This window comes from Alligator mississippiensis, chromosome 10, assembly GCF_030867095.1.
Source record: "Alligator mississippiensis isolate rAllMis1 chromosome 10, rAllMis1, whole genome shotgun sequence".
NCBI lineage: Eukaryota > Metazoa > Chordata > Crocodylia > Alligatoridae > Alligator > Alligator mississippiensis.
The window spans coordinates 77,566,141-77,685,872 of NC_081833.1; the positions used below are offsets into that span (position 1 = coordinate 77,566,141).

At 56.8% G+C, this 119,732-nt stretch overlaps 5 protein-coding genes and 1 non-coding gene across 8 annotated transcripts; 4 read left to right on the top strand and 2 right to left on the bottom strand.

Moving 5' to 3' along the window:
• Positions 1-286: 286 nt before the first annotated feature.
• Positions 287-6,781, bottom strand: ATXN1L (ataxin 1 like). Of its 2 annotated transcripts, none has more exons than XM_059714020.1 (2): positions 6,572-6,781; positions 287-6,480 (listed from the first exon to the last, which is right to left on the bottom strand). In XM_059714020.1, exon 2 carries the CDS (start codon positions 6,426-6,428, stop codon positions 4,302-4,304), a length of 2,127 nt encoding a protein of 708 aa, XP_059570003.1. In that variant the 5' UTR covers positions 6,429-6,480; positions 6,572-6,781; the 3' UTR covers positions 287-4,301. The 2 variants fall into 2 exon arrangements, with proteins under 2 accessions (XP_059570003.1, XP_059570004.1); XM_059714021.1 differs by having other exon boundaries at positions 6,701-6,780.
• Positions 6,782-7,044: 263 nt separating this feature from the next.
• Positions 7,045-54,278, top strand: AP1G1 (adaptor related protein complex 1 subunit gamma 1). 2 transcript variants are annotated; one of them, XM_059714018.1, is made up of 23 exons: positions 7,045-7,162; positions 19,049-19,252; positions 23,107-23,231; positions 27,222-27,363; positions 28,230-28,326; positions 29,600-29,676; positions 35,734-35,829; positions 36,208-36,288; positions 36,601-36,699; positions 37,069-37,124; positions 37,904-38,017; positions 40,940-41,080; positions 41,632-41,686; positions 43,968-44,090; positions 44,419-44,508; positions 44,702-44,829; positions 45,342-45,446; positions 46,176-46,317; positions 46,813-46,939; positions 47,399-47,500; positions 47,746-47,906; positions 51,830-51,928; positions 53,004-54,278. In XM_059714018.1, the coding sequence occupies exons 2-23, from the start codon at positions 19,052-19,054 to the stop codon at positions 53,103-53,105; spliced, it is 2,463 nt and encodes an 820-aa protein (XP_059570001.1). In that variant the 5' UTR covers positions 7,045-7,162; positions 19,049-19,051; the 3' UTR covers positions 53,106-54,278. The 2 variants fall into 2 exon arrangements, with proteins under 2 accessions (XP_059570001.1, XP_059570002.1); XM_059714019.1 differs by lacking the exon at positions 7,045-7,162 and adding an exon at positions 7,250-7,353.
• LOC132243650 (small nucleolar RNA SNORD71) lies at positions 39,630-39,716 on the top strand. Its single transcript, XR_009455377.1, has one exon. It is a non-coding gene; the product is annotated as a small nucleolar RNA SNORD71 (small nucleolar RNA).
• Positions 54,279-55,878: 1,600 nt separating the features above from the next.
• PHLPP2 (PH domain and leucine rich repeat protein phosphatase 2) lies at positions 55,879-93,573 on the top strand. Its single transcript, XM_059714030.1, has 19 exons — positions 55,879-55,957; positions 56,079-56,299; positions 58,400-58,533; positions 67,536-67,726; positions 68,097-68,222; positions 70,246-70,400; positions 72,730-72,876; positions 75,052-75,282; positions 75,884-76,086; positions 76,540-76,600; positions 78,725-78,820; positions 83,622-83,777; positions 84,550-84,750; positions 86,005-86,167; positions 86,443-86,573; positions 86,962-87,072; positions 87,518-87,712; positions 88,431-88,662; positions 89,004-93,573. Exons 1-19 carry the CDS (start codon positions 55,883-55,885, stop codon positions 90,144-90,146), a joined length of 3,972 nt encoding a protein of 1,323 aa, XP_059570013.1. The 5' UTR covers positions 55,879-55,882; the 3' UTR covers positions 90,147-93,573.
• Positions 93,574-94,474: 901 nt separating this feature from the next.
• Positions 94,475-96,819, bottom strand: MARVELD3 (MARVEL domain containing 3). The gene is made up of 3 exons (XM_059714031.1): positions 96,189-96,819; positions 96,034-96,101; positions 94,475-95,363 (listed from the first exon to the last, which is right to left on the bottom strand). The coding sequence occupies exons 1-3, from the start codon at positions 96,344-96,346 to the stop codon at positions 94,753-94,755; spliced, it is 837 nt and encodes a 278-aa protein (XP_059570014.1). The 5' UTR covers positions 96,347-96,819; the 3' UTR covers positions 94,475-94,752.
• A 2,759-nt stretch (positions 96,820-99,578) lies between these two features.
• TAT (tyrosine aminotransferase) lies at positions 99,579-106,437 on the top strand. The gene is made up of 12 exons (XM_059714032.1): positions 99,579-99,688; positions 100,558-100,799; positions 100,914-101,018; positions 101,618-101,685; positions 102,002-102,160; positions 102,604-102,742; positions 103,003-103,055; positions 103,344-103,496; positions 104,492-104,620; positions 105,053-105,136; positions 105,407-105,505; positions 105,726-106,437. Exons 2-12 carry the CDS (start codon positions 100,565-100,567, stop codon positions 105,867-105,869), a joined length of 1,368 nt encoding a protein of 455 aa, XP_059570015.1. The 5' UTR covers positions 99,579-99,688; positions 100,558-100,564; the 3' UTR covers positions 105,870-106,437.
• The last annotated feature ends 13,295 nt before the right edge of the window (positions 106,438-119,732 follow it).

Sequence of the window (119,732 nt, forward strand, 5' to 3'; positions counted from 1 at the left end):
CCTGTGTGGGTGCCACTGTACGTTAGGGCCAAGAGCACACGGTGATCCCTGCTGCCCACAGCACCTCCAAGGACCCTTTTATTCCTCACTGTGGACAGGGGGGCTCGGGAAGAGGAGGTAGAGCTGCATGTAATGGCCTCCCACTTTTACCAACAGACCCTTGCACTGACACAGGCGTTAGCCTCACAATTACCTGCACAAGCCCAGGGAGCCACCCCACATGCCCGCAGGAGCATGAGTGCCCACAGGAGCATGGGTACCAAGGACACAAGAAATCGCCACCACCAAAGGAAAAGCTATTGGTTTATATATAGAGATATAGATATATACTGTGTTTACATAGCCAACAAGTTAAATGCAATATTCATAAGAGCATTAACAATAAAAATACAATCTGTGTGTAGCCAAGTACAGACTTAAAATGGTAAAACAGGAGAAAGGATCTCACCAAAAGTACAAATATACAGTACAAATTGATTTATTTAAAACAGTTACAAAAAAAAGCACAACAAAATAGAGATTATCCTCAGAAGTATTAATGCTTTGTTAAAGATCAGGTAGGAAGAGGCAGGGGCACGGTGGAGGGGAGCACCTGACTAGTTCTAAGGCTTTAGATACAATGCAGTTGGTTACATGTTAATACAGCCATTACATAACTGGGGTTATAGTTGAGGGATCAGTATGTATCTACACAGACCTCCTAGCCACGGGGCAGCCCAACCCACCTCCCTAGTGTGCACTTCCCTGCGTCTCCAGCCCGTGAACCTGTTGGTGCGGAGCTGGCCCCGACCGTAAGGTGCTGTGGGAGCGGGGAGCAGCCGGGCCGAGCTGGAGCAGGGTCCCGGGGCTCGTGCCCCCTCCTCCGTGCATGCCCCGGCAGTGGAGGGGCCCCACCCTCAGCATACTGGCTGCAGTACGCAGGCCAGGACCACAGAGCAGGGGGCTGGGAGACATCGCAGCAGCTGCCTCTGCAAGCACAGGCAGCCCTGAGATGGCAGCAGCTGCGCGGGGCACTGGGGAAGGCACGTGCTGCTGTGGCCCTGGGAGCGCCGTGGCCAGGATGCTCCTATTCCAGGCGGGGTGTTAGTTCTCTACTGGGGAAAGAACACTCAGTGTGAAAGTGCATTGTACGCGCTCCCCGCCGGGAAGGGTGGCAGGCGCCCAGCGGCACCCCCTTCCCAGCCAGGGCTTCCTCTGCATAGTCGGGTAGTGATGAGAGCTCTGCCGCTTGGACCTTGCCCTGTGCTCAGTGACGGGCCTGCATGCCCTAGGAGCAGGCCTGGCCCCAGTGGGGAAAGGACCATGGAATGTCTTGGGAGAAGGGAAGGAGGGCGGCAGACCCCGTTATTGCAGACTGCGGAGCTTCCACTGCCTCCCCACGCGCCGGGCAGAAGAGACCAGCCAGGGGCTGGGCATGAGCTGCCAGCTGCCCCTTCCCTCCGTAGTGTAACAGCAGGAAAAACACTTATTGCTCTGGGAAGCTCAGCATGCCAGTGCCATGGACAAGCTGCGGCCAGCCCATTCGACAGCCTCTCCCTTGCTACCTCAGACTCCTGCCCTCCGCACACCACACCCAGCTCCCTCTCTCAGAAAGGTGACACGGATGCCTTGCAGCCTGGCCTGAGCCACGGAGAGGAGATCCCACTGCTTGCCAGGCCTCAGCGTCCTTCCTGCTCGGGGCCCTGGTGCTGATGCCATGCACGGGTGGCAGCTGGAACCCACCTTCTGGCTACGGGCCTTGGCTGGGGGAGCAGAGCAGCAGCGAGAAGGGTCACGTCCACTACAGCTTCCTGCAGCTAGTTCTAAGCAGCGCCTCCCCCTAGGCACGGGCAGGCAGCGGGCCACGATGGCAAGGGGCAACTGCACCCACTAGCAGCTGGAAGTGCAGAGGCCACCACCCCCTCTGTCCAGAGCCCTGCCCTGTGAGCAGGGGGCACCAAGCAGAGGAGACAGGGGCCAACATCCAACACCAAGGCCCTCACACTACCAGTGTGGGGGGTAGAGGCATTTTGAGCTCAGAGGCCCTCAGAGGGGTCACCTCTGTGCACAATCAGTCCCTGTGCTCACACCTTGCACACAACCACAAGTCTCTGTCCATACCACTACAGCCATGCCATGGTTACATTCTCCCTTGCTTAGTCCCCTGCCTTAGACTGCCGGAAGCCACAGGCCAACTGCCTACCTGTGACACAGCAGGCCTACAAGCTGCAAGCAGAACAGGAGGGACAATGTTTAGGCACAAGCTGGGCACCTGGACCAAATGGTGCAGTACAGGGCAGGCGGCTACCTCTTTGCTGCTGCTGCCCAGGGGACAGGAAGCTCAGGCAAGGTCACTGAGGCTTTAGACCATGGGATTACAAGGACGGGTGGCCTGACCTGGGAAGCTGCAGAGTCAGCACCTGTGCCTGGGCAAGGCCACAGGCATGAAGGCTTGCGATACTCTCCTGATTTTAGGACCAATACGGCAGGGAATGTGACTGCTCGCCTGGGGAGAGGCGGGTGCTGATACTTTGGAAACAACAGAAACCGTGTCCAGGAGTGTTTTGGGGCCCTAGGGCTGGAGGCAGGAGACAGGCATGTGGGAGGGGACATGCTCTGGGCACTGGGCTCCCGTGTACTGTAGAAGCACCAGGGCCAGCTCAGTCTGAGGCACATCAAGGGGGATTTGAGTGAATATTAACAAGCTCCCAGGAACAGCTGCAACCAGTGTTGCAAAACAACATGGGACAGATCAGAGGTTCAGGGGGTGCTGAGCGCCCTGCCCAGGCAGGGTGGTGCCTCCAAGCAGGAGACAAGCCCAGGGTTGAAAACAACAGAGTGGTAACAGAACTAGGGTGAGAGCAGCAGAATCCCAGCAAGGGGATCAGGGCATGTGCCCTCCAAGAGACACCCACCCTCAGCAGCAGGATCTGGACACAGCTGACAACCTGAACACCACACAATGTCTACTCCTGCACAGACAATGCCTGGGTCTTGTCCTTTCTTGACCCCTACACCCATGCCATCCGAGGCAGCTCCATGCAAGGCTGCCGGCATGACTGAGTGCTGCCCGTACAGCGTTATCCCTGAATGATGCCTCAGCTTCAGCCCATGTCCACCTTCCCCATGACTGGTCTCCATTCTGTGGGGTGGCTCGGCACTGGCACCCAGGGAAGAAGCCCCAGCACAGCCGGCACAAAGACACCTATGACATGGCCCAAGGGGTGGCAACGCTACTCTGAACACTCCTGAATGACTGGTGGCAGTGAATGCCTGGCCTAGACGTGGCTCTTCCATGTCTGTAACTTTTCTGGGGACTTCGCCTGGAGGGGGCGAGCAGCCACCGGGCAGACTTCCCTCGGCTGCAGTTTCGTGCTCCCCAGTGGAAGGACAGGTTCTCACGCTCGCTGCTGCTCCAGCTGCCCAGAAGCCTGCCTGCAGCTGAGCCCAGGAATGGGACATCTGAGCCAGAGGGATTTTTCCTTGGAAGCAAGCACATGCGAAGGGAGGTTTGAAATGCAGCCTCGCCGGCTCCTTTGCTATAGCACCTGCCACTAGGAAACACAACCATCGGACTCAGATTCGGTGGCAAGTAATTGCGTTTGGCGTTATCACAGGAACTACCAATACCTCCTGCCACAGCACAGCTGCCTGAGGCCCCTACTTGCCCACACCCCACTCCCCAACCTGGCCCTCCCTCTCTGGTTTCCTTCAACGCTTGCAGGGGTTTTGCTAGCAGAAAGTCCCATGGGACTGAGTGGAGGAGACATGTCAGGGAGAGGCTGTCGGAGAAACACCTGCCCCCACCCCAAGAGCTCAACATGTGACGAAGTGTCCTTTTAAAGTGCATGTGTGAAAAGTGGGGAGGCTGGGAGCGGTGCCCCTGGCCCCCGCAGGGACCCAGCTCCCCACCACCATAGAGAGGAACAAACACTTCCGATACTGTATCTGCTACCTTGGGCTGTGGCTTCCTGGGTCCGCCCCTCCCGCCCCCACCCCCGAGTGCTCCATCCCCGGCCTGCAGGACGCTCAGGCACTCAGGGGCGTGCGAGAGCCCCGAGCTCTGGAATGCTTGTGGCCACACAGCCATGACCACATCCCCCATCCTCCATCCCTAACTCGCCTGTTGCTGCTGCTCCCTGAGGCACTGGAGCCCTCTGGATTCCAGGAGAGGATCTGATCAGTGACTGAACAGGAACCGAACCAGCTCTGCAGGCAGACAGCAGCCTCGCCGGTCAACCCGTCGCTCAGTCTGTGCAAAATCTCCACCTGACAAAGGGGGGCTCAGCCAGGGGCATGACCCAGGTGAGGGCCTCGCAGCGTTACTTCCCGGCATTCGAGCGCCCTTCAATGGACAGCTTCACTTCCTGGGGGATGAAGGAGGGACGGAGCAGGGATGGCCGGGGCTCCTCCCCCTGCGTGGTACATCTTTGGAAGTTGGGGGCTGTCCAGCTGTGCTGGCCACCCGGCTCAGGCTGGGAGGGCTCCGCACAGGCAGCGTGGGCAGCGCTGTCCCTTTCTGCCTGGCTCTTCCTCTCACTGTGCAGAGGTGCAGGGGGGTGCTCTCTGGACCCCTGCACCATTCTGTCAGCTCGCTCCCTGGCAGGCACAAGCTGGGTCGCGGGAGGGCAGGTCGCCTGAGAAGCAGAGTTGCCATTCATGTTCTGCAAGCTGATGGAGATGCAGACATCCCCCACCTGCAGCCTGTGGCAGGGCAGGGCGAAGAGCTGGGCAGTCCGCGCCGGGCTGCAGGAGGACCAGCCCTGGCCATACACGAAGAAGGGGTGCTCTGGGGGCACGTCGATGCTCACTTTGCTCTGCTGCTCCCCCACTACAAAATGCAGCATGACAAACCCAGGCCATTGGCTCTCCTGGATATCAACGACTGTGCTGGAGTCGATCTTCAGGCCCCCGCTCACCTCTGCACTGCGCACAAAGTCCTGGGTCTGCAGATCTTCCACCCGCTTCAGCTCTCCGGTGGCCAGTTGGATGATGGCTCCTTTCATGAAATGGGAAGGCAGATGGGAGGAGCTGGGGGGCTGCACCGGGCCCAAATCCTTGTCCAGCATGTTCCCCCGGGCCAGTGTGTTGGGACTCTGCCGTATCAGGGTCTCTGAGGAGGAAGACCTGATGGGCTCGGACCCGACCGGCACTAAAACCGGCTTGCCGTTGGCTATCGCCATTCCTTTGGTTAGCTGTCTGTATCTGGCTGGCTCCTCGGGGGACATTGCATATGGGCTCCTGGGCTGGCTCTTCTCTGCAGCAGCAGCAGCCGCCTCCATGGGACTCCTCCACAAGTCCCCAGACTCCCCTTGCTGATCAGGGATGTTATGGCAAAGGTTTAAAGGGCTCAGGCCATCCTTCTTCTGGGCTGCCAGAATCGGGTAATCCTGAGAGGCCAACACCCCAACCACCCTCTGTACCTCCAGGTCAGTATCCGGGGTGCTTCTGTGAGCTGGCACAGAGACCTCTGCTCTCAGAGTCTGGTAACCTGAAAGGAACTGTCCATCCAACACGCACTCCACGGCCGCCCCACACAGCTGGGCTTCGGCTTTGCTGCTGGCACAGTCCACAGCCTCGCCAGTCCTCCGCACCACGTGATGCTCTAGATGTCTCTGCCCGCCATTGGCAGACGCTGCGTCCGAATTCAGCTGATTCTCTTGCGCGGGAGGATCCGGGCTTCCAGCGGCAGCAGACATCTCGTACGCAGAGAAGCCCGGGGGCAGCCGGGACATGTGGTAATAAACAGGAAGCCTCCCCTGGGCTATGTCCAAAGGCTGGGCGCCAGCATGGTGCTGGACCTGGCTGGAGGGGGAGAGGGCAGAGGCAGGCTTGCTGAAGGCGTGGGCGGGAGAGGTAGTCGGAGGGGAGGCGGCGGCAGCGGCGGCTTCCTCGGTCAGCAGAGAGGTGTATGGCACGAAGTGGGGCACGTGCGAGGCGCCCAGGCCGGCGGAGGGCGAGAGCAGGGGGCCGGGCAGGAAGCCGGGCGGCACGGCGTAGGGCACGGTGTAGTGCGGGCCCACGAGCTGCAGCGAGGCGGGCGGCAGCTGGGCGTAGTGCAGCGGCGGGTAGGGCACGCCTGCGTGCGGCAGCAGCGACGAGGCCACGCCGAAGGCGGGCGGCAGTGGGCTCATGCTCACCACGGGCGGCGGGAAGGCGGCGGGCGGCACGGCCACCTTGTACAGCAGCCCGTACGGCTCCAGCGGCGGCCCCGCCTCGGCCCCCGGCCCCGGCCCCGCGCCCTCCCCGGCCGGCCCGTAGCGCGAGGGCGGCGGGGGCGGCGCGGGGCTGCGCGCGGCCGCGCCCCGGGCCCAGGCGGGGCCGTCGCCGGGCGGCGCGTGGTTGGCGGCGCCGAGGGGCGGGCGCGCCGCGTCGTGGCTGGCGGCGCCGGGCAGGTCGCGCTTCTTGGGGGGCAGGCACTCCTGGCTCCGCTCGTGCGCCGGCCTCATGCTGCCGCCGGCCCGCGGGCCCCGCCGCTCCGCGCCGCCGCCTGCGCCTCACCTGCGGGGGGAGGGCGGAGGACAGCGTCAGCGCCGCCGCCGCCGAGCCCCCCGGCCCCGGCCCCGACCCCGCTCCCCTCCCCGCCACTCACCCGCCATCGCCCGGCGCCGCCGCCCCGGCCCCCATCGGCCCGGCCCGGCCCGGCCCGACCCGACCCGACCCCTCCCCGCGGCGCGGCGCGCGGCGATGACGTGTAGGCCGCGCGCCGGAAGCGCCTCACCCCGCGGGGGCTGGGGCGCACGGGAATGACGTTTGGCTCTGTGTTGCCATGGCTACCGGGCACCGCCCGGGCCCGGGCCGGCCTGTCGAGCACATCACACAGCGCGCGGCGGCCCGAGCGGGCTCCGCGCAGCGCCGGTGCCCTGGGCTCGTGCCACCTGGCCTAGGCCCGCAGCGCCGCACGGGCTGTCCCGAGGCCGCGGGCAAGGCACGGGGCGCGACGGAAGTGGGCGGCGGGCGACAGGAAGGGGCGGGGCCGGCTGGCGGGCGGAACCTTGGCGCGGGGCCGGGGGGCCCGATCGGACGGGTACAGCCGCGACACCCACGGCCATCAGCGCCTGACGTCATCACTGCCTGCCACGGCGCTGCGCAGCCTCCGCGCACAAGAGAACGCGGCGCTTCCGCCGGGAAAAGGAGTCCCCGGCCCGGCCCTCGCCCGCGCTACGCGCCCGCCGCGCCCGAGGTGAGTGCGCGGGGCGGCCGCGGCGGCTGCGGCGGCGTCCCCAGGGGCGAGCAGGGGCGGGTGCCGAGCGGGCGCCGCCCGAGGGCGCGGATCCCTCCGCCTGCCGTAGCGGTGCTGAGGCCGCCGCGCCGCCATTTTGAACGCCTGGCCCTGCCGCCGCCTCGTCCGCTGCAGGCGCCCGGCCCGGCCCGGTGAGTGCGGCCCCCCCGCCCCGAGCCCCGGTGTTCGCCCCGCCCCGCCCCGTCTCGATCTTCTGCCCCGCCCCGTCCCGCCGCGGCCCCCGCCGGCCCTGCTCTGCTTGGCAGCCGCGCCCGCCTTCCCCGTCCCGTCCTCGGCTTTCCCAGCGCCTCGTGTGCTTCTGCTGCCTTCCCTGTCCCCTCCCGGACAGGTTTTCCCGGCACCAGCAGGAAGCGGACGAAGGTTTTACACGTCTGTCTCGGGGGCGATAGGTATTTCTTCTCGCAGGGGTCCCTCCGGACTGGAGGGTGCCGGCCGCAGCGGGCCATGCGTTCGCCCCGGGGCTCGCATGCGGCGTGCGCGTCCCGCTCCGGCCCGCGCGCGGCGGTCTGCAGGCCGACTGTTCCCGAACAGGCGATTTTGCGCGTGCAGACGGGCGCCTGCGACACGTCCCGAGGGGCGAAGCCGTGGGGCCGCTCGTGTCGCGTTGGCCGGCCGCGGCGAGGGATCCTGGGATGGTGGCACCGTCCCCTCGAGCTTGTCCAGCTCCGCGCGCGTTACAGCGACTGCCGCTTCCTGTTTCGGCTTGCGTTCACTGGCAGGGGAAAAGCCTCTTCGCCGCCGGCAGCGAGCGTGTTTTTCCTGGAGACCGGCTCCGACGTGGCGGCGCTGGTTGTAGCCGTTGTGCGACGCGCGAGGCAGCGGTGTGGAAACGGGTCTCCCGGGGGTGCTGGCGACTTGGGGTGTATGCTTCTTTGCTTACTCCCCGACTTGGCGGTGCCTCTTCCTCCGTGGCGCCCCGGGCCCCAGCACTGCAGCTCACAGCAGTAGAGCAGTTACAGATTTCACTTTTCTATTTAATATATTGCTGCAAAATAACTTGCTTTCTTTTTTGGCTGTGGTGTGTTTCACACTTGGTTTCCCTGGCTTCAGCATCTGTTTTCTCTTGCTACACTGGAAGCTTATTTTATCTGTTTTCAGGGCCTGTTCCTTTCCCCCTGTTGTGTGCACGGTCTTTCTCTCTCTCTCTCTCTCTGCCTGTCTCGCTTCTCGTTATCTGCTTGCATCTGCTCTCTGTGGGGGATTCACTTTACCAGACACCTGAGAGTTCAACTGAGGTGAGAAGTTTTGCTCTCCCAAGTATGAGCAGCATGGACCCCCTCTGCTTCTCCTTTAGGCTGGGAGTTCACCTTCCTACATGGGTGTGATTCCTGGATCTCACATGTATATTCCTCCTGCTAGGTATCTGGTAGGTTTGAGACCTCATCCTAGGATGTACAAGGGAGAAAATGAGCACTTTGCTCTGGCCCTAACAAGAGGCTGGTGGCTGCTGTGGGAATGACTTCTCTGCTAGCCTGTCCTTGTTCTGAACTCCTCTTGGTTTGGAGGGTTTTCTGCTCCAGTGAACAAAGCCAGTGTTGCCTTTCTGCCTACGCCAGCCAAACGGCAAGAGAAGGCAGTCTGATTTTGGAGAGCGCCCTGCACAGGGTCCTGCATAACATCACAGACAGCGAGGGAGGCTGGGAACTTTTCACACGACTCCTTGGCAAAGCTCGGGAGAGCAGCCGGGCCCTAGAGATGGTAGCAGACTTAGGCAGGTGCTGCACTGATTCTTCATGTTTTAGATTTGGAAAGTCACTCTGGACCTTAAGTGGTAGAAGCTTCTTAACACATTTTTGGCACTTAGCAAGGAAAACTTACGTTCCCTTTGAGAGTGGCTGTTTAAGCCCTCTCTGAGGTTTTGGTGATTTCCATAGCCTGAAACTGACCTTCGGTTTCTTACCGTGCTAGGAATAGGCAAACTTGTTTGGAGTGGCCTATTTTAGATCTTTCTCTGATGCTTTCTAGGGCAAAGTGTCTGCTCTACTGTTGTGTCGGCAGCTACATTATTGGATTAGGATTCTTGGTGCTGGTAATTGCAGGACATGTAGCAAATCAAGCTGAGGCTGGTAAGTGGTGAAGAGTCATGGTCACCTGATGAATGTGCCAGACAGTTGTGCTTGAGTTGCTTGTGGGCCCCTCCTTGTGTTACAGGTGGCAGTAATTGGCTCCATGCTTGTAGTTTGGCAGAGGCCACAAGTTGAATGGACTGGGGAAGTTGAAGGCTACATCTGCTCTGAAGGTCATGCTTCCTGGGCTTTGGCTGAGGTCACCTGACAGCATGCAGTGATGCTGCCTAAGCAGTGCACCGTGAGCCCCAGGGTTTCCATCTGGCCTTGAAAAAGGGTTCTTCTCTGCTGGGCTAGAGCAGCAGCCCAGAGGTTCTGGGGTCTGCTCTGGAGCTGAAAAGATGCATCTGTATATCGGAAACCAGAGCTGAGTGTTGATCGTATTAGCAGGAACAGAGGAGAACAGTAAAGGGCAGCATGGTTGTGGTGACTGAGGTGTGGGTACTCTGGCGTTGTAATCCTGCCTGTCTCACTGATTTATGGTGTGGCCTTGGTGATCTCCCTCCGCTCTCCATTGCTTAGCTTCTAAAGGGGTAATATTCACTTGTTCAGCCAACCTGTCCTGATGCAGACACTTGAGCCTTATGCACAGTAAAGATCATAGAGAACAATATTGGTTCCCCCCCTCCACTTTTGGGCCACCTGGAATTGTTTTATCTTCAGAAGACTCTTGCTGCTTCAATTTTTTTTAATGCTGCTGGAGAAGAGTGCTGCTTCCTTTGTGAGGGTGTTAAAGGCCTGGCTTGCAAGAATGCTGTCTTGATATTTAAACTCTCTTCCTGTCCGATACCTTTGTGTAGCCCAAAGCAATATTGACCCTTTTTATTTCCATATTGCTTTCAAACTCCTGTTTCTTTTCTATCTCTCTGGTCTCTTGCTGTTACCACTTCACCATTCAATTTAAATATTTTTTTTTACCTTTCCCAAGGGAGACTAGCTTCTCTGTTTCCAGGTTGAATTTCATGCTGTTGTTTCTGATAACTTTTCTTACTTCTCAGTCCCTTCTTATTTAATTTGCCATTCTGCATGGCCTCCCACCTTTGTTTGTGGTTTACCCTTTGGGGATGAATGTTATGGAAAATGAAGTGAAACGCTGGTGTCTGAAGCGCTCCAGTGGGCTGTCCTCGGGACCTGATATGCTTCTGTTCACAATTATGTTCTTGCCCTGTCTGGATCCATGTGTTACTGCTGCTGTTCAAGCCCATTTGAATTTTTCAGTAGCATTTAGGAAGAAAACTGTCTGTGCTCTCTTACTTCAGTCTAGCCATATTCCACATGGCCCTTTCCTTTAACCCACAAAGGGCTTGATCCTCTGCCATTGAAGCAAATTGGGGAGTTCTAGCATTGGCTTTGAGCTGGCTCTGGCCTGATTCTTCTTGGTGTGAGGAGTGCAGTGTGTTGTATGTAGATCTGAGTGGGGTGATTTACATCACTTGACTTTTAAAATTCATCACTGATTTAAATCATGGTGAGATAATTGATCTTTAGATTTTTTTTTTTAATCTAAAATCTATAATGGACTAAATCATAGAGGCTTTCTTCAGGAGATGCCTGTACTAATAGAGTAATGTGCTTGAATCTGACCAAATTGCTATATGCAAAGAACAAAAACAAAAAAACCCCAACCTCTGCCCCTCTTCAAAAGCTCTAAAAACTAAGCCCCAATCCTCTAAACACTTAAACTGATATGTAGCTTTATACCTATTAACAAGTCCACTGACTTCAGTGCGACTGTTCATGTTCTTAGTGTTTGCAACATTAGAGTAACTCTTATTAAAGACTTTTTAGTGACAAAACCTCTGTCCCTTCCAGACAGGATTGCTTTAGTTAAGTTGTATACAGTTTCCTTAAGTTATTGTGAACTTTTTGTGTATACATAGCTTAACATTTCTCAAAACACCAAAGAGTGAGATTTTTCAAAATCTCCTGAATGACTTAGAAGCATGAGTTCTTTTGTCTTCAGATTGCAACCCTTGCTAGAAGAGTAGCTTGATTTGGTGCATTTCATTGTTCCTGATTTGTGGAGGTTTGGTGCAATTGGAACCTGGTCTTAGTTGCACATATAACACAAGCTGTTTGTTTATCAGTTTGTAATTGAGCCTTTGATCATGTTTCAGGAAGAATGCTAAGGAAATCCTGCACTTGTTCTTTTCAGTGAAATTTCTCACTAGAAAACATCTCTAAAATGTGAAATCTTGCTAACTGGTAGCTGCAGAAGAAAGTGTTCACTTCTGCAGCGTACGATTAGAAAAGGAATGAAGTAAAGACCTAGAACATGATTTTAAAATGAATGGAAAAAATAATAATTTTATCCTCCTCATCTGACAACTTATTGTTGCACTTGGGAGTATTGTGATAAAGGTGGGTTTTAAGAGAGATTTTGAATGAGGAGGGGCCAGTGCCTTTATGTCAGTATCTGTGACTAGGTACTGGTGGGAAAAGCAGAGGAACAGAGCCCTGAGGCTGCCTCCCTTCATGCAGGGGAGGGGGCAGAAAGCAGAGTCAGAAGGGCTGGGTCCATGATGGCGTCAGGCACTGGATTCCCATTGGAACTCATTCATTTCTGTAAATCCAGCCCTATGAGACAAGGTCGAGTACACAGGTAGAGCCTTGAAGAGGAGCAGAATGCGCACCATAGAGCAGAACATCATTTTCTGAGTTGTGCTTTAGCCACAAGTGAGCCAGGTGCTTTCCAAGCAACAAGGGGGAGTCTGTATGTCTGGGCAGGAGCTTACAGGCTATGGAGAGGAAGCAGTGGAAGGGGTGCCTACACCAGGAAGTGGCTGGCGGCTCTTGAATCGCCCAGGTTTGATCCCTCCTCCTGATGCGTAACAGCAAATAACACGTACTCACTCTGGGAAAGTGCATTGTGCTGGAAAATATGTGGCTAGCCCTGACAGATAAGAGCCAGCCTTTAGAGTGGAGGACAGCTGCGTTTATAAAGGGGACATTTTTGGGTTCACCACAGTCAGGCAGTGTCTTTTCAGACGCAATAGTTTGTGCTTGGTTGAGTTGGCTAAGTTACGTTGGGTTATAAAATGCATTTTTCCCTGTATAAATGCATTTTTCCCTTACTGTTTTGCTGTGGCAGTTTGCCATTTGATTAACTTGTAGCCTTTGTCCAAAGCTGACGTCTCATTATTCTTCATAAACTTTGCAAGCCTTCTGCATTTGTAGAGCTCTTAACAACCTTGCAAGGTTTTTCCCCCCCACCCCTTAAATAATTAGGCCTGAATGTTCATATGAGCTCTTGCTCATGTTTAATCCCATTTTATTGTTGCCTATGCTAACTTCTTTATAACTCACTCTGTTCTTGCCCCTACTAGTAGCTACCTGTAGTAATGCACAAATCTCCAATTCTCTCCCTTGGAGAGCAGTCCTTGTGGTTAAATGTTAAAGCCTGGAGGACTGTGGTACAGGTTTCCCTCACTTTATTCTGTATATGCGTTCCTGGAAAATGGCGCATAACTCATTCGCATACAGGGAACCCACTTTACAATGTAACAGATAGGGATACTTCCAAGACTTCCACTGTACAGATCCCCAGACCAATTTCTACCACTTTTACAAGACAGTTTTGGTATTCACCAACAGCAGACACAAGCACAGGGCACTATCATAATGTGGATGGGAACTACAGAAACACACACAGTCTCCTGTGTGGATCTGTGCTCCTCACTCGTTGGCTGCGATGTTTTGGTGCGCGTCACTCCCACAGTGCACTGCACAAAGCAGCTGACTGCAGGTTTCCACCATACCGATTGCATAAGAGTGAATTTACCTCACATATAACGAATAAGAGCGAATTCACACGTGCAGAACCTGCATAAAGCGGGGAAACCTGTATTGGAGCCATTATTCTAACTTTCACGGAAACTCCAAAGCAAACAAAGTACTGCCCTGCCCTGCTTTTATCTTATGCTGGCCACCCCTTGGCCAGAAGAAATGAGGAATGTTTGTCAAATGACCTCAATTCTCATCTGGGGCTGACTGCGCTGCCCCCCTGCAGCCCCTTGTGCCACTGGCTGCTGCTGCAGGGTTTTCAAATGCTGGTTCTATGATGCTGTGTAAGATGAGGTGCCCTCTCTCTTGCAGTTTAAAGAGAGAATGGGGGGCAGGGTCTGGATTCCCATCCAGGGCTCCTGAAAGGGGGTGTTAGCGATGCAGACAGCTGAGCAGGAGAAATCTTACTGTCTGTGACTTTTATGGATTGGAGACAGGTGAAATAAAGGAATATAGTGATGCAAGAGCAAGTCTCAAAAAGGGAGTACTAAAATAGGGCTCTGTCTGCCTGGGAGTAATGGAAAAAGGGTGTGGGGAAGAGCATGAGAGTTGAGGCAAGTGCAGTTTTACCTTCTCTGGTTAGCTTTCCTGTTTGAGTTGACACTGCCACCCAGGCTGGTTTGCGTGAAATATTCTGGATTGAATGAACAGTGACCTATAGACAACTTGTCAGCTGACTTACAGGTGTTTGCCTCTCCTGTGAGCCTGGTCCTTCTCTAGAAATACTCATTTTAAAATGTGTCCTGCTGCCTGCCTGTGTGGGGGCTCGATCTGCAGCTCACTGCCCAAGTGTTGAGTGTCCTGAGCTAGGCAGTTAGGAAGTTTGCCTTCTGGGCAGGGTCATCCAGAAGCTGTGGGATTATCATGGAAGTTGGGTATTGTTTCCTGAGGCCACTCTTCTCTAGGTTCCTGTTGAACTAGTGTCTGGCTATGGAGACCTTGCGGTGGTGGAGTAACAGAGTGGGAGTTGAGCCCCTGTGGATCATCAGTTCTTAGCTGATGGCCGTGAGGGCGCTGTGGGTGGTTTGCCAGGAGTGATATAGGTGGGATTAGCTGCGGTGCCAGGCTGGGTCACGTTCTGCAGGAAGGAGCTACCTCCTGAATGGGAAACAGCAGAGCCGCCTGGGTGCGGCACCTCCGGTGGGCTGCATGCAGGCAGTGCTGCCGTTTTGGAGCTAATTGGCCCAGGCACAGTGCTGTGGGAAGGCCGCTATGCTGCTTCCCAGTCAGGAGCTAGCATGGGCAAAGGTGGCTTGTGTGAGCAGCCTGCCCTGCAGGAGGGCCACGAGGCTGGCTGCCCGTGAGGCCTTGCGTGGAGGTGTGTGTCTGTGTGAGTGGAGAGGGGGGGATTTCAAAGGTACTTCTAAGTGCATGAGTCACGCACAAAATGTTTTTTACGTTGGCTCATGGCCAGTTTGTGTTTGTAAATTGTGCTTCCCTCTGTTCCTTTTGCATTTCATAGGACAGGAAGTAGACATACTTTATTCACCCTCTATTTGTTAGTGGAGCTTTGTGCTATTTAACAGCTACTGCCTTTTTACAGCAGTTAAGATTGTTCAAGTGCTGTGGGATCTCTCTGGGCAGAAGGCGCTGTTTACCTGTTTAGTGTAAGAGCCATCAGTTCAGGACTCTGGGGAATGTTGGCAGAACCTGTTCCACTTGCCCAAGCCTGGTTAGTGAGTGTAAATCCTCGCCTCAGAATACCTGGTGGAGGCTATGATTCCTGTACAGAGGCGGCGTGACTCATTACTGGATGAAGCCAGAAGGAGAAAGGTGGTCAAGTGTGGCAGAGAATGCATTGGGCAATGCCCTTTCAGGGGTTGCAAAATGCACTTGCCAGTGGAACGTAAGAAACTTCCTCTTGCAGTTGTGGTGGGGGGAGGAGTAACCAAACCCCAACATCAATGAGTTCCAGCTTTAATTTAAAAATACAGAAGGCATCTGTGAGGAACCCCACTCATGCAAAGGCATGTCAATGAATGTATTACCAGAGAAATGAGGCAAGAAGCAAAGTAGGGACCACTAGTATACCATGCGATGGGGAGGATGCTTCACCTAATTAACTAGCTGGTGTCTTGCTCCATTTTTCCTGTCCCAAGTCCCTCTTGCTTGGTGTTTCTGGCTCACTTCCATGTTGTTGCTGTGTAGTACTGGATTTATCCTCCCGTAAACCCTAAAGGCCTCAATCAGATTTGAGCTGTTGTTTGTTAACCCCTGTGCCAAGCTGACATGGGGTGATCTGTTTAACTCTCTGCTTGTCCTTGATCATGGATACTGTGGTGGGGTCGGTGGGAGCATATATTTTTGTGAAGTGAGGGAGCAAGCTTGATTAGCTTTGGAGAAAGGTGAGTGAAAACCTGCAAAACTCATCTGGACCACCTTCTCTTATGTGATGTTTCTGTTGGTGTTATGGAGCTTGAAGTCTGTAATCTCCCTGCCATGTTGTCTCTTCTGTTCGAGGAATTCTCATTCTCTTTGGTGTTAGAAAATCACTGCCTTTCTTTGTCTGAGGGACATGAATCTTCTAATGGAGTTAAGATTTCCAGTGTATGCTCTAAAGCCTTGTACAAATAAAACCATAAAGCCGTCCTCAGAAAATGCGCACTGGGTGGATTGGGAGCCAGTGAATGTAGAATAGGCTGTTGGCGAAAAGAGCCTCCACTTCGTGTAAGTGAAGCTGTAATCCAAGCCTGTTGTGCTGGAGTGATGGACACTGAACATGGTACAAGGAAGAGCCTGAAGACACGAGTAAATGTAGAGAATGTTTGGGTTTTGAAAATGGGGAGGGAGGCAGGAGTGGGGAAGGGGAGACGTGCACAGACCTGTTGGCCTCCCCGCAGGCTTGTTTGTTTTGTGAAGAAGGCAAGGATCTGTCCCAAACCTAGGTTAATAGGTGTAATATTAATGAAAGGCATGTCACTGAATTGCAGAGAGCAAGGTTCTGAATGCTGGAAAAATAAACAGTAGCTTTATTTTATCAAAGTGCCCTTCATGATGCCCTCTTCAGCACTTCCTCATGATTTTGCTTGGGCTGGGCAGGAAGTTTGGAGCATGCTGGTCACAAATGCAGCTCAGGAAACAGTTCACATCAGATGACTGCCACTGGCAGACTGTTTTGGCAGTTAAGAAATACATCTGAAGTAGAAGCATCCGCATAATTGGTCCCGTGTCTGACACACAGCTAGTTATTTTTTAATTGTTTGCCCTGTTTGATTGCTAGCATCTTTTAGCAGTGATGAGGAGGAAGGTTCACCTTTGAGGTCTGTTACCTGCAAGTGACCACTCTGGTTAAAGGCCTGGAAGGGACCTCTGGGTTCATTGGGCCCAGTCTCCTGCTGCTGCAAGCAACCCTGCACAGTCTTATGAAGCTCCATTTTGAAACCTGCTGCGTTTCTTTCCTCTACTGCTCATAATAGCTGTGCCAGACCTGCTCCCCTGGTAGTGAGAAACCTTCTAATTTTCAGCCTAGATGTAGTCATGGCCAGTTTATACCCGCTTATTTTAGTGCCAGCATTGTTCTTTACCTTCCCCTGTGTTTTAAATCCCTAATGTCCTTATAGAAAGTAATTGCATTCCCTCTCAGCCTTCCTTCCTTAGCTAAACAAACAAGGTCTCTTGGCCTCCTTCCCTACCACAGGCTGAGCATCCACTACCCTGATCATCCTTGGAGCCCTTTCCTTTATAGCCAACTGGGTGGTGAGGTTTGGGTCTGTCACCATTGGATACCTGGGTCATGTTCCCATCTTTTCTGGCTTCTCAGAGTGGTGCAGGGCCTACCCGACAGCAATTATGAAGGATACGGGGTTATTAATGTCTGGCCAAAGGGTATTTTGCTTTTTATGCGAGATGCTAAAGTGAAATGCTGGTGTACCTTGTGCTCAGTGCTGTATGGTGTTCACTGGTGTTGGTGCACTGCTATGCAAGGCTGATTGGAAGTGGCCAGTTATAACTTGGACCAATTTGAAAGGATTTTCATGAGGCCAGCAAAAGGCACTGCCCTGACCTCAGGGCTGTTCTTGCCAAAACTGTCTTCAACCGCCAAGAATTAGATCTCTTGGAGTTGCCAGAATTTGCCACAATAGTGTGAAGCAACTGTTATATCTGCTGTTGTGCTCCCATTGTATCTAAATGCAAGCTGTTGAAAACTCCCTTTTCATGGAGGGAGCTTGGTTCTTGTCATGCAGCTGAGCTTGGCTGTTTTTCTATCAGGTTTTTTTCCCCCTCTTTGGCCTTATCCTTTAGTAAAGAAGAGTATGTTAGGGTAACAAACACAAAGTAAAATCCTATTGAAGACAACATATTGCACAGTTTTGATATGAGTTAGCAGACTGAGCTACAGACTACTGGGGGAATTGGGATTCACCTTGTCCTGCTAATTTTCCAGTGGTCGGTACTTGAGGTTGATAGCTTGCATAAAACTATGAATGGTCTTGTCTCTAGGGTTTTACTGTGTTTGGGTTTGCTCCAGGTGAGTGCATCTTCACTCTCTTCTTTCTCCTGGTTAGTATGCAGCTCTTTGGGGAGTAGTCCTTTGCTTTGAATTAGCAGAGTGAGCCAGCACCCAATCTTGTTTAGAGATACAGAGGCACCTGGTAGGTTGATGTGGTAAGAACAGGAGGATGCTTGCCAAGTGTTATGGGCAGACCCTGTCTGACTGACCAAGTGTTATGCCTACACGGTCCGTGCAGTGCTGCTCAGGATACCCCAAGCAACTAGTTTCTTTATGGTATGAGGCTGTGGGGTGTGTGGTGATCCAATCGATGCAGTCTGGCACGGACCCCAAGGCTGTGTTGCTGAGCACAACACAGTTGGTACAAGTAGGGGAGCTATGATCCTGTTGCTGTCTCTGCATTTTGCAGACCGAGGAAAATTTTGAGGATTGTTCTCCCTGAATGCCAAAGGCAGGTTTAGAGAATATGTGAAATGAATTTCCCAGCTATAGAAAATTCTGTTGCTGTGGCTCTGTGTCATTGGGCTTGAGGCCCCCTCTATAACTCTTGTGAATTGAGCGGCACCCAATTTTGAAAACAAATTTATCGACCAGTATTACAGGGCTTACCTCCTTGGAGGGGACGGGGCAGGCAGAGACAAGCCTGCACTTATTTGCTTATCTCCTTGCACCTCGCAGTAGCACCCTTCAAAGGATCTGGCGGCACTGCTGGGAAGGCATGTTCCCTTTGGTCAGACAGCCCATTCTGTATCCTGTCTGGTAAGATGAGAGCACTTGGAGTTCACATGGCACAGACTTTCTTTGCACTCTCTCCTTACTGACTGACTGGCTGCACTGTATAATGTGACAGACTTGTTTGTTTTAGAAAGGACTGTTCTGGGAGGCTTGGATTAAAGGGACAGCATCAACTTGAATATTTTAAAAGGGCTCTTTGAAATGTGTCCAAGCCACAAAAGCAATCCACATATACGTTTTTCTAGGAGGAACTATGTGAACCTGGACTCTTAAATTTGAATACATTAATCCCTTATCTGAAATCTGCCTCTGTCTGACTTTGTTATCAAAACCAACACTAATTTTTACAAAAAATGTGGATGTTTCCCAGATTGCTGGTAAACTTGCGTTTGCAGGTACCTGTGCGTGGCCTTTCTGGAAAAAGCTGCTAGTTGTGATCACTAGGACATTCCTTGCAAGATTTTTCCAGATGCATTTCCTGTATCCTTCCTTCCTCCCCTTGCTCCCACATCTCAACCAGGTGAGGTAGGGGACCCATGTCAGTTTTGTACTTCCAGTGGCTGACTTAATGCATAACAATTGGTCTGTTGTGGTCACTGTGTGTTGTGAAAGGGGGACAGTAGGTGCGAGTGAGCTCCCTTGATTCCGAGGTCTTTATTGACAAGCAGCCTGAAGTGAATTTTCTGATCCTCTCTGCACCCACAAGACAAGGAACCAAGCTGTCTGTTTGAAACCTGAGAAAGTTGTGTGGTTTTCTCCTGCTTACATATTTTTCCCCCCCGCTTTTCCTAGAGGATGCCAGCCCCCATCAGACTGCGGGAGCTGATCCGGACCATCCGGACAGCACGGACCCAGGCAGAAGAGCGCGAGATGATCCAGAAGGAGTGTGCTGCTATTCGGTCATCCTTCAGAGAAGAGGATAACACGTACCGCTGCCGGAACGTGGCAAAGCTGCTGTACATGCACATGCTGGGCTACCCAGCGCATTTTGGACAGGTGAGTTGGGCTGGCACAGGCTTCTCTGCCACATCTGTTGTCTATCTCTGAGGATGGGTGGCAGTCCTGGGGGCCTTCCTTGATGTCATTCTTCTGGATCTGAACCAGCCAGTCCTGCTGCAGTTAAGTGTGTATATTCAGATCAGAACCTACCCATGGTTGCCCAGGCTCAGATAAAAAGTATTTTGAGTTCCCTGAAAATGTCCATCTTTCAGTGTGCTTTGGCTGTGGAGTGTGGGTGTGCAGTAGGTCAGTGTTTCTTGAACTGTAGCCCAGAAAACCAAGTGCCCAGTCTGTCAAGTGTCCTGTCTCTGGGTACAAGGGCATGTGCTTCAAAGAAGGGGTATGGAGCTTGTTTGTGCCCAGGCGCAAAAAGACAGATCTCTCTGCCCTATCTTAGCTAATGTGACTTGGAGAATATTAATCCATATAAATATCTAACACCATTTAGGAGTTGTCCTAAGCTCTTGGTCTCTCTTGTGGCTGTTCAGCTGTAGTAGTATTCATAGATGCATGGATACTTCCCCCCTGGGCCTGGGTATGAGAGGGGGAAGAGGCCAGGGAAGTGTAGACTAAGAATTCTTACAGAGTGCCTCACCCTAGAGCTGTCATGTAATCATTGTGAAAAAATCTGTCCTTTAAAGTTCCTTTCTGGTTGTACCTCAGCTAAGGGCTTCTAGGGTATGACAATGAGCTGCTGTGCAGCATATGCCAAGATAGATACCTGTGCTGGCTTCAGACAAGTTGGTAAGTCCTAAGTGGTACACTACTTGAGTCCTGGAAATTGTATGACTGCATCAGCAGGATGGAGCACCTTTCAGATGAGGCTGCATTACGTCTGTTTTTTGGGACTGGCTTAGTTGGACTTAGCTTGGGTATCTTTACACAGCTCTGCATTGTGTTATGAAAACTATCCTCAGTTTTCCCAGGGTCGTTTTCAGCCTGATGCAGTAGAAGATAAAAAATCTAGACCCATGGCTGCCTCCTTGGAGGTTACTACTTGTCCTTGGTGTAAATCCATTTATGGTCTGACTTGCAAGTTGCACTTGTGTGCAGAAAGCAGTAAGTGCACCAAAGCTGCACTAGGTCCCAGAAGCCCTCCGTGCGATTGGAGCAGTGAGCCTACACAGGGCGAGGTGAAACAGTCCTGCCTAACATAACACTCCTTGTTCTGTCCTTGGGTTGTTGACTTCCTCTCCCATGATACAGGGATGTTGTCCTACAGTTGGAGCCACTGTCAGAACAACTTTGTTTACACCTTGTCTCAGTCACATGTCTCTAATCTTATTAATTCATGTAGCCAAGCACCTTAGCTAAAGTGTGGAACTTGTTGCTATAGGAAATCATTAAGGCTAAGAACTTGAAAGCTTGAAAAAGGGATTAGATAGCCACATAGCTACTGAGAATAATTGACAGACTTCAAAATGGATATTAAACTTGACTGAACTAGCTACAGGCATGCCCGAGTGGGATTCCTGGCTGTGGTACACAAGTGGGACTCATTCACCTGATGGTTGCATCTTGCTTTAAACTGACTCTTTTGTTTCACAACTCAAACTACTTTCTAATTACAGATGCTAGAATGGTGGGGGGAGATAGGGCAGTTTATTCTGTATTGCTGCAAGGAGTCGTGATGGAGAGGGGCTGCCCTGCTGGCCTTTGGTTCTGATCTAATTTGGCAATTCTTGTATCCCTGTACTTGCTGCAGTGAAGATTTTCACAAGAGGCTCCAAGGCAGTTGTATGCAAAGCTTTGACCATCCTGCTTCATTAGAGCTTGGTGAAACTGGCAGAGTATTGGCTTCTTGAAGGAGTGGCTACCAAAGAACTAAGAAGCCTAGAGGTGGAGCGTGAGGGCATCTGCTTTGTGGCAGGATCTTGGAACTGCTTAAGAGTAGTGTTACCCAACAGTGGACCCTCCTGGGCTCTGGGCAGTTCAGTACTTCAGTCCCTGAAGAGAGCAAACTGGGAAGGGAAGCCACACGAGCTGGGGAGGTGATCTTGTGAAGGTTGAAGAGAGAGGTTTGACTTGGGCCAGTTTCCCTCTTTCTCAGTTCTAAGATGCGACTGAGTTTCTAGATTCATCAGCTTCAGGTCTAGAGGGGGAGGTCCCCAAAATGAAAGCCTAGTATGACAAAGATGCCAGGCAAGGTGACGGAAGATCTGCTTGCCTTTTTGGTCCTAGATGTGCCATGTCTTCCTGGCATATTGATTGGAAAAAGATAGCAGACTTTTTTTTCATCACCTTCCCTTTAAATGAAATGGATATAGTATTCTCAAGGTTTCTTCCATTAACTAGATCTAGTGAGAGCTCCAGCCTGGTCATGTTACTCAGCAGTGCTCTGCTTGAAGCCACTGTGCATATATTTGTATGCACAGGAAATTGGAGCTCACCAGCTGTTTCTCAGAGTATCAACAGTCCTGTATCTCTCATCCACAAATGTCTGGGGATAAATACCACAATGCCCTATTGTGGTCAACTCAGTGTTTCTTTAAAATTCATTCTGAAAAAGGAATGACTTAAGTTGCTGGTTCTGTCTGTTGCTTTTTAGTCTCTACACATTATTGATTCTTAGACTGTAGTTCATGAAGGCTTAGCAAATTAAGAGAATTAGAGAGAGTGTGTTCTATACTTGGTCTTTGGATGGCTTCCTCCAGGCTCACATATTCAATTGCCCTTTTTTGCAGGTGTCCCCTGATTCTCTCATTCTCTTCAGCCTTGTATTCCTGAAGTGCCTTTGTCTTTTCTTCCACCTACTCAGACTTGGTGGCACAAATTGCGCTTGCTTCTGTCCTCAAGCTTTCTCTTCTCATTCTGTTTTCCATGCCCAAGATCAAGGTGTCCATTTTAGACTTCTCATTCATTATGGTTGTCAGTAAATCCAACCATGATATTCCTCATGAAGTGCATCCTTTGCCATAGCTGAAACTCTGCCTTTGCCTTAGACATCTTGTCCCATTCACATGTGAAAATTATCTTCCTTACCAGTGGTTGAGCCACAATGTTAGTTTTCTTTCATTGCCCACATCAAACTCAGGCTCCTCATCTTCTTCTTCAGTGCCCTGCACTGTCCTGCCCCACCAATGATTCTTCAGACTCTCCAGATATTACATAGCAGCATCTAACTGCTCTTCATGTCTCCCTTCTGTGCTGGCCCTAGCTTCTGGAATTCCCTTTTGCTCTGTGTACATTCTCCCTTGAAACAGCCCTGTCACGAGGCTTGTCAGCCCTAGTCTGCCACAGAACTGTACTGCTGCTTTTCAAAGCACTGGAAGGAAAAACAAAGTTCTGCCTCCTCCCAGCTCCAGTGCTGTTAGAAGAGGTATATCCTGTACCCTGCAAATGGTCTGTTCTTGTGTGGACACCAGACCAGGCCTTTCTCTGGGTTTCAGAGTGGGAAGACTCAGCAGTATGTGGGTTGATCCCTTTGTTGGGATTAGCTCTTGGCTGCTCATGCCTGACTGCCTGCATGCTGGTTAGTGTTCCTGTTGGCAGTAAGACGCTGTAGTACTTGACAATAAGTTAGTAGGGTGGCTTTGCCCCAGTTGAGCTTGCCTCTGGCTGACTCATCTGTACACACCCCTACAGTGTTGTGTGGTCTTGTGCCAGGTCTTAAATTAACTTTCTAAAAACAGTTTAGTATGATTGGAATGTGTTTGATTGCTGTGACATGGGTCAAGAGATGCTGGTGTAGATCCTGGCCCTGCTACTGACTTGCACAGACCTTTTGCTATTTAAAATGGGGATGGCACTAGCCAGCATTTTGAAATACTTGATGGAGCAGTCTCTAAGCTCAAGAAGTAGTTTCTCTTGAAATACAGTCCATACTGACTTATCTCTCTCTTCTTTTGCAGTTGGAGTGCCTCAAGCTTATTGCCTCTCAGAAATTCACAGATAAGCGCATTGGGTACTTGGGTGCCATGCTACTGCTGGATGAGAGACAGGATGTACACCTCCTTATGACCAACTGCATCAAGAAGTAAGACTACCCTTTGCTTCCCCATCACAGGTGCATGGTGGCATTCCAGCACCGTAGTGCTCCTGGCAGCAACTTCTGGCATGTCTGTTTTCTAATGGCTTTTAGCAAAAAACAGGTGTCTTCAGTCTGGGAACTCTTATTTCACTGACTGTGTCAGGCCACTGTTGTGTTGTCTTCTGTATTGGGGGCTGCTCAGCTCCTTTAGAGGGAGGAGGCTGCTACAAATTGCTTTGATCCTGAAGGATTCCAGTTGTGGTTTGTATGGCGAGTACCCTTTGCATGGACCTTCCCTGTTTCTTAGACAGTCACTTTTGCTGATGTTGCATAACTGAGAATGGGAACATCCTGCTTCTAAAGGTTTCCCTAAGCGGGCAGTGCAGGAAGATGAAAGGGCTGAAATTGGCTTCATGCTGCTGGCAGAACAGCTTCTGGAGGCACTGGGAGAATGGTTACCTTGCGACAAACAAGCTGCAGTCAAGCAGGTCTGAGATAATGCAGTGTCCTTAGTCATGGTTACAAAGTGGGTGGACTTTGAGTCGGAGGATGTGGTTGCAATACAGCTGCAACTTGTAGGGGTCTTTCCCACTGAACAGGGCTGGAGAGAAAGACGGTATGCTTCTCAGCAGGAAAGCTTTGATTTGCATCAAGATGCAGGAAATCCTGTTGTTGAGACCCCAGCTTAGAGGTGGGAAAGGCTGGTGAGGCCTTCCCTGGAGTGTCCAGTGTTGACTGCTGCAGTTCAAGGAAGGCATGGACAGATTGGGAAGACTTCTTAGATTTTTGAGCTCTGGGGCAAGAGTGGCCTTGTTCTGTGTCTGTAGCGCAGTGGGATCCTGGTTTATGACAAATTTCTAGGTGCTGCAGTAATAAAGGTAGTAATTCATTTGGCAAAGGCTTGTGTGTAGAAGTGATCGAGTGTGGTGACATAACCAGAAGAGCAAAGTTAAGGTTGCCACACAGCCTGTGGTAGACGTCATAATGTTTGCGGATGGATGAGTAAAGGGCACATGCTGTTCAGTGGATTAACTTTTCATTGCCTTGTTTGTATGGATTTGTCCGGCATGTTTTGTACCTAGCAACCCCACTGCTTTGCATCGCTCCTTTTGTATCAAATAAGCATTTATAAAATGCCTTGAAAAAGAGTTGTGTGTTGGATGGTGTGGATGAAAGTCTTGCAAAAGATAGAAGTACTGGTGCTGATAGTTATGTGCTCTCAATCCCAATGGATCAGGGACATTGGGAGATGGGGAAGGAGACAGTAATCATTTGCCAAAGATAGAAACTATTATTGTCTACCCTGCTGGTAAGGTGCAGTAATAGCCACATGCTCCGAGTTACCTTGGGAAAGCTGCATGTCTCTTCCTTTCTGCTGCTGGTGTGATTTGCATTAGTATAGCAGCCCAAGGTCAGGTATACTGGGGTTGTCTCTCCTAACCCCGTGTATTTTAAACAAGTTTTGCTGGCTTTAACAGAGTCAGGATTCACCTCTTCATTAAGTTGTGAACAGATAGTATTTCTAAAGGTGATCAAACAAGAATGAAATAAGTAGGGCTGCCAAGGCAGGTGTGAGCTAAATTCAAAGGCTTTTGAGGTGAATGTAAGATGTAGGGAAGAGATCAAACTACACACAAAATTGGGAAGGCATAGAAACTGTTAATGAAAGATCACTGATAGGCAGACTACTTCTGGAAGAAAAACTAGGGCATAAATTCCTTTTTAAGCATATAGTTAAAGCGGTGTTCTAAAATAGTTACTGTTGGGTATCTCCATGATGCACGCAGAGACCTTGTCAAACTGTTTCTGGCACTAGATTCTTCCCCATTGTGTTGTCCCTGAACTGAAGTCTGGGGATCTTGGTGAGCTTTTTATTGATTTGTTTTTAGGGTAACATTGGTACAGGTGGTAGCAAATCCTTTTCTTGCTCTGGGCACTTAATTTTATGGCAGGATGGTGCCCTGTAATAGAAATTGGGTCTCCTTGAGAGCCCCAGCAACAGTGCCTCTTCAACAATTACTGGATCATGTATGGTGGACACAACTGGTTGGATCATTATTCTCATCAAGTAATCCTCGATGTCTCGGCATTTTGTTGGGAGGAGGTATCAAGTGGGGTTTTCCAGGGGTCTGTCCTGGGTCCAGTGTTGTTTAATATCTTCACTAATGGTTTGGATATGGGATCGAATTCATGCTGAGCAAAGTTGGGTGGAATCGTGGATGCTTCAGAGGGCAGAGGTAGGATCTAGAATAATCTGGAGAAATGGTCCACAATCAACCAGAAGACAGGCTCAGCAAAGACAGGTGCAAAGTCCTGTCTTTGGGACAGAATAACTGCATGCACAAATACAGGCTGGAGAATGACTGGCTAGGCTGCAGTGTTGCAGAGAAGGACTTGGGAGTAGTGGGGGAGTTGCATGGGACTGACCATAAGCTGAATATGAGCCAACAGTGCGCTCTTATTGTGGAGGTGGTGCAGGATGGGGGTAGCCAACAGCATCCTGGGTTGTATTAACAGGTGTGTTACTTGCAAATTGGGGAAAGCAATTTTTCTGCTCTATTCAGCACTGGTGAGGCCTTACCTGGAGTCATTTTGGGACCCACACTTCAAGAAGGATGTGGACAGTTTGGGAAGAGTCCAGTGCAGAGCAATAAAAATGATCAGGGGCCTGGAAAATGATACCTATGAGAGGCTGAAAGACCTGGGGTTCTTTAGACTGGGGAAGAGAATAGTTAGTTGGGATTTGATAACAGTTTTCAAATACCTGAAGGGTGATTATAGAGATGATGGAAGTGGGCTTTTCTCTGTGGCCATACAGGACAAAACTAGGAGCAAAAGCCTCAAGCTGGAGCAGGGGGAATTTAGGTTGGAGATTAGGAGGAACTTTTTCTGACGGTGAGGGTGGTCAGGCATTGGAATGGGCTACCTACGGAAGTTGTGGAACCTCCATCCTTAGAAACTTTCAAGAGTGGTTAGACAGACACTTAGCTGGGATGGTTTAGTCAGGAATGCTCCTGCTTTGAGCAGGGCACTGGACTAGATGACCTTGTGAGGTCTGTTCCAGCCTGACTTTCCTATGATCTTTTAAGCCATGACTTGTTGAACGAAACTCCTGTTCTCTGCTTTCTCTCCATCTGCAGTCCCATGTTCAGATTCACAGGTGAACACCAGCCAGTCTGCCAAGCCTCTGGGAGGCTGTTTTGAAAACTTTTGAACCAAAGTAACTTCTGTAACTGCCCTCCCTGCCACTCCTAGCCAGTGTATGCAGCTCTGTGTAGAATAGTAACAGACATTGACTCACTGTGAACTTGCACCCTGTATTATTGCATAGGGGGAAGGGGATGAAACTGGTGATCATTGTGATTAAGGGTCGCTGGCTTGCTGACCTCCACTCTGATAGGGTTCTTCTGCCCTGGCCTAGGACTGCCACAGATGTGTAGTACAAAACTATTTCTCATCCCAAAAGCGATGACCTTGCACCCTTGCTGCCTAAAAACATAACTCCTTACCTTGATGATAGTCACCTGTGTGGAGACCCTTCTAGTTTGCAGAAGGTTGGAAGGCTCCTTCCTTTTCTCCCCATCTTGTATGAAGCAGAGATGGCCTCTGTCACTGGCTGAAGCACCTGTGGCAGAAGGAACATCTGGGGAGGAGCGGCTGGGAACCGTCATGCTCCCAAAGGAGGAAATGAGGTTGTGCATGGCTGTGGTCCTCCCAGGTTGGTCCTTGTGCCCCAGTGCTGTGATACCTACTTGATAGTTTCTTGCAGGATACCTGCTTGATGGTCATTTCCCTTGTGCCCTTTCCAGAAGGCAGTGTGTGTTGGCAGATCATTTTGATGTGTATGACCACTGCTCTCCACCCTTATTCCAACAGCCTGGCTACCTGTCTAGTACAACACTTTGCTTCCCAGCCCATACCTACAGTCTGAGCTCTCTCCTGTACAGAGTTTCCTATGTGTATGCTGACTGGCTTGCTCTTGCTTTCTGTTTGCAGTGACCTTAATCACAGCACACAATATGTGCAGGGGCTGGCACTCTGCACCCTTGGCTGCATGGGCTCCTCAGAGATGTGCCGAGACCTTGCTGGAGAGGTGGAGAAACTCCTCAAAACCTCCAACTCTTACCTAAGGAAGAAGGTACATGGGGAGCTCCCAGAGCACTTGCTGGCTAAAGTGTGGGCAGACAGCAGACCCCGAAGATAGCTAGTGTGCTAGGTGGTCTGGAGCACTCCAGCTGGATGTTACTCGGACACCATGCCCTGGCAGAGGTAGAGGCCACAGATCCTTTCCTGAACACAGCAAAGAAAGCCTAGGTGGCAGTAGCACAGAACTCCTTACGTCGCGCATATGCAGCCTCTCACCTGCTGGGATCTTCCCTCTGACCTGGAGGAACGCCTCTAACAGTATGGGGCAGTTAGTTGATTGTCTTCTCCATTGTTGACCTTGATGCCTCTGATCGCACCAGTAAGGTTATCAGTTAAAATGTGGATGCAGATTTGAAGTTTTCTCAAATGGCTGTCAGGGAAGAGCTCCAAAGACAGCATATATGCAAGCTCTGAATGAGATGGGGGAGGCCACTGGCAGGTGCAGAGGCCCTAGCTAGGGTAGGCGCTGTTCTTGGCCACTGCTGGGGGAGATGCTTGGAGGAGGCTGGAAGCACCACAGGAGCGTGTGTGGTGCGATCAGCCTTGTCGTCTCTGACAGGAGGATGTGGAGGATAACCACAGATCCCCCCGGGTGCCTGGTGTCATGCCTGAACTTTCACCTTAGTGTGCTCAAAACTGAAATGTCCACAAGGCAAGAGCCAGGACTTGGTGGTCATGGGCAGGCTTTGCACATGAGAACATGCAGCACGTGTTAAGATAATGAACACACTTGTCTTGTTAGCTTTAATCTAGGAGTAGGCACCTCTGAAATCTCTGGTCCTGATGGCTACTCCTTGGAGTCAGCTGGCAACAGTCCACAGCAGGGAAGTACTTAACAATGCTGCTTTCCTCTTACAGGCAGCATTGTGTGCTGTGCATGTCATCAGGAAGGTGCCTGAACTCATGGAGATGTTCCTGCCAGCCACCAAAAACCTGCTGAATGAGAAGAACCATGGTAATGTCAGCAGGCAAGGACCTGCCTTGTCCTACCTGCTCCTCCCTGTAGGGGTTGCATATACTTACATCTAACCCAGCCTTTGGCTGAGAGCTATGGATGCTGTGTAGTTCTGTTTTTGTGAGAGCAGATGCTTTGCATAGGGCAGAAGGCAAAGAGCTAGAGGTGATTCTCTGCTTCTGTAGGAAGCTGCACAACATAATCCACAGACACTGGTATTTCTGTTGATTTGCCAAAGCACTTGCTGCTTTTCTTTCAAGGCAGATGAAATGGTAAATAAGATAGTGACTGTATCTGATGTGCTACTTAAAGGGCCTCTAGCAAAGTGGACTTTAATTTGTGGTATGTTTCTCCCTTGCAAGAACGGCCCTATGGGGTTCCATGTGAACCTCCTCTGAGCTCAAGGCACTCTTGCACAAGACCACAGACCTTCTGGCTGCTCAGGTTACAAGCCCCACCTGGGATCTGGCTTGTCTGTGACGTGACTGTATCAAGACAATACAGATGGAGCTGGTGAGCAAAACAGGATAGCGCTTAGCTTGTGTTCCCAGAGTGGCAGGATCTCAGTAGTGCTCTTGGGACTAGATGAATTGCATGGTTCTTGCAATGCAAAACAGGCTGCTGAGCAAGAAGGGGCCACTTTACATAGCTGTTCTTTGGACCCAGAACAGTCTTGGTCAGAGAATAACTTTTTTGCAAGCTTGAAATGTGTTGTTTTGGATGCTGTTTTCTGCACCTCTCTTCTGAGTTGAAGTGCTTGTTCAGGTGTAGCATTTAAGGACAACTATCCAAACATTGGACACCTTGTCCTTTCATATCAAACCATGCCTGATATCACATAGTCCATTCTCCTAGTTCACACACCTGCCCTCCTATGCCGTGGGAATAGAGGGGTGTGACAGCAGCCCTGAGACAGGGTCAGCAAATCTAGGGAGTAAGAAAAGCAGCTCCATGCAAGTGCAGTGAACAGGTTTTGCTTCCTCAACCTCTTACATTAGCCTGCATCTTGCTGTCTGCCTTGTCTGTGTAGCATATAATCCCCTCTAGACAGGGCCCTTTTCTGTCTAGCTGCTACTCCACTACAAACTATGTATGCTTGCTGGCTTTTGGGGCCTGCTGCAAATGCAGTGCATCTCCTTTTGGACAGAACAGCTCAGGTGAGGGACATTATAGATCTGCAGCTTCTGTTTTCTGGTGTTTGTGGCTTTCATCTTTATCAGGCCTGGAGCCTTTGTAAGATAAACGCAGCTAGTTTTTGTTTCTGGCCTTACAGGTGTTCTTCACACATCAGTTGTCCTTCTCACAGAGATGTGTGAGAGAAGCCCAGACATGCTAGCACACTTCAGAAAGGTAAGTGCAAAGTTTCACTAGTGTTGCTGATAGTTCACGTATTCTTTCTGGGCTGACATCATCCTTCCTTGCTCATGGCCAAACGAGTGTGAACAGAAGCTTGACCAAAATCCATGTCTAGTTTTGCGTGAGGAACACGAGACTGCTGTATGTTTTGTGCTTCACAAATATTTTAACACGTTATACACACAATCACAAATTGAATTGGGAATCTTCTGTGTGATCATTCTTGAGTGTCCTTGTGAAAGAGGTAAGTTGTTAGCAGCTGATGGATCGCTTTCATGCATGTTCAGTATAAAACTTGCAGCGAGTTCTGTCACCTGTATTCAGGGGAATCCCATTTCTTCTGTACCTGGTTATACAAAGGCCTCAGGAGTGGGATATCTTTTATCTCCTTCTATGTAATTAATGAGAAGGGGGCTAAAGTAAAAGTTACACTTCACACGTGAGCCTTAGTCTTACATGCTTGTCTTTGCACGTGCCGGATGTGAAGCACTTGCAATACAGTTCCTATCCACCTTGCAGGTGGTACCGAGGGCCTTGCCCCAGGGTTGCCAGGGTAGCGGGTGAGAGTTCAAGAGCCAACAGTGTCCTTCCCAGGGCTAGAAAGGGATGCTCTTCTGTTACAGCACTCTCTACTTGGCACCAGTCTCTTGCCCCTGCCTGCTGTAACCTCTTGCTGTGTCTACTGCTTTCAGAATTTAACTGTAGAACTGTAACTTCCTTCAGAAGTGGTTGGAAGGCCTCCTCGGCACATGGTTCCAATCCCTTTGGGCAAGGGAGGAACTGGAAACCAAGCAAAAGCTGATGGAGCCAGTTGCTGCGCTGACCACTCCTAGCAACAAGCTCCTTTGGCCTGCATGGCCAGTACATGTTCTTCTTGAGGCCTGGGCATGTTGCCATGTTGGAGCTGGGGTTCTCCCTGCCCCCAGCCATGTGTGCCAGAGGAGAGGCATGTGTGATGGGGCGATGGAAGTGCCTGGAGACGTTGCCCATCGCAGTCTCTCCTTAGCGGCTAATGCAGCGCTGGGAGAGCAGTGAGGCACTGAGTCTAATGCCTGTACCAGGTCCTTGTTTTGGTTGCGCTCTCTTCTAGCCATCTCTCTTGTGGTGGTTTATGCTGTGGACAGTATGACACTGGACTGTCCCTAATGCCTGCTTCGTCTGTTTTGTCCCTCTTGTCTGTTTGGAATCCTGCTCTGTGTTAGAATGAGAAGGTAAGCATTAACTTTTCTAGATGATGCATGCTGGCGTGGGTCTGTAGAGGCTGCTTTGTGTCCAGTCACCACATGGAGGCATCATGCCTCCATGCTGCCTTTGTGACTAATGTCACGTGCTAGTTCAGCCCTGCTGTCTAACATGTTTGTTGTGGTCCAGTCGTGTCCTGTCACTAAACTCCTGTGTCTGCAGCAGCCCTGGATCTCAGTTGTAGCCACTCAGATTGAACCTGCTTTGGTTTGTTTGCTTGTTTGAGGAGCACTAGGAACCTCGTGGGGTGCTTCTGCATGGGAGCCTGGGCGTATTCTCCTTGCTGCAATGTGGGCTTTGCTTCACCAGCTCTGGGGAATTTGAACCCTGCCCTTTTATACAAGGGCCAGCAGGTTTAGTAGCCCTGGGAAGCATACAGGGGATCACAGGCCACCTTGTTCAGAACAGGCACACTCCACATACTTGGCTTATTACTCCTCACCTTGGAGCAGCTGGCTGTAGGGATGGAAGGTGGGGCAGCAACTGACCTTTATGGCTGTAGCCTTTCCCTCTGTTTGTCCTGTCATCAGTCCTAGTCGCATGCCCTGTGCATAAGAAAGCCAAGTGCGAAGCGGGGCTCCAAGAATGCTCGTGCACACAAGTCCCGTGGGAGGGGAGTCCTCTGCCTGTCCCTTGCAGGCAGCTAGTAGAAAACCACACCTCCCTCAGGTTGGAAGGAAAGTGCCCTTTTCAGTCATTTCTACAGGGGCCTCTGGAAGGCTTCCAAGGTCTTGGGGAGAGGCAGAAAAGCGACAGGGCCAGCTGAAACCTACAAGTGGAAGTGGTCCTTGTTGGCAGAGCATCTTGATGGCACGGGACATTGCCCACAGTGTATGTTCTGTGCTGCTGGAGCACTGCAGATCAGCTCAGCTCTGCACTGCTACCAAACTGCCAGACCCTGTCTGCTGACCAGTGCCCCTTCTCTGGAGCACACAGTCCCTGTCCCTGCCCCCTCGGCAGCCTGCCGGGGTCCAGCAGTCAGTCCTGCTGGCAGAAAAGACTGCAGTGGAGGTGGCTGATTAGGAAGTTCTCATGCTAGCTTCTGTACTCACTGGAAAGAATGGGATGGGAGGGTTTAGTTTTAGTTTCAGCTGCAGAGCTACTAGGTTGACTTTAACATCACAGCAAGTCGCCTGGCAATCAGGCTGCAGCACCACTGCACGAGAAAAGTTCTCGTAGAAGGGAGAGAGTAAAACGGGGGCTATTGCATCACCCCTCTCCCTCCCTGCCCACTCTGTGCTGTACCAGTCCACCTCTATTAGTAACAGGAGGATTTTGGCAGGAAGTAGCGATTTAATAGGCCTCTGTTTATCTCCTATGCAATGCACACCTGCTATGTGATGTTTTGTTGCAAACATACAGCAGGCCTGTGGCAACTGGCCCGTGGAATCCTGACCCCAGTGCTGTGGTCACTAGCATGCGCCCTCATTGCCCTAATCGGAGAATGCCCCTGGAGCTATGCGCTGCCTCAGAACAGTGCCATTATAGATTCATAGATGTTAGGGTCGGAAGGGACCTCAATAGATCATCGAGTCCGACCCCCTGCATAAGCAGGAAAGAGTGCTGGGTCTAGATGACCCCAGCTAGATACTCATCTAACCTCCTCTTGAAGACCCCCAGGGTAGGGGAGAGCACCACCTCCCTTGGGAGCCCGTTCCAGACCTTGGCCACTCGAACTGTGAAGAAGTTCTTCCTAATGTCCAATCTAAATCTGCTCTCTGCTAGCTTGTGGCCGTTATTTCTTGTAACCCCCGGGGGCGCCTTGGTGAATAAATACTCACCAATTCCCTTCTGTGCCCCCGTGATGAACTTATAGGCAGCCACAAGGTCGCCTCTCAACCTTCTCTTGCGGAGGCTGAAAACATCCAGTTTCTCTAGCCTCTCCTCGTAGGGCTTGGTCTGCAGGCCCTTAACCATACGAGTGGCCCTTCTCTGGACCCTCTCCAGGTTATCTGCATCCTTCTTGAAGTGCGGCGTCCAGAATTGCACGCAGTACTCCAACTGCGGTCTGACCAGCGCCCGATAGAGGGGAAGTATCACCTCCTTGGACCTATTCGTCATGCATCTGCTGATGCACGATAAAGTGCCATTGGCTTTTCTGATGGCTTCGTCACACTGCTGGCTCATGTTTATCTTGGAGTCCACTAGGACTCTAAGATCCCTTTCCACCTCTGTGCCACCCAGCAGGTCATTCCCTAGGCTGTAGGTGTGCTGGACATTTTTCCTCCCTAGGTGCAGCACTTTGCATTTCTCCTTGTTGAACTGCATCCTGTTGTTTTCTGCCCACTTGTCCAACCTATCCAGGTCTGCCTGCAGCTGTTCCCTGCCCTCCGGCGTGTCCACTTCTCCCCATAGCTTTGTGTCATCTGCAAACTTGGACAGAGTACATTTCACTCCCTCGTCCAAGTCGCTGATGAAGACATTAAAGAGTATCGGTCCAAGGACCGAGCCCTGCGGGACCCCACTGCCCACACCCTTCCAGGTCGAGACCAACCCATCCACCACGACTCTTTGGGTGCGACCCTCTAGCCAATTTGCCACCCACCAGACTGTGTAGTCATCCACATCACAGCCTCTTAGCTTGTTCACCAGTATGGGGTGGGATACCGTATCGAAGGCCTTCCTGAAGTCTAAGTATACGACATCCACCCCTCCTCCTGTGTCCAGGCGTTTCGTAACCTGGTCATAGAAAGAGACTAGATTGGTCAGGCACGATCTGCCCACCACAAACCCATGCTGGTTTCCCCTCAGCATAATTTGCCCTGCCAGGCTCTCACAAATGTGAGCCTTGATAATTTTTTCAAAGACTTTACCAAGGATGGAGGTGAGACTGACTGGCCTATAGTTGCCCGGGTCCTCCTTCCTCCCTTTTTGAAAATGGGGACCACATTAGCCCTTTTCCAGTCCTCCGGGACTTGGCCTGTGCACCACGAGCGTTCGAATATTCCCGCCAGTGGCTCTACAATGATGTCGGCCAGTGCCTTCAACACCCTCGGATGGAGCCCATCTGGGCCTGCCGATTTAAAGGCATCCAGTTCTTCCAAGTGACTCTGCACCACCTCAGGATTTATGTATGGAAGTCTGGCGCCTTGCTGCTGCCTCTCCACAACCCCAGTGAGAGACTTGTCGTGCCCCTCACTTAGGAACACTGAGGCAAAGAACTCATTGAGGAGTTCAGCCTTGTCCCTCCTGTCCGTCACCAATTGTTTCTGCCCATTTAGCAGGGGTCCTATTCCTCCCTGGGCCTTCCTTTTACTCCCAATATATCTAAAAAACAATTTCTTGTTGTCTTTTACTTGGGTTGCCATCCTCAGCTCCATGGTAGCTTTGGCCCGCCTAACTGCCTCCCTACAAGCACGAGCAGAGGAGGTATATTCATCTTTAGTGATCTCACCTTGTTTCCACTTTTTATGTGCTCCCCTTTTGGCCCTTAGGCTGCCCTGGATTTCTCTGGTCAGCCATGGAAGCCTCCTGGCCCCTTTCCCTTTTTTGCCTCGCTCAGGGATCATCTTGCTTTGTGCCCAAAGGATCGTTTCCTTAAGGCACAGCCACCCTTCTTGGGCTCCTATCCCTTCAAAACTCCTACTCTGCAGTGCTTCTTTGACTAATCGCCTGAGTGCATTGAGATCAGCTTCCCTAAAGTCTAGCTCTTTCACCCTACTAGTTACCTTACCCACTCGATGTCTTATGTTGAATTCTATTATTAGGTGATCACTGTCTCCCAAATGGCTACTGATCTGTTATGTTGCTCCCAGTCCTAGAGTTGGTCTCATTAAGGAGACCCCTGTCTCTGCTCCCTCCATCTTTAGCACTGTCAGTCAAGCTGTTGCATAGAGATGCCACCTTCCTAAAGGCAGACACAGGCTGGGATTGGGAAGCTGTCCCCAGAGACCCAGGCCAGCACACCTGCAGGATCTACGCTCTTGCTGTAATGTTCTAGCCCCTGTAGTTCAAAAGGTTTCCAGGTCTGAGCAGAACAGGCTGCAGCATTGTCTTCCTGAATCAATGGGCAGTTTTGGCGCTGCTGCTGCAGGCCAGAGCCTTGAATACAGGTTCACAGCTGCTACCCAGAACCTCTGAGCAGCAGTGGAAATGAGGGCAATTGGGCCAGCATCGTGTGGGTAGACCTGTGAGCAGCAAGGGCAGGGTTTGGTGGCAGGCTCTGGATCCAGCAGGGGAAGAGCTGCCCACTAATGGATTCTGGGGGAGGGAGACAAGGTGGAGAATCTCTTTCCAGGGTCTTGTGGACAATCCAAGAGGGAGAGGAGGGAAGAAAATGCTCCTTCTTCCATCAGAGTTAGGGTGACCATTGCTAGATCTTCCTGCTTCTGCAGTGTCACAGAGCCCTCAGGATCAGGACTTTTTGTAACCGAGGTGTGGTCTCTTCCCTATGGAATAGAGCCCAAAGGAGCCAGAGGGTGATGTGGAAGTGCTCTGCAGCCAGGTCGGGGACAGCACAGAAGTCCCAGCCCCCTCCTTTCCACCTGCTACTGGCAGGGGGTTGCATTCTTCCTGTATGGCATTGAGAGCAGCTCTACAAATGTCTGTATTGACTGAGAGCTGGCAGGACAGCGCTCTGAGCAGCTGTGGTAGGGGTCAGCACCTGGCCAGAGGTTTGGGTGTCCCCTTGCTGAGTCATGGGTATTCGGAGAAGGCTTCCCTAGTACCATGGGCTGGGCTGCATGAGGGAGGATCTGTATACTGCCCTCACATCCAAGTGCAGGGCTCATTCTTGGATCCCTACTTCAAAAGTGTGAGGAGGGTCTAACTGCATGGAGTATCTGATGACTTTCTTTCTCTCTCTCTCAGCTTGTACCCCAGTTAGTTCGTATCCTAAAAAACCTTATCATGTCTGGATATTCACCAGAGCATGATGTGTCTGGGATCAGTGACCCCTTCCTGCAGGTAAGGACTGGAGAAGGTCGTGACTAGCTATATCTCCATTGCTGTTTGGGGGTTTGGCATCTGTGCTCCTAGCACATTGTGCAAGCTCTTGGTTGGGGGAGGAGGGGGAGCACGGCTCCTAGCCTCATTGGGGTTCTCAGTTCTGTTTCCTGGTCCTTGTGGTTCTGGTTCTGAGGGAGGAGACATAAGCACAATAAAAATTGTGGACCTAGGAATGATCCCGTCAAGGGAAGAGGGCTCGGATCCTCCTCTCTGCTCTAAAGCAGACAACTGGTTTCATTGCCAGATCGCATCTGACCTGCGTCTCCTGTGCTTTTCTATTAGATGCGGTAGGCACTTGTCTGATGTGATGGAATTTCCTGCATTTTGTCCTTCCAGGTGCGGATCCTGCGGTTACTAAGAATTCTGGGACGCAATGATGATGACTCAAGTGAAGCAATGAATGACATACTTGCACAGGTGAGGCCTGCCAGGCTAAGCTGAGATTCAGCCAGAATTGTCCCTTTTAACTTCATTTTGCTACTTTTAGTGAGTGTGGTTTCCCAGTACTTCACATGGGATGACTAGTCTTTCCCTGCAGCAACAGGTGGTGGCTCTCATTATGCAGGTGTAGGCTCCTACGGGCTGTGATTTTTGTCCTGGCAAAAATAAATCTGGGAAGATAAATGTGGGAAGATAGTGCCCTGCTTTCACAGAACAACAGAATACTGGTAGGCTGCTGTGCACCTTCCAGATACTGGCTATAGTTACTTTTTCTTTGGTTTCTTCCAGGTCGCTACCAATACAGAAACAAGTAAAAATGTGGGAAATGCCATTCTCTACGAGACTGTGCTGACTATCATGGACATCAAGTCTGAGAGCGGACTGCGAGTATGTAGCCCTTACCCTGGTGCTCTTTGCCAGGCGCATGGGAGTTTAGCTGTGAGGTGACTGATTCAATGGAGCACATCTCCTGGGGCTGGGCATGCCAGAAAGCCTGTGAAGGCTAACTGTTATGCTTAACTTTCCTCAAGTAGTGAGGCCCAGAGTGAATTCACTGCCTCTGGGGGAGAGACTTTTCTAAAGAGAGCAGCCTGCTGCTATGTATGGCATCTGGTTTGCTGGTATATGGAGTTCTCTCCTGCCTCTCGGCTAAACCCCTGCTAGTAACTTTGGCAGCAAGAGGCTGAGGGTTTGTGGAGCAGTGATGCAAAATAGTAGCCTCTTGTGGACACTAACCATCTCGAACTCTTTCTGCAGGTGTTAGCCATTAACATCCTAGGCCGTTTCCTGTTAAATAATGACAAAAATATTAGGTAAGTTCAATGGGGAGTGTGTCAGAGGTGGAGGAGTATGTGGGATACTGTTTTGTGAAAATTCTGCCAAAGCAGAGTAGCATAAGACCAAGTGGTGGCAAGTGCTGAAGGTGTGGATGTGGCAAACTGGCATTCACAACTATGTTATGCTTCCACGTCTGTCCTCGTATCTGATCCTGGCCCTTTGCTTCCTGGCCAGCGGGTCTGGAACTATTGCCTGATGTCCTGTAATGGTACAGATAAGGCTTATTCCAGTAGCCAATGAAGTTGCTTGCTTTCCTTTCTTGGCTGAAGCAGCAGTAGGCAGTTTGATCTGGGCTGGTATGAGGATTCCAGACTCACTCTGCTTTATACACTGGACTACATAGCAGACTACAGTATAGTCCTTTCACAGCACTGAGGAAGTGAGCTGAAGTTCATAAAAGATTGTGCGCTCTATATATCTTATTTGGCCTATAAGGTGCATATTTACCCTGGCTTTTGCGTGAGGACTCTGAGCCAGAGTGCTGCTTGTCCAGGTGAATGAGCCGTGTGTTGGTGGCAGCAGTGTAGCCAACCCTCCAGGTTGAAAGGGTCTGATTCGACTCTGGTATGCAAATTGCATACACCAATTGGAGACCCTCCTTTGGGCAGGGCAGATAGCAGCATGCTACATTTCCTTTGGCTCTCAGTGGCATGGGGCCATCCATGTTGCTTTGTCAGAGAAAGGGTAACATTTTTTACAACGAAAGAGGATGGCTAGAGTTAACGTGGGATTCTGCCTTGTGTTCTTATCCCAGATACGTAGCCTTGACATCTTTGTTGAAGACAGTGCAGACGGATCACAATGCGGTCCAGCGGCACAGAAGTACCATTGTGGATTGCCTGAAGGATCTGGATGTTTCCATTAAACGGTAACTGCACAATTGGTGAACTGGATGAGTCCTGATTGCACTGTGGGCTGTGAGAGGGGAGAGGCAGGTTAACTGTTCAGGATAATGTAGACTTGTGCTGTGGAACACGGGAGTTCGGACTGAGCCTCAAACTGACTTGTGTCAAATGCAGTTTGCCTCTTCTTGGTAAAGCCCCCCTTCAGCTGTAAATGCTCCACATGCCAGAAGCAAGGCTTGGTCTGTGATGTTTTTTATTCAATCAGCTCTCCAGTTGGGGGAGAGACTTGCACCTGAAAACTGCTCAGAGTGCCTTCCCTCAGCTCTAGGGAGGAAGCAGATGCTGCAAGCTAAGGAGCAATGGCTTTTTTAACTCCTTGTGTACAGCTTATCTGATGTCCCCCCCAGCTATGTATTTGGTTCATTAAATGATATCACCCAACAGACCTTGCTTCCCTCATGCTCCCTGGACCATTGGAGCTACAGTGACACCATGACCTTATTACTGCATGTCCAGAGCAGCTCTGTTCTGTGTGGAGGACTAGACAGCTCTGCACTGTTCTGGGTTTTATGCAGGGCTCTGCTGTTGTACAGGTTCTAGGCAAGAAGACTTGGGCAGATGGATGGGGAGGCAGATCTGTTAGATTGTCCGGCTTTGCTCTTTGCACTGCAGAAGCATTCCTTGTTCCTTCTTAGTGCTCAGTGTGAGGTTGCAGCTTGCTCCTTTGGGGGATTTGGAGCCTGCTCCGTCTTGCTATTAAGAAGGTTTTTCCTGATATTTGGCCTAAATTTTCTTCCTCTTAATTTTGTCCTGTTACTTCTGATGACCATTTTAACCACAGTCAAGTTACTCTTCCCCCTCTGGCCTTTGTACCTGCTGGATCAGTGGGCTGTTGTTATGGTTCCCATCCCACTCCCTCATGTCTCCTCACTGGCTGAGCTGCATATATTCAGTTCATTTAATCTTTCTCCTAAGTCTCCTTCCCAGCTCTTTGACCATTCTCTCTAAACTCCCTCCTGTTTGTCAGGAGTCTTCCTCCTAATTGGTGACTAGAACTCAGTGCAATGTACCATGCATCTTTGCACCAAAATCAGAGAGATGGAGACCATTGTGTGCTTGCTCTGTGATGCGATGTCTCTGCATTTGCAGCCCTAGATTTCTTTTACCCTCTTGCTGTCGGCATATTGCAGACAGGTTTTGTTTCCCCCTTTGAGCTGTCCTGACTCCTTTTTTGACCCTCTTGATTGTACTATAATGATGATGGTCTGTACATACGGAACACTAATTGCCAAGGTGAATCTGCATTTTGTGCTACTGTATTCTAGGTTTCTTTTTGCCCTTTGCTGTTGTCTGCCCAGGGGGTTCTGATTTCTTTGCATTTGCTTTTCTGTTAAAGCTGGGCTTAGTCTGTCTTTTTAGTAGGTTTTGCATAATCTGTCCTTACAGCACAAGGATTCTGTAGATCAGAATATCTCTGCTGCTGACTTGGGACTTGCATGGGACTATAAATAGAGGCATGGCTGTGTTGTCAGGGACTAGCATGGCCTCTGAGTATAGGACGTCAGGTGAGACGTGTCGGAGACCACTAGGAAATTGAATGCATGCTGGAGCCCCAGGGAAACTTGTACTCTGTTCTGTGCTGTTGAAGGATGAAGCTTTAGAGTGATCCATCGGCAGAGCGTTCTCTTGCAATGCTGACACTCAAGCTGCTGACAACGCACTTGTCATTCCAGCCGTAGGCTTACAGCATGATGGACTCCTTGGAGCGGATGAAGCTGTGAGGCTTGAACTTGTGGAAATGGGTGCAGGGAAAAGTGTGGCCATCTTGTACGTTTTGCTGTTGGTCCTCTGTTGAGCCCTGTCTCCAGTAGCCAGGTTGTAATGTGTGAAATGCCTGGGTGGTGCAGTACAAAATGCCTTCTTCATGTGAACCTCGGTGCAAATCCCAGATGTGATCAAACTGGGGCTGGTAGCTCCATAAAGAGAACAAATCCCTTAATATGTTCAAAAAAATGTGTTTGTGGTGAGCAGCATTTACCATTTGTGCAAATGCCTCTGGCTGTGTTGTTGGTTAACCTGACGCGCGCATGGACGAGCCTGTTGCCCAGCAGGGTTAGGCATAAGAGACCTTTTATTAAATAGCAGGAACAGAAGGACTTGGATTTAAATGGACCCAGCTGAACATGAGTCCCTAGTCCCAAAATGTGCCAAAATGGTGGGAAACTGGAGAGATTTAGGAAGGAGCTTCAGGACTGATGTTTTGAGATCTGTAAATATTGCCTTTTAGAATGGTATGAGCTCAGTCTGTGTAGCTTATCGGGGAGTAGGGTAAGGGGTAGGTTGGTGACTGCCAGCAGGTGCATACATGGGCAGAAGGCCTCTGCTGTAGAGCTCCCTGGTTTAACAGTTGAAAAAAAGAGTTGATGGGTAGAAGCTAGGGCCAACCAAACTTTTACCACTGGGGTTGGAGGTAACCCCTGCAACAGCTGGCCTGGGTGCATGGTGGGCTCTCCATTACTTGGAGCCTTTAAATCCAGTCTGGGTGTCTAGTCTGACTAGCTGCTATGATCTGAATGCAGGGGTTGCTGGGTGAAGTGCTCTGGCTTGGCTTGTTTTGGATTGTGGAGGAAGTCAGGTAATTGAACTAAAATCTGTGAAGCCTGTCAAAGCCTGCGGTTGTCCTGCCATCTCTCCCGTGTCTCAGCTGAACTTAGCTGCAGGCACAGATCTTTGCAGACTACTGGGACTGCTCCATTGTTTTGTTTTATCCCTTTGGTGGAGAACTTGGAAACAGCCCATGGATGGGAAGGTGATGGCTCTTTGCTTCAGAGCCCCTTCCCCCCCTCAGGGTAAATGAGCATTGCTGCCTCTTCTTTGTGAAACAAGCATTTGTGCAGCCTGTGATAGCTGAGTCACTTGTTACCCTTGCCTCCATCTTGTCCCAGGCGTGCAATGGAACTGAGCTTTGCTCTGGTTAATGGAAACAACATCCGTGGAATGATGAAGGAACTGCTGTATTTCCTGGATTCCTGTGAGCCTGAGTTCAAGGCAGATTGTGCATCTGGAATATTCCTTGCAGCAGAAAAGTAAGGACTTAATGTGCACGTTATGCCCTCCTGGGGTCTGGAATTGTGTAGGAGTGCACTGTTCCTCTGCCTAGAAGAAACGAGGCTGGGACACTTCAGTAGGCTGCAGACTGAGCCTTGTGCAAGTTGGCAGGAGGCCTGTCCAGAGGAGCAGTACGGTCTAGTGCTGACTGCTGTGGGACGGGCATCTTATGTGGGAGCTTAACTGGGTCTGTCGTTAAACAAGTCCAGGACTTGGACTGTATTCCAAGGAGCAGCAAGATGCCGCATTTGGCGCATCCAGCTTATTGCACTGTGACCGGTGGGGGGCATGTTCTAGCTGGCAGAACAGCCTTGTGGCACTGTTTGCGCAGAGTGCCCTGGGCTGCATCGTGATGCTGGTCTGTCAAAGCTGACGTCCTGTAGGTTGGAGAGAGACAGGTTCCAAAGGAATGTGAAAAGACTTCCTGGAAGGCAAGGGGCTGGGAGGTGAATGGAGAGGAGGCTTGGATGCCAGCAGGAGCTGCTGATGGTAGTCACCTTTTGACTTGATTTCCAAATTGTTTTCTCAGATATGCCCCTTCCAAGCGTTGGCACATAGACACAATCATGCGAGTCCTGACAACGGTAAGTAGCAAGCCTGTTCCCTGAGAGCCCGTGGGCACTTTGCTCTAACCCTGCAGAGATGAGGCTGCGTTGGTATTTAGAGTCTTTGACCACTGTGGGCTGTCCTGCTGCCAACAGCCAGCCTCAGTGCATGAATGCAGCACCTTTTGGGGTGGATAGTGGGGTCCTGAAACCTTTGGCAAGGTCGTTCTTTTCATGTTATTTTGGGAGGCAAAAAGCACATTTCAACAGAGCCTGGGGGAAGGTGCCGTGGAATGGTGTCATTGTGCCTCATGTTGGAGCATCCCCAGAGGTTCCAGCTGGGTTCAGGGCCTCCTTGTGCTGCAAGCAATGCAGATAGAAAAGGAAACACAAGCCCTTTTGGGAGAGCCGTGGCCAAGGGGCCAAATGCTGCCTGAGGGACGAGGGCCTTGTCAGTACAGACCACCTTAGTCAGGTAGTCCTAGGTTCCTTTTTGTAACCACAATACTGAGGGCCAGCTGATCTGTCTGCTGTTTCACTTGATGATTTGTTTTTGGCCAACCTGGTGAAGCTGACAGGTACATTTGAGACTATAGCTCTTCTACTGAGGAACTGGGATTAGCTCAGGTGCCAGAATGGTCCCATTATGTGGGTCCCAGTACAGAAAGGAGCATCCTTGGTTATGATTAACAGTTATTATTTTCCATGAGAGCCAACTCCTGAACATTGAGAGGAGCTATGGAAGGGGCCAGCTAGGAAACGGTGCTCATCAGGGTTGCACACATTCTCTTTGGATTTTCTGCCACAGCTGCTTTTGGGTTGAGGGTGGATCATCTGATTCATAGATTCTAGGGTCGGAAGGGACCTCAATAGATCATCGAGTCCGACCCCCTGCATAAGCAGGAAAGAGTGCTGGGTCTAGATGACCCCAGCTAGATACTCATCTAACCTCCTCTTGAAGACCCCCAGGGTAGGGGAGAGCACCACCTCCCTTGGGAGCCCGTTCCAGACCTTGGCCACTCGAACTGTGAAGAAGTTCTTCCTAATGTCCAATCTAAATCTGCTCTCTGCTAGCTTGTGGCCATTGTTTCTTGTAACCACCAGGGGTGCCTTGGTGAGTAAAACCTCACCAATTCCCTTCTGTGCCCCCGTGATGAACTTATAGGCAGCCACAAGGTCGCCTCTCAACCTTCTCTTGCGGAGGCTGACGAGGTCCAGTCTCTCCTCGTAGGGCTTGGCCTGCAAGCCCTTAACCATACGAGTGGCCCTTCTCTGGACCCTCTCCAGGTTATCCACATCCCTCTTGAAGTGCGGCGCCCAAAACTGCACACAGTACTCCCAAGTGCAGTCTGACCAGCGCCCGATAGAGGGGAAGTATCACCTCCTTCAGTGGCTCTCAGTATTCAGGTTCCTGGCCTTTAACCAAAGGGCCTGTAAAGGCAGGCTGGCAGGGCAGTCTTGGACTCATCCTCCTTCATCGGAGTGGGATCTGACTGCCTTCATCAAAAGCCAAGGGATTTTTTCAAAGACACTCCTGGTATGAAGGGCCTGGTGCCGCTGCCTCCCATGCTGCTACTGTTGGTATTGAAGTCCAGGGTTCCTCTGTGCCATGCCCTCAGTGTGGATGAATTCATACAAGGTGGGCTGGTCTGTAGAGCAGTCATTCCTTCAGGCCTGTGAGAGAGCTCAGAGGGATTCCCTTTGTAGGGGCACCTGCTACTCCAGTTGTCATAAGGTGGAAAAGGAAAACACTGGCCATGAGGTACCATTTTGCCATGCAGGCAAGTAAAGAAAAGCTTCTGGGAGCCCGTGTAATGCTGTGTTACTCTGTCCAGAGAATGTTTTGGACTCAGATGTACAGCATTAGGAAACTGCAGCTGTTCCCTACCAGCGGGGAAAATGTATATAGTACATCTGGTTTACATACCTGGTATCATCTTCTCCTGGCCACTATGATGGGCCCAGCATAAACCTCTGAAGAGAGTCTTGTCTTCTTGTGACCCTTCTATGCGGGCACCAGGGCTAGTGCCAGTGGCCAGGAGAAGTTGTCAAGCTAGCTTCTCTTGTTCCCCCACTGGGGAGGCAGGATCCCAATTAAGGCTCATTGTTGTGTGCATGCATCATAAGTCACCTCCCCAGAGAGCTCCCAGTTTGGATTTGATGAGATGTGACAAGTAGATTTAGCAAATGTGGAGGGAGAGTGAAATCCTTTAACTGCTAGCAGACCTCAGGTGGCTTGTAAGGCTCTTGGGAGTATGTTGGAAGAAGGTGGAACCAGGGACACCTGGCATGTTCCTTAAAGATGTGACTTCTCTTTCAGGCAGGGAGCTATGTTCGTGATGATGCTGTCCCCAACCTGATCCAGCTGATAACCAACAGCATGGAGATGCATGCCTACACTGTGCAGAGACTCTACAAAGCTATCTTTGGTGACTACTCCCAGGTACTTGTCCAGCAGTGACCTCTGGTTTCCATGCTGCTGTTGTCATAAGCCAGTATTACTTGGTGCTTGCTAAGTAAGCTCCAGGCCAAGCGTAACAACCATCACCAGTTTCAAGTAGGGGTGGGAGCCTGGTATTTGCCTTGGCTATACCTTTTTGTTTGGTGACACACTCTTCCTGTTCTTCCCCTATTGGGAATCTGGCTTCGAAGCCTGGCCAGAGGACCACACCTGCTGCATGTACTCTAGGTCAGCTGTTCTGGTCCTCGGCTTTGTTTACTCGCATATTGCACAGCTTGTTCCTGATGTATCTGGTTGATTCTTCTTACAGCAGTCCCTGGTGCAGGTGGCCTCCTGGTGCATAGGAGAGTATGGAGATCTGCTGGTGTCTGGTCAGTGTGAAGAGGAGGAGCCAATTCAGGTACACCTGTGGGAGGAGGAAGCTGGGGCCAGAGTCAGGTGCTCTTGGACACATGGGAGAGGAGGAGATTTGCATGAGCAGCTGCCACTCGCCCACCATGGCAGCGAGAGAGGAAATGACCTTGTTGTGTGCCTGGGAAGGGTCTGCTTCACAGACGTTTGACAATCGCCCTCTGATTTCTTGGTTCCTGCAGGTAACGGAAGATGAAGTGCTTGATATCTTGGAAAGCATCCTGATATCAAACATGTCTGTATCCGTCACACGAGGCTACGCTCTCACTGCCATCATGAAGCTTTCCACTCGGTTCACCTGCACAGTCAAGTGAGTGTCTGGCAGGTGCTGGCATGGCATGGGAGGGTAGGACGGGTGGTAAAGATCCATGGGTGCCGGCTGTGCTGGAACTGAGTCAGGGTATTGGTCAGATAGTGTCTGACCTTTGTGTGCGTGTTTGCGGCTAGTCTGCAATCTGTGGAGACTGCAGCCAGATGCTGGCAGTTGTGCTTGAAAGTTCTTTGTTGGGTAAGAGACTCCTCACTTAGTTATACACTGTCCTGATTTCCCCTCTGCTTTGCCAGAAGAGAATGAGCAGCTCTCTTCCTTGCACGCATCTCTCCGGGGGCTGTTGGGCAGCATGCATCATGGTATTCCAGCCAAGTGATAGCTAAACAACAGAGACATGCAGGGCTGTGTAGACACCAGGTCAAAAACTAAGCTAAAATGGGTGTCCCTGCTGAGTTACCAGGGGTTCCACAGACCTCTGCTAGGCAGTGACGGCCCTGCAGGTGCGCCCTGATCCCTGGCTTAAGACCTGTTGGTCCCCATCTGTCCTGCAGCCGCATCAAGAAGGTGGTGTCCATCTACGGCAGCAGCATCGATGTGGAGCTCCAGCAGAGAGCAGTGGAATACAATGCACTCTTCAAGAAGTATGACCACATGAGGTGAGTGCAAGAGGTTCCTTGTGCGGCACCAGTAGGGAGAGGCTAGCCCCAAGGCCTGTGTGACTCCTGCCAGAGCTCACGATTCTGACTAGTGCAGCTTCCCATTCTTCAGCACTCCAGATATGTCAGCAGTTTGCTAGGAGTCTGGTCAGCATCACGCTTAGTGGCTCTAGCTTCACCTCTCAGTGGGGAGTGCCACCTTCTGGGGCAAAGGATTTTCTCCTCTGCTGCTTTGGTTGCAGAAGCTTGAACTGGCATGTCACCTGCTCTTGTGCACACACCCTGCCTCCTGTGCTTAGTCTCTGCCCTTTCAGGAGGGGCTACTGGGCCTCAGACCCAGGTGATCATCTTCCTGGTCAAGTTGCTGAGGCTGGCAGTGAATAACTGCTGTTCCCATTGGATCTTCTAGCTCTACTGGCTGATCTGCTGAGCCATTCTCCCCTTGAGTCCTGGCTTCCTGTGCCAGCCTTGCAGTGGAACCTGTCTCATGTAGCTAATGGGGACAGGACTTATCTCCATCCCTGCTATGTGGGACAGTGTCAGTCAGTAGCAAGGTTACACTGGGTGAGGCAGGGTCAGAGTCTTTAGCTGGCTCAGGCTTGTTTGTGTGATTCCCATAGCTCCAACAGAGAAGGGCAAGTACTCTGTGCACCCCGTTCTCACTGTGTCTTGGGGTTTGGGTTGGGACCAGGGGAGATGGCACAGTGTAACCGTGTCAGCTTCTTTCAGGCCAGCCCTGCTTGAGAGAATGCCTGTTATGGAGAAGGTGACCACTAATGGCCCCACTGAGGTCGTACAGACCAATGGAGAGACAGAGCCAGCAGTGCTGGAAACCAAACCTCCTCCTCCTGGGCTGCAGCCCACCAGCCAGGTAATGGAAGCTGCCCCCTTCCCACGGTGCAGCCTTTCCCACTGTCAGAATGACCTAAGGTGCTGGGAGACCAGTGCCGTCTCCCCAGTGAGCACCTCACTCCTTATTGCCAGCTTCTTCGACCCAGGTCTTGACTGCCTGATGCAACCTCTCCCCTGCTGGTTCCCAGGCCAGGGGAGCAGGTCAGTGGGCAGCAGAGGCTGCCACAACAGGAGCACAGGCAGGAGCAGTGCTTGCAGATGGATGGAGACAGCCCCAGGGAGGAGTGCTGACCTGCCTGCTGGCATCAGACTCCTCCCTCCCCTGCCACAGTCCTGCAGAGCCCAGGACTGAGACCATGATCTGCATTAGGTTACCGCTGGAGCATTCAGAGGTGCTCTGACTAGTCTGTAACGGTGGGTCCCTTTAGTCTGCAAACAAGTGGAGTCTGTTGTGGGTAAAAGTGAAGGCAGTGGGGAGCTGAGTGTGTTACTGCCTCTATCACTTTCTCATTAGGCAAATGATTTGTTGGACTTGTTGGGAGGAAATGATACTACCCCAGTAATTCCCACTGCACCAATGAGTAAGCCGGCCTCTGCTGGTGGGGAGCTCCTCGACCTCCTGGGAGACCTTAACCTGACAGGTGAGCCCCAGCTGTCGCTGTGGAAGCTTTCCAGGACCTCTGCCCTCAGTAGGAGGGAGGGGGTGTCAGTCTGGCTGTAGATGTGAGAGGTCAGGCACCCTTCTGCCAAGGCATGCTGTGCCCTCAGGGGTGGAAGCCCAGGTTGATACAAACAGCAGAACGGTCTGGGCTGAGATGGGGTTCTCCATTCTTTGCCTTGGGCCAGGCTGAGCACTCACCAGGAGAAGCTGGAGTCCGGGCCTCTTCTCTCTGCCTGGAGAAACGCTCACTTTGAGGGGTTACTCTGCTGACAGAAGCCAAAACCAGCAATGCCATGTGGGCGGGTGGCAGGGGGGGCATGGCTTCATTGGTGTTCGCTTACAGAAGTGTTATGCTCTGACTGGCTGGTTCTCCAGGTGGGAGAAGTCTCCCCCACTTTCTACAAACTAAACTTTGGTTTCCTCTTAACACTTCCCATAGGTTCTCCAGCCTCTGCCCCCGCCCCTGCCCCACAGATATCACAACCTCCGTTCCTGCTGGATGGACTCTCATCACAGCCTCTCTTCAATGACATTGCTGCTGGTAGGAGCCTGTGAAAGCCAAGCCCAGGGTGTTGTGGTGTGACCATCTTTTGCAGCGGGGGGCTAAGGGCTGGCTGTGAGGAGGAAGGAGTTGCGAGAGCTTGGGAGCCAAGTTTTGAAGGACAAAGGAGATGAGTTAATGGAGTTGGAGTTCCACACTAGGCTGTACTGGGTTGGTGATGGGAAGGGGACCCAGTGCCATTGGGTGACACCAAGTCCCTGTCGGGTGGCTACTCTCTTCTGCAGGCATTCCCTCTATCACTGCATACAGTAAGAATGGGCTGAAGATTGACTTCACCTTTGAGAGGTCAAACACAAACCCCAGTGTCACCGTGATCACGATACAGGCCTCCAACAGCACGGAGCTGGACATGACAGACTTTGTTTTCCAGGCTGCAGTACCAAAGGTAAGACCCCCAGCAGGCTTCATGGTGGGACAGGAGCCCACTCCTGGTTTTCAAAGGTTTGCTGTTCAGCTCCACCCCAGAAGGAGCAAAGTCCAAGATGCACAGGGCAGTAAAGGCGTTCCCTCAGGACAGGAATGGCTCTGCAGCCTGACACCTAGGGCTGTTGAGTTGTACATGCTGTGGAAAGCTATGAGCCTTTCAAGCTGGGGTTTCCCTGCCAGTGCAGTCTTGCCTGAGACCATGCTGCTTCCTTGGTAAGCTGGTAACCGCATCCCAGAAAAAGTTTGGGTGGAAGAGGCCAGGAAGGGGCAGGGTTGTACAGACTGAAGGGACGAGGCATGAGCCATAACCCACATTGCACGGCTCCTGAGCCAGACCAGTTGCTTACTTGTCAGCGTAAAATGCTGGTGACTTCCTAGGGAGCACTTGGTTGAAGTAGCTTGGGACTTTGCAAGCACATGTGTCTGCCTGAATGTTTCTGAATTATGGTGTTGGTACTTAAGAGGGAGATGTGACGTTCCCGTCAGTTGCCATGGAGCTGACTTTGTCCTCTGGTCTACCACTGGATCACTCGGCCCCTCCTGCATTAGTTATCATATTGCAGGCAGGAGCCAAACCTCCCTGATCACTTTGTATAGTCCTAGAGAAGGGCTGGAAGGGACCTCCAGAGGTCATACCTAGTCCAACCCCTGCCTGAGGCAGGATCAGTCCTGCCCAACCATCCCAGACAAACCTCTTGTCCAACCTCTGAGCAGAATGACAGAGTCAACCCTCGGGTGTCCCTCAAGGTTCAGTACTCAGACCAGTGCCATTCAACATGTTCATCAACTATTTGGGTTTGGGTATTAAAAGCGAACTGGTGAAGTTTGTTGACAACACCAAACTATGAGGGAGTGTGGTCATGCTCGAAGACGGGCTGGCAATACAGGCCAACCTGGACGGGCTTGCGAGATGGGCAGACCTCAACCTGATGTTGTTTAATACAGAGAAATGCAAAGTGTTCCAGCTGGGGAGAAATAACCCACAACACACTTACAGGCTCAGCAGTGCTCTGCTTGCCAGCACCACAACTGAACGAGACCTGAGTGTTGTGATAGACCACAAAATGAACATGAGCCACCAATGCGATGCCATAGTTGGCAGAGCTAATTAAACACTGGCCTGCATCTACCGAGGCATTTTGAATAAGGCTGAGGATGTCATCCTCCCACTCTACTCAGCCTTGGTAAGACCACAGCTGGAGTAATGCATCCAGTTCTGGGCACCGCACTTCAGGAAGGATGTGAAGTTTGAAAGAGTCCAAAGGAGGGCCACCTGCATGAATAGAGGCCTAGAGACCAGGTGATACAAGGAGAGGCTGAAAGACTTGGGATTGTTCAGCCTGGAGAAGAGAAGACTCAGACAGGACTTAGTGGCAGCCTATAAGTATATCGGAGGCATACATCAGGGTCTGGGAGAGCATCTGTTCACCAAGTCACCCCAGGGGAGGACAAGAAATAATGGGCACAAGCTGCTTGAGAATCGCTTCAGGCTAAACAAAAGGAAAAACTTCTTTACAGGTTGAGTGCCGAGGGTTTGGAACAGGCTCCCCCCCAGAAGTGGTACAGTCACCCGCCCTGGTGATCTTGTTGGGGTCAGCTGATCCCAGCAGCCTTTCCTGCCCAAGTGCAGGGGAGCTGGACCCAATGATCTGTAAGGTCCTTTCCAGCCCCTAACATCTGTGAAACCCTGATGTAACACAAAACCTCACACCCTAACCTGCCACAGGTAAAGCAGGGGGTCCGCAGTGACCAATGTCTTATTGCTGCAAAGGAGGTTAAAATACACTTGAGATCCCATGTAGAGACCATGCTCCCTGCTACAGAGAAAGGTAAAAACCCCCACAATTCATATCGGTCTGACAATGGGGAAAATTCCTTCTTGACCCCAAATGCAGCATTGGTGTGACCCTGCGTAGAGAGGTAAGACCCCTTAGCTAGGAACCTGCAGCTTTGGTCCCAACAGGAGTATTGGCACAGCCCAGTCAAAATCCACAGCCTTGGCTGTAGCCAACACCTGATGCTTCTGAAGAACGCTTAAAAACACCCAGACACATGTAGCAGCAGGAAGGGGAAAAAAATCCCTCTTGAACCCATGTAGCAACCAGCAAAGCCCAGAAGCCTAGAAAATCCCCATAGTAGAAAATAAGCCTTGCTACGCCTAGATTATTCCTGACCAGCGTCTGTCCAACCTTCTTGAACACCTCCAGTGACGGAGAGTCCGCAGCTTCCCTGGGTGTCTGTTCCACTGCCTCCCTGCTCTAGCAGTGACTGAGTTTTTCCTAACGAAATATCGGGTTGCCCTGCTGCCCTGTCAAGAGTGGGCTGACCATAAGGTGGCAAGGTTGGACAAGGTGCTGTTGCATGGTTTTTGGTGTTGCTTGCAGCTAGGACTGGGCAGGAACCTGGCAGCAGCAAGTGCCTTATGATTGAAGCTACATGTGGGCTAAACGTGGAAAGGGTCATGGGTAGGCTGAATTTATCTGCAGGTTTTGGCTGTTCTACCTGAACATTAGGCTTGAAGGTGCACTGCTGAACTGCCTGCCCCAGTCTTATTTAAAACGGCACTGTCTGAGCCCCTGCATTTCATTCATCCTTGCAGCATCTGTGTGAGATCCGTAAGGATTATTCCCGTTTTGCAGATTAGGAATTGTGGTACAAGAGAGGATATGTAACTTGCCTAAAGTCACCCAGGGAGTCTGAAGAAGAACACTTGTTTTCTGTACCTGGAGTCCAGTGTCCTGCACACCAGACAATTTCCCACCCCCTCTACTCTGGTCTGAGGCACGTAGATAAGATTTCATAGACATCAGGGCTGGAAGGGACCTCGGAAGATCATCGAGTCCAGCCCCCTGCCCAAAGGGCAGGAAGTCAGCTGGGGTCATAGGATCCCAGCAAGATAAGCATCCAGTTTGGTCTTGAAGGTGTTCAGTGTAGGTGCTTGAACCACCTCCGGTGGCAGGCTGTTCCAGACCTTGGGGGCTCGGACAGTAAAGAAATTCTTATGTCCAGCCTGAAACGGTCTTGTAGTAGTTTATGACTGTTCGACCTCATCATCCCTTGGGGCGCTCTGGTGAACAAACGTTCCCCCAGATACTGGTGGTCACCCCTGATAAACTTGTAGGTGGCCATCAGATCACCCCTGAGCCTGCGCTTTTCCAGGCTAAAGAGCCCCAGAGCTCTCAGCCTGTCATCGTAGGGTCTGCTTCCCTGAGCTCTGATCATGCACGTGGCTCTTCTCTGGACTCTCTCAAGCTTCTCCACATCCTTTTTGAATTGTGGAGCCCAAAACTAGACGCAGTACTCCAGCTGCGGCCTCACCAAGGCCGAGTACAAGGGGAGAATGACGTCCCGGGATTTGCTTGAGAAGCATCTATGGATGCAAGCCAGCGTTTTGGTCGCTTTACTAGCCGCAGCATCGCATTGCAGGCTCATGTTCATCTTGTGGTCAATGATGACCCCAAGTCTTTCTTCCGTAGTGCTAGCCAACATAGCACTGCCGAGCCTATAAGGATGCTGCGGGTTTTTCTTCCCAAGGTGGAGAACCTTGCATTTATCGGCGTTGAACACTGTCAGATTCTCATCCGCCCACTTGCTGAGTCTGTCCAGGTCAGCCTGGATCACCAGCCTGTCTTCTGGTGTGGATGCTTTGCCCCAAAGTTTGGTGTCATCGGCGAACTTGACCAGTTCGCTTCTGACTCCAGTGTCCACATCATTAATGAAGATGTTGAACAGTATGGGTCCAAGGACAGAGCCTTGGGGGACCCCACTGGTCACAGGACACCACGATGAGTGACTTGCATTAATTACACATAAATGTGTTAGATGCCTGATGAAATGGCATAACTGTACTGTTTCTGAAAGGTCTTTTCCCCTTCTCTTCAGACATTCCAGCTGCAGCTCCTGTCTCCTAGCAGCAGTGTCATCCCAGCATTTAACTCGGGGACCATCACACAAGTCATCAAAGTCCTGAACCCACAGAAGGTGAGCAGAGTTGGCAGAAGGAATTCCTTATGTTTGTTTGAGCATCTGTGGTGTCTGGTATTGACTGATTTGGAACAGAGTCCTGTTTTTTCTCTGGGTGGAACAGGTTGGCTGGTGATGGGGAGTCGCAGGTACTGTGGTTATGGTTAGGAAAGGGCTTTGAAAAAAATCCAGTGGCCCACCCATTGATTCAGCCAATGGTAAAAGGAACAGGGGTCTCTTCCCCAGCAGCCTGGTTAATAAAGCATCTACAAGTGGAACTTTATTTAAGGGTGGCCCACATGGGAAGAAAGTGAGCATTGGCTTTGTGCAGTTTGTGTAAAGCAGGCCTGAATGCAGGGCACCGTTTTCACATCAACTTTGCCAAAACTGGTTGTCTCTGCTGTTTGCTGGAGCATTTTTGTAGTCTCTGATGTAGTTTTGGAATTTTCTTTTGATTTTTCTGTCTCTGATCAAGACAGCTGTTCTCTGAAGTGGCCAGAGTGTTTAGGAACAATAAAGAAACAAATTAAGTAGTTTTAAAGTTTGAGTAAAGGTCCCTATCCCTCTTGGCTGCTAGGACCTTGGTCTCTTGTGATAACAGAATTATGCTAATTCAGTAGTGCCTCACAGAGGCTTCCAGAATAATTGACACTAAAAAAATTCCTTCATGTGGAGAACAAGCCACCCCTTTTTCTTTCTCTTTTTTTTTTTTTAGACAACCCAACCTCCTGAGGCCCTCAGAGCTACCCTAGAGCAGCAAAGTCTTGAGGCTTGGTAGACTTGGGTCCCAGGAGGGTGTGTTGGGCAGAAGGGAGGGCACTCAGGGGTTTCTCAAGGGCTCCAAGATCAGGAAGTGACTTTGTGTTTGAGAAAAGCAGGTGATACCAACCCCCTGGAGTGGAGCCCGGCAGAGGGAGGCTCAGGCCTGAAGCAAACACCCTATAATGGGTGTGCCTGCTGGCAGAACAGGTGGGGCTAACACCATGCCCATGCCTCCTACAGAAACGTTGGATCATGTGTGCTGGGGAAGAAGGGGAAATTCAGTTGGGAGTGTGGGGTGGCAGAGCTGATCTCTTTCTCTCTCCTCCTGCAGCAACAGCTCCGTATGAGGATCAAGTTGACATATAATCACAAGGGCTCTGCGATGCAGGATCTAGCCGAAGTCAACAACTTCCCCCCGCAGTCCTGGCAGTGAGGCTCTGGCGTCGTTCTTACTCTCACCCCACCCAATCAAAGGAACTCTGGGAAGAAGGTTGTGATCCCTGGCAATCCCCCAAACTGCACCATGGGCACGGGGAGCAGAGAGACCTGCTGATGTGGAGGGGTTTCCCTGATCGACTGCTGACTCTGAAGCATATCTGCTAAGACTAATCTCCTCCCCTCCACTGATGAGGCTGGCTGCTTGTGGGGGCTACTCTGCACTCCCTCACACATGCATTCACAGCCGGAAACAACATTCCCCTTCTCCCCCCAAAAACACAGCCTGTTTGGAAGAGAGGACTGGAATTCCTTGCAGGGAAGCTCTCCCCCTCTCTCCCCTTCTCTCTCTCTCTCTGCAGCGAGTGAGCAGCTTCCCCTTCTTTCTGCTGCCTTCTCTCTGTGGGGTGGGTGAGGTGCATTTTGATTCATCACTAGCTGGGTAGACATCTTCAGGCACTTTCATCTGGGGTTCAGGTTGGAAACTCATCCAGAGGGTGTTAGGGAGCCATGCCTTTTTCTTTCATATCCCCTGTGCTGGAGGAGGCTGTCCACTCTTTGTGGCCAATTCTGTGCATTGCTGTATACACACACCCCACACACACACAACTTTAGTTGTATGATGATACCAAGGGCAAGTCACACCTTGGAAGTTCATCTGCAAAGCTGGGACTGCAGGAAGAGCGGTGCAGGTGAGAGATGAGCAGATGGTTGTAGTGCCGGAACTGAAACAAAGCCCTGGTGCACTTGGGTTTTCTTCGCTTTCCGTCGTCGGCTGCAGCTCTGCAAACTTGCGCAGGTGTTTCTGTAGCTGCCTCCTTGGAAAGCTTCACTATGGATGAGAGACTCTGAGCTCCACCCTTGGCTGACCCATCCCACACCCAAAGTTTCAGAACTTACTGTCCAGTCCTGTGGCTGTTGGCTGTGGTAGGTGGGTAGAAAAGAGATGTCGAGCTCTATTGCCCTTAAAGAAAAGGCCTTGCTGCCTGCTGGAAGACTCATCGTAGACTACACTGCAAAGTCCCATTTCCCAGCTACTTCAGATCCTTCCCTCCTTTAATTTCCAGAGCCTGTTAGACCCCTGGATTCCATTTGAGTTCGTTCTGACTGGGACATTTGTGTTGTATCTGTAACATTGGCACTGAAATAAAGACCATGCAGTTTAAAGAGACCTTTTCCCACTTTGTACTTAATTAAAGTATCTATCCCATGTTCGTCTTCAACCAGAGTAATTAAACAAGCTGTTCTTCATGTGGAAGCCTGTCTCTTGAGCAAGTGGGTCCAAAGGCCTGAGGTCTGGTGCCCTTCTCAGTCCTGGGCCATTCTTACAGCTCTTCTCGAGAAAGCATGTTGCTGCGCCACAGCCGGAGTGCGATGCCGTTCGGATGTCTGTTCCATGAGCCCTGCTGGAGACCGACTGGACGCCAGAGATGGGGGCACTTGGTGGCTCGCACCCTCCAGGAGCAGGGGAAGGAGAGGGGCACACTTTGGATCTTCATCCCTTGAGCCTGCTGATGTTGAGCACGCTCGTCTCCAGCTCTGCTGCTTTGAAGGAAATGGACTGCAAACCTGCGCTATTTCTCCTAGGCCCTGCCAGCGCCAAGCTTGCAGGGACCCGCCCTGCACACTCGGTCTCTGACCTCTTCCAGGACATAGACCTAGCACTGGACTGTGCCTGTTCCTGGAATGGTTTCCCTCCGCCTGCGCAAGTGCTTCGAGAGCAGGTTGTGCTGCTCTCCTCGAGACGGCTGGCAGAAGTGGCCCTGCTCGGCACGGGCTTGGGGAACGGCTGTCACCGTTTTGTTCAGACTGCTGGTCTCGGTGTGCCAGAAAATACAGCATAAACCCGGTGCGCTGTAGCTATGCTGGGTCTTTGCGGGCCGCGCCTGCCTGCCTGCCTGCCCGGCCGGCTGGCTCGCAGGGAGGGCTCGGGCTCGGGCTCAGCCACAGCCTGCAGCTCGGAGGAGGCTCCCTACGGCAGAGCTCGGCTGGAGCACGGACGAGGTGCGGCGAGCTGGCCCGGGCAGGTGCATCGGCAGCAGTGGAAACGCCGACGCAACCACCACGGGCGTCGGAGCTGGCCGTGCAGACAGCCCGCGCCTGGCACAGCTCTAGGCCAGCTCCAGCTCCTGCTCCTGCCTTGCTGCAGCCCGGGCGCAGCCTGCCCGGCCCCTTCCCGGAAGAGCAGTGGTGCCGGCGCACGAGGGCGGCGCGTGGAGGGCCGGCCCGCGCTCCCCCGCGGGGACGGATGCTCGCTGCCCTTCCCCGGGCCAGGCCCGTGGCCCGAGCAGCGCTGGGGGCTGCTCTCTGCCGCTCTGCGCCCGGCCCGGCCCGGCCCGGCAGCTCCCGCGGCGCCGTGTTCGTCGGGGCCGGGACGTCCCGCCAGGCGGGCCCTGCAGCAGCAGCAGCAGCAGAGCAGGCTGTTTGGCCGGCGCCCCGCGGAGCAGCGAGAGAGCCCGGCCGGGCGTGGGCGTGGGCGTGGGCGCGGCCCGGCCCGCGCGGGGGGTCTGCGGGCAGAAGGCGAGGGGGAGCGGACTGCTGTCTGACCGCCGGAAGTGGGTAGCGCTTCCGGCCCGGCCGGTCCGGGTCGTGCATGCTAATGAGGCGACGGAGGCGGAGTCTAGGTGGGCTGCCGGGCGGTGGGCGTGGCCGGCACGCCAGCGAGCCCGTGGGCGGGGCCAGGCGGCGGAGCTGCTGCCGGTAGGCTACAGGGGTGGGCGGGGCCGGGTGACGCGCGTTCGCGCGGGGCGGGGCCGGGCCGGGCCGGCCGGGCCCATGGAGGCGGCGGAGCCGGACGAGGACGAGGCGGGCGGCCGGGCCGGGCCCCGCGCGGGCCCGCGCCTGCTCAAGGTGCGGGGGCCGGGGCGGTGGTCGCGGGGGCGGGGCGGGGCGGGGCGGGTCCTGTCCTGCGCCCCCCACCCCCTCGCGCGGCGGGAGCCCTTCCCCGCGCTGAGCGCCGCTCTCTCCGCAGAGGCCGGCGCGGCGCCGCGGGAGCCGGAGCCGGAGCTGGCGGTTCGGGTCGCGGGAGCGGAGCTGGCTGCGGGAGGACGCGGCGCGCGGCTGCGTGAGCATCCAGGGCGCGGAGCCCGCGGCCGCCCCGCGCCTCGTGCTGTGCAGCGCGCACACGGCCGCCGCCGAGCTCTGCCCGCCGGGACAGCGCCTCTACCTGCAGCTGCACGGAGACCTGCTCAGGTGAGCCCGCCCCGCCGCGGGACGGGGGCTCGGCTCTCCAGGGCTCGGCGGGAAGCGTGCGCGGGCCGGGCCGGCTCCCCTCCCCTCCCCTCCTCTCCGCGCGCAGACCTCTCTGGCGGGAGCCGAGCGGCAGCGGGGAAGGGGCCAGGCGAGCGCGTGTCCCCGCGCCTGGCACAGTGGGGCTGGGGTGCCTGGTGTCCGCGCCGTGCCGCGCCCCCGGGGTTGTCGTCTTGTGGCCGTCGCCTCCGGACCACGCTGTCCTGGCGCCGGAGAGGAGCCGCTTGAGTCCCTGCAGTCTCCCCGTGAATCACGAGGGTTTCGGCCACTGCCGGGTCCCTTGGTCGCCGCGTCTGACGGTCCCGCCGCGAGGCCCCTCGGTGCAGCGGCAGCTCCTTGCGAGAGGAAACGGCCGCAACTTCGGTGCCGTTGCGTCGCGTGCGCGCGCTGTCAGCCAGCAGCCGGGGGGGGAGCAGCTGCCGTGGCGGGGAGGCGGGGGCAGGTTCGCAGTGCTGCACCCCTCCAGCCTCTTCCTTGCGCCTGTGGGGCGGCAGCCGGCAGCTCTGTCTGGGCCGGGGACACCTCCTGTTTTGCCTGGGAAGGCTGTCCGGACTGGCACAGCGCTACCGCCCTTCACTTGGGACGCAGCTGGCCGATGCCGGAGCGGCGTGGAGCAGATGGAAGAGGCTGAGCTCTGTGGGGGGCTGGAGAGCGCAGAGGGTGCCAGGCCCTGGCTTGTGCCTCGTCGCAGCAGCCAGGCAGGGCTGGCAGGGAGCAAAGGGCCTAGGCCCCGGGGGAGTTTGTGGAGAGGCTGAGAGCAGAGGCCAGGCCGGCGTGGCTCCGCTCCGCACAGCTCTGGTGACGTGGGAACGGAACGTGCTCGACCACGTGTTTCCTTACAGCGGGTCGGAGGCCCTGCCGCGAGGTACGTGATGTTTGCAGCCGGGAGGGGCTGGAACTGGGAAAGCAGCAGCTCGGAGACGGGCTTGTGGGTCCCAGCGGGGAGCACCCTGCACGTGGGCTCCCAGCGGCATGGCGGCGAGAGGGCGCGGTTCTGTGGGGTGCGGGCGGGAAAGCCAGGCGGCCGTGCTGCCTCAGCAGGCAGGAACCACACGCCCTGTGCTGGCTGCCCTGTCAGCGCATCCGCAGGGACGTCTCCATGCTGGAGGATGCTCAGCGAAGAGCGGTGTGTGCTGCTTGGCTGTCTGGCAAACCTGCCTGCCCCCAAGACCTCCGTGCACTCGCAGGAGAGGGGGAAAGGCAACTTTCATCGTGGGCTGTCAATACCAGCAAGGGAAACGTCCGTTAAGTCAGGAGAAGAATATAGCAAGGAGCAGTCGTGGGCAAAGGAAGCTAAGGAAACTCGGAGTAGGAGCAAAGGGAAGGCTTTACTGGTGAGGCTGGCTTGCCTGTGGGAGCAGTTGCCAGAGGGGAGTCGTCCTGACTCCAAGTCCTGTTGCTGTGGCTGGCGTCAGTCTCTGGGCTACTCTGGCTTGGGCAGAAGCCGGGGCGGGCTGCCAGGATCGCTCAGTGAGTCTCTGGCCTTTGCAGTGCAGGAGACAAGAGGAGAGCAGGGCTCCGCTCTGGCTCCGTCTGCTGTCATCCTGTGTTCTGGGGAGGCTGCTGCGTCCCATCCCCGGCGATCCCGGCACTGCTCTGGCCACCTCCTGCAGCTACAGAGATGTGCTTCATTGGGGATGACTCTTGAGTGTCTTGTTCCAGGAGTGCCAGACCAGTGTGACCAGCATGCTCTCTGATCTGCTGTGCTCTCAGCTGCATTCGAAGGGGAGGCGGGGGGCAGTTTGCACTGCGTGGCTGGGGCTGACTTGGAACGGGCAGCGGGAGCTTCACTGGGTGCAGAGTGAGAGGTGCTGTGGGAAGCCCGCCTGGCATGCGACTGCCAAGGAGCATGTGTCTCATGTCTCAGGGATCAGGAGGGCAGCACCAAGTGTTCGCATGTCTTGTGGCAGGGAGCGTGGATCTAGGGGCCCTACCAGCATGGCCAAGGATGCCAGGCCCCTTCCACACTGTAGCAGGAGCGAGGGCCTGGGATTAGGGCCAGGCCTTGGCAAACTAATTTCCTTTCCTGCACTTCATCCCCAGACGGCTGGAGCCCACAGAGAAGCCCCTGCAGATCGTGTATGAGTACCTGGCCAGCCTCGGGTTCGAAGATCCCTTGAGGATACAGGAGGAGGCAGCAAACGCAGACCTCAGCTGTATGATCCGTTTTTACAATGGTAAGAATGTGTCTGGCATGTGCTGTCGTTCCGGGGGCCGGCGCTGGGACTGCGCCTGTGCAGCAGGCAGTGCAGCTGTATGCTAGAGCCTAGCCCATGCTCTTCTGCCCTGAGGAGAAGGAAGGAGGGTAACTAACCTCTTGCATACACGTGCTTCATCATGAGTCATGTGCACAGCTGGGGATGGTGAGAGCACTGGGCTATAGCAAAGGCAGCAATGGTATGGAAGCTGCTTCAGTGTATCACAACAAGTCCATTTGTTAGTGCCGGGGGGGAAAGGCAGAGCATGAGCAGCCGACATGGCTTTGCACTGATTACCCCAATCTCCTCCTATGCCAGAGTTACTACCTGGTGGAGGAAGGGAACACAGTGGGTGCGGTGTGCACGTCTGGGCTTCAGCAGGGCTTTTGACCAAGTCCCGCAAGATGGAGAACTGGCTGCATAACCACAAGTCAAGGGTAATAACAAATGGATCCATGTCAGAATGGCAAGAGGTTTTGAGGGGGAGTTTCCACAGGTTTGTCTGGAGTCCAGTGCTGTTTTGATGAGCCTGTCAGTGACCTGGGTGCTGCGGTGGAGAGCTTCCTGGGGAGATTTACAGGAGAAGGGGAACTGGGAGGCACTGTGAGCACGCTGGAAGACAGGAGCAGAATTCAGTAGGGTTTGATAGGTTGGAAATCCGAGCTCATGCTTGGAGCTGGGTAGGCCTCAGCTAGAGTCGTGTGCGCTGTTCTGTGCTCCACACTTCGAGGAGAATGTGGAGAAGTTAGGGTCTGGAGGAGGGTGCCATAGGTGATAAAGACTTGGAAGGCAGCTGCAAGGTGTAAGGTTGGGAAAACTAGGCACTTCTGGCTTGGAGGAAAGGTGACTGATGGGAGTCTTTAAATCTCTGGAGGGCTGGACTGCTGTAGGGAAGACAGAGCATGACCACTGTTCCTTGCTACACAGGGCAGGATGGTAGGTGCTAGCTTCAGACTGCAGCAGAGCTGGAAGCACTTGCTCACTGTAGCGCAGTGAGGCAGTGGTAGCGATGGAGGCCTTGGAGGCGGCTGGCTGAGCATGGTAGAGGAGGGTTGAGGAGCAGTATCTTGCATCCAGGCAGGGGGTGGACCAGATGGCCCCTGAGGTGCCCTTTAGTCCTGTGGTCCTGTGCCATGGGACAGGAGGGTCAGAGATGGCTCCTGGCTTTAGATCTAAGGGTCAGCTGGAGTGTGGAGAGGCTTGTGCGGAGGGATTGGGAATTCACCCTGCAGCATGAGCCTGAACGGGTGGCCGAGGGGCTGAGGAGATGCTGACAAGCCAGGGCACACCCTCTGATGGCAGCAGATGGGTTCAACCAGGGGAGCTGGTTTGAGGGGCGTCCCAGGAGAGCTGCAGTTGCGGTGTGGGTGGGCCAGTGCACCCAGAGGGGCAGGGAGGGGCTTCCCAGGACCCAGTGGGAGAGCGGTCAAAGGTGCGGTCTGGATCCTGGGAGGAGGCATGGCAAGGCCTGTTGCAGAGGTGGAGGACGGGGGTCCAGTGCATTCTGGGCCGAGCTTTGCGCCAGGGAAGGCTGCTGGGAGCACCCAGAAAGGCTTCAGCTTCGGAGGAGCCACTTTGCTTCATGGGCAGGGTCACATCTGGTGCTGAAACCCATCAGGTTGCTCTTGCAGGAGGTCTGATCTTGGGCCCAAAGACCTTGCCTGTGTCTGGACTGGAAACAGTTTCATGCTGTGGATCCAGGCTAGAGCTAATCGCGTAGCGCTGGACAGCTCAGACTGCTGTGCGTCCAGGGGCTCCATTTCTTGGTTCAGTGCTCAGCTACCCAGGCTGAACCGTAGAATCACTGAAAATGGGGGCTGAAGGGACCTCAGGAGGTTGCATCTAGTCCAACCCCTGCTCGAAGCAGAACCAGCCCCATCTACATCATCCCAGCCAAGGCTTTGTCTAGCTGGGTCTTGAATTCCTCCAAGGTTGGAGATTCCCTAACCTCTCTGGGTTGCCTGTGAGTGCTTCACCACCACCCTCATGAGCAAGGCTCCGGGTTTTCCGTTTCCCACGGGAAAATGGAGAAAACCACGGATTTCTCTTTTTAGCAGAGAAATCTGTGTATTGTCCACTTTTGCAAAGAGCTCTTGCAGGCAGGCACAGCTCCAGCCCGCAGGAGCCAATTGCAAAAAAGGGTGGGAAACCCCCAGCCCTGGCCGGAGGGAGGGGGTCCTGAGCCTCCGAGGCAGCCAAGGCCGGGCTCAGGCTCACAGTCACCCTTCACCCCTGGAGCATGGAGGTAAGTGGGGCTGTGGGGCAGGGCTGGGGAAGATGGTTGGGGGCTGAGGGAGCAGGGGTGCTGCTGGCCCCAGGCGGCACATCGCAGCTGGGAGCAGGGCCAGGGGTGAGGGCAGGGGTGTCCCTCTGCGGGGGGCTTTGCAGGCAAGTGATGCAGGGGGCAGTGTGGTGGTGCCAGCCACGTGCGGGCCACACACATGCCGCCCAGCCGGCTGCCCAAGGGAGGGGGAGAGGGAGGTTAGCACGCGGCCGGAGCGCAGCCCGTGGCCGACTCTGCAGCCACAGCGAGGGATGGGGGTGAGGGGGTGGGGGCTTGAGCTTGTACATGGTGCTGCCGCTTACCTGGAGGCCCGTTATGGTGGTGACAGCCGCTGCCTCCAAAACCTCCGGCTGCCGCCGCAGAGCCATGCCTGGAGCTGTGCAGCCAGCTGCCGGGCGGCAGCAGCAGCACAGTGGTGGCCGAGCAGCACACAGCCATCCCCACCACCCCGCACCCCTCTGCTGCTGCTGGCTGTACAGCTCCGAGCACCGCTCCGCGGCAGCAGCAGGAGGTTTTGGAGGCAGAGAGGCTGTCACCACTGGCATAGGCAGCCGCTGCCACTTGCCTGTGGGGCAGCCCGTACCAGCGGTGACGGCCGCTGCGTACAAAACCTCCTGCTGCCACGGAGCTGTGCTTACTCCACTTTAGGATCCAGGGGCGAAGGGCATGGCTGAGCAGTGGCAGTGTTTGCCCGCAAAGCCCCCCCATCCTGCATGCAGAAGCCACCGCGGAGCCGTGCAGCTGGTTGCGGGGCATGCTGCTGAATGCAAGGCCCCCATTTCACCCCCCGGCTGGGTGGCACATATGTGGCTTGCACATATGGTAGGAAGCTGCCTGCCCCTTGCTGCACCCTGCCAAATGGGCTGTTCTCTCTGGGACCCTGCTCGGCATCCATAGGGCCGGAGAGTGCAGGCAAGGTGGGGACGTAGTCAGGAAGGCTAAACGCACCTTGTAATGTGTCCACAGATGTATCACGAGCAGGGCCAAGGAGGTGATCCTCCCCCTCTGTGTGACACTGGTCATGCCGCAGTTGGAGTACTGCATCCAGTTCTGGGTGCCGCACTTCAAGAGGGATGTGGACAACATGGAGAGGGTCCAGAGGAAGCCGCTTGCATGATCAGGGGGCAGTAAGGCAGGCCCTACAAGCGGAGGCTACGAGACCTGAACCTGTTCGGCCTCCACAGGAGAAGGCTGAGGGGAGATCTGGTGGCTGTTGACAAACTGGCCAAGAGGGACCAGCAGGCTATGAGAGAGTCCCTGTCCGCCTGAACACTACCGGGAGTAACAAGAAATAATGGCCATAAGTTGACTGAGGGTAGATTCAGGCTAGATATTAGGAGGTGCTACTTCACAGGGCGGCTAGGATCTGGAACCAACTTCCAAGGGAAGTGGTGCTGGCTCCTACCCTGGGGGTCTTCAGAAGGAGGCTAGACAACCACCTAGCCAGGGTCGTTTGACCCCAGCATCTTTCCTGCCCATGGCAGGGGGTCAGACGTGATAATCTACTTAGGTTCCTACCGACTATGAAACTATGAAGGTGCCAGCCACGTGCCTGCAGCACAGCTCCACTAGTGCTGCCCACTCCCCTGCCACCAGGAGGGAGCCCTGCTCAGACTCAACAGCTGGCTGAAGATGAATGCAGGCAGTCACAGGCTGTGTGGGAGGCAGAGGAAATGCCTAGAAGCAGCAGCCGTGGTGCAGCTCCTGGCTGAAGCTTCGTGCTCATGCTTGCTCTGTTCCCTTGCGGTCTCAGGGCTCTGCACTGTGGACAGCAGTCCCAAGTCATGCTGTCTGCCACCTCCTATCACCTGGCACCAGGCTGCCCCTCTGCCTCGAGCTCGGAGTTCCACGCGTGTGCTTGGGCCTGCCTGGCTGACATGGCTGGAGCAGCTCCTGCTTGGGGAAACAAGCCCAGCCAGGGTTCAATGCCACTTCTGCCAGGTGCTCCCTGGGCTGCAGGTCCCTGTTCCCGTGTGCTTGTCATGTAATTGGCTGTGCTTTGGCAGGCAGACACCTGACAAATGGCCTGAGTCTAACCAGTGCTCAAGCCTGGTGGAGGGGACCTGCCTCAGCATCCTGGCCCTGGGGCTGGCTGTTCCAGAGCCAGTTGTGGCAGGTGCTGGGGCTGCCCTTGCCTACTGGAGAGCTGCAGGCTCAGTTGCTGCTCCTGAACTAGGGGCAGGGTAGGCTGGCTGGGGAAGGAGGCTTCCACCTGCTGCGAATCGTTTTGGTTCTCCTCCCAGGATGGTCAGCACCTGCCTATGCCGACAGTGGGCCTTTCGCAGGCTGGTGCCCGGCGCAGTGCAGCATTACAGCGTGCCCTGGCAGGGGCCTGGCTGGACCAAAGGTGCCGGGACCTGGGGCTGGCGGGTGCAGGGCCTATTGGACCTCCCCTCACAGTGCAGCAGCCTGGCTTTTGGGGGGGGGCACTGTGGAATGTAGGTCCACAGCTGTGGGTTGATGTTCTCTGGCGCCACTGGGCATCACTGCGCCTGCCTGGTGCCAGGCTGGAAGCCAGAGAGGGTGCTGATGTCACGTGCCTCAAAGGGCCCCTGCCCTCCCCTGAAGGCCCTGGTGTCCCCTCCTGTGCTGTGCTGCACCGTGCCGCTGCACCCTGCTCTGCTCCTCGGCCAGGTCATCTCCTCCAGCTGCTGCTGGGGGCTGCTGCAGGCGCCTGCGGGAGATGACCACCCGCCTTCACTTTCACCTTCCCTGGTGCCCGGCTGCATCTCCAGCCTGAAGCTTTGGGAGCTTTGCGGGAGCTGCTGTGTGATACAGCCTTTCTAAAATTAGCCTGCCCTTGCCTGGCTGTGCAGTCACGTGGCCTGTGTTAAGTAGTCCAGCCCTGCTGAGTGGCTACGTAGCTGCTGCCCCCGTGTTGTCGTCTCAAAGAAGCCATAGGAGTTCCCAAGCATTAGATACGTGGGTGCTTGGGCAGGCTGACGCAGCTGCTGTGACAGCAAGGCGGAGAGCCTGGCAGCTGTGCACAAGAACGGAGCTTGTGCAAAGTGTCTTCCACTTGTTTGATGGGGATGGATGGGCTATAAAGGCACACATGCACTTTCTCCCTCTGCATGGCCAACTCTCTGTGTTGCATTGCAATTCCTTACATCAGATAAACCAAGACATTTAAACTGGACAGATGCAGGCCTGTATCATCACGGGTCATCTGATGATAGCCTCTGATTGCTACTCGGCTAAATGCTGGACCCGACTCAGAATTTTTATTTCAGTTCAGGAGCCTTTAGAAACTCTATTTTTCAGCCGAATAGCGAGGCCTTGCTCTTCCTTTTGGTCCCAGCAGCACGAGTTTGGATGCTGCTCCTATTCTGGGTAAAGGGAAAAGAATGCAATTAAAGGTTGCATTATGGCGTGCAGACCCAAGGGGCAGAGTGAAGACATGACCAGCAGCCTGAATTTGGCATTTCTGAATTAGATTTTCTTGTCTTTGTGGCTATTAATACTCAAGTTCTGGGGATTATAGAGATTCCTAAATCATAGCCTAATCACAAATGCCTGTTGTCTGCAGAGATTTTCACATCAAATGGACTGCTAACGTGCTAGGAAAGCTTGCGGTGAGATTGAGATGGCCAGTCTGTTTCCAGTAGCAGCAGTGAACAATAAATGCTCATTTCGTGACATCTGGTTTTTGGGCTGGCTGCGTAACTTTCCCTGTTGGCCCACAGCTCAGTTTTTGATGCGCCTTCATTTCCCGTCTGATCCCATGACCCCTCTCGTTGGACTGGGGTGTCACGGCCTGTGGATTCCTTGAGCTGTTGCAGATGGGTTTGAACCTTGTGCACTGGGTCCCATGTTGACCCTCACGCTTCTGACATGGTTCTGAGCAGTCCCTCTTTTACCTTGTTCCCACCTGAGCGCCGGGTTTCCAGAGGCTGGTTTTGAGTTCTCCAGCCAGGTCTCCTCAGCGCTTGCTTTCCACAGCTGCCCAGGTTCACACACGTGTTACTGCCACGTATGCTGGCAGGCGCGATCTCACTGTGTTCTCGGAGCCAAGCTCAGACTCCGAGTCTTTGCCTGAGGGCCTTGTATATCACTGAGCTGGGGAGCCGAAGCCAGGTGCTGACTGCAATGGCCAGTGGTCCAGGATAGCCCAGCTGGAGTGCTGGATAGCAAATGCTCTGATCTGGCCACAGTCAATTGACAACTAAAAATGTTTTACTCCAGAAACACAAGGAAGCTTCATTGCTTTGGTAGCAGAGGAGGCAGCAGAAGTGCCAAATTCATTATGAGTGAATGAGCCCAGGCCCTGGCCCCACGCAGAACAGCAAGTTGTTTGCTTGCGCCTGGGGGCTCCAAGAATCCTAATGCAGCTTCACAGATCTGAGCCAGTTTGTCTTTGTAACTTGCTGAGGAGCCGAGGTATTGTTGGGAGGAGAGTTCCCATTTCGCAGGAAGAGAGTAGAGGCAGGGAGAGACATGCGACATCTGTTCCTAGCTAGGGAGGCGCTAATACCCGTGGGTGTCCTGTCTGAGGATCAGCATCTTGCAGAGCAAATGGGGCTTGTTGCAGCCGCGGCACATGAATTGCCCCGTGCTGGAGGGTGTCCTGGGCTGGGAGCAGGTCTCAGTCTAGAGGGCCATGGGGGCAGGGCCAACCGGGCAGCGTGAGGGCGAAGGGGAGGCAGTGTGAAGAGATGGGTTGCCAGCGCGGCTCATGGGAGGATGGGCTGGGCAGGGCAGGGTGGTGGTGCGGGCGTGCAGCTTGGCTGCTGGGATTTGCATGGTGGCCTAATTGGAGGTTGTGGGGCTGCAGCTGAGACCTGTAGCGGTCTGTGGCCTGTCCCGCCTTGCAGGAGGCACCTCTCCCTCGTCCAGGGTGCAGTGCAGTCAGCCGGCTCAGGCTCGCCATGCCTGGCTGTCAGGAGGCTGTCTCCAGAGTCCTGCATTTGGTAACTCTCCCTGTGCCCTGATGGGGTTTGCTCCTGTCTACTCAAGGGAAGGGCTTCTTTCTCCTCACAGCTCCCTGCTCTCAGGGCATCTCCTTGCCTCCTCATCAGCTGAGTCTTCACACTCTGAGTCTCTCACCAGGAGACCTGTTTTCCATCCTTTCATCATTCTGGGTGCTCTTTACTGGAGCCCTCTCGGGGCAGGAGAGACGCCTGGGGTTCTTGCCCAGGGGCCGTGATGCAGGCACAGGCCGTTCCTTAGGACCCCTCCCCAGGGCAGCTCCCAGTCCCTCGCTGCTGTTGCTGCCATTTGAGTCCAGCTATCACTAATTACTTGTTCGCTTGCAGCTGGGGCTAGGGAAGTGGCTGATTGCGGGGAGGGGGGAGCATAGGTCTGTGCAGCGGAGTGTGGGGCTCAGACAGTGGTGCTGAGCACCTTCCACACCCCTATTTAGCAGCCCGAGTATCCCTGTTACCAGAGCACTGGGGGGGTCCAGACTGAGCCTGTAATCTGTCTGGAGGGATAGATGCTTCCAGGAGCAGCGCTCTGCATGACCTAGGGCTGGGAGAGCTGCCTGCACCCGCAGAGAGGAGCACAAATCCTGACACCCAGGTGCCCAGACCAGCCGGGATCTTGCAGAGCAGCCATATATGTATCGCACTACAGCTCATTATCTTGTGTCACCTTCAGAGCTCTGCAGAGCGTACAAGGCTCTAGAGAATCGCATCTGTCATGTCAGCCCGTGCAGGTGAAATGTTGTGCCATGCTCTGGTCCCATCCGAGTCATTTTCAGGCCCTTAGGAAGACTTGGCCCCGTCCTGCAAAAGGGGTCATAGAAAAAGATATGAAACCTCAGTGACTCCTGTGATTGCCAGGTACTGAGAGAGACGGGTGCAGAACTTGATTGCAAAGGGTGTTTAATTGTTCTAAAGTCCTAATCGTGTCAAGACACAAGTTACACCAGCTTTGCAGAAACGTGTCGGGGAACCAAGATTCACTGTTAAGATGCTGTGCAGTGTCTGGGAAATCTTTGATAATTTTTCCTCAAGCAGTGCTTCCCTCAAGCAATATGAATGCATTAGTATGTGGATAGTATTAGCATGGTATTTCAAGCAGGATGAATGCGTTAATATTGCATTGTCCTGTGTTTGCCCAGTGCTTCCCGGAGCAGGCACGCAGAGTTGAACAGCCACAGACAAAGGAAGCGATGTGCTGTGTAAAATGCCATTGCAATACATCTCCTCGTGGCCCCAGCAGTTAGTGTGGATCCAGCGCCTCGCTGGATTGCTCCATCAGAAGGAGGCATTGCCAACACGCATCAGTTATTTCTTTGTGGTCTTGTTTGTTCACAGTCAGCGCACATGGCACCCTGCTTTCCTGTGTGGCAGGAATAGATGCTGGGAGGCATTTCCTTGTTTGTGGCTTCCAAACCTGCCTCTCCAGCTGCTCCTCTTCCCCGAGGAGTTCTGGGCCTGCTCCCTCTGGGGCTGCTGTCTGTGCTCTGCCCCTCTCGCCCATGCAGACACGTGCAGCTGCAGCCTGTGTCTCTGCCTCTGTGTTTTAGTCAGTCCCCAAGGACATCCCACTTGCTGCCCTGGTATTCTCCTGCCTCGGGTAGTGGCTTGCATGACTTCAGCAATCTGACTCCCTAAAGGAGTTAAGTTGCATCTCCCACGTAGCCGACTGGAGAGTGGCCAGCCCCAGAGCCCGAGCTGCAGACATCCTGGCTCTGCTGGGGCAGGAAGTCTGTGGAAGACTGATGCTAACGTGCCTCTTCTCCCCTCCCCAGAAAAGCCATGTCAGGTGGAGCAGCTGGACCGGATCCTGCTCTCGGGCATCTACAGTGTGCGCAAGGGAAGGACCCAGCTGCACAAGTGGGCAGAGCGCCTGGTCATCCTCTGTGGCACCTGCCTCATCGTGTCCTCCGTGAAAGACAGCCACACGGGGAAGATGCACGTTCTGCCGCTTGTGGGAGGGAAGGTGAGGTGTGGTGTGCGGGCCAGTGGAACAAGGAAACCACCAAGCTGGGGTGGCCCATGCCCAGACGGTCCTTGGGGCAGGAGGTCTACATACAGTTGCACAGGTTTCACAAGCCTGTGGCAGCAGCAGTAATGCTACTCTTCTGCAGTCAGCAGCATGAGCCGGCTCACCCCGTCCTGCCCCCGTGATCGCTGACTGGGAGCCTCCCTGCCAGGAGGCCTGGAAAGATGCTTATCATCGCTGCCCAGCAAGCCCAACTTAGCCACTGCCCTTGGAGCAGAGCAGAGCCCCTTCTCCCACAGCCCCCCCACTTTGTCCCCCTGATCCCAGAGCTGCTGGGCTGTGATGCGGCTCCTTTCTCCCACTGCAGGTGGAGGAGGTGAAGCGCCGGCAGCACTCGCTTGCCTTCAGCTCCATGGGGGCACAAGCGCAAACATTCCACGTTTGCTTCAACACGCCAGCGGAGTGCCAGCGCTGGCTCCGGCAGGCTTCTGCGGTGAGGCCCGGGCTGCGGGGGGTTGAGCTGTGGGGCTCCAGGGTGAAAGGGAGGGCAGTTTGCAGAATGATGACCCAGACCTACTCCTGAAATTGCTGGGGGTGTGCCAGGATCACCTCCTGGCACCCCTGCACAGGTCATCTCTGGGGACACTGGCTGAGCTGTTGTGTGCAGCCCTGAGCAGCTGGATGCTGCACGCCAGGGCTCTAGAGGCTGCTGCCTGTACGGCACCACCGAGCCATCATCCTGCCCTGGTGCCCCATTGCAGCCAGTGCATGCTTTTCATAGACATTAGGCCTGGAAGGGACCTTGGAAGATCATTGAGTCCAGCCCCCTGCCCCAGGGGCAGGAAGTCAAGGGGCATGCTGCCAGCCTTCAGAGTTACTCCCAGGGCTGGCCTCTTCCCTTCGCAACAGCGACCCACAAACGACCCTGCCCTCACTACCTCTGCCAGAGTGGTACACAGAGCTGGCATGAAGCTGCTCTGGGGCACAGAGTGAGTCGGCATGGCCAGCCCACGAGCTGCAGAGGCTGGTCAGTCCCGCCACCTCGTTCCACATTAGACCACTTGGACAGGAGTGGCCTCTGTGCTAAAGGCTGGTTTCATGTGGAACGCCTGGTATCAGCTGTGGCCAGGAACGGGTTCTGGGCTGGGTGGAGCAGTGGTCGGGGCAGTGGCGCAGTTCCCATGTGCCAGCTCAGTCTGTGGACAGCAGCAGTGTCTGCATGGGGTGGGGCCATCTCCCAGCATTGCACAGCTGCTTTGCCAGCATCTAGTGTCCTGTTCTGTAGGCCACAGCTTCCCTGTGCCCAATGGGCATCCAGGGCTCCTGGCACTGCCTGGGCCAGTCTCAATGGCAGTGGTGCTGCTGAAGCGCAGCTCGTGGGGTCCCTGCATGCATTGTCTCTGCTAAGGATGCTGCCATGTTACGAACTACCTGCAGAGCAGTGCAGAGACCCCTGGGCACAGTGCTGCTGCCTGAGGCCTCCATGGGCTTGCTGTGGGGTCTGGCCTGTTCAGCCATTCAGACCTGGTCCAGTCTCTTCCTGACCTTCTGTTATCCTCTCAGCTTCATCTTCCTTCCAGCGCTTTGGCCCTTCACAGTCGTGTCTCAGGCTCTTGCTGCTGTCAGCTTTCGCAGCCAGAGCTGTCCCCACCAAGGGTTCTTCCCGGTCAGTGCTTGGGGACTGTGGAGAATCCTCTGACGCTCTGGAGCACACTTACTCCAAGCAGGGTTTCTAGCTTGGTCCCCTGGAAGGACCAGCTTTGTCACCATGCACACATAGGTTGGCCACCAGCCCGTCCTGCCCAGATGCAGGGGAATGCATCACAGTCTGAGGGCAGCCAGCTGCCATAAAACTAGGCCGGCTGTAGAGCCCAGAACAAAGCATCCGAGGTCTGAGGACGGAAGATCGTGGCCATAGAAATTACTTCAGAGGAGGCCCAGTTTTGCAGAGCCTGGGTCAGTGCAGAAATGTTGCAAAGCCTCCTTGGGTAGGTCTTTTCCAGCTTGATGAAAGTGATGTGCGAGTGCCCAAAGCAAGGGAAACCCTCAAACCCTGCCCAAAGCTGCTGAGCTCTGCAGCATCGCCAGGGACTGCTGCTGTCAGCCCGTCTGGTCTGGAACGTGCCCCTGCGCTTCACTGCACTGCACTGCACTGCAGGGCAGCAGTTGGAGCCAAGAGTCAGTTGATGTCCTTGCTAAGCTGCATCCCTCCTGCTGTTCATTGTGGCTGGCAGCTGGGGCCAAAACGCGCATGCAGCTCATACAAGGCAGCCCCTTTCTCTTTCCACCACCACCAGTCAGGGATGAGAGCAGTAACAAGCAGGCCGGGGTTGTATGCAGTGCAGTTAAAAACCACTTTCCTGTGCGGGCCCTGCCCACCCCTGGCAGAGACCAGGATCCTGTTGCTGCGCTGTGCTGTCAGCCCCCAGCGTGTCCTGGCCTTGCAGTTTACTCTTGACTTCTTGATTTGGTCACAGAAAAGACGGTGCAGGCTGAACTTGGTCCTTGCCTTCCAGGTTGTGTCTCAGCGCCTGAGCACTGTGGACCTCTCATGTTACAGCCTGGAGGAGGTCCCTGAGCATCTCTTCTACAGCCAAGACATCACCTACCTCAACTTGCGACACAACTTCATGCGCCCAAGCGGCTCGGGGGGGCTGGACTCACTCTGCAGGTCTGTGCTGACCTGGTTCCATTGCACTGGGGCTGCTGGGTTACACTGGGGGCAAGGGGGCGGGAGCATGCAGAGCGGACAGGAGTCACCCTGGTCCCTGTGGCTCCTGCCCACTGGGAGGAGGGTGGCCTTTGAGAGGTGCTAGCTGCTGGAGACTGGGGAGTCTGAGTCATGCCCAGCAGCGTGCCAGTGGGCTTGCACAGAGCTGTGCCTTGCGACTTGATGTTGCACAGACAGATGCCATGGTGATTGTGAGGCCCTTGGCTAAACAGTTGGGTAGCACCATTTGCTGCAAGAGCAGCAGCCAAGAGGAGCCCAGTGCAGCAGTCATGCTGAGAGGCTTGTGTGTAGGGGCGTGAGGCTGAAGCACCTGTTCCAACGAGACTGCAGAGCTGGCCCATGCCTAGGGCAGCAACACTGCAGAGACTCTGGCTGTGCTTTGGGCAGCCAGTGCACGGGGGAGCAAGAGGCTTGGGACCAGGTGGACAGCAAGCTCCGATCTGCAGACAGTGACAGCAGGGGTGCATGACCGTGAGCAGGACAGGCTTGGAACAGATTAGGATGCAGTGAAGCAGGGAGCAGACAGACGAGGGGTTCCTGGATTCCCCAGAGAGCTGGAAGGTCTGCAGCAGCATGGTTAGATGGCTGCAGTCTGCAAGGCCTTGCTGCCTTTGGGGGAGAAGTGAGAACAGGACATGCCTGTCTATTCAAACAAAGCAAAGGGTGGAAACGGACGTTGCCTTAAAACATAAAAACGTTTTATGGCAGCACAAAGGCCAGCAAACACGTCTGTGCTCTTGTCACATCACAGATGCCCAAAATGAGCTGCAGCAAGGTGGTGTCGATCTGTGCTGCCTCATTGCAGCTGACATCTGTTAGGCTTATGGCAGGAGAGCGCGGCCAGGTTGGTACTGCCTGTGTTTTCCAGCTGCCGCAGCCAGGCACTCCTGGGGCTGCTTGGGCCTGATCCTGCATGCCCTGACAACACCCATTTGGGATTCCCCAGGTACCCATGAGCACTCTGGTACGGTCCCAGGCTGGGACCACCAGCAGCAGATTGGCAGCCCCAGGACTGCTCTGGAGTGTCAGGCTTGGTCTGGGGCAGTCCTGAGCGCATCTCTGAGCAGGACAGCTGGAGTCTCTGGGATGCATCTGTCAGCAGGGAAGCCCCTCCTGTCCTTGGTCACAGAGAAGCATCCTGGAGATTTCCAGGACATGTCTGTAAGCCAGAAATGCACTACCCATTGCCCTGCAAGTTCAGCGGGTGACAGGCGATGCGCGTTTCGGCCAGCGAGGCGAATCTGCTGAGGTGAGACCCATCCCAGCGCCACTGATCCGCTTCATTTGGCAACGTCTGCTTCTAGCCTGAGATGCTCAGGAAGGTTGCTGATCCTCTCTCTCACATGGAGGATGAGAGATGGGAAGTGGCTTGGTTGCAGCACCTCTTCCAGGGAGGTCAGCTTTGCCCAGAGGGCAGCTGCAGAGAGCCTCTGCCCCTCCCCACAGGGGGTAGATGGCAGAGGCAGTTTCTGTGGTTGGCCACGCTTGAGACATGGAGCTGCTGCCATGAGCTTCCTTCTCACCTCTCTGCAGGTGTGCAGGGCCTAGCAGCCAGGTGCCTTGTCACAAGGCAGCTTTGCTGTTGGTATTCACGCAGGGCTTAGAGCCGCGCTGTCCAGGCAGACTTGTCCCACTGCCCAGGGCTGTGAATGGCAGAGGCCCTCTGAAGAGCAAGAAGTGGAGGTTGCTTGTCTGGAGCAGAAGCTGTCTCAGATGAGGGACCATCTCTCCCTCCTCAGAGGTCAACTTAGCCATTTGCCAGGGTCTCCCTGTGGGGACATGGCCTCAGCAGTGGCTGTCTTGGTATTGTAGCCCCGTCAAGCCTTGGAGGTTTCTTGTGCTGCATGTGCACCAAATGTGCCGCGCCCCCACCCCCAGCGCCAATGCCTTGGCCCATTTCCCAGATCGCTAGGTCTCCTGTCAGTGCCGTGTGGCCAGGCCATTCTGTTCCAGTCCCTGCTCCACCCTTGCAGTTATTCGAAGGTAGGCTCAGTGAAGTGAAGACACCAATACCCCCAGCACCCTCTGGGTGCCTATCTCTGCCATGGTGCAGACAGAGCAGTGCCTGTTTGCTCTTGCTTTTCAGGAAGGGTCTGCGGTGCTCTGATGCTTTTGTCAGCAGTAACTTACTGTGCATCTGGGCTCAGCCTGGTGCTGGAGCCACCGGGCTGGAGGGGAGGGGAACGTGTGTTGCAGAGCTCTCCTGCTTGCCCTGGTGCACACATAATCGTCGTAGCCCACGCGTGTAACTCGTGCTCTTGCTGCGTAGGTTTTCTCAACTGAGGGGCCTGAACCTGTCTCAGAACCGGCTGAGGGAGTTTCCCACATCGCTGTGCGAGATCCCCACGCTGATGGAGCTCAACCTGTCCTGCAATGGGCTCCATGACCTGCCCAGCCAGGTCAGCAAGCTGCTGAAGTGAGTATGTCCCCTTTGTGTTCACAGACCCCGTGGTTTGGGTACAGGTGTGGCCCATGGGGTGGGTCCTCATGTCCCATGACCCCTCTGAGAGGTCCCCATCTTCACCACTCATTCACATCGATGCATCTCAGGAGGAAATGGTGGCAGCCTGAGAGCCAGGTGTGCCAATTCTCTTGCTGTCAGTGGCAAATGGAGTGCAGATAAAGGTGGTCGGCAAGGGCCTTGTTGCACGCGGATCAGATGGGGGCAACTTGAGCAGCTTCCCACTAGCAGCGGCTGCTGCTCACCGATGGAGCTGCGCTTCAGCAGATTATGGTTTGGACAGGGCTGATCCTGGCTCAGGCTGGGGCGTGGCCTAGATGACCTCTGGAGGTCCCTTCCAGCCCCACTTCTCTTGAGTCTATAGCCCCGAGCTGCACATATAACATGCTGCCCTTCTCAGGCTGTGGTTGTTGCAGCTCACAGCATATGGAGTCCGTTTCAAGTGTGAACACACACTGATTTAGCAAAACAAACCTAGGGTAGGCTTTGCCCGCAGGAGGGCACAGTCCAAGGACGCAGAATAGGAGCGATGCTGCTTGCTCCGTTTTTGCAGAGGCTGTGCATCCTTATAGCCACACATTGATAGTGGTTCTGCAGTGTTTCTCAAGGAGTATAGGATGTTATCTTTCATGCTGACACTGTTTCCTTAATGGTCTCTTGTCTTTATTGACTTGAATTTGGCCTGCAGCAACTTCTTGCCAAGGCCGGGTCAATGGTTCTGTCAGCATCCAGGTCCTGTGTGTCTGCTTAGATGAGAAGCACAGCACTGCTCAAGCACAACGTGCAGAAAGAGCCACTTGGTTGAAAAATCGGAGACCTTGCACAGCAGAGCATGGGTTCAGTGGGCAGGTGCTAGCTCACGCTTGCTTTGCCCTTCACTTCCATCATAAATGCAGCTGGGGGCTATGTCCAGCACACTGTCGGTACCACACATGTCCAAGGATTTAGGATTCCATAGAGGATCCCGCACTGCGCTGGTTTAGAAGCAATATGGGACCATCATAATGATGCCTACTCTCAGTAGAGCACAGAGCAAAGGTCGCCTGTGTTTTAACTTGGCGTCTCCTCCGTTGATTGTTTCACTGTGAGATCCTTTATTTGGGTGGACCTGATCCAGTCTTCAAATGGGACCTCCTGACTGTTGGTCTGTCAGGAAACAAGATGTTCCCTCCTGCGGGAATGCCTGTGAAACCCTTCTGAGGGGCCTGCCCCACGCGCCTGCAGGGTCTGTGGGAGTGATCCTCTTCCTTGTCCAGCTTTGTTGGGTGCTCAGGGGCTTGCAGGAAGATGTCTGTGCCAGGCTGCTATCCATTTTGCTAGAAATGCATCGGTGCCAACGTGCTAAGGGCTGCCACGGAGCTTGGACTTGCTCCCTGGGCATCCTCGCAAAGAGGTCGCTGTAGCCAGGCTGGCTGCACTGCCAGGCATGCACGGAGCAGGTGTATGTGGGTGAGTGGGGCCGGCGTGTGGTGGCTTTCTGCTTAGTCTTCTCCGTGGCTTCCCTGGCCTCCTTGGAGAAGACAGTTCCCTTTGTAAAAGCCTGTCCGCTTTGTAGCATGGGCACTATACAGTGGTGTGGGACACCGTGCATTGCTGTGGGGCTAGTGCTTGCATTGTACCTGCTGTCCCTGGGTTAGCTGACTGGCTGGCGATAGCGGTTGTGTCTCTGTTGTGTTTTTAATGGCTGTCACAGGGGCTCAAGCGCTGGGGACTCTTAGGCTATAGAAATCCAAGGGAGTAAGTGTGTGCCATGTGCTCACAGTGAGCCAGTGTGATAGTGCTTCAGTTATATTTGCTGCCACTGATTTGGGGAACTGGTAGCTCCCAATCTACCTGCAGCTCAGTCCAGTACTTTGCAACCTGCCAGTTTAGACCCCAGACTCCTTACGTGAGCAGCAAGGAGTGAGAAATGTCAGAACTGCCTGGCAGAGCTCCCTGTGCCATCCTTGGCGAATGTGCCCTATGGCATCGCTGTAAGTGCAGCCTGCAGACAGGAGCCCCATGCTCAAAACTCCCTGTCTCTGCCAGTGACAGCTCATCCAGCGCAGATCTCAGCATGCCTTGCATCTGCTAAATGTGGAACCTGGCTCGCTCCCACCCCTGAGCCCTCTCCATCCCTTGTCTGTGCAGTCTTCAGACCTTTGTTCTCGATGGGAATTGCCTCATGACCCTGCCAGATGAGCTTGGATGCCTGCAGCAGCTCAGCACCCTGGGGCTCTCCTTCAATGACTTCCACGATATGCCAGCCGTCTGTGAGAAACTCCTCGCCTTGGACAAGCTGGCCATGGCGGGGAACCAGCTGGAGACCCTAGACTTGGGTGCACTGAACAGAATGAGCCACATCAAACATGTGGATCTGAGGTGAGCTGCTGGCAGGTGCCCTGCAGGAGGGCTGTGCAGTGCTCTGGCCCTGCTTAGGGGTGTGAAGGGCCCTAGAGAGCCAGGCTGACTGCGCCAAGCCAAGGCCACAGAGCAGTGGTCAGGACTCGGGGGGAGGGGAGGGTCTGAACCACTGCTCCGGTGCCCCCTGAGCAGGGAGCGCGCTGGACTCGCCTCAGGGTGGCTGTTGCTGAGATTCCCAGCCACAGGCTGCGAGGGCTATGCTCCATCCCAGGACGTGTGGCAAGGGCCTTCCCTGGACGCATGGCTGTACAGGACGGGTCTGACTGCCAGGCTCAGGCTCTGGACTGTCTTCTCTTAGCTTGTGGGCAGCTGCCCTGCAGGGTCCCAAGCGTTACTCGTGTAGAACCGGCCACGCAGCGGTGAACACTGCACGTTGGGCCCTGGGCCTGCTAGTGCCTGCCCCCGCCCACAAACCCCTGACTCCCCCTGGCCTCTCCTGCCCTGGGCTGGTCTCCAAGCACCTGCTCCTAGGCCTAGGTGTCAAGTGGTCCCTCTCCCTACTTCCCTTTCCACTGCCTTCGGTGTCTCCTTCCCTGACCTGTGGACCCTGAACGCTTAGACTGAACCAGCTGAAGGGGGCATCTGCTGACAGCCTGGAGGGGAACAAGTCTGTGACCCACTTGGATGTGCGGGACAACCAGCTGGCAGAGCTGGACCTGAGCACCCTGGGCAGCTTGGAGCAGCTGCACTGCGAGCGGAACCGTCTTCAGGAGCTGACGCTGAGCGGCTTCTCCCTGCGGGCCCTCTACGCCAGCCACAACCGTACGTCTGCTCTGCCCTCCCCCTGCAGGCACAGACCTGCTGCTGGGCACTGCCGGCTGGGGGCCGTGGGCCAGGCAGGCGGGGAAGGCGTGGTGGGTCAGACCCTGGGTGCTTGGAGCTCCTTGCACAGCTCTAGGTGGTGTGAGCTCCTGCAGTTCATGTAATGTCACACGCGGTGGCTGCCTCGTGGGGCATAAAGCTGGGTCCTGTCGCAGCATCTAGCCTCATGAGGGACAGTTTGTGGCATCTACCCACAGCTGCCTTGGGTCCATGCAGGCATGCTTCTCAGTGGGAGGCCTACCCCCAGCTCACCCCCAAGTGCTGCTGCTGTAGGAACAGGAGCCCCCAGGTGCACATTGACAATACCCAAGGAGGGGCATGGCACGGCCTGGCTTTGTCCCCAGGCCTGCTCCCCTCAGCACCGCTCTCATGGTTGCCTGTTTCATTGATCAGGTCTGACCACAGTCAGTGTTTACCCGGTGCCAGGCCAGCTGACCTGCCTCGAGCTCTCCCGGTAAGTAGCTGCCGCCGTCGGGCACAGCGCTGAATCCTGGGCTGCTGGGAGAACTTGGTGGGGGGGGAGTGTTGCCAGGGCTGTGCCTGGGGCAGCTCCTGTGGAGTGGATGCTGTTGATTCCAGGGTTGCTGCTGCTCTGTGCGCGAAGGGAGCTTGCAGGGAGCGCAGCTGGACTGTTGCGTCCATGAAGCCAGTAGCTCGGGTCTCCTCCCCCTCCCCCAAGATGTGCTTTCAGCACGGCAGCATCTGCCCCTGCACTGCACCCTTTACTGTGCACACGCTGATGCCCACAGCATCTCCCTCTGGGCCCGGGACTTGACATGTCCCTGGTGCTTCCTTTTGATGGCAGGAGGCCTGTATGCCTTGAGCCAAGCTCTGCCGTGGCCTTTAGGAGCACCTGCGTGGGGGAGTCCCACCCTCTACATCAGTACGGTGGAACCTGGCCCTGCTCCCCTCCCTGCACAAGTGCGGCTCTCCTCCGTGGAGTTGAGCCCATCTTAAGTAGTAATGGGACAATAGGGATGCTTTCTGTATAGGCCTCAGCACCCCCGGGAGGTGTTGTACCAAGGTAACTGCACTGGCTTGGTTCCTGCCTTGTCACATGCCAGCATAGCTTCCCTTGTGGACGGCCTGCTTGTCCTGGGAGTGTCTCTGGGTCCTGGTGGGGAAGGCCATGCACTTACTGGTAGAAAAGGCCTGTGACCACATCTGTGTCACCTGCTGTATTAGGCAGCGTCTCATTAGGGTATCTGATTTGTAGCACACAAGAGTCAGGTGAGGCTCAGTCCCCTTCGCAGCCAGACAGCCTCCGCAGAGAACGCAGAGGCTTCCTGAGAGGTCAGAGCTCATCTATGTGCTTATCACCGTGGCAGTGGCGTGCCGCACCTGTGTGGGTTTATGGCCTGCCGCACTCCGCAGACTTTGCCCTTGCAGCGCAGTGGGGGCCACGCACATTCTTCCTTCGTGCAAACTCCTGCTTCCCTCAGGGTGGATTTATCCAAGGCAGAAGGGAGGATGAGCCAGGCCAGGATTAGCAGCAGGAAGTTAACAGGACTGAGGCTTGCAGGCCTCGACCACAGCTCCATAGCAGCAGGGTGCTGACCAGGTCCCACAGATGTGGAGCAGAGCCTGGTGTTGTTTAGGGCTGGCAGAGAGTGGGCAAGCACATGTCCTGAGGAGGCGGCTAGCAGCACGGGGTTTGCCCTGTGCCAGTGCTCCAGCAGTGTGCTGCAGGCAGAGGTGTGCCCATAGCATGGCAGGTGTTACTGCTGCTCCCATCTGGTTAGCTCAGGTGGCCAGAGCCTCCTGTGCCAGCTAGTGACCAGCAGGTGTACCAGGGTGCCCTGCAGTGTGTACTGCCTGTGGAAGCTGACGGCTGTGCTGCTGCCCTCTTCCCTGCTGATGTTCCCCTTCCCGGCCAGCCTGGTCCACTGATTAGCCTGAGCAAGTGTCAGCAGTGTGTCCTGCTCTGGTCACCCTCTCTGGTGTGGGGGGAGGAGTGAGGCACAAGTGACCTTCTGAGACTGCAGCGAGCTATCCAGGAAATGCAGCTCCTCCTCTGATCAGCACTGGGAGACAGGCGTCAAAGGAGAAGTAACACTTCCTTGACCGGCTGCCCCTCTGCCCCCATGGGACATGACTGGGTGATGGGCTGCCTTCTCGGTCACTAGCTCAAAGGTGCCTGCATCAGGAGACCCTGTTCTGGTGCTGTTGGCTAGGCCACGGGGTAGGCAGCTCAGCATAGGTCCTGCAGAGAGCCACCCATCTCGCTAGCGCTGATCTGTTCCCCAGCTGCCAGGCTCAGCAGAGATGACAGACCGAATGGCCCCCGGTCTGACCTGCCCCTTCCCTCCCGCGTGGGGCCGCATAGAGGTTGCTGCTGGTGCTGTAGGTGAAACAAAAGGCTTGTCATCAGGACATCGCCACTTCTACACCCTACACTAAGTGGCTCAACCTAAGTGACCGCTGCCTCCTGGGCTGGTCCGGCTGCCCGTAGGCTCATGTTGGGGCCCCACCTCACTGAAGCACTGCAGTAAAATGCCCACGTGGGCAGACCCTGAGCCAGGAGAGCTCCAGGTCGTGCCACCCCCTGCCACTCGCGTGTTCTCCTATCTCCTACCAGGAACCAGTTGCAGTGTGTCCCTGACTGGTCCTGTGAAGCAAAGAAACTGGAGGTGTTGGACCTGAGCTTCAATCTCCTCACAGAGCTGCCGTCGAGGTAAGAGGAACCCCCATCCCTGCCTAAAGCTGGGACCCCCTCCAGGGCATGAGCTGGGAGGGAACTCCCAGCCCCGTGCTTTCAGTACCAAGCTGCTTTCTTGCATGATGGCTGCTGGTCAGACTCTTTGTAGCTCCTGGGGCCAGCAGGGAGGCAGAGTCCTCTCCCTTTCAGCATGACAGGAGCCAGAGAGTTTACCCCATGACTTCAGCCTCTGCACCAGCAGTTCATGGTAGAGCAGGAGCGTTACTGCTGTGCTATCTTAGTGCTTGGGGTACCAGTTGTGTGCTGGGGCTGCAGTATGCTAGGGCCTTTGCAAACACAGAGCAAAAGTGTCTGCCCAAAAGAGCTTTCAGTCTGCATCTAAGAGGAAAAGCAGGTGGTCGTGGGCAGTGAGGCGCTGTGTCAGCATGGCAGGCAGTGGTCCTAGCATGCTGGCTGCTAAACTTGTCTAGGTTCTTGTATGCATCACAGCAAAGGAGAGTTTTGGAGGGCTGATAACAAGGCAACTTGGCCTTATGTTTGTCTGTGTGGGCCGCACATGTCGTAGCCAGGGACAGGGCAGTGTAGCAAACGGGGCACAGCGGTGAGTGCCAGGACGGGATCTGGATGGATGAGCCAGGCTATGTGTTGGTGCCTGGTGCCGAAGGAACTGGCAGGAGTGAGAGGCAGGAGCATCTCTTGCAGCAGAGCTCAAGGGCTGTTGAAACCCTTCTCCCCCCGTCCCCACCTTGCAAGGCTGCTCCCCTGGCTGAGTATCCCCAACACTGTTTTTCAGGTCTTGTGGCTCTGTCTTCAAGACCTTAGATCTGTGATTCCTAACTGGGGTGCCACGAGGCCCTCTCATGGGGCCACAGAGTGCCATGCAGTGTTGGCACTCGGGCGTGCAAACAGGAGTCGGGGAAAAACCTAGGATTTGCAGATATGAATCCAGAGCATTAAAAACATTCTGCCCTGTTGTGCTTATGCCGAGTTCTTTGCAGTAGAAAAATCACTGTAGTGTTAGAAAATGAGGGCTGGAAGGGGCCTCTTAGGAGTCATCTAGTCCAGCCTCAACTAGATCATCCCAAGCAAGGCTTTGCCTAGCCAGGTCTTAAACACCTCCAAGGATGGAGACGCCACCACCTCTCTGGGTAACCTGTTCCAGTGCTTTACTACTCCTCAAGTGAGAGAGTTTTTCCTAATATCTAATCTCAACTTCCCTTGATGCAACTTGAGCCCATTGGTCCTTGTTCTGTCATCTGCCACCACTGAGAACAGCCCAGCTCCATCCTCTTTGGACCATTCTTCCCCCACCCGCTTTCAGGTAGCTGACAGCTGCTATTCGATTTCCGTCAGTCTTCTCTTCTTCAGACTAAGCAAGCCCAGTTCCCTCAGCCTCTCCTCACCAGTCCTGTCCCCAGCCGTTTTTGTTGCCCTCCGCTGGACTCTCTCCAATGTGTCCACATCCTTTCTGTAGTGGGGGCCCACAACTGGACACAGGACTCCAGATGCGGCCTCTCCAGTGCTGAAGAGGGGAAGAATAAGTTTGCTCGATCTACCAGCAGTGTTCCTACCGATGCTGTTAGCCTTCTTGGTACCAAGGGCACACCGCTGGCTTATGTTCAGCTTCTTGTCCACTGTGACCCCCAGGTCCTTTTCTGTAGAGCTGCTGCCCAGCCCGTCACCCCCAGCCTGTACTGGTGCATGGGCTTGTTCCTTCTTAAGTGCAGGACTTTGCACTTGTCTTTGTTGAACCTCAGGAGATTTCTTTTAGTCCAGTCTTCCAAATGCATCAAGATGACTCTGAATCCTAGCTCTACCCTCCATCTTATCTAATCTGCAGATTTGCTGAGGGTGCACTCCATCCCATCTTCCAGACCTCTGATGAAGATATTGAACAAAACCAGCCACAGGACCAACCCCTGGGGCACTCCACTTGATACCGGCTTGATTACTGGCTGCCAAATAGGCACTGAGCCATTGATCACTCCTGTCCGAGCCCAACATTTCAGCCAGTTTGTATCCACCTGACAATCTGTTCATCCATCCTATACTTCCTTAGCTTTCCTATGAGATTGTTGTGGAAGATTGTATCAAAAGCCTTGCTAAAGTCAAAGTATATCACATCCACTGCTGTCCTTACATCCACTGATTATTTTTCCATAGTCAAGAAATGAGTGAAAACTATGAGATTGGTCTTGAACACAACAGGGGGTGCCTTGAGTCTAAAGAGATTGAGGACCACTGCCTTTGATCTTTTTATGCCTTTTGTGCTACCTTGGAGAGCTCCCCTCCATCAGATATCTCTTCTATATGTAGATTGTCAGGCCCCTGAAAGAAGGCTTCAAGTGAAAAATAATCCTGGTTAAAAGGGAGATGGAAGAGCAAAGAGAGAAATTATTAATGATGATGCAGAAAAAGGCAGTCAGAAGCAGTCAGTAAAGCTCGTGTTCTGTATTTGGAAGAAGCAGGATACTGTATTATACCCTAGTAAGGACTTCTATGTCAGCTGGCAAAGTTAAGTATTTTTAAATAAACAGGACTGAAGAACTTGCTCCAAAAGTTATAAAAGAATTGCTTGAGGAGTCTCCTGAGCCTCTAACACCGATTTTTCTGACCATATTTAGGAAAATGAGGGAGGTTAAAAAAAAATGGCGACAAGAGAATATGGTGCCAGTGTTTAGAAAAAGAGTGTAGGGTGTGATTTGGCATACTCTGGGATGGCTAGCCTGGTGTCATTCCTGAGCAGCACATGATCAGGCTGATATGAGACACAGGCAATAAAAATGAACTAAGGCAACAAGGCAGGGCAGTCACGGTGTTGCAGAGAAATGTTCTTGTCAAACAAGTTTAACGGCATGGTTCGGTGAAGTTACAAAGTTTGGTTGTTAAAGGTAATCGGTGTAATAGACTTTTGACCTGCATGACATTCTGATTTAAAAAAAAAAAACTGTAGAAAATTGATATGGGCCATCTTAAATGATTAAACACTAGCCATGTGCTAGGTCTTGGGAAGTCATTGTAGGTGCGCATTGTCATCTATTGGTGATGTCCCACAGAGATCTGTTCTTAGTCCAGTGGTTCTTAAATCACTATCCATGGTCTGGAAGAAAATACGAGTCAGTGCTTGTAAAATCGACCAAAAAGAATCGGTTGAGTGGTAAGTTGTTATTGTGATGTGTGAATGAGACGGGCCCGCTGGGCTGTTCTGTACAGTGGGTGCATTCGACCAGGGTGTTTTCAACAGAGCTAAATGCAAAGTCATGCATTAGTGAGAGACAATGTAGGTCCCGCATTGGAAATAGGAGACTGTCCTGGAGGCAGGGCTCATTAGGGACTGGTGTCTCACTGCCTAGATGTAACTACTGCTTGGGCGCGGAGGGAAGAGGGTGAACACGTAGGTGTGTATGCAGCGAGCAGTGAGTGGAGGGAGGGGGTGTGGTGTCAACACACTACAGTGTTGGCAAGACCAGTCCTTTCTCTACACCCTGCTCTGTTTCCTCATTTCAGAAGGGCATTGATGAAGCAGAGCAGGTCAGAGAAGAGCCACCGGCATGACTCAGGATCTGGACCGACCTGCCTTAGGGCAGGAAGCTAAAGCAGCTACACTTAGCTTACTGAGGAGGTAGAGCATGGGGCTGAATGCTGTCTCAGCACCCCCAGCTGTGAGCAGCCTGCTCTGGATCCCCAGCCATAGGCTGAGCAAGCTCCAAGGGCAGACACTGACATGGACACGTTGCTGTAGGAGTGAGGGGCAGCGTTCACACTGGGGCTGTTAGCTGGCAGAATAAGGGACCACGGGACATGGCTCTCCAGCATTGGCAGTCCTGTGCCGAGCACAGAGGTCTCTCTGCGGGACCCTTTGCTCGGACAAAAGCAGTGGGCTTGCAAACGTGGGGCACGGTTCCCTGGCCAATACCGTGCAGGATCACGGCAGCCACTCCTGACCTGAGCCCCAGCTGCCTGTGTGGTGCCGTGGATGCCCTGATTATGCAGCCTGGACCAGGCTCACGTGGCAGCGGAGAACCCATCCATTAAAGTTCTGCTCCTTGCAGGCAGGGGCAAGGGGAACAGTAAGGATGTGTCCAGGCATAGCGGATGCAGCCAGATCTTCCTCAAGCACTGCTGCAAAAGGCCCTAGCACCCATGAGAGGGTTCTCTGGCTGGGGCCTTCCTTCTCATGGAAGCTGGGGAGCAAGGTTCCCCTCCTTACCCCCCAGAGTAGGTGCTGGGCCAGGAGCAGGGAGGATGATGAGGGCATCTCCTCAGCTGCCCTTCAGAGCTGCAGGCAGAGCCCTGTGGCCTGGCCTCTTTCACATGCTGCCATCAGCAGCTGATGGGCCCCCTGAGACCAGCAATGAAGTTAGCACCTCACTGACAAGGGCAGGGCCGTCCTGTGCCACCTGTAGCCTTCACGGCTTGAGAGGTCTCTCAGCAAGCCTGGTGAGGCCAGAGAAGGCCATGACAGCCTGGACACTAGTGCTGGGTGTGGGTGAGCCCCTAGTCTGCATGTCAGTGCTCCAGAATGGTCTCTGTTGCCCAGCAAAGGTGGCTAGGGGATACGAGGCAGCCCCTTTCCGATCCTTCCAGCCCTGCCATCTGCCCTGGAGCATGTTCGCAGCACCTGCCTGCGGCTGTGCCAATGCATGGGCACTGATCCCCAGCTGCAGCGGCCTAGGGAGCAGCGCTGGGGCCCGTGTGTCTGCAGACATGTCCCTTAGTCCAGGTGGCTCGGCGGGCCGTCGTCCTGGTGCGTCCTAAGCATCCCGGGGCCAGACTGGTGTGGAGCAGCTTGCTCACTCCGCTTTCTTCCTTCCAGGCTCCTGAGCAGCCTGAGCCTGAGGAAGCTGATGGCTGGGCACAACCAGCTGCAGAGCCTGCCACCGCTGCTGGAACATGTTCCCCTGGAGGTGCTGGACCTCCAGCACAACCTGCTGGCCAGGCTCCCTGACAGGCTCTTCTCCAAGGCACTGAAGTGAGTGGGGGCAGCAGGCACTGTGGGGGGCAGGTGGAGGGCCGATGTCCTGTGGCTGTCTCTCCTTTGGAGTATCATGGGCTGGGACTGTTTGCATGACTGCGTCAGCCAGGTACTGGGAGCTTTATTGCTGGTTATACAAGAGATAATAGAGTGGGTTTGCTTTACACGACAATGATCCAGGAGTTCTGGCGAGCACCAGGCTGGGGCCTGAGGGAGCCCGCTGGCTCCCACACCCTAGCATGGAAGGTGACCCTGTCTGACTCACCTGCCCATGCAGGAGTGGCCTGGAGTTGCTGCTGATCCCCTCCGAGTCTTGCCCAGGGAAGAGTCCTGTCTTCAAGGCCAGGTCCAAGTGGGGGGGACAGGCTGTCTGGTGCCACAGCATTGTCTCCTTGAGGAGCCCTGTGCCAGAGGGGGTGGTTGCAGTGGAAATGAGGCAGCTGCCTGTGCAGGTGTGAGCTGTGGCCTTCTCGGGCCTCAGACCCCAGGCAGGGCTCAGCTGTGCAGTGCTGCCCTGCCTGCCCGTTGCTGTCTCCACCTGGGCTCAGCAGAACCCAGCTGTTGCCACCTCCACACGAGGATGCTCCTCTCCCTGCAGAGCACCATGCTTTTGTAACGGGCAGGTCGGTGGCAGAGCCCTTCAGTCTGGAGGCGGCTGGAGCTGCCCTCCAGCTTGCTGTGGCCCCGTCCTTGTGTGTAGGGTCACTGTGGCTGTTGTCTCCGGAGGGGTTTGGATAGGCTCTAATGTGTCTGACCCTGCTGCCATTAGTCTCAGGTACCTGAACGTGTCGGCCAACAGCCTGGAGTCCCTGCCCTCGGCCAGCATGGGCGAGGAGAGCCTGAGCCTGCTGCAGCTGCTGTACCTGTCTAACAACTGCCTCACAGATCAGTGCATCCCTGTCCTGGTGGGGCATCCGAACCTGCGGATCCTGCATCTGGCCTACAACCAACTGCACACCTTCCCTGCCAGGTCTGTGCACGTGGTGGGATGGGGGCAGTGCTTGGCTGCCAGGGCTGGAGGGGGGCCAGGCTGGGCTCTCATGAGTAGGGGCCCTCACTCTGGCATGGTGATAAGCATCTCCCTCCATGCCAGCTCCATTTGGGACCCTGAGGACAGTGCAGCTACTGTGGTTCTGTAGCCCCAGTGCCTGCGATGGGCACATGTGCAGGGGTGGCCGGGGAGAGTTGTGCTGGTGCCTTCAGCGCAGCAGACACGGGCCTGTGCTCCGTAACCCCATCTGGCTGATTCGCTGGATTCACCTGGCCTCTCGTGACCATCGGGCTTCTGTGCAGAGCAGCTTAGTGCTCACTCCCAGCCTGACCTGCTTGATGAGCAGGGGATAGCAGGCTGCTGTGGCCTCTCAGTTCGTGGCTGGTTTCCCAGGCCTGGGTTCATTCTGGTCCATCTTCCCTGAGCCTCTCTGCAGTGTGTGGATCCGTTGGCACCAGAACGGGCTGTAGGTTTGCTGTTAAGCCCTGACCACTGCTGTACGCAGGGCAGAGCACCGCTGCCTGCCCTGCTGGATAGCTCCCCTGGGACCTGTCCTCCTTGAATTAAATAATGCATTACTGTTTAACCAGTGTCACCTAGTGCAAAGCATTGCAGAAACCAGTGATGTCAGTGCAGTTTTGTCCTGCCAGCCAGACTTGGAGTCTTGGCAAGAATAACATCAAGTTTAACCCATTCCCATAGAGCCATGTTGATTGTCACTATTTACGGAGCCAGCACGTAACCCCTGGCTGCCTGTGTTGCACACCAGCCTTGCCAGGAAACTCCTAGCGTTGAAGCCAGCTGCACCGTCTGCTGCCTCCTTACCTCCTTGCTCACCCTTACCACGTGTACTGGTGCAATGCTGGCTTTTTGATGCTGTCTGGGACTCTCCTCATGCCCCAGGGTTTGCCAGGCATTTGCACCCCAAACTCAGCCCCTGACCGATTCCCTTGGACACAGCCTGGGCTCAGGGGACTTCCCTGTTTGCCTCATGCCTAGAGGGGGCAGGAGCAACGGGATCAGTGCATGCCCCATACTCCAGGCAGTTCCTGTTCTCTCTGGGCATACTGCTGGCCTCCCGGCCATAGGTGAGGAGTGCAGCTAGAAGACAGCTTGGCCTCTCCTGCTGCTGCAACCCTGCTTCTCCAGCGATGAGCCCTGCATCCCCTGCCCATGCATGCTGGAGGGGCTGCAGTCAGGCTTGCTGGAGCTGCTGTGTCTGGTTCCCTTCAGCAAACTGAGCAAGCTGGAGCAGCTGGAAGAGCTGAACCTGAGTGGCAACAAACTAAAGACGATTCCTACAACGATTGCAAACTGCAAGCGTCTGCACACACTCCTCGCCCACTCAAACGAGATCAGCATTTTCCCAGAGATCCTGCAGCTGCCCCTCATTCAGGTACCTCCCCTCACCCCCAGCCCTGCCAGGTGAGGGGCAGGAGGCTGCTGGCTGTTTCCAGGTCTGTACACTCAGGCGTCTCATTCTGCCTTTCGCAGCGTGGCTCTGAGGTGATCAGCAGCAGGATGCGGCACTGGGCTGACCATGCAGGTCGGCTGCACTGGGTCTGGGAATGGGCAATGGGGCCCCAAGGGCAGGGCTTTGGAGGCATGCAGGGAAGGGCTGACAGGGCCCTGTGGTCCCCTGCTGACCCTCCTGCCCCCCCCTGTTCACAGTTTGTGGACTTGAGCTGTAATGAGCTGACAGAGATCCTGATCCCAGAGGCGCTGCCAGCTGCCTTGCAGGAGCTGGACCTGACTGGGAACACAAACCTGGTGCTGGAGCACAAGACCTTGGACATCTTCAGGTGAGCGGTGGGCGTGGAGGCTGCCCCAGGCCTGCTCGGACTGGTGCAGAAGCGATGCAGCAGGGCACTGCCTGGGCCCCTCGCACCGTGTCCCAGCCCCTCCGCCCACAGCTGGACAGGCTGCCCATGTCCGCTCCAGGCGCAGGCTCTGGCTCTGCTCTAGCCAGGCAAGCAGAGGAGCTGTTGCCTGCACCCGGCAAGTACCTCACTGCCTCAGGTCAAGGCCTCCCTGCAAAGGCCACATCCTTCACCTCCCTCCCTTGGCTCCATATCACCCCAAGGTGCTCTGTTGCAGGGCCAGGCTGGGGTGGGGTGGCCACTAGCCTTGCAGTTGCACACTGGGCAATTGGCCGTGGGAGCAGCATGATAACCGGGCTCCTCTCCACAGCCACATCGCCACCCTGAAGATCGACACCAAGCCCGGGCTCACAGCTGATGCTGGGCTCACCTCCCCCTTCTGGAGCCACGGGCTGGCTGAGATGGCCGGGCAACGGAACAAGTGAGCAGAGCCACAGCCCCCAGGGCATGGCAGTGCCGGCTGTACCCCACAGTCACAGCCAGCTGCCCTGGGACCCCCGCTTCCTTGGACTCCCTAGCACCCGTACCAGTCCTGGCAATAGGCTTCTCTGGCCCAGCTGCCCTGCCCTGCCCTGCCCTGCCCTGCCCTGCCCTGCCCTGAGGGAGTTGCCCCCACCCAGTATGGGGGAGGGAGGGAGGCAGCCCCGGTAGCTGCAAGCTAGTCTGGAACTCTGGAGATGGGTTCATGTCCCTAATCTGCCACAGAGACCTTGAGTGAGTCCCTTAGCTTCTCCAGGGAGCAGCTCCTGCCTGGGCTGGGTAATGGCCCAGCTGCACAGAGCAACATGAGGGGCATGGTGAGGTGCTGGGCTATGATGGGGTGGGGGCCTTGGATAATGGCCAGTGGCACGGCCCCTCCCCTGCAGGCTGTGTGTGGCGTCCCTAGCACTGGGGAGCTTTGCCGAAGGCACGGAGGCCGTATATGGCATGTTCGACGGCGACCGCAATGAGGAGCTACCGCGCCTGCTGCAGTGCACCATGGCAGACGTGCTGCTGGAGGAGCTGCAGCAGTCCAACACGGACACGGTCTTCATGACCAGCACCTTCCTGGTCTCCCACAGGTGGGTGCAGGCGTGGGTGCAGCCACTGCAGGCTTCCTGGGTGCAGGTTCACCCAGACCTGCTGCTGGGCAGCAAATGAGGTCCTCCCAGGCCATGTCCCCTGGAGTGAGAACAGTGTGCCTGGCCAGTGTATCGCCCTGGGGCCTGGCTCCTCCTGCGTTCCTGCCCTGCTCCCCCACACCACTCCTTGCCTGGGCTCCAGACAGACTGGGCAGAGGTGATCAGCAGCAGATATCCAAGCTCTTGTGCTGCTGCTCCCCTTCCTGTCCTGCTCCAAGACTTGCTCTTCGGCCACTGAAGTGGACTCTGCGTGGAGCATGGCTGTGCACGCTGCCACCTCAACGCCGTGGCCTGCCTGCCCAGCTGTGCACACTGCCACCCCAATTCTGCAGCCTTCCCACTGTGCCATTGAGTGGAGCCCTCCCCTGCCACCTGGCTTGGCAGATGCCCCTGGTGCCCTGGCTGTTGCAGCCTGGCAGCAGGGAGGCTGCAGGCCCAGCCCCAAAGCAGCCTGATGCTCAGGGGGAGCCTTGCGCCCCAGGGGTGCATATGCATCTCAGCCACTCCGTACAGCCAGTGCTGGGGGGGTATCCTGTTGGGAAGAGGATGGGCTTGGCGCACAGCTCTGCAGGGCACTGGATCCCAGGGTAGGGCCATGTGCGCGTGGGGTGAGCTGGCAGCCCATGCTGCTCTCTCCAGACTGCGTGTCCCTGCACAGGAAGCTGGGGATGGCCGGCCAGAAGCTGGGCTCCTCCGCCGTCTTGTGCTATATCCGGCACGACACCGCCGAACCAGGCAGCAGCTTCACACTAACAGTGGCCAACGTGGGGACGTGCCAGGCCGTCCTGTGCCGTGGTGGAAAGCCACTACTACTCTCCAAAGTCTTCAGCCTGGAGCAGTGCCCCGAGGAGACCCGGAGGGTGCAGGAGCAGAAAGCCATCATCACCGAGGTGGGTCCCACCCCACCGCACCCGTCTGCGGTAGCAGTACTGTGCCTGGTGGTCCTGCTGCACGGCATCCACCCAGCTGCGGCCTGGGGACTGTGGTCACGTGCTTGGGGGACAGTCAGCCAGCAGTGGCCTGGGAGCTGATCTCACAAGTTGCAGCTACACCTGCAGGCATGTGGCTCGCTCCCCACTTGGCCTGGGTGTGAAAGCATAACCAATAGCTCCTCCCCACCCAGAGCCAGTTGCACAACCTTCCTGCACAGCTGCAGGTATGGCCCACGTGTACATGCATGTGTGCATACCTGCCTACGCTTCACACAAGCTCTGCTGTCTCTTGTCCCCAGGACAACAAGGTGAATGGCGTGACCTGCTGCACCCGCCTGCTGGGCTGCACCTACCTGCACCCCTGGATCCTGCCCCGGCCTCACGTGTTCTCTGTGCCACTGAGCGTGCAGGACGAGCTGCTGCTGCTGGGGAACAGGGCGCTCTGGGAGCATCTCTCCCCCGCAGAGGCCGTGGGCGCTGTGCGCCACCTGCATGACCCACTGGCTGCTGCCAAGAAGCTCTGCACTTTAGCCCAAAGCTACGGCTGCCAGGACAACGTGGGCGCAGTCGTGGTGTGCTTGAACATCGGTGAGGACAACTGCACCTGTGAGGGGCAGGGTCTTGCTCTGCCAGGCCCGGGCGGCTTCCTGCCCCCAGCCAAGCCAGCCACACCTTCCTCCAGCAGTGGCATCGCCTCCGAGTTCAGCAGCGAGCTGTCAGCCTCTGAGGTCAGCAGTGAGGTGGGCTCCACAGCCTCCGACGAGCACAGCACAGCTGGCCTGGACGCCAGCCTCCTGCCTCGGCCCGAACGGCGCTGCAGCCTGCACCCTCTGCCTCCGCCCCCACCCAGCATTTTCCAGCGCCAGCCATCCTGTGCCACCTTCTCCAGCAACCAGTCCGACAACGGGCTAGACAGTGATGATGAGCAGCCGGTGGAGGGCGTCATGACCAACGGCAGTCGCCTGGAGGTGGAGGTGGACATCCACTGCTGCCGGGGCCATGGCCCAGAGCCTGCCCTGCCACAGGCTGAGGACGGGGGCCCCGAGGATGATGCCAGCAGCCTCGTTCTCCATATCTGGAGGCAAAACAGTGCTGGCAGCAGCCTCCTGCCTGCCGTGGCCCGGGAGAGGGGGGGCGAGCTGCAGCAGTCACCCTCCACGGGCTGCCTCTATGGGAAGAAGCTGTCCAATGGCTCCATCGTGCCCCTGGAGGAGAGCCTCAACCTCATTGAGGTTGCTATGGAGGCGCCCAAGAAGAAGACGGGCTATTTTGCTGCCCCCACCCAATCGGAGCCTGAGGACCAGCTGGCGGTGCCACCGCATCTGGAAGAGGAGGTGAAGGAGCAGATGAAGCAGCACCGGGAGAGCGGGGCAGAGCCGGCAGCCAGGGAGAAGGCTGTGACCGCCCCAGCACCCCCAGAGGAGTTCGACACGGCTCTGTGACCCTGCAGGGTGGCTCACATCTGTCCCAGCAGCACTGGAGCCAGGGTCTGTAGGGAGAGTCCGTACTCTCCGGGCATCAGCTCCCTCCCTGCTGGAGCCAACAGCAGGCCTGGAGCTGTGCTCCCCGGGCTACCCGCTCCAATGGTGGAGTCCCAGCCACTGCAAGAGCCCTTGGTCCTCAGCCAGCTGGTGTGGGCAAGGCTGGTGGCTCTGTGCACTGGTGCCCCTTCTGTTAGTCTTGTCCCTCTCAGGCTCGTCAGCTCTCCCAGGTGACGGGCAGGCAAGTGAGGTGAGGGGGCCACAGCGGTGCTTGCGGAGCCCCGCAAAGCGCACCTGCCCCAGCTGGCAGGAGGGGTCTGTCCCAGCGGAGCTCGGCAAGGCCTGGCTGGGGGCTGACTCCCACACACATTGCAAGCACTTTCACGGACTGCACTCGAGCCAGCCTGCTCCCACCTGCCCAGCACTTTACTCCTAGGGCAGGGGAGGGGCGCCGCATTATGCGGGATAGCCAGCGGGTATTGTTCGGCACTGCGGGACAGGGCCTCCGTGCCCCTGGCAGGCACAGCCATGGGCACTAGGGCGCCTTGATAGGGGGCCAGCCAGGGCAGGGAGGGAACGGGGGAGCTCCTTCCCCTTGGGATGGGTGTGGGTGGGGAAATGGTGCAGCTCTTGGGCCCAGGAGAGGTTGGGGAGGGGTCTGGCTATCTCCAGGAGAGGCACAGCTGTGGGCAGCACACGGGGCTGGGGGTATGAGGACGGGGCACTGAGCACTCCAGCAGGAGAGGAACCCCTTGTGGGCCCAGAGCCTGCGCTTTCCCACGTGGGGGCCTTGACCAGGAGGCACCAAGGCTGAGGGCATCGCCTCCATCCCTGGCAGCAGTGAGGTCAGGGCTGCCCATGGCCTGGAGGGAGCTGCAAGATGCAAGCGTCTGCTGACTCCAGCTCCAGGTCCAGCACATGTCCATGCTGGGAAATCTCTAGCGGCAAATGCAGGTGGCTCTGGGTCAGGGGATGCTGACCTGCTGCATGGCATCTCCTAGCGCTGCTCCTGCAGCCGAACCAGAAACAGCTGCCAGGCTGCACCCCAGGTGGATCTGCCCCTGCCTCAGCACCTGCGGTCAGTGCTCTAGGCTGGGGGAGCTCTGAGGGGCAAGACAGCCTGGGAGCCTCATCACACCCCTCCTGGGCAGTAGGGCCCCCAGAATTTATGTTTCGGAGAAAGTCTGAGAGACTTTTCCAAAGCATTTCTAGAGGTTTGGGGTGAGGTTTCCATGTCAAACCCAGGTCCAGGCTGAGCTGGGATACTCTAGGGAGCATGAGCATGGTTTGTCTGTCAGAGCAGGGTGGTGGAGGAGGAGGTTGTTCACAGTAAAAATTGCTCTAGCCCAGTCTTCCCTGGGAAACACGGTCCTTCTGCTGTGCATGTGGGCAGGTGCGAAGGGTCCAGCCAGGACTTTGCTGTGTGGTTGCTGCCACGTGTTAGCAAATGTTGTGGAAAACAAGAGGAAAGAAATGTTCCCAGCATGGATTCGGCTCTGAGCTTCATGGTTTCTTGTAACATTTCATTTAACCTTGGAAATTGGAAGGAAAACTTGCTATTTGGATTCAGAGAATGAGAGGAGTGCCTGAATGGGGCAGGGGGAGACACCATGGGAAGGGCAGAGAGTTCCTGTCTCATTTATCTAGGAGTCCTCAGCAAAAATGGGGAAGATCAAAAAGTATTCATCATAAAACTCCAGGCCCTTTCCAGCCCCTCCTGACAGTAGCAGAGGTGGCTGTGCCTGCTGTAGGGGCTGCGGTGGGTCCTTGCCTCCCCTGAGCAGTCAGCAGTCACCAGGCCCTAGCATAGGGCAACTTGGCCTACACAGTCCTGGATTTAGGTGCTGGTGGGACGAGCTGCCTCTCTTCCCACGTAAGAATGGAGCAGGCTCTGGGCACTTGCGCATGCGGGATGCCTGGGGTCTATGCTGGGTCTTGGTCTGGGGTGAAAGATCCTGCATGTGCCTGACCACAAATTAGTCTGAGCCAGGAACGCCGCAGGGAGCAGAGGCAGCGCCCGAGCAGCTCCGCTCAGGAGCAGGCAGACCCAGGGCAGCAGCTCCCAGTGGTGGGCTGGCGCTCGGGGCCAGGCCCGCGGTGCAGTGATTCCCACCTGGGGCTGTCCCTGCTGTCCTGGTCCAGTGCAGTGGTGGCTGCCAGACACCCCCAGCCAGGGCAGCAGCCCCAGGTTCACCCAATGGAGCAGTGGCAACGCAGGCAGCTGCCCTGGTCCGGAGCCGGCGAGCTGCACCTCTGCCCCCCCCCCCGCCCTTTCCTGGTACCCTGCTACAAACAGCCCGGTTCTGCGCGGCATTGCCTGGGCCGCTGCTGTCCTGCCCTGCAGGGCAGCAGGTTCTTGGTCTTGCCCCCTGGCTGCTTCCTTTCAGCTCCCTAGCCCTGGGCCGGGCCAGCTGTGAGGAAGTCGTCTCCTTCCCCCACCCACGTGGACTGGCTTTGGGCCACTGCATGGGCTGTGCACTGAGGTGAGAGGAGACGGCATGGGCACTGCCTCCCCTGCTGCCAGCGAGCTGGTCAGGGCCAAGGCTGGCCGTGCTGGAAGGAGCAGGCCTTCCCTGGGAAAAGACGCCCATGCGGCCGTGGGCTGCTGGTGCCGATCAGCCCCCTTGGGACATGCACTTCCACGGCGGTGGGTCCCGTGAAGGCGCTGCCTTCCCTGTTGCCCTGCGCCACCCTGCAGGGCTCAGCAGAAGGCACCGGCAAGAGCGAGCCAGCAGTATTGGGGGGCAGCCCCTGGTGCCCCCTGACACTCCTGAGCCGGGAGGGGGCATCCTCCTTCCTGGAAGTGGGGAGCTCCAGGAACCCCCTGCCTGGGAAGCAGCTGCCGCAGGCCTCTGCGCGGCCCCGGCGAGGCGGGGTGGGGGGGAGCTCTGCTTGTCCTGGACACGTCGGCTTCTGCGTCACTTGCCAAAGGGCCGCCGGGGGCAGCGGCTCACGCCGTGGGCTCTGCGCAGGCCTTCGTGGCCCTGTCGCAGGCTGAAGCCTCATCCTGTGTTTTTGATATTTTTTAAATGTGTTCCCTTTTCTACCGTGTCACGTGAGCCAGAGCATGGTAAAGACCCACTGCAGCAGCTCGTGTTCGTGCAATAGCCTCTCCCCCGCCGTCAACGTGGGAGACGATGTTCCCACGCTCGCTCTCGCATGCTGCTGTCCCGATGCCCTGTCCGTCGCGTGAAGCTGCCCGTCGTGATGAACGCACCTTCGCCCCAGCTGGTGCCTGCTGCTGTGCAGAGGCAGACGCCCTGGCTGCTAGGGTCAAACACTACTGCGTTGCCCCTTTACTAAGATGTACAGAACCGTTCAGGCAGGAAGAATATTTTTGATCAACTTTTCAGCTGACTTAGCAATAAAGATTTTTACTTTCATCTAAGAGCACAGGCTGCGCGTGTCACTGTGCTGGGCGACACGGTCGGCTCCCAGGATGCGGCCGGCTGCGCCCACGCTCACCCCATTGGTGGGCCCAGGGAGGAGGGCTTGGCCATGCCACGAGGTCTGGGCACAGCCTTGCTTCTGGCTGCAGTGGGGCAGCTCCCTGGGACCCAGGCAGAGGGGAGCGAGTTGCCAAGACCCATGTGCTGCGTGACTGCCAGGGATGGGTGTAAAGGAAGGCGGGTCCTGCCCCCCAAAGCCCAGGGCAGATGGGTAGCAGGGAGACCACTGCAGCCAAACCAGACATGGGGTGCTTTGTGCCCACAGCTGCCCCAAGCATGAGGCAGTGGCTGCTCAGGGCTGTGGGGAGGCTGGTGCCCAGCCCTGGCTCTGCTGTTTCCGGCCCCTCTCCTCCACTTGAACCTTCAGCAGGGGTAGCTTCACCCTTGACGCTGTCAACACCGCACCTGATGAACCATTAGCCTCATGCCCAGCACAGGCCTGGCCGGCCCCTGGGTGGGGAGCACTGCCCACTCCCCTCCTCCCCACCAGTCAGTGCCCGGGGAGGGGCTCCCTCACCCACCCTCATCAGTCTGGCTGGCGCGCTCAGCATGAGGCTGCTGGCACTGCTGCCAACTCCTTCATTCAATGCCCTGGCTGCACAGGAACAATGGCTGGCCCCATGCCTGCAAGATGCAGCAGCTACAGCTTTGCCCCATCTGCAACCAGCAGCTGCTGCAGCACAACTACCGTCCCAGAGGGCCCAGCTCCCTGCGTGCCTGGGGTCAGGACACAGCTTGGGCACTGCCAGGCCCCAGCTCCCTCTTGCTTTGCCCTGGTGAGGGGAAGGGGCGATGGAGCCAGCACTGGCAGACAGCAGGGAGGAGGCTGCAGACTGGCACTGAATTCCAGCTCCCTTTATTTAAGGTTAAGCGAGGGGCACAGCCCCAGCCCCGAGCAGAGCTGAGTCCCAGGCTAGGGCTGGACTCCTCGGCTGGGGAAGAGCTGCCAGGGAGGGGAGGAGCAAGCTGTCTGCAAGGCAGGGGTCTGCCAGGCCGCCACTCTGATGGGCAGAGGGTCCAGGGTCAGTCTCACAGGAGAGGCACATGTTTGAAAAGCAGCACCGGGTTGCTGTGGCCTGGCAGGGAGACCCTGTCCTCGTGGCTGCAGCGCAGCTGCTCTAGAGCTCGTAGGCATGTGCCGGCTTCTCCTGCAGCCGGCGGACAGTGCGGAAGCCCCGCACGGCCAGGCCGGCACTCAGCGCGAACACCAGGGCCGCCACGCAGCCAAAGAGTCCGGCAGCGATGTCCGCCCCATGCAGGCTGCAGCTGAACCCCTGGTAGCCCTTGCTCTGGTAGAGCTGCTCCCGCTCCTTGCACAGCGGGGAGGCGTAGACGGTCTGCAGCTGGTGGAAATAGAAGTACAGGGCGGGCAGAAGGCCCAGCGCCAGCAGCACGTCCAGCACACACTCCAGCAGCAGCCAGGCAGGGCAGCGCCAGGGCAGCCGCAGGGCCCCCAGCAGCACCAGGAGGAGGGTGAGGGCCATCAGGGCCCCCCCCACCGCCATCGAGGCCCTGGCAATGGGCAGCTTCATGCGGTGGAACTGGGCGTCGAGCTCCCGGGCACGCACCCCATCCGGCCCACTGAAGCCGCTGAAGGCACCCCCGTACTGGTAGTAGTAGATGCTGCCCAGGTCTGGGATGCCGGTGTAGCCACCCGCGGAGCCGTAGGACACGGAGCTGCAGACCAGGATCAGCAGGCCCAGCAGTGCCTCCACCATCTGGCAGCAGGCTGCATGGGGGGAGGGTGTTAGCACCCCCAGGCTGTTCCCTCCTCCAGCCTGGCCACCACGGTCCATCCCGCGCTTGCCGGTGAAGGCACTTGAAGCCCGGGGGAGCTCGGCCCAGGTCGGAGCCTGTCCAGGGGAGCCCCGGGGCAGCGCTGTCCTAGGCTGCAGGGGGGTGCTCGTGCACTCGCTGAGGGCATTGGTTCCAGCCCAGGAAAGGGGGCTTGAGCTCCGCAGGGCTGACCCCTGACCTCTGCCCAAGCCCCAACCTCCCAGCGAGACAGCCCGGGACCAGGGGACACAAAGTGCAGCCCGCCCCCCCAGCGCTGCGCCCAGCAGCTGCCGGATGCGTGCAGGGCCCTGGAGCGGTGGTGGTCAGGCCCTGCGCCCAGTACCCAGCAGCCTGGGACAGGCACAGGCCCTGAAGTCCTAAGGAGCTGCGAGCCCCGCTCCCGAAGCCGGGCAGGATTTGCAGCCGCAGCTCGGGTCAAAGCTCCGTGCTCCTGGGGCCAGGCCCTGCGTGGGCCCTGCCAGCCCGCTCCGGCCCCGGCCCCGGCCCTTCCCGGGGAGCCCGAGCACTGGGCGGGCCGGGGCCGGGAGCAAGCTCGGCCCCGCCGTCGGGAACCAGAGCAAAGCCCCGGCCCCGGCCCGCTCCCGAGACCCCGCCGCGCTCACCTCGGGCCGTGCACAGGTAGCGGGCGCGGGGGCAGTCCAGCAGCGCGGCGCTCGGCGGCGGCGCCTCCCTGCAACGGGCACGCGGCGCTCAGCGGGGCCGGGCCGGGGGAACCGGGCCGGGGAGGGGGGGCTCCCTCCCTCCCGCCCGCACTCACCAGCCCAGCCGGGACCCCGCGTGTGAACCTGAGCCGGGGCCGGGGCCGGGGCCGGGGGCGCGGCGCGGCGCGGCGGGGGGCGCGGAGCGTGGGGCCCGGCCGTGCTCGGCCTCCCGGGGGCACTGCGGCCGCGGCCTCCGCTCTGCCGGCTCCGCCATGCCGCACCTGCCCGCCCCGCTCCGCCCCGCCCCGCCCCGCAACACCTGGGCCCGCCCCGCTGCGCTCCCGCACGGCCCGCACGGGACGGACGGACCCGCCAGGGCACCTGCGTGCTCGGCCCTTCCCGCCCCCGGCGGTGCCGGCGCCCCGGGCCGGGGAGGCCTCCCCCCGCAGCGGGCGGAGCGGGGCTGGGGGCTGCCGTTGTCCCGCCCGGAGTCCCCCGGCCGCCGCGCACGGGCACGGGCGGGGAGCGGTCCCGTCGGGCGGGGAGCGGTCCCGGCCGTGCTCGTCCCGGCGCGGCGCGGCGCGGAGCAGTGGCCTCGGGGGGAGGCGCGAGCCCGCCCGGGAGTGTGCGGCCGGCCGATGCCCCCGGCTGGCGAGGGCCGCGTCCGGGCCCAGGGCACCCGCGTGGCTGCCCCCGCTGCCCCTCCTCGCCCCCCGCCGGCACTTGGAGACGCTGCGGCGGGACGGCGGGTCCCGCAGGCGCGAGCCCCCGTGTCACATCGCCGCCGTCGGGGAGGCGCTCGGCCGTGGCCCGCGGGCCGCGTGGGGCGGGCCCACGTCGCAGGGCGGAGCCGGGGGCCGCGGGGACGCACCAGGCCGGCCGTGACCGCAGCAGGGCCCAGCCTCGGTCTTGTGGGGGCCTGCGGGTGAAATGGGCGCATGGCAGCTGCGGGGCCTGTGTGTGAGGGAGGGCGAGCGCCTGCTGCCAGGACGAGGGTCCGGCATGAGACCCGCTCTGCTGGGAGGGCAGCTGCAAGGCCACCCCCTTCCCTGGGCGCGCAGGCTGTCACAGGGGGGCTTCAGGGAGGCAACACACAGGCCGCCCCCTTTCCACCCCCACCCCCCTCACGCCGTGCCCCCCATGCCCCCCTCGCCCCACACTCCCTTGCCACCTGCAGAGCATGGCGGAGGCTTTGGGAGCCCCTGCACCCACTGACTAATCCCAAGCACCAGCCTCCCCCCACCCCACAGATGTGGGGGCATCTGAACGAGCAGCTCCTGCAAGCATCAACCTTTCGTGGCCCTGACTTCCAGCCTGATAGGAGTGGGCATGGCTGCCAGCCGCCTGTCCCGCGGGAGCCCCCGCATGCCTGCAGTCCATGACAGTGGGAGCTGTGGCAGGGTGCCGGGGGGCTGGGCTGTGCAGAGGCAGGGGCCCATGCCTGCCCGAGCCAGAAGGGAATGTGGCAGGGGGCCAGGAAGGACACAGCCCCAAAGGCGAGGGACACCAGGCGCTGCCTGGGCAAAGGCTCCTGGCAGGCATGACTTTGCCTCCACAGTGCCCCACGGCTGGGGCCAACTGGTTCCCAGCCGGGAGCTTGCAAGGCTGGCATTGGCAAGCAGAGCTGGGCTGCCCCGTGTCCTCGGTGCCCAACCCCTGCCCGTGGCTGCAGGCTTGGCTGGTGTCACTGCAGCCACGTGGGCTGTGCAGTTGTGCCCGGGTGCCTGGCTGCGCAGCCCTGTGGGAGGGACAGGCAGGGAGCAGCCCCAGGACCAGACTTTGCATGGTGCGCTGCAAACACGCGGTTGCATCAGAGCAGTGCCCGGCTGCATCACCCAACTGCCTCCTAGTGGAAGCAGCCCCTGCCCTGGCTGTGGCCCAGCCCAGGCTGGGAGGGTGGCTCCCAGCTGGCACCAGTGGCTGGGGCCGGTGCTGGATAGGGGGTGCTGACGCAGGCTGGCCCCCACGAGCGGGTGTGTTGCTGAGGTCATTGGTAGCATAGGCAGTGCTGCCCTAGGGGCAGGTTCCTGGCATCGCTTCTCTGGCCCCGCAGCTGGAGGGGACTTGTGCATGTCCCCGTGCCCTGTGCCCTCATACTGTGGGGACAGCGGGACCAGAGCCCGTATCCTGCCCCCTGTGCCCCCTGGCGCATCTCCAGCCTTATATAAGCAGGGCCGTGTTTTCCTGGCTAGCAGCAGGTGCTGCCCTGGCCAGCCTTGAACCCGCGCTGCGCAGGCAATGGGGAGAGCCGGGGCAGGGGGCGTCAGCCGGGGGGGCGTTGTTGCCAGGCAAAACAGGCAGGACGCGGCCTTGAGGCTCCTGCCAGGCAAGACTCAGCACTTCTCCCCGCGGGGCACAGGGCCGGGGTGGGGGCAGCAACGCGGGCCTTCGGCCAGGCTGGGCCCCGGGGGTGAGCGTGAGGGCAGGCTGGGAGTTCAGCCACCCTGCAGCACACAAGCCACTGTCCCCACAATGCTCACTGCGGCCCTGCTGCTGGGCCGGGGCAGGGGCCGGCTGTCCATGTCTGTGCTGGACACTTGGGCCTGGGCTGCAGCCTGCTCTGGCCCCAGCAGCCTCTGCTGCCACTCCAGGGCCCCTTGGCCAGGGGACATTGCTGTGACAGTGCGTGTCCTGTGTGTGCCTGGGCAGAGCCGCGGTGCTGGGGCCGGGGGTCAGGACCAGGGCTGGGGCCTGGCTCTGGTGCTTGGGCTGGGGCAAGCAGGCAGCATCCCATGACTTTTGGCCCCTCCAGCCCTGGCGGCTCTTTGATCTGCAGCAAGTCAGGGCAGGTGGGGAGGCTGGGGACTGCTGACCTGGGGCTGCTACCACCGACTTGCCCCCCAGGCCAGCCTGGGGCAGCCCCGTGGTGCTGGCGCCGCAGCGGGGAGCGGTGCCTGTGCGGGGGCGCATGTGGGACCCGTTAGCGCCATGCGACGTGGACAGGAGGTTGCATCAGCCGCTTTATCTGCCAAGAGGCGCAGGTTGTGGGGCCCCAGATAGCAGATGTCACAGCTCCCATTAACCCTTCATGTACCGGCATGGGCATGGTACTCGGCAGTGCCCACCAGTGCAGCTGGGCCCTGCTGCAGGGCCTTGCCCAACCAGGCGCCAGGGCAGGGCAGGAGCTGTGCCCTGCCGGGGCTGGGGGTGCCTCGAACAGAGGTGCAAGGCCCTGGCACATGCAGCATAAGTCCCTGCCTCGTGCCAACCCTGCAGTCCTGCCCATCCCAGAGCAACAGGGCTGCGGCGTGTCTGGCTTGGGCACTGGTGTCCTGCCCAACTGGGGAGCCCCCAATCATGGGGTTGGGAAGTGCAGGCGCGAGGGGCACTGCGACTGCCCCCGCTGAACGCCCTCCCCTGCCTGCAGGCCCCAGAAGGGGTTAATGTGCAGGCGCTCTCCAGATGTTTGAAGTGAGCGCAGGGCTGGGGGTGCCTCGGGTCGGGGGTGCAGCCCCCGCCGCTAGCCAATGACGAGAGGGTCCGTGCCCAACGCCCAGCTCCAGGGCTTATTTCACAGGACGGGAGCTCGCAGAGGGCTCCTTCTCACGGCAGCTCCTCGTGGATAAAAGAGCTGGGCTGGGCCTGGGTGCTCTGCGTCTCCCTGGTGCCACAGGAGGTAAGGGGCAGGGCACAGCTGCTGTGCTCCCGGGACTGCTGCTTTCATGCCCTGCCTGGCTGATGCCAGCACCTTGCCCTGCGCTGTGGCCACGCTGCTCTGGGGCCAGCTGTGCCAGCACGTGGGGGCTAGGGGGACCCTGGGCTGGCGAGTGCATGAGTGGTCCCAGGCCGCGGGCCAGCGCACCCTCAGCTGGGGGTCTGGTACTGAGGGAGCAGCCTCCACCTCCCAGCAGGACCCTCGGGGTGGCACTGGTGGGGCTGAGGAGAGCCTCGAGGGGAGCAGGGGCTGAGGGAAGGAGGCAGCGCCTGGCAGGTGCCTGGTGGCTGGAGCACGATCCCAGGCTCCAGTGAGCAGTGTGGCAGGCACAGGCGTGCAGATGCAGAGGGGCTGCGCCCCAGCTCGTACACCAGCCACAGCTCCCTGCAGCAGCCGAGCCTGGCATGGTGGCAAAGCGTACCGGGCGGCAAGCGGGCACAGTTCTCTGCTGTCTCGGCACAGCTGCCCCATGGGCCACGCGGTGCCACCTCCTCTCCGCAGGCCTCGGCCCCCAGATCGCGGACGGTGCACATCCCTCTGCATGCTGGCAGGCTGGGGCTGTGGGCCGTGCGGGGCAAGGTCCTACCTGCGGGGAGCTCTCTGAGTGTGACCCCGTGGGCACTGGGTGTCGCAGGAAAACAGAGCAGGGCAGTTGTTTCTCCTTGGAGCCCTTGGCTCAGCTCTCACCCTCTGCCCTGGGGACTGGGATGAGGGGCCGAGAGGCCATGTGGTCTGGCAGCAAGTGCCGCAGGGGCCACAGGGCATGGCCGAGGCTGGTGGGTGCAGACTCCCTGCCACGTGGCTTACCGGGCAGTCACCTCTCCTCGCAGCCTTGACATGGAGTCATACCTGATCCACGTGAATGGGCACGGGGACCATCCCGCCATCCTGGATGTCCACGTCAACATCGGTGGCAGTGGCCCAGCCCCGGGCAAGGGGAAGGGCCGGAAACCGCGGTGGGCAGTGAGGGCCTCTGAGATGTCCAAGAAGACCTTTAACCCCATCCGCGCCATCGTGGACAGCATGCGTGTGGAGCCCAACCCCAAGAAGCCCATGATCTCTCTGTCCATTGGTGAGGGGCTGTGGCAGGGTTGGCGGGGGGTGGGACGGTGCGGGACTGGGCCATGTGTCATGCTGGGTGGCTGCGGTCGTTCTCGGGTACAAGGCTGCTGCCGTCTCCCCACAGGTGACCCAACAGTGTTCAGGAACCTGCCCACGGACGACGAGGTCACCCGGGCGGTAAAGGAGGCCCTGGACTCGGGGCGCTACAATGGCTACGCCCCCTCGGTCGGTACGTCGCCATCTCCTCCCGAAGGGCAGGGGCCGGGGAGCTGGCTGCCACCTCTCCGGGCAGACGCCGGCACCCTGAGCTGCGCTGCCTGGGCCCACCCCCGCCAGCCCCTGCCCACAGCAAGCACTGCTCCTAGCTTGTCGAGTCCGTCTAGGAGGAGAGCTCGCCTGCCGGCTGCAGTTCCTGGGGCTGGAGCCTGGCGGTGGGGCAGTGGGCTCTGCCTCCCCTCTGCAGGCCTGACCCCAGCACAGGCTGCCCGTGGCACAGCTCCCTGCCAGACTGGGGGCAGCGCCAGGAACAGCCAGGTGCCACGTCCTCGGCCCACCCGTGCTCTGAGGGTAGGAGCAGACAGACTGCACCCTATCCCACGGCACAGTGCTTGGGCTGCCAGCCCCTGGGCAGGGCTTGGGGTGGGACATGTCCCCCAGCGTGGGGTCGGTCTATGCAGGACTGGTTCTTGGCCCTTTCCAGCTCCGGGCCTGGGGGACCGGTGACTCCCGCTGGGTCCCTGCAGCTCTCCTCTGCCATGTCCCCATTGCAACCTGCACCTCAGCCAGGGTCTGAGCCCATTCCCTCCACAGCTGTCCCTCTCTCCCCAGGGTACCAGTCGTGCCGGGAGGTCGTTGCTGCCTCCTACAGCTGCCCAGAAGCACCTCTGAAAGCCCAGGTGAGCCAAGCAGCGGGTGGGGGGCTCCCGGAGGATGGGCTACAGGGAGCCACAGCTGCAGCTGGGGTGGGTGGGACAGGAAACCTGGACCTAATCGTTGCAAAGAGCCTGGGGACCCCTCACCCCAGCTGGCAGGGCTGGGCACCAGCCCCCAGCAGCCGGTAGTGGCACCCCTGTGGTCACTCTGGCTGTTCACGGGCCTTTCGTCCACAACAACGTATCGCTCTGGTTCTGCTGCGGGCACGGGGCCGGGACAGCTCGTAGTGGCACGTGGGGCTGCTCCGGTGCTCACAGCCGCTTGCTGTGCTGTATGCAGGACGTCATCCTGACCAGTGGCTGCAGCCAGGCCATCGAGCTCGCCTTGGCGGTGCTGGCCAACCCAGGCCAGAACATCCTGGTGCCCCGGCCCGGCTTCTCCCTCTACAAGACGCTGGCGCTCTCCCTGGGCATTGAGGTCAAGTTCTACAACCTCCTGGTGAGCAAGGGAGGGCAGGAGCAGAGCATGCAGCCCCAGGCCCCAGCTCATGCCCCCATCAGGCACACGCGTGTGCATGCTGATGTATACATGCATGAGCGCACATTCTCCAGGGGCTTCCTCCCAGCAGTTTTGTGTCCTTTTACAGAAGGCCGGAGGTGCTGGTGCAGAGCTCCTCAGTACAGCATAAGCTTGCCGTGGCAGCAGAGTTCCCTGGGGCTCTTGCCTTCATCAGGCACAAAGCACGGAGATGCCCACATGGGCTCTGCCTGTGCCTGGCCCCCCTGTCCCCACAGCTTGGGCCTAGCTAGCCAGTGCCCTTCCACTAGGATCGGGCGCCATGCCCGGTCTGTGCCCAGCCCCTGTGCTGCACCCGAGGCTGGCACCCAGCCCTGGCTGTGTCCTCGCTCCACTGCCTCAGCCTTGCCCCCTCTTGCTGCCAGCCTGAGAAGTCCTGGGAGATCGACCTGAAGCACTTGGAGTCGCTGGTGGATGAGAAGACCGCCTGCCTCATCGTGAACAACCCGTCCAACCCCTGCGGATCCGTCTTTAGCAAGAGCCACCTCCAGAAGATCCTGGCAGGTGAGCGCGAGGTGGAGCTGGCCGGGTCCCAGCCCTCCCCCAGGCTGAGCGAGGGAGGGCCTCAGCATCTGACTGCCTGAGGCCGCACAGCTGCACCCAAGAGATCTGCCCCGACCCGGCTGGATGCCAGGGCAGCTGGGTCTGGCACTGAGGCTCTTGCTTGGGCTCTGGCATGCCAGGTCAGGAGGAGGGGGCCCATGCTTGGCCCAGGGCAGCGAGAGTCCCTGGGCAGCTGCATAAACCTGTCTCTCCCACCGCAGTGGCCTCAAGGCAGTGCATCCCCATCCTGGCCGATGAGATCTACGGTGACATGGTGAGTGCCTGGGCCAGGGGCTGTGGTGGTGCTGGCTGGGAGCGGTGACCCTGGCAGAGCCAGGCCATACTCGAGCCCCCTCCCTGGGGCAGCTGCCCTGTCCCATGCCTGGAGTGTCCGGGAAGAGCTCGTTGTGCCTCGCGCCCGGCCCTGTACACTGCAGTGCTGCAAGGCCTTGTGCCTAAAAGTGTAGTTGTGAGAGGTCCTGAGCACGGGGCCTGCCCCTGCCCCTGGTGCTGCGGCTCTGCCTCCTCCATGGCCTGCCCCTGACGCATCCTCCTGCTCCAGGTGTTTGCGGATTGGAAGTATGAGCCCATCGCGGCGCTCAGCACCAGTGTGCCCATCCTGTCCTGTGGGGGCCTGGCCAAGCGCTGGCTGGTGCCCGGCTGGAGGATGGGCTGGATCCTTGTCCACGACCGGAGAGACATCTTTGGGAATGAGGTGAGGCTTCGGTGCTGTCCCTGGCCTGCACGTCTCCCACCCCTTCCCCTGACCCTGTGCCTTTCCACCCTGGTGTGCCCACTCAGCTCTCATGCACATGCCTGTACCCTGCCTCATACTCATGTGCTCCCTGGCACACGCATGGCTCCTCCTTGCACTCAGCCCTGCTCCTTCATGCTGTAGTACCTTGAGCCCTGAGCGCACATCTGCGCCATCGCCCCCTCGTGCTCCTGCAGACTGCCCTGGGTGCATGCAGTCGCTCCCACATGCATTGTCTTGCTGCCCCAAACTCCGCTGCGCCCCCGCCTCCCTCTCCCCCGCTGACCCTGTTTATGGGGTGGGAACAGTCCTGTGTACCCACAGCAGTGTGCTCTGCCCCGACCTCTCCTTATCAGTGGGACACGTGGTGCCCAGAGCAGGTCACTGGCACCGAGTTCACAGCAGTGCCTGCCTGGTGCAGGGCTTTTCACATGTCTGGGGTGCCTGGCGTGCCCCCAGGACTCAGAGCGGGGGATGCCCTTGAGGGGTTAATAGCCCACCCATCTCTATTTGGCACTGAGGCAGTTTCCAGCTGCTGCTTAAGTAAAGGGACCGAGCTTAAGTGAAGGGATTGAGCAGGGCAGGGGAGGGGGAGGAAGGGTGGGCTGCCCTGGGGGACCAGACAGGCCGAATACGCATGCAGGATGTCATGGGGGGGGTCCTGAGCCTGGGGTGGCTGCGCGCCAGCAGAGCAGCCTCAAGGCCATAGCAGAGGTCTCTGCCAGCGCAGTGCAGGGAGCAGAGGGGCTGCTGTTCCCGGGCTCAGCTCTGCCTCCAGGCACCAGAGCCTTGTGGCAGCCTGTGCCCCTGGCAGTGCAAGCCCGGGTCAGGGCCAGGCTCCAAGCTCCCCCCAGGCTTGCCAGGGGCTGTGGGACCAGGCCTTCCCGAGCAGCACGGAGCTGTGCTGTCAGGCTGGAGCCTTCCCCCGCTGAGCTCGGTGTCGCCATGTGTTGCAGATCAGGGACGGGCTCCTGCGGCTGAGCCAGCGCATCCTGGGGCCCTGCACGCTCGTCCAGGGTGCGCTGGAGCACATCATGCGGCACACGCCGGCCGAGTTCTACCACAACACGCTCAGCTTCCTCAAGGTGTGCAGGGTGGGGAACTGAGCCCCCACTGCCGTCTGCCTTGGGGTTACCCGCCCTGTGCCCTGTCCCCCGGGGGTGCTTGAGCAGGCGGGGCAGGACATTGGCCAGGGGGTGCGGTGCGGTGGGGGCACTAGTGCGGGGGGGCAGGAGCATCCCTCCCCAGGGGTGCTGTGGGCAGCCATCACGCTCAGGCAGCCCCGTTGCAGCACTGCCTACCGGGTGGGAGGCAAAGGGGTGCACTGGGCACTGACCGGCCAGGCACGGCCGAGGGGCCGAGCAAAGCTCAAGGCCGCGGTCACCGTCTGTTTGCGCTCGCCATGCCTGTGTTTGTGCTGGGGGAGCCCAGTGGGGCCGGCTTGGAGCTTGGCAGCAGGTGCTGAGCTGCCTCCTGGAAGCTCTCCCACATGCTGAGCTCTACCCTCCACCTCGCAGGCCAATGCCGACCTGTGCTACACCGCCCTATGCGCCGTGCCCGGCCTGCGGCCCATCCGGCCTGCGGGGGCCATGTACCTCATGGTAAGTGCATGGGTCCAGTCCTTCCCGCTTGTTGCCAGTCACTGCCCAGGTCTCCCTCGCTCTTATCGGCAGTGCGGGATGGTCAGGTTTCCTGGTGGCCCTGGGCTTGTGCCTTGCCACAGTGTGACAGGGTGTGAGGGGGCAGTTATGGGGGGTGGCAGAGGGTCTGCGGGGAGCAGGGGCCTCCGGTGGGCACGGGGAGGGGAGCTCCACGAGCTCTGGTCGCAGTCCTGCCCAGCCCGGCCCTGCCACGATCACCCTGTGCTGCAGGTGGGGATCGAAATGGAGCATTTCCCCGAGTTCGAGAACGACGTGGAGTTTACGGAGCGGCTGATCGCAGAGCAGTCGGTGTTCTGCCTGCCCGCCACGGTCAGTGCCTCTCGACCCACCCCAGCACGGGAAGCCGGGGGGCTGTGGGAGCCCGCAGGGGTGACTCCATGGAGAACAGGGTGCTGGGGGCAGAGCCCAGCTTCTCTGGTACCGGCCCGCACTGGTCCCAGCTGCCCACCCACCACCCCATGGTGAGAGTTGCAGGGTCTGGCCCCTCCTGCCTGGCTAACCGGTGGCTCCCCCTCCTCCCCCCTTGCAGTGCTTCGAGTACCCCGGCTTCTTCCGCGTGGTGATCACGGCACCCGAGGAGATGATGATGGAGGCCTGCGCCCGCATTCAGGAGTTCTGCGAGCGGCACTACCAGGGCAGCGAGGTGGCCCAGGACCTGGAGTGCGACAAATAGCTGAGCACAACTTGCCCCTGCCTCCATCCAGCCGTGCCCCATGCAGCACCAGCACCCCGCCACCCCTTGCCTGGAGCAGGCTCCTGTCCGGCCGCTGCCCTGACGTCCTCAGCATCACAGGCAGCAAGCACTTGGTGCTGTGCCTGCAGCCCCTCCGCCCCTCCCGGGGCACTGCCCTCCTGGAGCCCATGTGCGGGCTCGTGCCACTCAGCCCCCCACCCCTCCCTCGGACGGGGAGGCGTCACCTGCTGCTCTGCTCCTCCAGGTTGGGCTCCATGCATGGCAACAGCTTCCCGCTCCCTGCCCCTCACAGCTCTGCTCAGTCTTGAGCTGGACTCTGCCCGACAGGCCTGTGCCAGACCCCAGTGCTCAGCCCCTCCCTCGGGCCAGGGCAGGGCTGGACAGTCGGGCGACAGCCCCTTCTCCATCTATGCCTGACGCTGCCCTCCGCAGCCGCCGGTCTTGTCTTCTCCAGCACCATCCTCACCTGAGCACCTCGCTGTGCCTTTTGAGCTGCAGATGATATAAGTTATTGTGACTTTTTGTACGAATAAAGGTTCTGACAAGCTGTGCCGTGTGCTGGGTGCCATGGGCCGCGGACCGTGTGCTGACTTCTCCCTGGGGCCGCGTTTGCCCCGCTGGCTGTGTCGCTGCGGGGCACGGGCCGGTCTCCTACAGCCCCCCCTGTCGGCCGTTTCAGGCATGACTGGCCCTCCTGCCCCCCCCACCGCCACCCCCACCCCATGCCCCTTGCTCGCCTCTCCCCTCATGCCTGATGAGCTCCAGCTCACACCTGCACTCACATGTTCCCTGCACACTCCTGTGTCTACCACTGTGCAAGACCACAGGCCTAGGATCCCTGGGCTCCATCCATCATGGAGTGGCACTGGTCAGGTCCCCTGAATCCCTGTGCCTTGGGGCTTGTAGCCCTGCCCTACCCTGCCTCCCCCAGGTGGCATTAAGAGCTGGGCGCATGGCCTCTCCTCAGTGGGCACCTGCATCCTGCAGCATGCCCCAGCCCACCATGGCGCAGCTAGGAGGGTCAGCACAGTCTCTGCCAGACTTAGTCTTTGAAAGCCACCCCTTCTGGCTGGGCTGGGGGTGAGGGGTGGTCCCATAGGGGGTCCCTTGCACACTTCCTCCCCATCAGCAGCCAGGGCTGCAGCACAGGGCTGCCTGCAGCTGGTGCCCCTCGGCCTGCCATTGCCATGCTGCTTTCAGTGGCATGGCTGCCTGGGCTCTGGCACACGCTCCCTTTGGTCCCTCTTGCACCCAGGGCTCAGGCACTATTGCTCCCCAGTCAGCGAAGTGACCCTCGTGGGACAGGTGCCAAGTCCTTGGGGCTGGGATTGACCCTCCTGGTCACAGACGTGCCCTGCCCCACAGTCCTGCTCCCAGGAGAGGTAACACCTGAAGAAAACAGGTGATAGAGGCAGGGGGCAAGGACGAGTGAGGCCCCTTTGTGGCCGGTTCTGCCCCAGGGCTAGTGCCGGAGGGTCCAGGGTTTGTCCAAGGCAGCTGCTGCTGCACCAGCTCCAGCCCAGCAGCATTGGACTGACAGTTCCCAGTGGCTGAGGATGAGGATGGAGGTAGGAGGCTGTGCTGGGGGGCAGGGGCAGCCCTGCAGGACTGAAGCCCCCAGGGAGCAAGGAGGTCTGCCTACCGCCCCCCGCCCCAGAGGCAAGAGGCGATCTGGCCGCCGCTCCCAGCGCAGCCAGCACCCACCCCGCAGCACAGCATGGTCGTCCTGCTGCACCGAAAGCGTCTACGGCTGGGTGGGCTCAGAGCACAAGGCCCCAAGGGGCTGAGGGAGCCCCCTCCATGCCAGCCATGCAGGGCTGCCTGGGATCCATGCCCCCCACACCCCCAGCCTACTGCAGTGGCTCTGGCATCACACGGCCCCGCAGGGAGGCTCTCACCCCTCTCTGCTGCAGGGGGATGAACAAGGAGCCCTGGCCCCAGAAGCAACGTCCCTGTCTCTAGGACATAGTGGCCCGATGCATCAGCGCAGGCCAGGACAACCCACTGCATCCTGCACTTGGGACAGCAGCTCCAGTGTGGGTGGCAGATGGGTGCAGGCAGTGTGGTGGGTGGTGGCAGTGGGATAGGCAGCACCACGGCAGGCGGTGGCAGCAGGCAGGAGCAGCACAGTGGCTGGTGTAGGGTCCGTGGCAGGCAGTAGCAGCAGGTAGGTGCAGACACCGTGGTGGGTGCAGGCTCTGTGGCGGGCCGTGGCAGCATGGCGAGTGTAGGCAGTGCAGTAAGCCACGGTGGTACATGGCAGGTGCATCTAGCGGTGCTGGTCTTGTACTCACCTCCTGTGCATGGGCTGGGGGGTTCCTTGGACAGGGGGCAGCTGTGAAGGCCGGTGCTGGACATACTGGCTTTGGAGGCCCCTGCGTCCCACCTCTTTGCCCGCCACAGGACCCCCCTTGGGGCCACAGCCCAGGTGATACTTTCTGGAGGAGGTTGATCTTGAAGGAGGTAAAGTGGGGAGGGGGCTGCAGGCCCCAAGCTGGACTGCAGGCACCGCAGACCTGTCTCGCGGAGCAGGAGGCTGAGGCCTGGCACAGCGATGGGAGATGCCAAGCCCAGGCTGGGGGCGGCTGCCAGGTTCAGGCAGGGCACAGCACCCACCCGCTCCGCGGGCTAGGCCTGCTGCTCCTGGCTCCGGGGCGGTGCGTGGAGGTGCTGGGGCGCGGGAGCCAGGCGCTGGGCCCTGAGCAGGAGCCGCTTGCCTCGACTCTGACATATTCCCTAGCCAGGAGCGCTGCCTCGCCCACGGGTGCTGCCTGGAGCGCTGGTCTTGGGCCCGTGCCCATCAGATAGACAGGCCCTCCTCGGGCCACGTTCTGCGCAGCCAGGACCGTGATTCAGGGAGTGAGCTGCTCCCTCTGAACAAACAGCTGCAAGGGTTTACGGGCTCTGTGCGCCCGGTGCTGGGCCAACAAGGCGTCAGCCTATCCTGGGGAGCTGCGTGCAGTTACTGAGTGCTGGAAGGAGCAGTGTCCTTCCTGCCACGGCCGGTTGTTGCAAAACACCCGCTGCTGTCCGTGCCTGGGAGTGGCGTGGCTGTGGCCCTGCCTTTCCCTGCTTGGCCTCTGGCTGACATCTGAGGCCAGCTCGGGGCCCTTGCCAGCGGGTGGGGTGGGTGGGACTGAGCTGGGGTGTGGGGAGCAGGCTGGAGCACGGGTAGGTGCTGGGTCCCACGAGGCTGAGCCCTGCTTCAGGGACAGAAACAAACGTGGGCAGCTTCCCCCTGCAGTGACCAGGGGCCTCAGCTCAGCCTGGCTCCTCTCCCCACGGCTCCAGGAAGCACCTCATTCCCAGTCCTGCTGGGACTGGAGGGGGCCTGGGCCTCACGGGCAGGGGCTCTGCTGAGCAGAAGACTGCAGCTGTGGCTTTAGCTCTGGCCCATCCCGGGCAGGGGTCACCAGGCTCTGGGGAGAGCCCCCCAGCATCACGAGCCCGGGGGCCGGTTTGGGTGCCAGGCCCCTGGGCCGGGTTCTTGGGGCAGGTGTGTCCCGGCTCCCCAGGAAGGGGCCCGTGCAGCGGGCAGGGGCATGCGGGACTCAGCAAGGACAAGGTGCTCGAGCCAGTGCTGGCTGGCCTGCTCCTGGGTGGGCACGTCTGGATAGAAAGGACCGCTTCACCCCCGCACCTGCGCGGAAGGCCTGGGGAGCCGTCGTGCAGCTGCCGTGTCCGCACCCATGACAGCTATAAACAGGGCACAGTGCCATGAGTTGCTGCAGCCGGAAGGGCCGGGCGCTGCCTACCAGCCGGCAACCTCCGAGCAAGCGCACAGCGGCGCTCCTTGGTGCTGGGCTGAGTGGGGAGGCAGGTGCAGGTCGTTAGGCAGCTCCTCGTTAGGTGGAGGTGAGGCTGCACCCAGCCTGGGTCCTCAAATGAGTCTGGCCTGGCTGTAGTCTGTGGTTTGACCCTGGGCCTGACCCTACTGGGGCAGAGCCCAGCCGGCAGGTAGGAGGGCTGGGAAATGCCTGCTCTGTGCCCAGAGCTGCGCAGACCTCAGCCAGCTGCACCCAGGGGCTGAGCAGAGAGCAGCCGTGTCCCGCTCCCTGGGGCAGCACCTGGGGAAGCTCGGCCTGCAGGGTGCAAACTGCCCCAGCCTTGGGGAAGGGTGCAGGAGCCCTGCCCCTACCTGCACCCCCACAGCGTCCCTGGGGTCTGCAGGCTGCCCTGCTCCTGCTCCGGGGCTCAAGGGAGCCCAGAGGACAGTGCCCTTGTCTGGGGCCAGGGGAGGCCCTGCTCTCCTCCAAACAATAGGCTGCCCAGGCTCAGCACTGCAGTGCTTGGCTCCCTCCCTGCTGCGGGGCCTGGCCCAGCCTGGGCTCTGTGCATCCTTCAGGGCTGGTGTGGGGCTCTGAGGCCAACAGCTCCTGGGTGGGCTCTGCAGAAAGCCTGGAGGGAGCAGAGCTACTGGGCCCAGCCCCTGGGCTGCCTCTTCTCCACCCTGGGGCTAGTGCAGGGCCAAATGGGGACCCCAGTGCTGCCCCCCTCCCTCACTCCTGGCCAAGAGGAGCCCCCAGCGCTGGCACAGCCATGTGTGCTGCAGTGTCCTGCCCCCAGGAGCCCTGACCCTGCACCCACTCTGGAGCTTGGGGTTGCTGTCTAGGTATTCGGCTCCCATGAAGCAAAAACTGAACAGACAGAGGCTGTTACGGGTTGGAAGAGCAGGGGTAGATGAATGCAGACACCAGCTCCCTGGGGCTGCTGCTCCCCCACAGCTGCTGCTGCCTCCAGCCCCAGGGCAGGGGCTTCCTGGGCTCCAGCAGCTGTGTGGGGGGGTGGCTTTGTGCATGGGAGGAGCCAGGTGCCAGCATGGCAGGGAGCAGCACCTGCAGGGCAAAGGAGGTGCCAGGTGATCTGACAGGTGCTGCCTGCTCAGCACTGGGAATGGCCTCGGGTGGGAAGGGGGCCTGGGTGGGGGCCCCTGGGCGCAAGGGTGGGAAGCAGCTTGGCCCCCCAGTGTCATTATCCCCCACCCCCCCAGATGTTCCCAGCTGGGCCCCAGCCCCTCACCCCACACAGGGGCCTGGGGCTGGCGCGGGAGTGCAGCCGGCCTGCTGGAGCTCTCCCTGGGTGCGTGGCCGGCCAGCCAGGGGCCAGCAGATGGGGCTCCTGGCCGTGGAGCCATCCCTGGACTCCACGCATGGTGCTGGAAGCCCGGGCCCTGCAGGGCTTAGCGCAGTGTCCTCATGGTGCGAGCAGGGAGCTGCCTGGGTGGCAGCCAGCCCCTCGCCTCAGCCCTGGCCCCTGGCCACCGGGGCTTGCCCATCTGGGGCAGGGCTGCAGCGCGCAGGAGTGTGTCCTGCCCTTTCAGGCCAGTCCCTCCTGGGAAGGAACCAGCCACACGCTGCCCCCGGTGCCCAGGGGAGAGTGTGGGGAGTCACCGGCTCCTTCCCCATCTGCGGCAGGAGGATGCTGTCCAGGGAAGCCGGATGTCTCGCTGACAGGTGAGGTGGGAACAGGCAGCCTGGGGGCGGGGAGAGCAATTGTCCCAGCATCTCTGGGGAGGGCATGCCCGTGCCAGTGCCCAGCGCCCCGCTTCTCCAGCCGAGCGCCCTGCTCTCGTAGCACTGGGTCTTGGCCAACCTCGAGCTGGTGCCTGGCAGTCGGCTTCTCCCCCATCCTCCCTGTGCTTGCTTCCACCCCTGGCCTGAGACCGACCCCTGAGGGGAGGGGTCCCAGGGCACAGGCAGGCTGAAGGCTCTCAGGTGCCTTGTCTGGGCAGTGTGGTGGGAGCCGAAGCTATGGTGGTGTCCAGGCTGGGCTCTCTGCAGTCCCCTGGATCCTGCTCACTGGGGCAGGGGAAGGGCTGGCCTCAGGGCTGTGGGTTGCAAAGGGTGCCTGGCCAGGGTTGGGGCTGTGCACCTGGCTTTGAGCTGTCAGCCTTGGCCATTCCTCTTGGCTCTGCCTCCCAGGGACACTGCAACCCCAGCCAGGGGCAGGGGAGTGTGCCAGACCCTGGGGAGGAGGGGTCCTGAAGAAAGGCTGTATCCCCTGGCCCGCAGGATGTGCAGGAAGGGCCCACAGGCTGGGTGCATTGCTTCAGGTCTTGCTGGGGGCTGAGCAGGTGGGCAGAGGAGGGTGTTCCTGTTTCCACTGGTCACCCCTGGTCCCAGCTGGGCTGGCCGTGCCCCCCTCCAACCCTGTACACCCCTGCTGCAGAGCCAGCGGTGCACAGACTGTCCCGTTGAGGCTCCCGGCCTGCAGCCCCTGCCTGGAGCCTCCCCTAGAGCCTCTGGTGCCCTGTGAGCCCCCAACTGCCCAGCCCCACCAGCTGCCTTCGGCCCTTGCCGGACACCACAGTGGGACGGGGTTCCCCATGGCCCCCAGTCAGCACACCTGTGCCATGCTGTGGGTGGTGAAGCATACTGGAGGCTGCCAGCCCTGCTCCATGGGAGTGACTGGCTCTTTTCCTCCTTCCCAGCCAGGCCCAGAAGGTGGGGTTTGCAGGCTGGAGGAAAGTCCTGACCCATCCTGGGCTCTGGCTCATACATCTGCGGTGTGTGGAGGAGAGAGGTGGGTGCGGACAAGCTAAGTGCATTGGGGCTGGGAGATGCCTCTGCAGATCCTGCGGGAGAAACTCCAGTTCCAGGAGCGAGCAGGACGCAGGCACAGGTGAGAGCTGCACTGGTGCATAGATGTGTGTGCACTCATGAGCTGGATGTGGGCACAGGGCAGCACACACATGTAGATGTCTGTGTCTGAGTGTGCGTGTCGTTCCCTGCATGTGGGGAATAGGCATGTAAAAGTGGGCAAAGGTCGTTCAGCCTGGAGCACGGCCCACATATCCAGGGCACTTGCAAACGTGGGGCTACTCCCTTGTGGGCTGCTTGGCACTGCCTGTAGACTGAGGCCATGCTCAGCCCAGGGCCTGGGCTGGTGCCAGACCCCACATCCCTGTTTCTATGCTTTGGACACAGGTGCCCGGTGCTGTTGCCGTACGAGGACAGAAGCCTTGGGCTGGGCTTGGGAGTGGTGTTGGCTTGGGAACAGACCTGGAAAGGGCACTGCTGTGCTGTACCCATTGCCTCCATGCCGGATAAGCCGAGAGGATGCAGTAAAACACTGGCGACTGCCTGTGCTCCAGAAGAGCAGAGCTGCCAGGACTGCCCATTGCTGGCAGTGCTGGAGCACACCCACCGGTGCCTGGGGCAGGGTTGTGGAGAGGCTCTGCGTAGCTCTGCCCAGGGAGGCATGGGCTGCCCTGACACTGTGGCTGCAGAGGGGCTGTGAGGGGTGGCCTGGGCGAGAACACGTGCCGGCCGGGCAGCTTGCTGCATTGTGGCCCCAGCTGCCTTTGCAGGCTGCTGTCCCCAGGAACTTCTCCCTGGGGGTCAGCTTTGCCAGGTGTGTGTCTTGTTTGTGTGTTTTGTGGGGGTCATGCCCTGGCTGCCTGTTGTCAAGCATTTCTTTGCCAGGGTCTGGGGTGCTCCAAGCTGCCGCAAGTCTCCCCAGGAGTTTTCCATGGCTGCAACGCGCTGTCCAGGAAACTGCTGGGCACAGGGCTGGGTGCGTCTCTCCTGCACCTGTTCATTGCAGAGCTGCAGGAGGCCAGGACTTGCCTCCAGAGGGTTTTTTGGTCATTTTTGTTCTTCCCATCTCAGTGGCACTGGCTCTGATGCCCCAGTGGTTCTGCTGGCAGCAGTGAGCTGGGAATCTCCCTCAGATCTGCTCTGTGGGTCCAGCCATGCTCTGCTCTGTGGCTAGTGGTGGCCCCATGCTCCACTTGCAGCGAATGAAGCTGGTTGGGTGCCAGGTGTGGGAGAACCATCAGGCTGATCAGCAGTTAAGTGCTAGCTCCCAGCACTGAGGGAGCTAACCAGTGGCAGCAGTGAGCTCCAGTAATCACAGCCAGCTGTAGAGCAGAGCCTGCCCATGGTGCGCTGGACCCTTGCACCGTACCTTGATACCAGGCACGCCCGGGGCTGTGGGAGCAGGTGGCCAACATGTGCTGCAGGCCCAGAAATCCCATCTTAGCTGTCACCTAGCTGCGCCTTGGCAGGTGCCCACAAAAGCCACAGGGTTGGTCTACGTGTCCTTGGGTAGACAAGTCCTAGAAAGGCGGAAGCCATTGCTGTGCTAGGAGAGAGTGCACTTGGGCACGGCAGCTTGCCAGTGGTAGCAGAGGCATAGCTCTGGGTTCGGGTGTCCTGGGAGAGGGGTTCCTGGGGTCTGCTCTGTTGGTGCCCCCTCTAAATTGGGGCTTGGGGCTGGTGGCAATTGGCTTCCCCAGTGAGACCCATGCCCACCATTGTGGCAGGTCGAGACTCCAGGGTGCTTGTCCATGCAGGATGTTGCTTGGTTTCCTTGTGCTCTGACTGGCGTGGGATTTCATGTCTCTTCTGCGCACAGACATGCAGAGGAATACTGAAGCCACAGATCAAGAAGTGTTGGGCTCATTCAGTGCTGGTGTACACAGAGCTGTGCCTCAAAGAAGGGCCCAGCACTCTTAGGATGCATATCTGGTGGAGGGGGTGCTGTAACTCTTGCCTTAGTCAATGAGGTCCTGGGCTGCAGACAAAGGTGCACAGGTGGGGGGCTCTAGGGAGCCTAGACACGGGAGTGGAGGCTCCAGGGTGGGGGCAGAGGTAGTGGGTCCAGGCTGAGGCAAGGGGGGCCGTGCCTGTCAGCCTGTGTTGCAATGCCAAGGGTCCAGCACTTGGGCTCCACAGCACATGGGATGCCAAGGCTGGCAATAAGTCAGGGTGGGGGGCTGTGAACCCCAGACAAGCTTGGACGGTAGTGAACACATTAAACCTAATTCTTGGCAGCTCAGGAGAGGGGCCAGGGCCACAGGGTGGAAGTTTGTGACCCCAGGAGAAGAGCCTAGAACAGGCAGGTGCTGCCGGAGAGGCCCAGAGTACAAGGGCCAGGCCTGGTGAGGCTATGAGTGACCGAGTCAGCAGTGCAGGGAGGGATGGGGTGGTGACCAGTGCTGCCTCTGACCATGAGCTGTGCCTGGCGCTGCCGAGATGCTGAGCACAGAGCTACTCACTGCATTCTTTTGATTCCCGAGCTGCGTGTGCAAGAGCTATGCTCTGTGGCAGCTGAGATTCAATCTGTGCCCTGCTGTGTACCTCAGTGTGGGTGGGATGGTGACCGGCTTCCCCGGGCAGGGAAGGGCTGCAGAGGTGCTGTGGTCACCTCTGGTGCCCGCACACTGTGGGGGCATGATAGCAATGCCTCCAGGACTCAGCAGAATGGCTCCCCCCCACTGCGTGGGAAAACTAACCAAAGTCTGATGATGAGCTGACAAGCCAAAGCTTTGTATTTAGTTTGTCTTGGAAAGGGCAAGCAGTCCTCTTGGCAGCAGCTGCACTGCCTGCAGAGCCCATGCCAGCTTGGTCTCTGCAGAGGGAGCAGCACCGAGCACCTCCTGGGCTGGAGCAGTGCTCCAGGTTGAGCTCAAAGGGCGAGGACGCACCCTCAGTGCATCCCCATGTGCTGAGGTCCACGCTGAGCATAGCTGCACAAGGTATGAACGGAAAGGAAGTGCAAGAATCAAGACCTGACGGGCTGAGGCAGAGCTGGAGCTGGAGCTTCAGGCCCAGGGTCTTGGTTTTTATTTGTGCTTAAACCTCAGATGGAGAAAAACATCAGAAGGATCACTCCTGCTCCCTCTCCCTATGGGCCTAGGACATGTCCAAGTGCAGCAGTATGTTCCACACACCCGTGCCACACTGGTGGCTCCTGCCTGAGAGCCCCACCTGGCTGGAAGGCTGGATGGGGCAGGCATTGGTCAGCAAGCCCCAGCGGCCCCAAGGAGTTGAGCAGAATGGGCTGTGGCCTGTGCTCAAGTGGGAGCTTGCTAGGAAAGCACCAGCTGTGTGGCAGTGACCCTGTGCAATCCCCAGTGTAGCACCAGCAGGCACGGGGCTCCTGGATGCGGGGGGTAGTGTGGGAGGGCCCCCAGCATGGTCAGGGCTGGATGGAGGAGGCTGGGGGTGTGTCAGTCCCTGCCCTGGTCAATGAAGGGCTGTGCACTAGCACGTGAGATGGGACTGGAAAGTTGCTGGAGAAGGACAAGGCCATGTTGTTCAACAGCTTGAAGGGTAGGAGCTGCAGGGAGCCCATGGTCAGCTCTCCCAAGCCGTGTGATGGGAGGGCAGGCTTGGGCCTGGCACACAGTCCAGCATGCCCTGGGTGCTAGGTTGCTTTCAAGACCTTTGTTAGACATTTCTGTAAGTTTGCACTGCTTGCTGTTCCTGTTTTTTATTGTTTGCCAGCCTGGTTTTATTGCTGGAAAAGGAGACTTGTAAACATGGCTGGTAAACATTCCCATAGTGCCCACCCTTGACTACAGCCTCACAGAGTCAGCGCCCACGCCTCTGGGGCGGCTCCTGGGGTAGAGTCCACAGACCGTGCTTCTCTCTTTTTTAGGGCCTCTGCTATTGCCTTGGCTTGTAGATTCAGCATCGCGCTCCTTCCCATGGGACTTAGTTTGATCGCAGAGGTTTCGTATCTGTGACATGCCTGCTTGGAGACTGTTGCCTCTGAGACGCACAGGCTGGCATCCCGGGAGGCAGTTTTCTCTTGGGAAACACCGAGTAGTCTGGGAGACGTTTGTGTTTTGGCTTTCCCTCGTGCAAGCTCCCTCCCATCTCGGCGTGCTGAATGCAGAGGGAATGTCTGCACGGGTCACAGACCTCTCGTGGCTCGTGCCCAATGGAGGCGTCCACGGGCTGAGCTCGGTAGTGGCCCTTGCTGTGGTGGTGCTGCCTGCCAGGAGCCGGGAGCTCGTCACCCATGCGCAGCCCGAGGAGGGACCTGCCTGCAGCGTGTCTGGCTGAGGCGGCCTTGCAGCAGCTGGGTCCGCTGTGCCTGAACCATTTCAGGGGAGCGGGAGCTGATGCTTCCTCTTTCCCAGATCAAACCGGGGAGGGGAACCACAAGTGAGGCGATGGCCACCTGGGCAAGGGGCCAGTTTACTAGGGCCTGTCCCTGAGGATCCAAGGAAGGGCTGGGAGAAGGGGCAAGACGGTCAAGCAGGCCCCTGCAGAAGTGACCTGCTCCTGAACGGCTGTTGCTCCGAGCCGGGAAGGTGTTGTGCAACCCGCAACGTTTCTTCCCCCGCCCGTCATGGACCTGGCGGGCAGCGGCCAGAGGGGATTTTGTGCTGCTCATCTGCAGTTCCTGCCCACAGCCCTGGGGCACAGTGACTCATCCAGCAACGCCTGTGGGAGGCTCGTCCCTCCCTGCATCTCCTGGACAGGTGGTGCAATCTGGGCACAGCTCGTGGGGAGGCTGGTGTCTGCGGTGCTGCAGGTGCTGTCCGGCCAGGGTGAATTTGCAGGGTAGGACTGAGGGAGCTGCTGAAACCTCTTACGTTTCCAAATTTCCAGGGCAGTCTCTTGAAAACTGGGGAATTTGGTGGCTTTCTGTCCGTGCCTATGAAGCTTGTATGGTAAGTGGGTCCCTGAGGCTCGAGCTTCGGGTGGGGGTTCAGGTGGCCACGGTGCCGAACCAGCGCGCGAGGGGCTAAGGAAGCCGCTTCACCGGCCTTGCCTCAGTGTCTGCACCTGTAAAATGGGGGAGGTTGCCTGGACAATGTCAGATCCCTGTGTTAGCGGGGATACGGTTAGGCCCCCGGACAGGAGCCGTGGCGCCAGCTGTGCTGCCCTCAGGCCTGAAGGGAACCCCCGGTTCTCTGGGCCAAGTCAGTGGCCCCTGCCGCGGCTCCACCACGGCTGACCGGACACGGGCGCCCTGCCCTCGCCCCCGGCCCCCGGCGCGGGGCTGGCGGTTCCCTCGTTCAACACGGCTGCCGCGCCCCAGCACCGCCCTGGGCTGAAGCCGACGAGCACCCCTGTGTGCAGGCTGCCCTCACCCAAGATGGCTGCCGCCCCCCAGTGCCCCCTCTTGCTGTGTCCTCAGGCTCCTTGCTGTCACGGCGTGGTCTTTGTCACACGTTTGGCTCGTGCATTTCTAGTCTGTTGAAGCAGAGGTGTTTGGGGTGTCTCCTGTTGGCCTCGCCATACAGCTGTGAGAGGCCGAGAGGATCGTTTAGGCCCAACGTGTCCAGGTCTGGCCAAGAGTCAGGTACGGCCTCGGTTAAAGAGTGCTCCGTCTTTTGGCGCCGTGGGCTCCGCCTGCCCCCGGCGGTCAGGATCAGGCCCCACACCGCCCCTGGGACGAGGCCCTGTGTGCCACGCCGCGCCGCGCCGCGCCACACACCGTCCAGCACGCCGCGGCCCGTGGGGCTTTCCGCTTGTCCAGTGACACCGCTGCACTGCTCCCCACAAATGCTAGGACCTGTGGAAAGCCCGCAGTGGATAACCTGGTGCCAGGGGCTGGATCGGGCCCACAGACCCCGCGGGGGTCAAGCGCGAAACCATGGCTTGTGTTAACCCCGTGTGAAAACGAAAACAGTCACTTGAGGAATGGGAGAGGGCTAGCATCGAATGCGCGTGCATAGTGTATTCCCTGGACTGGAGCAGATGTCTAACTCCCTCAGTTACAGCAGGAAATTCCCAGCATATCTTTAGTGTGTGAGGCAAGGATTTTGTGAGTGACATCTTTTGTTGGGCCACCTGCATAGCTGGGATAGGATCAGAAGAGCGTTCAATGCAGTGCATTCGCCTTCAGGCGTGGTAACTTGTTCACAGATTCAGATCCTGGGGTCGGCAGGGACCTGGACAGAGCACCGAGCCCGACCCCCGCCTGGGCAGCAAAGAGCGCCGGGTCAGACGACCCCAGCCAGGGGCCTGCCCGGCCTTCTCTTAAAGACCCCCAAGGCAGGGGAGCGCACCTCCTCCCTTGGGAGCCTGTTCCAAATTTTGGCCACCCAAAATTTATAAATTTTAATTTCTTTATCTCATTTTTCAGAATTCTTCTGTTAAGTTTATCCTTGTTCAGCTGGAATTAAAATTCTTATTTCTTATCTGGTGATCTCTCTCGCTGGACCAGCTGTGTAGTTGTGGGGGGAGATTAGACAAGCTTTTGGGTGTAAACTGTACACCCTTCAAGTTGCGTCATAGCCAGAACATCACTCCACCCCTATTGGTTTTTTCTCTCCATAAGTGTTCCAGCTCCGAGGCAGTCTTTTAAAATGTAACTACAGTCATTCCCAAAGAGTCTTGCAACTTAAGTATTAAGTATTTAAGGAAGTAATTGTCCTTTTTTTCTTAACAGCTGTTGGAGAGGAAACTGCTTAAGTATCGCTAGGTAACTCATTCTTTCCCCAGTGAATATAAACATCCTGTGCTTTCTTGACCTTTTGCTGTATTGTACATGCATCATCTTACTATTCACATAACAATGGGATCAGGAACTTATGTAAAGTGTTGTAAAAAGTTGCAAAACATTTGCAATGATAAATCTCAACAGAGGCTTGTCACCTGAAACATTTAATGAGTAACCAAGTTGTGTGCCATTGAAAGGAAGAATAATGTAGATAGAAACAACGAGCATCTTCTGTAGAATGTTTTGCTGTCATCACCGTTTTTCTTACAGGTTGAAAGTCCTAGAACGCCTATAGAAGAAAATGCTTTCAATAAGAAAATATTTAGAACTTTCTGAGTAAATGTAAGCTTGAGGTTTTTACTGTAAAGGAGAGTAGAAGCAAGTTCACTTGAAAGATGATAACAGCTTTTGGTTTTGGGAACATCCTGATATTCCTCTTTGCCCCTAAAAAGCGCTTCCTTACATTCTTTCAAGGTTAGGATTTTTACAAAACATAAAGAGCAACTTTGTAATAATATTTATGATCATTTCCTAGCAATCAGGTCTGTACCAAACTGTTCTCTTGTTTTCTGAGAGAACATTTCTAGTGCCAGTCTGAGACTCAGAAGAAGTGGTCCTTGGGTCAGGGTGTTCCCATCTTTGATGTGAGGTTTA

What these genes read in the sequence shown, in the direction of transcription:
- ATXN1L (XM_059714020.1), bottom strand. Translation starts at nt 6,428, where the DNA reads ATGAGGCCGGCGCACGAGCGGAGCCAGGAGTGCCTGCCCCCCAAGAAG.
- TAT (XM_059714032.1), top strand. Translation starts at nt 100,565, where the DNA reads ATGGAGTCATACCTGATCCACGTGAATGGGCACGGGGACCATCCCGCC. An exon ending in AAGCACCTCTGAAAGCCCAG is followed by an intron (nt 101,686 to 102,001) that starts GTGAGCCAAGCA and finishes TGCTGTATGCAG; the next exon opens with GACGTCATCCTGACCAGTGG. An exon ending in TGTTCTGCCTGCCCGCCACG is followed by an intron (nt 105,506 to 105,725) that starts GTCAGTGCCTCT and finishes CCCCCCTTGCAG; the next exon opens with TGCTTCGAGTACCCCGGCTT.
- AP1G1 (XM_059714018.1), top strand. Translation starts at nt 19,052, where the DNA reads ATGCCAGCCCCCATCAGACTGCGGGAGCTGATCCGGACCATCCGGACA. An exon ending in TGAATGACATACTTGCACAG is followed by an intron (nt 36,289 to 36,600) that starts GTGAGGCCTGCC and finishes GGTTTCTTCCAG; the next exon opens with GTCGCTACCAATACAGAAAC. An exon ending in GGCTGCAGCCCACCAGCCAG is followed by an intron (nt 46,318 to 46,812) that starts GTAATGGAAGCT and finishes CTTTCTCATTAG; the next exon opens with GCAAATGATTTGTTGGACTT.
- MARVELD3 (XM_059714031.1), bottom strand. Translation starts at nt 96,346, where the DNA reads ATGGCGGAGCCGGCAGAGCGGAGGCCGCGGCCGCAGTGCCCCCGGGAG. An exon ending in GCGGGGTCCCGGCTGGGCTG is followed by an intron (nt 96,102 to 96,188) that starts GTGAGTGCGGGC and finishes TGCCCGTTGCAG; the next exon opens with GGAGGCGCCGCCGCCGAGCG. An exon ending in CTACCTGTGCACGGCCCGAG is followed by an intron (nt 95,364 to 96,033) that starts GTGAGCGCGGCG and finishes CCCCCCATGCAG; the next exon opens with CCTGCTGCCAGATGGTGGAG.
- PHLPP2 (XM_059714030.1), top strand. Translation starts at nt 55,883, where the DNA reads ATGGAGGCGGCGGAGCCGGACGAGGACGAGGCGGGCGGCCGGGCCGGG. An exon ending in GGCTCCGGCAGGCTTCTGCG is followed by an intron (nt 68,223 to 70,245) that starts GTGAGGCCCGGG and finishes CTTGCCTTCCAG; the next exon opens with GTTGTGTCTCAGCGCCTGAG. An exon ending in GGGCTGGACTCACTCTGCAG is followed by an intron (nt 70,401 to 72,729) that starts GTCTGTGCTGAC and finishes CTTGCTGCGTAG; the next exon opens with GTTTTCTCAACTGAGGGGCC.